This window comes from Coturnix japonica, chromosome 6 (genome assembly GCF_001577835.2).
Source record: "Coturnix japonica isolate 7356 chromosome 6, Coturnix japonica 2.1, whole genome shotgun sequence".
Taxonomy (NCBI): Eukaryota; Metazoa; Chordata; class Aves; order Galliformes; family Phasianidae; genus Coturnix; species Coturnix japonica.
Genome location: NC_029521.1, coordinates 3416647 through 3531458, shown reverse-complemented (window position 1 = coordinate 3531458; position 114812 = coordinate 3416647). Strand labels below are relative to the sequence as shown.

General features: G+C 40.9%; 5 protein-coding genes and 2 long non-coding RNA genes across 20 annotated transcripts; 4 read left to right on the top strand and 3 right to left on the bottom strand.

Moving 5' to 3' along the window:
* Nucleotides 1-1763: 1763 nt before the first annotated feature.
* DYDC1 (DPY30 domain containing 1) lies at nucleotides 1764-18957 on the bottom strand. 6 transcript variants are annotated; one of them, XM_015866092.2, is made up of 7 exons: nucleotides 18828-18933; nucleotides 18505-18657; nucleotides 18270-18392; nucleotides 17657-17728; nucleotides 16751-16843; nucleotides 1967-2015; nucleotides 1764-1879 (listed from the first exon to the last, which is right to left on the bottom strand). In XM_015866092.2, exons 2-6 carry the CDS (start codon nucleotides 18649-18651, stop codon nucleotides 2007-2009), a joined length of 444 nt encoding a protein of 147 aa, XP_015721578.1. In that variant the 5' UTR covers nucleotides 18652-18657; nucleotides 18828-18933; the 3' UTR covers nucleotides 1764-1879; nucleotides 1967-2006. The 6 variants fall into 6 exon arrangements, with proteins under 6 accessions (XP_015721578.1, XP_015721575.1, XP_015721576.1 ...); XM_015866089.1 differs by lacking the exons at nucleotides 1764-1879; nucleotides 1967-2015 and adding an exon at nucleotides 9715-10678; XM_015866090.2 differs by lacking the exons at nucleotides 1764-1879; nucleotides 1967-2015 and adding an exon at nucleotides 14245-14557.
* Nucleotides 1934-14387, top strand: LOC107315591. Of its 5 annotated transcripts, none has more exons than XR_004307794.1 (4): nucleotides 1934-2056; nucleotides 10978-11080; nucleotides 13336-13396; nucleotides 14299-14387. It is a non-coding gene; the product is annotated as an uncharacterized LOC107315591 (long non-coding RNA). The 5 variants fall into 5 exon arrangements; XR_004307793.1 differs by having other exon boundaries at nucleotides 14285-14364; XR_004307792.1 differs by having other exon boundaries at nucleotides 12960-13396; nucleotides 14285-14364.
* Nucleotides 18958-18969: 12 nt separating the features above from the next.
* Nucleotides 18970-22114, top strand: EXOSC3 (exosome component 3). The gene is made up of 4 exons (XM_015866083.2): nucleotides 18970-19276; nucleotides 19350-19499; nucleotides 20444-20595; nucleotides 21824-22114. The coding sequence occupies exons 1-4, from the start codon at nucleotides 19001-19003 to the stop codon at nucleotides 22023-22025; spliced, it is 780 nt and encodes a 259-aa protein (XP_015721569.1). The 5' UTR covers nucleotides 18970-19000; the 3' UTR covers nucleotides 22026-22114.
* A 6788-nt stretch (nucleotides 22115-28902) lies between these two features.
* Nucleotides 28903-38380, top strand: PRXL2A (peroxiredoxin like 2A). Of its 3 annotated transcripts, none has more exons than XM_015866085.2 (6): nucleotides 28903-29030; nucleotides 33996-34175; nucleotides 34714-34805; nucleotides 36496-36636; nucleotides 37616-37780; nucleotides 37899-38380. In XM_015866085.2, exons 2-6 carry the CDS (start codon nucleotides 33998-34000, stop codon nucleotides 38007-38009), a joined length of 687 nt encoding a protein of 228 aa, XP_015721571.1. In that variant the 5' UTR covers nucleotides 28903-29030; nucleotides 33996-33997; the 3' UTR covers nucleotides 38010-38380. The 3 variants fall into 3 exon arrangements, with proteins under 3 accessions (XP_015721571.1, XP_015721572.1, XP_015721570.1); XM_015866086.2 differs by lacking the exon at nucleotides 28903-29030 and adding an exon at nucleotides 29131-29286; XM_015866084.2 differs by lacking the exon at nucleotides 28903-29030 and adding an exon at nucleotides 31839-31970.
* Nucleotides 38381-38389: 9 nt separating this feature from the next.
* On the bottom strand, nucleotides 38390-43996 carry LOC107315592. The gene is made up of 4 exons (XR_001555976.2): nucleotides 43884-43996; nucleotides 43073-43186; nucleotides 42886-42978; nucleotides 38390-42121 (listed from the first exon to the last, which is right to left on the bottom strand). It is a non-coding gene; the product is annotated as an uncharacterized LOC107315592 (long non-coding RNA).
* Nucleotides 43997-43998: 2 nt separating this feature from the next.
* TSPAN14 (tetraspanin 14) lies at nucleotides 43999-81615 on the top strand. 3 transcript variants are annotated; one of them, XM_015866082.2, is made up of 9 exons: nucleotides 43999-44092; nucleotides 58714-58811; nucleotides 64272-64322; nucleotides 68946-69092; nucleotides 69893-70063; nucleotides 73845-73970; nucleotides 75428-75472; nucleotides 75939-76058; nucleotides 77793-81615. In XM_015866082.2, exons 2-9 carry the CDS (start codon nucleotides 58731-58733, stop codon nucleotides 77862-77864), a joined length of 813 nt encoding a protein of 270 aa, XP_015721568.1. In that variant the 5' UTR covers nucleotides 43999-44092; nucleotides 58714-58730; the 3' UTR covers nucleotides 77865-81615. The 3 variants fall into 3 exon arrangements, with proteins under 3 accessions (XP_015721568.1, XP_015721565.1, XP_015721566.1); XM_015866079.2 differs by lacking the exon at nucleotides 43999-44092 and adding an exon at nucleotides 44182-44371; XM_015866080.2 differs by lacking the exon at nucleotides 43999-44092 and adding an exon at nucleotides 44587-44970.
* On the bottom strand, nucleotides 78897-101476 carry LOC107315585 (rap1 GTPase-GDP dissociation stimulator 1-like). The gene is made up of 11 exons (XM_015866077.2): nucleotides 98270-101476; nucleotides 97988-98113; nucleotides 96740-96868; nucleotides 95793-95918; nucleotides 94909-95052; nucleotides 91416-91550; nucleotides 89500-89625; nucleotides 86905-87044; nucleotides 85907-86033; nucleotides 84816-84944; nucleotides 78897-83441 (listed from the first exon to the last, which is right to left on the bottom strand). Exons 2-11 carry the CDS (start codon nucleotides 98106-98108, stop codon nucleotides 83308-83310), a joined length of 1311 nt encoding a protein of 436 aa, XP_015721563.1. The 5' UTR covers nucleotides 98109-98113; nucleotides 98270-101476; the 3' UTR covers nucleotides 78897-83307.
* Nucleotides 101477-114812: the final 13336 nt, after the last annotated feature.

Genomic DNA, 114812 nt, shown 5'->3' with positions numbered 1-114812 from the left:
GAAGTTTATTCTGCATTCTGTAGCTGTATTTTCCTTTCCTTTTTTCACCTCTGGAAAAGTAGAATTCTCTCCTGAAATATTTATCTCATTTTCATTCATTACTCCTGCGCATTTGAGACATGGAACATCTGACAAGATACAGCACATGACAGATTTTTCATTTATGCAGACCTCTTCCTTCAACCTTTGCTCCCCTTTTCATCTGTCTTCTTGTCTATTAAGACCATCTTAATTCTCTTACTGAATAATACTCTCACATTACATTCTGTAACCCTTAGAAATAGACTGACTGCCTCGGCTAAGAACTCAGCACTCAGTTTCACTACCAAAAAGGTCTTCAGTCAAATGGCTAGTGTCTGGAATATGCTGCTGGCATGACAGGTATGAAGACAGACTGCATTTTGTGGATATACCTCTGTAAGTCTGAATACAAAAAAAAAATGCTAACATACCACTGAGGCAGACCCAGACCATTCCCAGCACTACTTCACCATCACAAACATTAAAAAATATATATGATAATAATATTGAATTGTTTTTTTAATCAATCACGTTACAATACAGCACCTGGTATTCAGACTGAATAACACAGTTCACGTTCCATAGCCCTGCAATGTTGACAGCACCGACATCCCCACTTCTCTTCTGTTTAAAAAGTTAATTTACTTCCAGCTCTTCGTGTTATTTTAGAATACGGATACGGTCCCTTGGACTTAAATTTCTACCTTGCTACACATTTATGTAAGAACTGCTTAGAATTTTCACTTCCTACCTACATTCCTGAAAACAATAACCAGTTTCTGTGAATGTTCACCAGTGATCTGCTGTAGCACTAGTCCAACTCTAATTATCACTGACATGGATTAGTCTGTTTCAAAACACATTTCCTTGGTTTTCTATTGCACAGAATCCATGTCACAGGACAAAAAAACTACCGGTTGCTCTTAGTAATGCAGAATTCACACACCAGATAACATGAGCCATATCTTGCACTGCAGTCAACTGTCATCATTCTGCTGACACTAAGATTCCATCCCAGCCTGAATAAATCCTGCATTGATATTGCATAGAAAGATGGAATTATTTAAAATAAATAAATAAATAAATAAATAATTTAAAAAAAAGGAAAGAAATGAAAATCAAAGAGTAACTAATTATGTTAACTGTAGTTAATGGCTAACATTCAAAAATTGTATTAACTACTAAAGTAAAACAATGTCAGCAACGTGCTTGTGTTCTTAAATGGAAATGTTTTTTCCTATGGAAGTACAGAATGGATGAAATGCCTCTGACCAAAAAAACATTAACATGAGAGTTTTCATTCTGATTCTGTAGTCAGTCCTCCAGCAAAAGCAGACAAGACTGATTATTCTCAACCTGCAATCCTCTTATCCCATATGAAAATAAGGATCACAAGCTCTTACAATGCTAATTAGTGCAATTAATTGGACACACGAGTAGTGCATTTGCGGGTCCATTGTTTCTTCTGCCTTTTCAGTTTCTCCTTTTGAACTCATTTCTGTCTCGTTAAACACGTTGGTCCATGAGACCTTTGGGGGGTCAGCCTTCATTTAATAGTCTCTCCACTAATAGTGCTTTTTAGAAGCACTGCACAGCTGCATTTCACGTAGCTTGTGTAAAACCTTCAGTTGGAACTGCTTCCAGTTGCAATTTTACTATTGAGGGCAACACATTTGCTATATGGCCATGAAGCATCTCAGCATGCTCTTTTCCAGGACATCTTCCAGGACTCTAAAAGAGTGTAGGGTTAGGTAATGTTTAATTTGGCTTCACTTCCCAGACAATTTGACTTGATAAATATTTGTGAAAAGCTAAGATAGAGCTCTAACATCAGACAGTTTTGGCACAGATCTTCTGCCTATGGAAAAAAAAAAAAAAAGTTTATAGTAAACAAAAGATGGATATAAGCATTTTTCCCCATTGCATTTTACAGATAGAGACTCACCGATCAATGCTACCAGTGCCAGTGGCTTCCAACGTTTCTTTTAATTGTCCTGCAATAGACAACAGTTTTGTGGTGCCAAGCTCTAACACAGTGAGTTTCTCTGCAGATCTCTTCATAAATCCTATATGGCTCATCATTGCATTATCTTTAAACTATATTTCATGACATTTACTCAGAAGATCTAATGGCAGAATTTTCTCAAGCTGTGTAACTTTTGTTCTATGAAATGAGGATAGAGATAGGAAAACAAAGGCAAAAATAGCACTGTCCTCTGTATTGCTGTACATATTTATTCATGTTATCAAGAACCACTGGAATAGCAAGGCAGCTCTTCCTACTCATTTTAAGATGCTTTCTATCTGGTATCATTCCACACTCTTGTTACTTTTATTTGTAGCAGTTCAGCGAAACTACTTCTCCTCTAACTACTTCCTAGATCCATGTAACATTTGTCACCTGTGAGAAGGCATGCGTGGTTTTACTGCAGCCTTGAGAAAGCCTGGGAGATAATGAAGTGAACAAGATTTAACTTAGAAAATTACAGCTGACTACAATTGATGCTGCTGATTCTCTAGGTAGATATGACTGATTAATTGCTTTGACCCTAGAACTATCAATGACATAGGCTCATCAGTTCACTTCATTTGCTTGCCTTCCTCTTTCATGCCCTTATCAGCTTTTCTCCTCCACCCCTCATAGCCCCCCTTCTCTTTGCCTTGCTTATATTCTTTTGTTTGTTTAAGATGTGTTCCCTTTCTTCTTTCCTTTTCCATTTTACTTACTCTTTTTACTCCTTACTTTCTCCTTACACTCCTATGTCTTATTTTCATTATAAACCTCTGAGAACAGAGCCTAAATGGATGTATTATATTCCATAGAAATGAAATCAAATGAGCTTGAGTCAAATAGCTTACATGTAAAACTACGACTACAGAAGAAGAAGGAAGATCCTCCAGATCTAGGCATCCTCACTACACCTACAAAAGAACCATATTTTCTCTGGAAGCAATACATGTTTAGACTCCATTCGCTCACACTGCTTCATTGCAGCAGTCACTTTGAAGTGACTTCTTTTGAGTTATGAGGAAACCATATCAAGGACTCAGAAGATCTTCCACATTATTAGAATCAGTCATGGTAATACCATTCCTTAAAGTCTGTAATTTAGTTCTCTCACCACAGCTTTCGAAAGCGTAGAAAAACAAATTGATTTATTGAGGGCATAGACTTCATAAATAACATTCCAGGATCATTAAAGGATCCAACCACACTTAGATTTAAAAATACACAGAAATACTTCACTCATGCAAATAGAGCCCACTTAAAGTGTTCTTCCAAGTACTTTTGTTCTCTTAACTTTATCATCAGATACTCCTGTACTAAAATTACCTGTCTAACAAGCTAACAGTGTCAGTTTCTCATCTTGCCATTTTGCTCTCACTTGACAAAATTATGCAAGGAACTTACATGGGATATGTAGAAAGAAGAGTTTTCCAACCCTATGAGTAAAGAACTCCAATGCTAATTTTATCAGTGCTGTTAACAAGGAGTAGTTCTTAAAATACAAATAGTGCATTTTCAATAAGTTATGGCAGTCCATCTTCTTTTCCTCATAGAAACATGCTCTAAATTGCAAAAGCAGCTCACTGGGATGACTCTGAGGGCCTTTTATTTGTAGGTGAAAATACTTGAGTTGTTCAGTATGTTTGCACTGAGGGAGGTGGGTGTTTTGTTTTCAGAGCTAGCATATGGAAGATTTGTTTATTTGGGTTTATTTCTTCTCCATGAAAAACAACAAGCAGAGCAGTAGAGCTGGTATAGCAGGATCTCAGCACAGAACTCACACCTGCTTCAAAACTCCCACCTCTGTCTATTACTTTCTGAAAATGAATGTTGTTCAAGGCCTCTCAGACATGCAGGTGTAGAATTTCACTGGCCCATGGACATTCTGGACAAAGTCAAATATTATTGGACAGAAAAAACACAGATGGTTATTATAGAAGAATAGGAGGCAATCTGTGTTCTGATTTGGGTGTTTATCACCTCCTTTTTACACAGTAGAACACGGGATCTCTTGTCACCTCTGCACATCAGTATAAGCAATTCAGCTATTATCTCATTGAGTTTTCTTCTTTCTTTGTGAATATCAATGCCAGTTATAGCAATTTGTTAGTGTTCATTTTATCTATCGTAGCCCAAAGCTGCTTTAATTTATCAGTCATTCTCTACAACATCTCACATCTGCATTCCTCTCTGTGCTCTAATAAGGCTTTCCAGGTTCTTCCACAACAAATAGCAAAGGAAAGAATTTTCTACCTGCTCCATATATTCCTTCTTCAGACCTCTTTGACCTCAAATTCTCTACTCTGACACAACCCTGATTCACAGAACAGTTGAAGTTTCTAATACAATCATCTTCCCAAAGCAGAGCATGCTTTAGCAGGTTCCTCAGTGCAGTGTTACTATATATGAAGGCTGCTCCAAAAGTAATGCCTCCTATTTTATGTTGGCCCACCAACGTATGTTGGTTGTATGGCAGTAGAGGTTGAAACTTCTCACCAATATTTGTTGCTGCATGACAGACAGCAGCAGAAAAGCAGCCTGACAAAATGGCATCCGGCATGCAAGTGCATATGAAGAAAAGGTACACAATTGTGTTTCTCCAAGCAGAAAAAAAAAAAAAATTACATCTGCTCACATTCATCAGTGCTTGCTGAACAGAGACCAAACAGTGAATGTGAGCACGGTGAGGTGTTGCGTTTCAGCAGCGGTGACAGCAAAGTGAAAGACAAGTCACATCCCAGATGGCCATACAGATAATTTTAAGAGTGCAGCATACAGGCTCTTGCTCATCACTTTTGAAAATGCATTGCTAATAGTGGTGACTATTTTGAAAAACAATGTTTTGTAGTTGAGAGTTTGCTCTCTCAAATAATGTTAATGTGCTCTTTGCATGTGTTGTATTTTCCACAGAAATGAATAGGAGATATTACTTCCAGAGTGATCAAGCGTAAATGATGAAGGAGTCCTATATCAAAAGAAACAGAAGTATTTTCTGGCAGTATTTAGCCAGAATAAGTTAAAAGTGTCTGAGTTTAACCTAATGTTCCTTGTCAGGAAGCCAGAATGGATTCCACAACTGTGTTCCTGCAGATAGGTTTCTGCAACATGACTTCGTGTACTAGAGTCAATATTTGTTTCAAAGTCCGAAGACCACCTGTTCTGTAAACACCTATGAACCTCCACTGCAAAAACTCTTGGGTAAGGGCTAACTGAGTGCATCAGTCTATTCCCTAAAGTACTGAGGAAATACTAATGGTTGACATATATACACTAATAATGTCACTAGACATGTAAATGCAGAAGATTGTACAGATGCCAAGCTGCAGCTGTTTCCCTAGCCAAATTGTTTTTGAGATACATATCTATGACCGTAGTGGGATTTAGTCTGGACAGGTGATTAGCCATGCAATTAACAACAGGGAGTCCTAACTATTTACTCAGAGAGGAACTGTAGCTTTGTGTCTGTCCAATGTATGATCACACCCCGTGCAACAAAAATTAAGGGTTGGGCTCTGTTTCATGTCGGATGACAGTCACCCAAACCAAACAACTGACCGTGACAACTGAAAAAACGTAGGATACGTAGATGCTTTCTGTAGGGTAAAAGGGAGACCATTTGTAATTGAACTTTTTTTTTTTCAGTCCTGTCCAGGGTATAATTTCAACAACTAATGGGTTAATTTATTGAATTTAACACAAAGAAAACAGAAAATAAAGGACTATTAAATTCTGCCTTGTGGGACAGGTCTGAGGAAATAATGCTCCCAATGAAATTAGAATCAAGATTGCATTTAGCTTTAATGAAAGCAAAATTTAGTCATCAAGGTAACTTCAGTTATTTCCTAAGGATCACATTAAAGTTGTTTCTTCACTGCCTTGACGTGTATTACATAAGCCACTCTGGAAGTAATGTCTCCTATTTATTTCCAAGGAAATCAGAACAGATACAAAGGGCACAATAACACTATTTGAGAGAGCACATTCTCAGCTACAAAACACTATTTTCTAACATAGTCACCGCCATTAGCTAGGCATTTTTGCTAGGGATGAACAAGATTTACATGCCACATGTGTAAAAATCTGCACTGGCGTAGGTGACCCCCTGTCACCACTGCTGAAATGCACCACACACTGCCTTACCATGCTCATATCCACTGTTTGGTCTCCAGAAGCATCCAGCAGGTGCCAAAGAATGTCAGTGTGCCATTTTTTTTCTGCATGGAGTAATTTAATGATACATCTCTGCTTCATGTGCACTTCCATGTCAGATGACTTTGTCAGATTGCCCTTCTGCTGCCATCTGTCACACGGCAACAAAATGCAATGGGGTATTGGTGGGAAGGTTCAACCTCTACTGCCATACCATCGGTATCTACCTCTGACTTTGCATGACAGATGCAATATAGTATAATATAGAAGGATGCTGCCATCATCATTGCAATGGAGCTCAAAAGAGCTACAAGTGCCCTGAGATGTGTAGGAAACTCCTGAGTATACAACCTCACTGGTCATGTATTTCAGAAACCCACTCAGCCTGACCTTGTCACCAAAGTTGGTTCAGCTAGGTTGCCATTCAAGTACTATTTTCACATACTTGAGCTGGGCAAATATATTAGCAAACAACAAACATCATTATCTTTCATCTATGTCTGAAAGATTTCACCACACCTAGTCATTTAGCAGTTGCAAATAAACAAGTCTTAAATAAAACACAGCCAAAACATGCCTAGATGCCTACTTAACCAGATAGATAATGGATGAAGGGCATGTGGCATCAATCAGCACAGGGGCATAAATGGTACCCAGCAAAAATGCAAACAGTAACTGATGCAGATGAATACTTCTACATATTCCTGTTTGTAGACAGAATATAGAATGGAAACATTCAATACCACCAAAAAGATTGTCAGGTTTCTAGACATAGTTGCCATGTCGTTTATTTTGCTTCTCAGAGTTTTACAAACCCTCTGCCCTGAAACTAAGACTCAGGATGATATTTTTTTTTTCAATACAGTCAGATTTTATAAATAAAAATTAAAGCAATGATTTTTTCACAGTGCGTTATTGACATTTTAAATCATGTTCCACAAAGGCTGGCTGGAATTTTTTCATTAGCTTTGAAATACATCATGGAGATGAAACTCTGGGGCAAAAGCTCACAGTATCCACAAGGCGAGATCAGCCTCCTTCCCCCATTATTGCTTCCAAAAATTAATACTATTATGAGGCTAAAAATCTTTCCATAGCCAACCAGAAAGAAAAGAGGTAAAAGGTCTCTTTTTTTATATTCATCTTTTTTTTTTTTTTATATTCACATTGATGTAATTACATACATTCGCGGGTTTTTTTCTACAGCATGAAGATTTTTTTTCCTTTGTTTTCACTTTGACACAAGTGTTTTGACATCACAGGCTGCTTGAAAGCACCTAATCATGAACACATGCTGAAATGACATGTGTGAGTTGCAGGTGTTTAGAATAATTAGGCACTAAATTACAGTTATGCCGAGCACTCAACAGAGTCATATTCTCCATGCCATTGTTTTTGCAACTGAATGCATATCATGAGAATGAAATGCAAATAACAGCCTTCTGGAAAGGAATGTTTAAAAAGACAAACATAAAATTATCGAAGTTGGGAAGTATAAAAACAATTTAAAAAAAAAAAAAAAAAGATAATCTTTTACTGATCCTTTCAAAACGATTGGTTGTTAAAGAGCATGTATGGACTGGTTTCTTACTCTGTATGTCCTCTGTGTCTGCCCAGACACTCCTTCGAGATGCATAACAGTTTTGTCTTTCTGTATGAGCAAATATTTAACCTTCTGCCAAATGGCACTAAGTCTACCTAAAAACTAAAGTGGGAATTGTGAGGTGACCCTTAACAATAGGAATGTTTTTAATGAAGGGGAATGTCAGGATTAAGAACGTCACACCTTTCCTGCTGTAGTGGAAATGCTGAGTCACAGCCTGAAGCAGTGATGGAGCACCTGGTGGAAGGCAGGGCCAACCCAGGGGAGCTCAGGTGCACGCAATGCAGCTGAGTGACTGCAAGGGCTGGAGCCAGGATCCACCCCTCACAGACCTCATTTAATGGTTAGAAGGGGGGAGGCAAAGGTTTCTTCCTGGAGATCCTTGCCTACTTAAGGCCTTGTAAGGGTAAGCAAACTCTTTCTTTTGTTTTGGTGTCTGTGGCTGTTTTGTTTGAGTATATCATCATCTGCAGCAGCCTAGGTCTTTACTTTGTTTAGGGATTTTTTACATTACAGTGTTGTTCCTTTTGTATCAAACCATACTATAAGTAATAAAACAAACAAAAATGAACCCCAATGTGACCTAGTATCATTATTCATGATTTAGTCTGACTACAAATTCTAGGGTTAGGAGTGTTCGTTCGTTGTTTCTTTTTTGATTGAGTCCTCAGCTTAGGCTCTTTGCAAAATGTTATTGCTCAATGTGACTGACGTTAGATCTTCTCAAGGAAGTTAACTTGTTTTGGTCCTTTTAAGGGAAGCTGAAGCCTGTAGTTCTACTAGGCAGAATCAGAGAAGGGCTAAAGAAGCAGCTACTCTCTTACATCCTGAACGCTACCCTACATGGGTAGATATTTGCAAGGTTAAACAAGTGCTCTTTTTTGGTGTATCTGCTTCTTATTCTACTCTAATATTTTCTCATTCCTTCACTTTCTACCCTTTCTAATTCTTACTATGGATGGATTTGTTCTAGAGGTGCTTAATTTCCTAAATTATAATAATAATAAAGTCATTAATTCTGTCTCCTAGGCACAAGGTACTTTCTTTTCAAAATACTGAAGTAGCACCTACCATAAATCAACTCCTCTAAGGTGTTCTTTTGTTTTTACCTCTGGAACTAAAAGCTATTAATGAAACAAGCACCATGTCTCCAGTTCATCTCTATTCACCATTTCAAATTGCTGTGTATGCCTTAGCATTCCAATAACAATGGTCAAAGCATGAAGTATTCAGATGCTGGATGATCAGTTCTATTTCATCACCTCTCCCCACCTGCAGTAGCACAAAGTAGTGTTTCTGGGCTTCTGTGAATCCTTAGACGCGAGGTCAGCAAAGAGATTGCGGTGTGTAATTATTTTTAAGGCACATGCATAGATTCCCACAAATGGCATAAATGTTTTACTAGGACTCTAGTGTGAGCCCTGCCAGTAACTTCAGTAAGCATGGAGCTGATCTCCACAGAAAATAAATATTCTCTAGAAAGAATGGAACTAGAATAAGAAGTTAACTTCCAGATTTCAAATTCACAAGTATTTGAACCTATTCAAAATGGAAGGACTTTTGCAGTCTACAAAACCGGAATAATAAAATGTTATATCAAGAAGTTTCTTGTCTTCCTATGCAAAGCATAATATAGGCCAGTCAACTGATCTTTAGTTGTTTTAAGAGTTAGATGTTCTTTTTACAATAGGAAGTATGGGAAATAATACTGGTGTGTTGGCCCCAGGTGCAAGAGCTTCTATATGCTGAGAACAGCAGGACAACAGTTGTAGGTGCTGTGTTGACATAGAAAGAATCTGTAGCAAATAATGGGAAACAGTGCTATGCTGTGGGTCCGCAGTCAGACCAAATATGTAATAATATACCGGTATGTTTGTACTCTCCTTTGCTGGTTGGTTGGTTTTCTTTTTCTATTATGCAACACTTGGACAAATTCTGAAACAAATGCATATATTGTGTAAATACATTGAATTTCACAAACAAAAACCCTTAAAAGATGCGCATAAGAAAGGTAAGGGGAATATGTGCCTAAGTTAACAATGGCGTAGGCCTGAAAAATGGTAGAAACTTATTTCTAAACATATTAAGAAATCAGTGTCTATATAAACAAGCTCTATCAAGAGAGTAGAAGGGCAATTGCTTATCATAGTATTTTTGTTAAGAAACCTGCCTGTGTAGTTTTAAAGTATTGCAACAACTTAACTGTAGCCCAAGAGAGAAAAATAATGTGTTTTTTCCTATAGGCTGTGCTTATGTAGACACATACGAACACTGAAAAATGTTGAAGAACAGCTGCCTCAGAGCTTCACAGCAATCCCAGCTCCAGAAATTTTCAGCTGTCAGTGCCTAAGGGTAGCTTTTCAGTGCAGCTAAGTTTACAACGAAACAAACAGCAAATCCTGTCTCCAGGGTTACAATTATCAGTTAGGTAAATAGCATTTTTTAAACTTATCTTCTAAACACATCAGTGGCAAAACCAAAATTGCTCAAGATAACAATGAACCAAATACAGGTGTGTCTGCGTGCAGCCAGTCATTTCTAGAAGAAAGTAGAGTCAGGAGGTGGGGTAGAAACCAAGCAGAATGATTGGAGAAGCCCAACACACTCCCAGGAATGCGACTTGAAACTGAGCGAAGGGGAGCTGCAGTGCCCTGCTGCTGCCTCAGCTATCATTTATTGCAATGTTCCCTCTCTCCCCCACCCTTTTCAGCATAATGAATCCTCTTCCTTCTGCAAGATCTTTCCCTACAAGTAGTTTGAATCAGCTGTTTTAAGTGCATTACAAGTTGAGTAAATAAGAGATGAGCTCTCAGAGCTTATGCTTATGCAGGTAGAGATCAATCCTCTTACTGATTGCTGCAGAAGTTTCAGGGAGAATCAAGTGGGTCACTTTCTCTCTGCACCAAGAAAGGAGGAAAAAAAAAAAAAAAAAAAGGCAAACTAATTAAGATAACTTGATTGAGTTTAGACACAATTCCTCCTCCTTCAGAAAAGAAGTGAACATCATCTAGAATCTGCAAGATGATGTTGCATTTGTGTACAAACCACTCACTGAAATCATTTACTTTGTCCAAAACCAGTTTTGCTCAACTCAAACACCAGCGGGCTTTGCATTCAACTAAAATACACTATTTTTCACTATTGCTTTGCCAAAATTAAATGGAAAAAATGTCTTAACAGTATATCCTCTTATTAGACCCAAGAGTGACTCCTCAAGAAGTGGCAAAATCTCCTTGGTGAGTTTGTGGACGGACTCTTAAAACTTCTTAATAGCCTTCAGGGAGGTTACAATAATTGAGGTGAGTTTGGTTATGATATTCCTAACTGTGTTCATTCTAAGGCAGACTCAGGCTTCATGTAGGTTTTGAAGTACAGCTGGGATTTTAACATATACCAGATGCAAAACAATGGGGAGGAAGGGTTTTGACTTGTTAGTGTAGTATGTGGTTGTCTGTCAGTACGGAAACATCCATACAATCTTTTAATAAATAACAGCTTGTTTACGATTAACTACCAAGACAGCAGCGGTGAGCCTTTTCTACTTGTAACATCAGCACTTCCCTGATGCTTAACTTTCCTGTAGTAATACAGCTACTCTTGGTATTAATAATAAAATGGCTTCACTAAGTCACTTTGGGTTTTTTTGAACCTTGCCTTCAATTAACTCTCATTCAAACAGTCAAATTTAATTCATTTTGAGCAAATCAGAGTAATCTGACAAACTAGTGGTCTCAAATTGTTCCTGAAACAGCCATTGGCTTTGGGTGCCCTACATATGAAGCTAAATTGGAAGCACTCAGAGTCTCCTTAATGGACATCATTTTTCATGACAAAGCCTCTTCTGGAATGAAGTACTTGAAAGAAAACTTGGTATCAACACCAGCAATTCAGATCTATGGTATACACTGTTGTTTAAGGTAGTAACCCCTAATCCTGTGAATCAGAGTCCTCTGCTTTAAAAGTTTCCTATGCAGTGACAGCTCAATTGAATGACTTTTTCCCTCTAATCTTGCCTTTTTTTCCACCACTGTTAGCCCCATAATAGCCATATAAATGTTTATGACAGTCTAGTTTTTACCTTCATTTCAATGGAAACGCACAAGTGTAAAGCTCAAAGATTTCATGAACATTTATAATGGCTATGCCACAAACCAATGAAATCTAGTAAGTAAACCAAAATCTAACAGGGTATTTTATAATGTACTTTGGGCCTTATCAGCAAAAAGCAGGATTAGTCTCTCTTCTAGCTGTAGCTGATAGACAAAACTGCTTTTTATCTAACCCAAGAACAGGAACAACTTCCAAGAAGTAAAGCAAATAATAGCTGGCTTTAAATACATGTAACTGTCTTAGCAAAGTCCCAAGGAAATCAATTTTACTGTTAATCTGGACTAATTCATCCAACTCTCACTGCCATTAGCAAGTCACTGTGTACAGCTTTTGCTTACAGAAAAATGTTTCTTTCGGCTATGAATAAGAATCACCACTGTAAGGGACTTCATGCTTAATAAAACCTACTCTTTTAAATGATAGCATAAAAATGTGCTTGCTGCAATGTGTGTTTCTCCTCCCAAGAGAAGTATTTTTCACATTGCAGAGCCTCTTTGTGAACCGACTGGTAGTTAAACTGATTCATTTTGTCCTATTTTGGGCTTCGTATCTGTTTTCATCCTTATGCTCCAGTATTGCTGGAATGAGAACAGCTGTGATTGGGCATGTCACTATCAGCACGTTCTCTGGAGGGTCTGTGCTTGGGGTCTTATAATAACCTAAGCAAGTCTGCTCCTGTTCTGAAGGAAAACTATAAATCCAGAAGTTTTCTGCCAGTATTTAATATTTTCAGCAACGCTTCCTGTCTTCTACCTCTGAATTCCATCTTATCCTTTTCACATAAGTGTTTTTAGTGGAAAAGCAAACTGTCCATTAACTCCCATTAGGTAATTGCATTTTGTTGGGGTATTTTTTAGATAGTATGCAAGGGTTGAACTGTCACATAACCTGTAATAAAGATGAAATAGTGCCTTCTCCATTGTTCTGAACCTGTCCAATGATAGAGATCAGCAGGAGAAGGTAACAGCTTTAAGCTGTCTTCATTTACTTCCAGACTCAGATGCCAAATTATCTTAGTTGTGAACAACAGTGATGTTTCCATTACCTACAGCTGTTTTGCACCTACAGCTCTGACACAAACTGCTCCTATATCTAAGAGAAGAGTTCTTGTAAAGCTACGAGAGGCAAACTGAGCACTACAACTGTGCGTGTCAAATTAGGGAGGACTGGAATTCCTTCAAATGATATCTGGATACTTTATGTCTTTATATACCGTCAGATGAATACTACAGCAAAAGAATGGGTAAGCTAGAATCTGCCACTGAGTTTTGATAGTCATTAAAGGAATTTTCTGGTAAAACCTTCTGTTGGGAAACTCAAGTTTGTATCTAGGAAGAGAACGAGAAAAAGCAACTCAAAGTCGACAAGAAAAGGCAGCTAAAAAGAGCTGAAACAAAATGAGGAAGGGTTTGTATCTGATGCAACCACTGTTACTTTTTTTTAGGATGCACTCTAGTGGACACTTAGCAAAATGGAATGAGGATGCAAACCTTATGGAAATATAGGTAACTTGTTGGAATAGGTGATGAGAAGTACTTACTGGAGTGTTTAAAATCATGTCTTAGAACTTAAACGTGTTGCCTAATTATATATGTGAAGGCTGAAGTTTGTCTGGTAAACATAGCTAAATAAAAGGACTGCAGTATAAATACAGCTTCAAATGAAAACCTTCATCTCTTTATCCCATTAGTCCATTCAAGACTGGCACAAGAAGCTGTTGTGTATTCGTTAATAATATACTTTAATTAGATTAATTTAATGATCTTTAGTACAGATAATTGACACAGTTTGTTAACATGCAAATGCAGGAGAGATTATTTTAAGAATTGACTGAACAGAATGAATGTGCTGGTGCTTGTAGCTCACCTGCAATCGCACAGTAATCAGTGAAGGTTTTAAACTGTAGAGCAAACAACTGGAGTCATAACAAGTACCTCATGGTTTCTGATGGACTGACATCTTCTAGTACAGCTTTGTACTACATCCTTCCAATATGTGAAGGGAGCATATGAACAGGAAGGGGAGCTGTTTATGAGGGTGGATGGTGTTAAGACAAGGGGGAATGGTTTCAAACTTAGACCCTTAAACTGAGATCTTAGGAGGAAGTTTTTCACCCAGAGGGTGGTGACACGCTGGAACAGGTTGCCCAAGGAGGCTGTGGATGCCCCATCCATGGAGGCATCCAAGGCCAGGCTGGATGTGGCTCTGGGCAGCCTGTTCTGCTGGTTGGCAACCCTGCATGCTGTAGCAGGGGCTTGAAAGCAGATGGTCATATATATATATATATATATATATATATATATATATATATATATATATATATATATTTTCCACTTCAAGAATCAACAGGTAATCAACGAAAAATACATTTATTTCTTTTATCCCATTTCCAGTTTCCTTCCTCCAGGTCAGCCATGCCAGCTACTGTGGTTAAAGAACAGAAAGGAAGCACAGCATGCCAAAATTAACAGGCTTTATAGGAACACCCAGAAAGCAAAGAAACCAAAATAACAGGTATATATGTAATCAGTTCTCTATATCAAGTACACAGATTAATGCATTGCCCTTCAGGGTCAGCTGGTAACGTGTAGAATTTATTTTTACTGCTTTCAGATCAGCTGGAAATTTCTTGTTCAAACTCTGGTGTTAAATCAATCAGTTGCAGTCTAAAGACAAAATATATATATATCAATTGTTAGCATTTACATTGTACAAAGAAGGAAAAATCACGTATGGTAGATGAGTCTGTTCATAAATAGAAATATGTATCCTTCCATTCAGTTAAATATGACAAAGTTTTATCAGCAGACTTGATCTAAGATCCAGTAAGTTTGGATGATGTGATATGACTCCGAGAACAGAATAGTTTCAATGCTAAAGGTGATTATAGTTTCTTTTTATTGATCTTAATTTGTGATTTCATATGAAAATTGTAGCACTGCAAAACCTGCGATGACATCATGAAAGGGTTTATGTAATCCAACTTTAAACAACGTTAGGCATGAAATCTTTGTGGGTGATGTGGAAGACATACGTGAAGGTAATTTGAGACAGTCAGCGTGACTTCACCAGGGGCAGATTGTGCCTCACCCGTCTGGTGGCCTTCTATGACAAGCGGATAAAGGAAAGGTAATAGATACGTCATACACCTGGACTGCTGCAAGGCCTTTGATATGGTCCTACATCACATTCCTGTCTCTAAATGGGAAAGATATGAAATGGATCAGTGGACTGTTCAGTGGATAAGGATTTGGTCAGCTGGCCACCGGCAGAAGATTGTGGTTGACCGTTCTCTGTACAAGTGGAGGACCCCAGAGGTTCATCTTGGGACCAGTCTGTTTGCTGATCAGAAGGCCAAATGTGTCATGAGCTGCTTGAAAGAGGAATGAGGGTGGAGGAGATTACTGTCCCCCTCTACTCTGCCCTTGTAGGCGTAATCTGCAGTACTACACCTGTGGCAGGGTTGTTTAAACTAGTTTTAAGGTTCCTTCCAACTCAAGCCATTCTATGGTTCAATAGTAATAGTAATAGTCTCGTGTGGGTTGGAAGGGACCTTAGAGATCATCGAGTCCAACTCCCGGGATTCGAGCCTCTGTGCTGCAGAGCGGCACTTCTACCACTTGCGCCACAGGGGGGATTCGAACCCCGGGCCCTGATGTTGCAAGGCGGCATTCCTACCACTGCGCCACCGGGGCACACTTTGATTCATTTGCACTTCTGGTTTTGCAATTCATTTCATTAAGGATGTGTAAAATACACCCAGAGCCTCATATATGGCTTTTAATACTCGGTTGCCAGAAAATGATAATAAAAAACAGGACTAAGCAAGGCCTTGAGATCCTGTCACATTTACCACTTGGCAAAATCCAAATAATTGAGGAAACTTTGCCCTAGTCATAAATACATTCACAAATGTATTTGCAGGGCTTTTATAAAACAGGTTGTTACTAAAGCAAAAGTGTGCTAATACCACAAATTTCAGTTCTGAGCTGGGATTATACTACCAGTATCAGAAAACAAGTGAGCAAATGACTGAGGCTAACAAAGGAAAAAGGGCTCAGCTTCAGTACTAAAACCAGTCCAGCCAAATTCCAAGTCACACTACCTAGAATATCATAGCTGAAAAAAGCTAAACACACTGATATTTATCTCCAGTGATGTGCATAAAGCAGCATCATCTGTTTAATGTACTGCCATGCTTTACAGTCAATGACAGTTGATTTATACCCTCTCATGTACTAGGATTGTCAAGCACAAAGTGAATAAAAAAATAGGGGTGTAGAAGATGGCTGCATATCACAATTTAGATTGATAGTTGTAGTTTTGGAATAAGTACTGTCATGCTGGCACAGGGTTTGGATAACCTGATTCTTAGCAGGTCTTTGCTGCACTGAGCACTGTGCGCTTGGTACCTGGTCTTTTACATTAAATAATTGTTCAGATATCTCTGCGTTCTGCTGCATGAACAATGTACTTCAGACCAATCAGAATAATGTAAGTCATTTCATTCAGAAGCAAGACAGTGTTTGTGATTGAGTCTGTGTCCTGTTTGACACCTGCTCAAAAGGCGAAGGAAGGCTGCTTCTTGTCTGAGAATATTAATACATCCATTCATAACACACATGACTATAAAGGGGCATTTTAAATCTTTGGCACTTTATTCACTCAGCACCACATAAGCAGCCTTTCAGAATGTACAGCCTAAGGACAGCATGAAGACTGTGGCCCAAATAATATCCCTTCAGATTGTAGTAAAGAACCGGTATAGGGTTAACTAGAACAGTCTTAGTCTTCCATTTGTCAGCAAGAAAATGTTTGAGCATTAATTCCATGTAACCTTTTTCTTTCCAAACACTTACCTCAGACACTCCACTCTCATCTACTTCCTCAACTGTGGGCAAATTAGGTGCTCCTGCTCTATCTGTAAGTTCAGCTATTGTCTTCTCATCTTCCTGTAGTGGAAATTCATTTTCAATTAGAAGTATTCCGTGTCATGAGCAATCGTCTACAGTGGATACTTTGAACATGCTTTGAAAATGTAGTTTAAGTATGAATGTAAAGACAATACTTCAGATGCTTGCTACACAAATGTGTTAGTGTGCAAATGGGGTCTTTGTGCATGTAAAGACTGTTTTTACAAAGGTTTCAGGGTTCTTTTTTGCTTCAGTTTATAAACGTGCATACTTCTGTTACATTTACAGTCATTCTTCTAGCTATGTGCTATCAATATCTCAACACAGTGCTCTAAAAATATCTCTATTCTGCTCCAAGTAAAGTTAGGAAATGTTTCACGTCTAAGTGTCAATGATCAATCTGTTTTACCAAAACAGCATCATATGACTATGTATTTATATGGAAGACCAAAAAATCAAGAGGCATCCCACCTCCAAGTGTTGGTTCCTTTTCCAGGTGTGGCAAATGGGCTTCACGTTGCCAGGCAGTAAAATGTAACTATCTAAGCATTCATGTTAGACACGTTCAAGTTCTAGTATTTTATTAATTAAAAAAAAATCTGAACTTAAGCTACATTTTATAATAACTTTATGCTCTGTTCTGAATAAAAGCTAAAGAAACCCAATAGAACAGATGAGAATTCAAGTCTAAAACCTAAGCTGGAAAGAAGCATTAAACGTTCTTCCCTAATGTTAGCTTTCTGTTTTGTTGTGTTCAAGGCTTCTGCCTTGTGTTCTGTATTTAGGGACTGGATCTGAATAAGAGAGATGATTAACAATATTTCTTTATCTTGACTAAGCTTTGGCTTAAACCTCTGGATCTTTCTGCTGCTCCTGCATGTTCTCTTCTTTATTCTGCTGTTCCATCTTCTCACGTTCTTGTTCCTATTGTAAAGAGAAGACAGCTGAAGATAGCGTATATGCTTTTGATACTCAGTTCCTCGTGCTCTTTAGTAGTTAATATTTATATCTCCTATACTTTGGATTAGGCTCTTTGAAGCTTTGCACAGCATCTATTATAGACAGACTAATCCATATAGATTCTATGGGAGGAAAAAATAGCTAAGATAGTTAACTGCAGAAGACAGTCTACTTATCCTAATCTAATTTTCTAACATATCTTTAGTTAGTTTCTCTTTAGCTTAGTCTCTTCATTTTTGGTAACATCTTGTCATGTAGCAGGTAAGTTTTTCTCCCCAGCTGCTCAGCTGTCCTTTCTAATTCCTTTCGAAATAATGATATTTTCAAAACGCAATGTTTAAGCACTTTTTGTTATCTTTTCCCTTTCAAGATCAGAATACAATTGTAGGTACTTTCCAACATTCTGATTCTCTTATGATTCTATGTTGATAATGACTACTATTGTAGTGAGAGCTACAAGTTGACCCAGCATCACACGCTACTATAATTATGAACAACTATTAACCTGCCGTTGTTCTTCAAGTTTCTGTTGTATCAGTAGCTCTTCTTCCTTCATTTTTCTTAACATTTCAAGTTCTTCCAGGGCTGCCTGCCGTTCTTTTTCCAGTTTGGCCCTTTCCAACGTTCTCTATTTCAGAGGTAACAAGAAATCAATGAAAAAAAAAGGAAACAAAACACAAAGAGAGATTATACAGCATCAGTTAGATTGACATGAAATGCTTTGCCCGAGGTAGACCCACCTTCTTTTCTTCTTCTAGTGTTTTCTTGTAGTTGTAGATCCAGTGTGCCAGGTACTCTATTGGGTCAGCGGGCCGACGCTCCACAACCTCCGCCAGACCCTTTTTCAAGCAGCTTCCCAGACATCTCCTCAGGTATTGAGACTCCATTCTCACCTACTGACAAACCGACAGATATTAGTCACCGATATCGGAATTCAGACAGCAGTTAGAGGAAGTGTTGACTGCATCACATCCCCAGTGTGATGTTGGTGGTTTTATCAAAGCTCATTTCATCAGGCAATTAATATGAGAAGGTGGTAGCGGTGCTGTCCCCCGTTCCCTACCGCTTCGCTCCTACCGGCCCGATCGCACAGCGCGTCCAACCGCGTTACCGGGCAACCGCGCTCCCGGCTGGATCCTGCGTCAGGCGGCCGGGCGGTGTCGCTGTCGTTGCGCTCTCGGCCCTTCCATCGCCGCCGCCATTTTGCGTCTGCTTCCGCCGGAAGGGCCGCACGCGATGGCGGGTGGGGGCGGCGTGCCGGCGGAGACCCGTGTGGGACAAGTGGTGCTGCCCGGCGATGTGCTGCTGCTGCCCGAGCACGGAGAGCCCGACCTCGACAAGCTGCCGCTGGGCACCAGCGCGGCCCCGCGGGGGAGGCTGCTGTGCGGGCCGGGGCTGCGGCGCTGTGCGGGCGGGCTGCTGGTCACCAAGTGCGGGCTGCTGCGGCACCGGCAGGCGGGCGGCGGAGCGGCGGCGGGCGGCGCCTACTGGGTGGACTCGCAGCAGAAGCGGGTACGGCGGCAGCGGGCGGCGGGGGGCGGTGATGTGCGGGACGAGCCCGCTGATCGCTTGTACCCGCTTGTAGTACGTGCCGGTGAAGGGAGACCACGTTATCGGCATCGTGACGGGCAAGGTGGGGGACGTGTTCCGGCTGGACGTCGGTGGTAGCGAGCAGGCCTCGCTGTCATACCTGGCCTTCGAGGGCGCGACCAAGAGGAACAGGCCCAACGTGCAGGTAACGCTGCCCGCCGGGAGCTTGCCTTTGTAAACGGTGTTTTTACCACTCGGACCATATAAACGAGGAACGTGACTTTTTTCACAGAGCTTTTGTCATGGCCTGTACGGGGTGTCCCGATGAGGCCGTGAGTTTTTTCTGTTTTCTCCGGAGCTTTTTGTGCTTCTTCACTTCTGACCTTACACCTTTCCCATCGGTTAACAGTGGCAGGTGCTACTCGTGCAGTAACGTGGGTCCCAAGGGGCCACCCTGAGGCTTTAAAGCATCCTCTGAACGCTGGTGCTGGTAGAGGAGGGTTTGCTTTGTAGCATTTACAAGTTGTTTTGTGATATGTGCGTTCACCAGAAACACTGTCAGCATGGTGTAAAATGGGCTGTGATTTTAAATGGAATAGACTGGTATGGCTTCTGGTGCGCCTTCTGAGTAAAGAATTGTTTCCTAACATGTAACCTTTATCTCCCCTCTGTTAATTCAAAGCCATTCCCCCTTGTCCTGTCACTACTAGGCTATATAAAAAGTCACTCCCTATAAGCACTGGAAGGCTTCGATGGGGTCTATCCAGAGCCTTTTCCAGGCTCAACAAGCCTAACTCTCTCAACTTTTCTTCACACAAGAGGCGCTCCGGCCCTCTTCTGACCCATTCCAATGGTCTTGTGTCAGGGGCCACAGGCTTGGACAGAGTACCCCAGGTGGGGCCTCACAATGGCAGAATAAAGGGGTCAGTTACCTCATTCACCCTTCTAGCTATCTTTCTTTGGATCCAGCCTGGGATCCCATTGGCCTTCTGAGCTGCAAGTGTACGCTGCTGGTTCTTGTCCAAGTGTTCATCCAGTTTACAACTGTTTTGTTGTCTCTTTATGGACTGAATGTTTCTTACAAATGTGCATTGTTATCTTCTCTAATGATTCTTTTTTTTTGTTGTTTTCTGGCACTGCTTGCTTTAGGTGGGAGACCTTGTTTATGGTCAGTTCCTTGTAGCAAATAAAGACATGGAACCAGAGATGGTCTGTATAGACAGCAGTGGAAGAGCAAGTGGAATGGGAGTAATTGGACAAGACGGCTTCCTCTTTAAAGTTTCCTTAGGTCTGATAAGAAAGTAAGTACTAAGAAAACCAGTTGTACTAAAGTGTTGGGGTTGTTAAACTTAGCATGTGTCTAAACAACACACAGTCATTAGCTCCTCTCCCTCCAGACCCTGTCCTGCTTTTCCCTATAGGCTTGGGAATAGAATCGATTAAAAAACAGACACAAAGTAGAATTCATGGGTTGAGATAAAACTGTTTACAAAGAGAAAAGAAAACAAGATACTACTTAAGAGAAATACATATATGTGAATGTATATAGGAAGTTACCCACTGACTGATGCCCAGCTAGGCCCCAAGCAGCAGGAGAGAGAGAAAAAAGGACTCATGTCCCATTCAAAACTTTCCTTTTGCGTAATGTTATATGGTATGGAATATCCCTTTGGCCACTTAAAGTCAGCTGTCTTATTTCTATCCCTTCCCAGCTGCTTGGGTGCCCTGCCCTGTGCTTCCGAGATCCTTGTTAGTTCCCCATCCCCCAGTTGGTAGGATGGTAAGAGAGAGTGGGGAAAAATGAAGTATGCTTGGCTCTGTACAGCAGTGTTCAGCAACAGCTGGAAATACAGGTGTATTATCATTGTTTTTCTCCTAAAACCAGAACAGCATCTTAGCAGGCACTGAAGGAGAGACAATTGTGTGCAGCTGAAACTGGAAGAGTAACATTTTGTTTTTAGGTAGGATATGCACAGCTGTCTCCAATTCAAGTAGTGTGAACTAGCCAGTAACTGCTATGTGGCTGTTGTGCTGCATTTATGCCAGTTTTACTGGGGAAAGGATGCATGTACATTGAACTAGAAACAGTGTGTGACTATCATAAAATACCAGCTGATAGTGATAAGAGATGGTCAGACTAGTTGTTGCTTTGATGTTGAGGGAGGAGAGGTGAGCATCTGTTCTTGGAGATAACAAGTAGCTATGTCATACCTGGGTTTAGTAAGTAATTTGGTTTATGTGTCTTATCAGTGTGAACAGCTAAGTTGTTTTTCAGCCTTGTTCTTGGTAACTCTTCTGCCTAATTAGGAAAACAGCTACAGTGCACAGGTGCTCTCTTTAGGTGCATGTGTTTTGGGAGGAGAACTTCAATTCTGATATGGCTGGATATGCAATTTGAATCGTCTTAACTTTTGGAGTTGCTTTTGTAACTCCAGTGCTACTGTTTAGCTGCTGGCTGATAATGTTGTAATACTTAGCGAACGTGAGCATTCACTTTTTCCTCCAACCCTTTCTAATCTTATTTTACAGACTCTTGGCTCCCAAATGTGAAATAATTCAGGAGTTGTCCCAACTGTACCCAGTAGAGCTGGTGCTGGGAGTGAATGGAAGAATATGGGTAAAAGCAAAAACAGTTCAACAGACTTTAATTATAGTAAATATTTTAGAAGCTTGTGAGCATATGACTGCAGAGCAGAGGAAACAAGCACTCGCCAAACTGTCGGGGAATTGAGTAAAAGAAAGTCTGAAGGTTTGCGATTGCTGTAGGATGTTCTGCTTATTTTTGTATTCAGATTTATATTAAAAGTCACACTAAATGAAGTCCTAGATGTTTTTGGTGGTTCTTCTGTTCCCTTTATGCACTCAGCTGGTCCTACCGTATTTAGGATGCCTTGTGGTTATGAAATACTGTCCATCGTTGTGGATTTTGACTGGTGTGGAGATGGGCTTGAAAAGCTTCAATTAATGGTGAGTTTTGACATGAAGTTTTTCCAGAACAAAACCGGACAGTTTATCAGCTGGGTATATTTGTTTTTACTAGTTAATAGTAAAGCTTCCAATGGTACATGTTTACTTGGGGTAACTGTGAATCATCTATTTTGGTCAAGTAAGTAATTGCAGGGAAGTAATTGCAGGGTGTACCTGCAAGTAATTACAGTGTGCTTCAGGTAAGTCTGAACTCATCATCCCAGTGGCATTAAAACTTTCCCTGAAAGATAACCTGGCTAATAGTATCGATGAAGCAGAGCTCAAAATATAACTTCAGTATGAACATTCGGGAACCTTGATGGTGAAATGGAGGTATGGTGAGGGCTGCTTTGAAAGTAATGCCTCCTGTTCTGTTATGTTGGCCCACCATGTCAGAGGTCAGTGATGGTATGGCAGTACAAGTTGAATCTTTAATATTCCGCTACACATTGTTGCCATGTAACAGATGGCAGTATAGGGGCAGTCTGGCTAAGTGGTGTCTGACGTGGAAGTGCTTATGAAACAAAGATTTGGAATTGAGCTCCTCCATGCAAAAGAGTTTGCACTCATTGCTGTTTGTTGATGCTTGCTGAATGTTTATGCAAACCAGACAGTGGATGTGCACTTGCAGCCAGGAAGGCCAACTGTGTTCTGGGCTGCGTTAAAAAAGGGGTGGCCAGTGGAGAGAGGGAGGTGATTGTAAGGCCCAGTCTGCAGTTCATGCCTGGAAAAAACACAGGTAATGGTGGCACTATGTTGAAAAACAGTGTTTTGTATCTGTTGTGATTTTGCTCTCTCATGTTGTGTTATTGTGCTCTTTGTTGTAGTTACCATGAGAACGAATAGGAAGCGTTACTTTTGGAGTGACCTATGTAGTTGACTTAACAGCAGTGATATTTGAAGTCACTTGTGATTCCTCAAGTGCATTTTAACTGGAGATGAGATAAAGACCACTGCAGCAATAGCTGTGTCCTTCTCAGCTGTAGGCAGTTTCCATTTCTTAGTATACATCATAAAGACTCAATACATTTTTGCTTCATGTTTAACGAAATAAACATCTCCAGAAAATAAGTTGTTGGACTTCATTGTGTAGTAGTTATTTGCATTCATATAAAGGAAATGCAGTCGTGGGGTTGGGAGGATATGCTGACATTTTATTGTATGAATAGATTGTTTCTGATGTTTTAAGGAAGTTCCCAGAAGAGGTGGTGGAGTTCTTTGACAGCCAGGAGTAATACTTAGACGTATCCATCTAAAGGACTCCAACAGCCAAGTTAGCTGTTTTAAGCAATTAGCTGAATATATCTTGTGGTTCTTAAGCTGAGTCGCTTGATAAACAATATCCAATAAACTACGAAAATGGTATAATTGACGTAAGCCTGAAAATGTTTCTTAATTCCAAATAGAAATGAAATCTTTCCTACTTGCTCAGTCTTTTGTCCAAAGTTGAGTCCATGGTATTTAATTAAGATGACTAGGAAATGCATTTACTCATTTAGAAGTTGCTTCTATTCATAGCCATGTCTGACTCATCTTTAATATGCTTACTCGGGGCTTCCCCTGATTCAATAATAACTCAGATAACGGTTTCCTTCTGAATTGTAGCCATTAGATTCATAGTGGTTTTGTTTCACTGCCCTTCTTTAGCATTTAGGGTACTGTTCATCTGCTTGGTAGTTCTTTTTAGAAATCTTTTACCTTTGCCTGTCTCCTTTGCTCCTAATTGAAGTGACTTGCACTCACATGCTGTAAATACTTATAAGCTTTTAATGTCTCGAGTGAATGTAACAACACCATAATAAGGACTTCGCTAAGTCTGTTATTCTTTGTAGTCTCCTCAAACTGGCCTGAATCTGTGGAGGTTTTTTGTTATTAGGAAAAGAAGGAGTCATAATAGAAGCATTTGACAAATCGTATCAGGGAGCTAATTCTAATGGGGTTTGTGAATGTTCCTGAATCGTAATGGTAAAACCACAGGAAATGGGAATGGCATGGATCATTTCCTGAAGAGTTGTGGCTTGAAATGAAATTAGCCTTATCTTCCCCCTTTTGCTTGTTCAATCAACCTCCCTTCCAGTAGTTTGGAGTTTTAAGCCTAATCTGTTTGATAAATGAGCATTCATTGATTTTACAAGTCTGCTTTTCGTGGTGCAAGGGAGCAGCTGGTAACTTTGGAATTTTTCTACATTATTACTGCTCTGTTTGAAAGCGCCCCTTATCATGTTCTACTGGCAGTTATAGAATAGTTTGAGTTGGAAGGGACCCTTAAAGGTCACCTACAGCTCAATCAGGTTACTTGGTTACCTGCACTTCTCCAAGGATGAGGCATCCACCACCTATCTGGGCATCCTCTTCAGTGCCTCATCACCCTTACATAGAAAATATTTCTTCCTTATTTCAACCTAGATCTCCCCTTAAATTTGAAAACATTTCCCTTTGTTGTGTCACAACAGGCCCTGCTGAAGAGCGTCTGCTTCTTTCTTCTGTCTTAAATCTTTCTTTTATCTTAATTCTTCAGTATCTAAAGGTTGGGGTGTGAGGTCTTAAAACTCAAAGGCTGCTATCAGGTCTTCTGGAGCCTTCTCCAGGCTGAGTAACTCCAACTCTCCCAGCCTGTCCTCATAGGGAAGATGTTCCATCCCTTGGATCATTTTTGTGATCTTCCTCTGGATATGCCCCAACAGATGTGTGTCTCTCCTGTACTGAGGAATCCACATCTGGATGCAGTACTCCAGCTGAGGTCTCACCAGTGCAGAGTACAGGGGATGCAAGTTACCAAAGACGACACCAGTTAGAAGCCAGTATGGATGCGGTACATGTTCCAAAGATGAGCACAACTGCTTCTTAAGGAATGGAATTAAAATTGTGCAATAGAAATAGGTGGCTCTGTCTGGGTTGATGTGTTGCACAGAGGCCAAGAGTAAGTGCTAATACAAGCTTTAGGTGTGTGATGTTGAAATTCAGTGTGCTGGTAAAACGTACTTGTTTTTTTCTTTAGCAGATGAAAGTTGCATGTGCAAGTAGTTCAGTGTAATAAGAGGATTAAGAGCTTAATTCTAAGGCTGTAGTTGGTGTGTGGCTGTACCTCTTCTGGATGAGAGGTTTACTGTGCCCAACTACTCATTACCACCTTACCAACAGTAGTTTTCTGGGATGTGTATTTGATGCTTGGCCAAGCTTTGCTGGAATGACCCAGATTCTTTTCATAGCGGTGGCCTTTTGTTTTTCTAACACTGATCTTTAGCAAAAGAGGTCATGGAATTTTTCTCTGAGCTTTTATAAACCAAGTACTGTTCATAGCATCAATTTGCTAGAGAAAGCCCCGTTCCTTTAGTGCTTGAACCATTAATTTTCAGTAACAAACTGCTAAATCAACAGATGATTTTAAAACTTACAAATAGGCCACCTCCAAGTTTTACATGCATATATATATATGTGTGTGTGTGTGTGTGTGTATATGTATATAAAACATACATATATATTTATATAAACATATATATATATATAAAACTAGCAGTACTAGTATAATATATATATACTAGTATAATATGTTATATACATATAATACTAGTGTATATATATATATATTATACTAGTGTGTGTGTATTTATATATATTATACTAGTATTGCTAGTTTCATGGAATCAAATTGTTAAGATTAATTATTTGTCCTTAGACAGCTTGCCCAGCTAATCAGTCAGTGTAGGACACTTGATTTGTATTGATAATACAAGCCGACTTATCCTTACTAATGACTTGTATGGATTGCAATACGTTGACTTACTGCTGGGCTCTATAGTGAGGAATTAAACATGTCAGTGCTGCCCCATCAACTGAAAAAGGAAATAATGCGGAAACACTTTGAGTGTTGAGATTTAAATAGAAGATATGTAGTAGCTGTGGGCAGTTAACCTGGACTGGTGTGAAATGGCTGTTTTTCCCACTACCTCGATCTTTGAGAAGTATGGAGTTACTGCCTCTTTCATTATATTAGCAGGGGTGTTTGGGGATGCTCAAGAACTTGATTTTGTCTAAAGGGCTGAAGCTTGATCATCGTTCTTGTGGCTTAATGAGTTGTTAATAGTAACTCCTATTACCTGACCTTAATGTCCTACCTGATGTGGGAAGACATTCAAAGACTAGTACCGACTTTGTGTCTTTCACCACATCTTCACGTGTTCTGCAATGCTTTAGGTTTGAAGGTTTATTTCCTTAATAGGTGAACTTAGCATTATGAACTTAGTAGGTGAGCTGGCATCTCTTGAGATGGTGTATTACTTTTCTCTGTCCTAAATTCCTTAAAACTGTATTTGACTTTCAACTGTGTGCTTTACAGTGCCAGACTTAATGAATTGATTGTATGTTCCTACTTGTACCTATGAGTGCCTGCTTTTGTGGGAGCTGATTCCTTTATCTCTTGCTTCTGAGCCTGTGTTTGACACATTAACATTCATTTAGGAAGACACCCCTAGAGAGTATTAGTATTCATAAAGTCAGCTGGAGCCAAAACAGTAAAAAATGAATAGAAAATAGAGGATGGGTGGTAAAACATCAGATACCTTGAAGAAAACTTCCTATGGAAGAAAGGTGATAGAAAATGGGGCTCAAAGCGAAGCCCATGTGGCATCAAGATGCTGGACTGAGGAACACATAGAAGGACTGATGACCTCATCAGCTCTTTCCAAAAGATACCTGTTGTATTACAGGAACTGATTGGCTCTTCTGTGATTCAGGATGTTTATTAAGCTATTGCCAGAAAGAGATTTGTGTAAGTATCTGTATATCCATCAAGACTTAGTAATTCATGTTCTTGACCAGATGGCCGGTGTTGCACCAATCTCTGCCTCATCTTTCACTGTGAACTGCTCATCTGGGTAAAACATTTCTGAATACCTGTAGGTGCTTTGCTTTATTCATTGACTACAGTGCCCTGCTTTAACTTGAGATAAGTCTGTGTCCACTCTGTCTATAAACAGATGGGTGTTTTTGTTTCCAGACTGTACAGCCTCCAAACAAGATGACTTCTGCCTGCTCTGTCTGAAAACTTGGTCGCTCTGCGTCTGTGTAAATAGGCACTCAGAAGGACAGAGGTGAAAAGTTCAAACCTTTATAGACCATATGTTTGTACATGTGCATCTTAATTAGTCCAGACTTAATTAACCTGTAAATCCCTCTACAGAGGTGGGCCCTAGATTCTGCCCTAGCCTACCACTGTGTTGCCACGTTGCTCCTGAGATCCTCTATTTCTTGGTAGAAAAGACAGGCGTTATGTAAGCCCTTTGTCTTGGAACACCCTTCATCTAAAGCTGATCTATAGAAGCATGATCCAACAAGAAACAAATAATTAACTTCTGAAGTAACACAGAGCTCTGTCATTCTGTGCATAAATTGAACATTTTGTAATACTACGGTCATGTTTTAGCATAGATACTGATACAGTGCATGCCAAGGTGGCTTATGTGCTGGCATGCTGGGGAGATTTAATTGGCTGATGGACAGTTGGCAGAACTACACTCTTTAATTCTGCTGTTTCTTTACTAGGAGAACGGGGTGGTGCTGGAACAGCTGCCTAGAGAGGCTGTGGGTTCCCATCCATCCTTGGAGGTGTTCAAGGCCAGGTTGGATGGGGCCCTGGGCAGCCTGGGCTGGTGTTAAATGTGGAGGTTGGTGGCCCTGTCTGTGGAGGGGTGTTGGAGCTTCATTATCCTTGAGGTCCCTTCCAACTCAGGCCAGTCTGTGATTCTGTGACACTCCTATGCCATCTGATTATGAAAGCAGGAAGAGGAGAACTCTGTGTGGTTTTAAAAATCGTCATTCAATTCTCAGGAACTAGACGTTGTTGGTGCCTGTCACTCTGTGTAATGTTATTTTATATTAGGGATTTTATTGTCTTCTTGTTGAACGGGAACAATGTGCATATAAGGTCTGTATGGACAAACTAAACCATTACAGGTGGAGGGTTAGGTTGGATCTTTGGAAGAAGTTTTTCCCCCAGAGCGTGGTGACGCACTGGAACATGTTGCCCAAGGAGGCTGTGGATGCCCCATCCCTGCAGGCATCCAAGGCCAGGCTGGATGTGGCTCTGGGCCTGGGCTGCTGGTTGGTGACCCTGCACACAGCAGGGGGTTGGAGCTGGATGGTCATTATAGTTCTTTTCAACCCAGGCCGTTCTGTTCCTGTGATGCTGCTGTCCAGGGCTGCCTTGCATACAAACAGTGCAGCACCCTTCAGACACAGCATGATCCGGGGCCTAATGCTTTTCCTCTTTACTTTTTGGTAAATGGCTGCCAGTACTGGAGCCATGAGGAGATAGTCCCTTATAGAGCTGCTGACTGGAGAGCTGCCCGGTGACCACGAGCGACTGAGGAGCAGCTTGCTCATTAGATGCTGTTGTGACATGTTATTGGCAGGCTTATCTGGGCAAGTACGTTCTTGAATGCAATGTATATGCAAGCATTTTAAGTGCCCCGTTAATCAAACTGCTGGAATGATAAGGTCACTGCATTCTTGGACTTTGCTCATGGTTGTTTTTTTTTTGTTTTTTTTTTTTCCTTTCTGCCTTAAACGTATTTATACAGTACACATTTGGGGCTTTCCCTTTGGTTCGTCACAAGCTATTAAAGTCCTAACGAGGATAAGAAGGGATTAGGGATGGAGACGGAGCTCTCCTCGCTTTCGCTGGCGGCCTGAGGAGGGCGAACCCCGAAGCACGTGGCCCCTGGGCGACCGGGGGCGGTGCCAGGCGGCGGCACGGAGCGGCGGCGGCTGCGTGAGTGCGGGGCCGGGGGCGGCCCAGGGCGGCGGTGCGGGCGTCCGGCGGCGGCTGCGGGGCCGAGGCGAGCGGTGCGGGTGGTGCCGGCTGTCAGCCCGGCCGTACCCCGCGGGACGCGGCCACCGCGGCCTTCTGACCTTGCTGTCTCATCGGTGCTGCCCTGCGGGAGGTTGCGCCTGCGGGGCTGATTTGCTTGTCCTTGCGGTGTAATGTTTGGTCTGATCCCTGCTGTGTTGCGTCGTTGAGACACTGCGTGAGTAGGTGCAGCGAGAGACAAAGGGTTCCCGTGCTTTGTTCTTAGCGCTGTTCCCAGCGCCTTGGTGCGCTGCCCGGTGCGCTCGGGCTGCCCAGCCTCGGAAAGCCGCTGAGTGCCCCTTGTGCTGCTCCGAGTGCAGCGACTGCTGGGCTCTTTATAGCCGGGGGCAGGAAGCAGAAGCTGGCGTTGGGTTCTGAATGGGGGTCTGCCCGGAGCCTTGTGCTGCTGCTGCCCTGCTGGGTGGGATAGAAACTTGTATTGATTATCCTGTGTTTGTGCTTTTAGCAGTGATCTGCTGTTGGAACAGTGTGATATGAGGAATGTGGAAACTGAAGTACAAGGAAAGCAAAAATAAAAGTGGGGGTGGGCTGGGTGGGTGGGTGAAACAAGTCTTAATTTGAGCTCGGTTATGCAGTTCCTGCAGGGTTCAACCAGGAGAGAATGATGTGTTTGCTGTGTTTTGCCGAGCACAGGTTGGCTCCATTGTGAATCTATTGGTGTTCCCCTACTTTCTGCTCCTAGGCAGACCTCTGCAGTGCTTGGCTTTGTAACTGCGGACCCCAGCAGACCCAGCTGTGAGCTCAGTCTGTAATGTCTGCACATAAGCACTTGTTGCAGTTCTGTGCTTCAGTGCTTTGTTCCACCTGCACAGCAGCTGTACGTGCTGGCTGAGCAGAGTTTGGAGTTCTCCTAGGCACAGTATTGAGCAGCCCATTCCCTCTGAATACCGCTAGAAGGTGGAAAATTGGAAGCTCTTCCAAGTGTAAGAGCTGCTTGAAAGGACAGTCGAGATGTGGCATGTCTTGAGAGCGGTCTCCAAAGGGGGCAGATTACATGGCCTGATGGTGGTCTTCCTTTCCAAGGAAGGAGGATGGTTCTCTTGCTTGATACAACTTAGACTTAAAACCCAACCCATCTGAGTAGAGCAGTGAAATGTGCAGGTTGGGAAGAAACCTGGAAAGATGGCTGTTGCTTTTGATCCGGGGAGTGATTTGTAGCAGGGTCTTTGCAGTGAAAGAAAGAAAAAGAGTCACTGAGATTATAAAAAAAAAACACACCTAAATTCATACCTTCAGAATGTTAGGAGGGTGCTGTGTGTGTTGACTTTGGCCTTTAAAGGACAATGCAGGTTGGCAGGGACCTCTGGTTCAACCCTTGCTTAAAGCAGGGCTGCTTTTGGAGTTGGATAGGTCGGTGTATTTTGCAATCCCTAAAGGTATTTAAAAGCTCATCAAATCCTGATGAGCTTGTCACTGGGTTATTGTGAGTTGTAAATTTTCTTTAAAAGGAGCTAATTACTGAGATATTTGTAATCTGGTGACTCACTTCTGGCGGTATGTCTCATAAAAAGTAATCAGCTCAGACCTGTGTTTGGGATATGCAAGTTGTGACAAAGCTCTGGGAAAGACGATTAGGCTCAGGATGGGAGGGAAGAGAAGGGATGAAGCAGCAGTGGTCAGAACCAGCTTGTGAGAAGAGAGATTACAGAATCACAGACTGTCCTGGGTTGGAAGGGACCTCAAGGATCACCAATCTCCAACCTCAAACCCACCACAGGCAGGGCCACCAACCTCCATATCGAATACCAGCCCAGGACCCCAACCTGGCTTTGAACACCTCTAGGGGTGGACGGGGCATCCACAGCCTCTCTGGGCAGCTGTTTCAGCACCTCACCACTCTCATAGTAAAGAACTTTCCCTTGACACCCAAGCTCAGTCTTCCCTCCTTCAACTTAGAACCATTTCCCCTTGTCCTGCTGTTATCTACCCCTTCAGAGATGAGAGGTGATGTGGCAGCGCTGGCTGAGTGTTTCCACTCCTCCTTGTTCTTAGGAAAAGTATGCAAGTAAATGTGTGTGCTGCCATGACTGATAACTGGAATACACAAATTTTCCAGTGTTTTTTGACACAGCTGCAGCAGGTCATGTTTATGCAGCTAAAATAAATGTTTAAGGATAGCTATCCTCTTAATGACCCATTTCTTCTCCACTTGTGGGTGGCAGGGAAATGAGACATCGAGAGAACCGTGTTTCAATTGGTCTTCTTGACACGAGGTGAAGACCATCAACCAGCTCTGACAGCAGGGCTGAGACTTGGCTTGTTGAAATTTGGGTTAGCTAAGTACTGACAGACCAGAAAACGACTCGCTGGTATCTTGGGAATCTCTGACTGCCACCACAAAACCACACCAAAAAAAAATGAAGGTAGTTTTTTCTTTGGCTTCTCTCTGCTGAGCATAGTGCTCCAGCACTCGTGGAGGCTTTGAGGGCTGGAGAGAGCCCTGATAGCTCTGAGAAAGGGAGGCTGTTCAGCGAAGGGCTGTTAGCTGTGTCTCCTTCGTTGTTGCCACGGTTGTTAATGTTGTTTGGACGTGCGGAGCGGCGCTGTTAGAAGTAGAAGGGGCTGATACAGAAGAAAGACGCTTATTGTAAAACTGCGTGGCTCTAAAAACAAACCTGAGCGCAGCTGCGTTCTCGGCGTCCCGGGAGCGGAGCGATGGAAGCGTTAAGCGCGGCTGGCCGGGGATTGGACAGCCCTTGTGGCGTCACCGCTGTCGTGCCGCCGCGGAGCGCATCGCTCCGAGGAGGCGGCGGGGCTGAGCCCGGCGCTGCCCGCCCGTCCCGCACTGCGCTCCGCTGCGCCGGCTCCGGCTGCTGCCCGGGGCTCTGCGGGCTGCTTCGGGTGAGTGAGCGCCCGCGGGCGTTGGAGCCGTTCGGGTGCCCCGTGCTGGCTGCGGGTGGTCGCAGAGGATGGATGGGCGGCGCGTTTGGGGTGGTGGAGGGTTGCGGTGTTGGTTGGTAGGGGAGGCAAGTCGGTGCTGCTGTGCTGGGCCGCTTCTTCCATCTCCCTGTTTGTTCAAATAGCGAAGGGTCACGCGTCTGGATGAGTATCTCGTTCAGTTAGCTGAGCCCGAGGAGCACCGTTCGATTGAAGAGGTGTGTTGACTGAGATCATGATCTCTATCGGGGCTACAGCTGGGTGGATGTGAAATAGTGGAGGGAAGCTGGCTTTTGGCAGTGCTAATGGTGCCAACACTGATGATAATGCTGATAAAAAGAAAAGCTATGCGGGAAGTTGCTTGTTTAGTAGTTGTCACAAACTTGGCAGCCCTTCTGTACACAAATGAAATGCACGAGGGAATACAGCTTGGTTTTATCGCCGTCCCTTCTTGTAACTAAGAGTTACGAGAAGAATATCTCCACCAGACAAGTCTGGAAACTATATCTGGATCTGCAGAGTCTGGGAGGGAGCAGAGAGGGGCTGTGGCCTTTTGGTGTGCCATGCAGATGGAGCATCAGGGCGACACTTTGAATTGTGTTTTGGTTGCACTAAGAGCTGGGGTCAGGATAGTCTCTGATACGAGTTGGATGCACAAATCAAAAGTTGTCCTTACAAGTATGATTTTATGCACTTGAAAAAGTATGTAGACAAAGCAGATAAGGACAAGGAAAGTTTCCCTGTGTTAAAAATAAGCCATGAAATTAGGTTCACTTATCTGCACTATGTTTGTGTAAACTGCCCTTGTTTCCTGCTTAGGCTTGTCATCTGAAATCCCAGCCTATCTCAGGTCTGGGTTTCTCGTGTTTCTAGGTACTGTGGTCCTGTCTTCCTCAGCACCAAGTATGGTGTTATATGGTGCTACAAGGGGAAATAAGATCTCTTCAATGTTTTTCTAACCATCTCTACAGGTAGGCAGGCAGCTCATTGTGTTTGGTGGTCAGAGGCTTTCTGGAACTAGTTCTAAGGGTGGAAATAGACATTTTCTCCTGGAAAATTCTGGGTATTGTGTCTGACCCAAAAAGTGGGACCAACTCCTGCTTTATGCTTTAGGAATTATAGCTGCCATTTATCTCTACAGCAAACATGGTGTGTGTTTCTGGTCTGTTGCCAGTCACAGTTCAAAACAGTAACATTTTTCCTATGTTTATAGGGGAAAAAGAAATCTTTTCTGCATCGAGCTGTATATACAGGTAGCACTAGTCACCAAGAGAGTGGATCAGGGAATGGGGTCTTGCAGATGGCTGTTGGAAATGTTTCAGCAATACAGAGAGTCAAACTAAAGTTGAATGACTGATGAAATTTTGTAACACCGAACTGTTGTGATGTAAATGAGCAGTGACTTTTCACCCTGCTAAAACTCAGTGACTTTTGTACCAGTTCTTGCTCACAGCTGGATCTTGAGTTTTGTCCTGGGCTAAGCTTCCTTCTCCCTTCTCTGGAAGGTGGCTGTCAGCCCTCCCTGGTCTTGTGAAACATATGCAAAGGTCAGGACGGGGTATTGGAGTCCTCAGCAGGGAGCATGACTACTGGGTCATGAAACTGCCATGAAACCAGAGTCACTGATAACAATAAGCAGTTAGTGCTTTTAAGATGTGAGCCAGCATATGTAATGGCTTCCACTGGAGCGTTATCTGTTCTGATCAGTGGGCGTGAAGTCAGGTTGTTAGTTCCAGATGTGATCTGTGGTTGTAAGTGGTAGTTGGTCAGCATGCAGAAGGTGCTGTCCGGGGCATGTTGGTTTGAAATGAGTTGCAAGTCTACATAGTTCTTTCTGTAGGAATGACTGCTGAGCTCTTCTGACCTTGGCTCTGTGTTTGCTTTGGTTCTAACATTGAGCTGTAGGGAACAGGAAAGATTACCAGTTCCTCCTGGTGTGGTATCATCAGTATTCAGTGCTAGAGCTGATTTTTTTCTTTCTCTTTCCAGAAATGTCCTCGCTACCGGACTTTGGGATCTTCACAATGGGCATGTGGTCGGTTGGTCTCGGAGCCGTTGGTGCAGCCATAACAGGGATTGTCCTCGCCAACACTGACTTATTTTTGCCTAAGCCAGAAAAAGCAACACTGGACTTTTTGGAGGGGATAGAGCTAAAAACTTTGGGATCAGGTAAGATTCTGGATGTTTGAGCTATTGTTCTTTGGTCTGTGGTCTAAGGAAAGGACCTCTGTATGACCAAGGCTGGGAAATGCTGAAGAACAGTGAAGTGCGCGTAGAAGGTTGAATTTTCCTTCGTCAAAGATTATCTGTAGGGGATACAAGATTTCATGCAGACCACGTGAGGTGTCTGAAGAGTTTCTCTTAGTCTTTCCTAGTTAGAGGAAGTAGTTGAGTGTCCTCGATAGCAGATGATTCTGGGGAAGGAAAACCAACTTCAGCTGGTGTTTCTGGAAGGTCTATTTCAAATTATAATACAGTTCATGTGTATAATTTTCAGTGTATGTGAAGACACAGGAATAAAATGGAATAAAATCAGTAAAGCAAATAATACTCTTTTACACATGGAAAACTTGTCTGAATTGTAGGTTTATAATTGTATTTGCATGTGGAATTCTCTGCAATGCTTTGAGTAGCTCCTTAAAGGATTAACCATGGTAACTAAGGATGGCTGATATTATTGTTGATGCTGTTTTTCCTGTCTAAACAGAACCGAGAAAATTCAAAGCAGGTGAATTGTGGCAGAGGAATGGTGCAGTGATCATGGCTGTGCGAAGACCTGGATGATTTTTGTGCAGAGAGGTACTTGCTGAGTTCGGGGGCTAATTAGGAAGAGTTAAGCTTTGCTTGTGTAGATTCACATTGAATAAAGGGAAGAGGTGAACAGGAGTTATCGTATACACCTGAAGTGTCTGGAAGACATGATCCTAGCACTAACTGGTTAATAATATATTAGTTTTGGTTTTCCTTGCAGCAGGTTTATACAGATTGTGTCTTGAGTATTTTCCTTCTGAAGGAGATTAATGCTTCATTTTTACATCTGCCAGAGATCTAGCAGACAGTAATTAGAAATGGAGACTACCCAAAACTCAGTTAATAATGAGTCCCAGGAGCTAGTCATGTTCCCTATGTCCAAAATAAATCTCTTTGAGCCAGGTACTCCCTGGTCAAAAGCAATCAAAGATTGGACTGGCAGAAATCCATCAGATTTCTGAACTCAGAACTTATGTTACAGAGGAGTCTTTTGTTCTAGATGGGAACATCATTTCTCAGACACGTAGGCTGTTAATTCCCAGTACAAACTTGTTTTGTTTTCTTGATTGAGTTCTGAATGGTATTAAAAATATCCAGTTAAAAGGGCTATTAGCCATCCCTCTCACCTCTCCATAGTTGTTGTTAGGAAGAACAATAAGGCAGTTTGTTCAAAGAAAAACAGAAAGTAATTAGTAGATATTTCTGATCAATAAAGAGAAAGGTGAGACAAGCCCAAACAATGATGTTTTGAGTCTCACACTTTCCTACTCACTGTTTCCTTTTGATGCTGATTCATCCTTTTCATTTCATCTCAAGAAGATCGAGTCACTAGTGGAGTGCCACACTTACCCTTTCAGCTACTGATATCTTTCTCTCATGTCTTTTGTCTGTTTGCCCTGTCTATGTACTTACAGCCCCTAAATTCTGGATAACATAACCCGCAGACCTTGGAGTTAAGGCATATCACTTAGCTGACTGAGGGTGTTCAAGCACATGTCCCCTCCAGCCCCCCCACCCTTGCTTTTTTTTGTAACAAGTGTAGATTTCTTTTGAGGCCCAATAAAAATGAATTATCTCAATTGGAGAAGCCTTGGAGACCACCTCTGTATGAGCTGTAGGAACAGGGGTTTCTTCAGCAGAACAAAAAGGCAAACAGATGAGTGATGATACCATATGTATTTATACACCACAAAAAGCAATAAAGCAATATTGCTTCTGAGCTACTGGAAGTGTATGAAGAAATTCCTTGTTCGTTTTCACTGGGAAATCTAAGGACGGGAGAGCGTTTTCACTCCGTTACTTACTGTAGACTGATACGATGTTCCTGCATTGAGCTCTCAGGTGCTTCACACAATGGCTGACATCATTATGGTGTGTTTCTTTTTGGGGAAAAAGAAATGTTGTGATATTCAGGCCTGGAAAAGCTAAGTGATGTGCAGGCTGAACCTTTTCACTGTCCGATAGATGCTTAAAAAAAATAGTTGAAGCTCTGTCAGAAGCAAAGCAAACACATATAACTTTGAATTAACGCTGTGTTTTCTCCAAGATATTATTATTATTTTTTCCGGTGAATGCTCCAAAAGTTTTCTTTCTTGCTTAGTGAATAAAATTTCAGTGAACATAACAAAGACTGGCCTATGAGTGGATCTTTAACGTGTTTCAGATCCTCCAGAATTCAAGGTGAAGCTTTTTAACTTCCATCTATCACCTGAAATGTACCTATTTTTCTGGTCCTTAGGAGGCTTCTGAGCTTTCCTCTCTGAAACCTCAGCTGTCCCAGCTGGGTGTTCCTCTCTATGCTGTTGTGAAAGAGAAGATAGGGACCGAAGTGGAGGATTTTCAGCATTATTTCAAAGGAGAAATCTTTCTGGATGAAAAGGTATCATGAAGTCGGTGTTCTTTTCCTTTTTTTTCCCCTATAATAGCGAGCGTATGGATGTCCTCTTTGAAGAGCTTGTATGGTATAGATAAAATGTGTTCCAAATGATAAGGGGTTTAGAAACATTGTTAGTTGAAGCAGTTAATTGGCTTTGCTTTTCTACCTATATCCTGCACAGCTTACAGACTGCCCTGTGGTATGCACTGATAGCATGTTCCTGCAGGATTTTTTTTTCCCCTCCACTTCGTTTTATACAGCCTGTTCATATTTATTCTTTTCTTCACTGTCCTTGTGACTTGCTGCTGTTAATAATGCATGAATCAAAGTCTGAAGGTAGAAGACAGTTAGTTCAGCATATACAGCCTGAATTACATTGTGGCTTGTCCCAGTACATAGATAAAGTGTGTAGACAGTCTGATGTCCTATGAAACTACAGATCTGCTTATTTGCTAACACAGAGGACACATTTAGAAAGCGTTTGGCTTCTGGAAGAAAAAGAATGCCTAATATTCGGAATCAAAGAAAAGATGCCTTTATTTACCATCCCCACTCTGGCTGTTTAGAGTAAACACGTTGATTTTTAAGCAAAAAAAAAAATGGCTGATGAAATTTTAGGACTTCAGCACCCCTTCGACCAGCAGTTTTATTACCATAGTTCCAAAATGAAATAAAAGGCACTTATCACAAAGCACTCTTTGTTCTCAACAATATTGATGGCCATGTAGATCATGCTTAAATAGCTGTGGATCGTATTTGAAAAGACACGTGAAGGGTGGCAGTAATCATAGTTGGCTGTGTGGAAGTAAATGGCCATGTAGTGAGTTAGAAATTAGTTGAGGTGCAATTTCTTTACAGCTCTGCCTGTTTGGCTTTTCTGTTTGGCAGTCCTTTTTGGGTACAGGGTTGTAATGTTTCCTGAATTTAACCTGGGAGGAGAAGTCTTTTTCTGTTTGCTGAGATATTTTCTGTTTCATTGCAGAGAAGCTTCTACGGCCCACGCAAGCGAAAAATGATGCTGTCGGGCTTCTTCCGCATTGGAGTCTGGCTAAATTTCTTCCGTGCTTGGAAAAATGGTTTTAGTGGTAACCTGGAAGGAGAAGGGTTCACCCTGGGAGGAGTATATGTGATTGGAGCGGGAAGACAGGTAACTACAAACCTACCTGCAGGCTTCTCCTTTGGAATTACTCAGTTGCTTATCAGCTGATCTCCTCTGAGCAGCCTGGGATTAGCGTATGACTTCTGTGTGTGTGTGTTTTATATAGGGTGTTCTATTGGAGCATCGCGAGAAAGAATTTGGTGACAAAGTCAGCCTTCCATCTGTCCTTGAAGCTGCCAAGAAGATAAAGCCTCAGGCTTCGGAAGCTGAAGAATAGTTGCACGTTTTTCTGATGGCAGATTGCAGTGTAGAACACATCTGTTTCTTGAATGTGCAATTTAATTGCTTTTTAACTACTTAGTGACCAGTGCCGAGGAAAGATTCTCTTTTCAAATGTAATACTGATGAAAACCCTCCTGGATTTTTTTATGGCTTTGCTGTCTTTTAGGTGGTCAGAATTTCAGCTGACCTTTTGTGTCTGACTGTATTAATGAAAGGCTGGGTCTAAAGTCTGACGTAGCCTGGATGTTTTCAGTCAGAGACAGTCAGTTGAAATCCTGTCTACCTAGGGGAGCAAAACCTTTTAAACCTGGAGAAACTGAGTGTTAGCCTAAGGTTGAAGGGTAATAAAATTTTATGTAGATGATATGTCTTCACTTTTTTTTTTTCCTGAATGCATAAATACGTCTGTATTTCTAAGAGATCATCAAGTCCAATTCCTGGCTCTATACAGAACCACCCAAAATTCAAACCCTAAGTCTGAGGGCATCATCCAAACGCTTCTTGATCTCCAGCAGTTTGGTGCCGTGATCACTGCCCTGGGAGCCTGTTCCAGTTTGTGACCACCCTCTTGGTGAAGAACTGCTTCCCAGAAGCAACTTGAGCCTCCCCTGGTGCAGCTTCATGCCATTCCCTCAGGTCCTTCATCTTGTCGATCTAGATTAGTCAGTTCTGATAAAATCCTGTTAGTCTAGATTAGTCAGAGATTCTGCATTCAAGGCATTCTGCTGCATTTTTAAGTACTGCTACATCTACTCAAGTAAGTTTCTTGTTAATTAAAGGCTCTGAAAATGCCAGCTCGTTGTGTGATGGCCTGCAAAGAAGATAGAAGACGTCTAGTGTTCACTCCAGAAGATGACTGTGATAGGAAAGCAAGTTCCATTTTGTGTTTGTTTTTCTAAAAAATGGGTAACAGTATGAAGAAACAGATTATGTAGAGTTTCCATCTCAGTTTGAGTACTACAGTAGAAATGGCATCTAGCAATAGATGTAGTGTTCCACAGTATGATCCATAGGAGCCATTACCATACATAATCATGTCTATATGTACTTAGATTGAAGCGTGAACAGGACAGCGTGGATTTTCCAAATGTGCTGAATCAAGTGTCACAGGATATCCTTAATTAGCTGGTATATGTATTAGATAACCTTGGGGGGAGGGGGGGGAGGAGGAGGAAAAAAAATGTGGGCTAAAACTTACTGAGATAGCAGAAGAATTAACTAATTAATGTTTTGTCCTGGCAGGATACAACTCTTGTCATTCTACTCTCTTCTGACCTTAAAATGTATCAAACTTCGCTGCATCATTGATACTGAGGACAGGGGTTCTTTGTAGCTCTGAAACTTTGGTAATAAGCCTGTTTCTGTGTGTGCTTTTGCCTGCCTTGTATGTGTGGTCATGCCTGATGCTGACTGTATCAAAACTAAAAGCCTAAACTACACAAACACTAAGGATTGGTATTGTTATGTATAAAATCAATTGCACAAATTTTGCAATTGCATAATTGCATCATTATGGGTAAAATCCTGACTTAAAAGAATGCCCAAACAGACCTAATTTTAACTATACGCACCCTTCAGAGTTTATTGTTTGCTGTTGCCTATTACAGCACTAGCAGTGAAGATCTGGGGACAAAATCTGCATTCGTCTGTGTCTTCTACCACATTTGTCTCACAGAATTTAGTTAGTTTTATGTGCATGTTCTCAGGTAGGCTGACTGTCTTGGTTAGTTGAGGAGCTTGGATAAAATAAGGTGCCCTGGTGTCGAATAAAGGTGTTGAGGTTAGAAGCAAAAAGCATTCGTATGAGGTTCTTAGTTTTTTTAGTACCTGATGCTTGTGATGGTGCCTAAAAATTGAGACACTGAGTGACAGAGTGGAGATGGGCTCTGCTGGAGTTCAGAGCAGCCAGACCAACTGCCAAGAGTTTGCCTCAGGAAGTAAGAATTGTATCTGAAGGCTTGTCATTGCTCAAAGGGAGTACTCCATAGCATGAGTGCTTGCCTAACAGTTGTCTTCAATAGGCATATTGTCACTTTGGAGTGCAGGTGGTAGGAAATGCAAAAGAGATGGTGGAAGAAATGGCTGGGAGCTCCTGTTTTTTACCTTTCAAGATGCTTCTAATAGGAACAAACAACAGGAGCAGACTTCTGTATCACAACTTTTGTTAAGTTTTGAGTTATGCTTTCCTTGCAGTGGGAACTGGTGCTTTGTCTTTCACAGAGATACTGCCAGAAGACAGGCAAGAAGGTACTGAGCTCAGAGAGATCTGGATTTCAGGCCTTGTTCCACTGTGTTTACACATTTTACATAAACATGAAATGTGAAATACATAAGCAGTCCTTGGAGTATGGGCTGGAAGACAGATACATTCTGAGAAACATAAGATAATGTCAAGTACTTTAGAACTTGCTAAATGTGCTTTAAGTTTTGTTGGCCGTGCAATTGAATCTCACCCTCTGTGGCAGAGTTTGCCCATGGTTCTTTCAGTCTGACCCCAAAAGGTCCTCCGTTATGAGATGGATGCCACTGTGTTGCAGCCCTGCTGGTGTTCCAACAAAAAGGCTATTGTTTTGTGGTCCTGGAAATAGTCAGGAAACTGCTAGGTCTAGCATTTAGGACATCTAGCCAAAGTATAATGGCTGTTAACTATGTACATCGTTAATGCTATAACATGGCAAAGCATACCCTTTAGCACAGAAATGTTTCTAGTAAGACACATGAAGTCCCTTGGATGGAGATCATTATTAAAATGCTGACAGAGACTGCAAGTTCTTTTTGCTCCATCGGCATCAGCCAAGGCACACGTACAGCAATCACGTGAGACCTCCAGATATGGGAACGTGCCTTTTGTCACTGTTAACAGCAACAGTTAGTGTAAACAGTGCACTTCTGGATTTGGAAGGTATGTACATCTACTCAAGTGTAAAAATCCTTTAACTTTCTCCTCCTTTCAGAGGTCAGCGTAAATTTGGAGACACAGAAAGTACAAATGATGTTTGCAAATGCTGGGAAGAATCAGTACTCAATAAACTTCTTTTAATAAGCCAGCTTCAGGTTTATTTGGGGTTGCTTCATTCTTTCTGAACTCCACGTTGACAGAGTACAAATGGAGAGGTGGGAAGATAGGAGCAATTAGTAAGGCTATGAAAAGGGCAGTCTCAAGGAAATCCAAGGGGCAGAAAGCGAGGGAGGAGCCATTCAATCGCAGGTGAATTCCCAGTGGCAGCTACTGTACAAGGTCTGCATACCTGGTTTAAGAATGTTTTCTTCTATACGTCTTCACTGACAAAACTATTTATAATGGTAGTTGGTTTTGTTGCGTTAACAGCTACCTCTGCTGGCCCAGTTCCTTACTCATATCTAATGCTTTGATGTTTTGTTCATTGAACACAAGAGCACTAAGTTAGTGCACCGAATAGGACTTCACAAAGGAACTGTTGCCTCTGATGCTGGGAACACTAATAAATGAAAATACTGAACAAGGAGGCTCCCCTCTAGCTATTCCTTTTCAGTCACCTTGCCGTTGTTTCTTCAAAGGCCTGACATTCATTTTTTCATTTGTCTTTGGTAGAGAAATAAGGTTAGGAAAAAAAAACCTTTTTAAGAAGGAATATTTTGTGAAGCCAGGGCCCGAGGTGTGATACAGGAAAGTGCTTTTTACTGACTAAAAGGCCTTTGTAATACTTGAAAAATACCAATGATGTTTCCTGTCTGCGGTGTCCTTTTAAATGCATGAGAACCATGAGCTGCCTCATAGGGTGTTTTCTGTTTGTTTCCTGTTCTGCATTTTATTTTCCCTGCCGGGTTATCCGTTCCCAGGCTGTCAGGCTGCCCGTAACGGGTGCCATATGCAAATATGCACAACCAGAAGGGAACGCCGAAGGATCCCTGCCATTTTTTTTTCCCCTGATGTGTTTCCTGAGATGCGCTGTGTAAGAAATAAGAGAACGAGAAAGCTCTTTTTATTCCCTAGCCGCTGGGTGTCACTGCTTCCCTAAGCCGAAGTGAAGGTCAGCAGAAGACTCGATTTTTTTCTGCAGTAGAAGATTTGCATAACAAAGACGCCAGCAACAGGGCTCTGTTGGTCCGGATTAGTCTAGAAGAAAGCTGTAAGGAGACATTTATTCTGCAGTCTTTTTCCTTGTGCGGACCTTTTAACCTTCTTAAAATGATAAAGGAAAGCTATGATGGGGTTTGCGGCGTATAAATGTTTCTAAATGAGTGCGGAGGGGATGGATTATTAACTGACTCGTTGTAATCTTCACCAACGTTTCATGTTTTAGTAATATTAATTCTAGTTACCGCCGGTGCGCAAATGGCATCTCGGTGGTGCAGGAATAGGCAGCTGCAATACCAGCTGGTACCAGCAGAGGGCGCTGTGGCGGAATGGTGAATGAAATGAAGCCGCCAGTTTGGTCCGACCCTCTGTAGTTTTATACGCTGGATAAATGATCTCCGATAAAAACAGAAATAGATTCCACTGCAAATTGCAGACGCTGGTCATGCTAAAGCCTCTCAGATACAGTGGAACTGGTGAATAGCTCTGGTCTTACCATTTTCCACCAGCTACTCCTAATGCATTAATTTTGGGGTATGCTCTGATTAATCAGCTGAGGCAAGTGTCAGGTCAGCTGTGGGAGCACAGGTGAAGGTAATTTAGCTGTACTCCTGGAAGGGGTGGAGCTTGACTCCACCTCCCCTAGACCTCATTTAAGGGCTGACCACCACTAAGGCAGCATCTCTTGGAGATCGCTCCCTGGTGGAGATTGCCTCAGCATTTCCCAGCGAAGGCATCCATATCAGTGAGTTTTTCCTCATAAATAACCTTTTGAATATCTTTGTATCATCATCTTTGTATCATTCCACCTTACATCCTTCTTCAAGCATCTTCTTTCAGCTTTACCAGCCAATTCAGTTTTACTCTGCTTTCTAGCCTAAGCATCCTCGAGCAAGTTTGGGTAGATCTGCAAAGCAACAGTGAAGCCACTGTCATGCAACATTCTATAGGTGAATCTGCAGAATTAGAAAAGTATTTATCCATTCCCAAACGTGATATACCTGAAGGCCAGGGCAGCTGGGCCTAGCCAAGGCTCTCAAGGTGCTCAGCCTTTCCTACCTTTGGCTTAAGCCAGCAGTCAGAGTGTTGGCAACTAAGGCGTTCACAGATGAAACCTGTTGAAGAAGAGAACAGCAGAAGTGTGTGGAAGTCAGGAGCTAAGCTAGAAGCTGGGGTATAAAGAGCTGCTGCAGAGGAAAGCCTTTCCTTCCCGTCCCCGTTCTCAGCTTTCCGGCTGTTATTCAGCACATGCCCTCCATCACATCCAGCTCACTTCCTGAAGCCCTTTTACAAAGCAGGCCTTAGTGTTTTTCATCTATGTGGGAGTGATATGGAGGTCAGAAGTGCCTTATCTCTCATAATTTGGGAGGAAATGATGGAAAATGCAGACAGAGTGTGGAAAAGCTGAGATAAGCAGCTGTGTTGCCCAGGAAGGGCTGCACTAGAGGACAGGCTCACAAGGGGGTGATTGCTTCAGCTGTGTGCTCAGTGCACAGTGAGAAACCATGAGGCAGCCACTTTCTCCCCTCACACAGACCTTACGAGGGCCTCACCTGAGATGTGAAAACCCTGGTTTACTTGGAGGCTCAAAGTGCAATTTAGACTGTTATTTATTGATTTTCTCCCTTCATCTCCAGGTTTTCTAGGAAACACTCAGGTTGTGCCTTGGAGGTTACCTTGGAATTGTTTTATGCTCGTTCTCGCTATGAAAGTCTGCGAGACTGTGGAGGAAGCGAGGCTGCTCAGCTACCCACCCTGTCAGCTGCCACCCGCGACCTGAACCGTATCTCTGTAGGGTGTGAGCACAGTTACCTCAGCCAAAAACCCGTTGGAAGCACTAATAACAGCCATAGTTAAGCTAAGCACGGGCTTCCGCCAGCTGAGGCGCGCAGGAGGGCTGCGGACAGGCCGTTCTCCGCTCCGGGGTGGGGCTGCCGGAACTCAGCGCCCCGCCCGGCCCCGGGGGCTCTCGGCAGCGCAGGGCCGGCCGTGGAGGTCAGGGAGCCGGGGGCAGCGCTGAGGTGGGCGGTGAACGTGCAGCTGTGCGGCTCCTTTGTGTGAGCGGCTGCGTGCCCGGGCGCGAGGCGTGGCCTGGCGGTGCATTTCCGCGCTGCTCGGCGCCCGGCTGCTCGCGGGGAGTTGGAGCTTCGTGGGGTGCGGGTGGTCGTAGGGCCGCGTGCTGTTGGCGGCTCGGCTGTGCTCATGGACTAGCGGAGGCGGCGGAGGGAATCCGGAGCGTGCTGAGCGTCCCCTCGTTCTCCTTATAACTTGCTGAAACTTGGCGAGCGGTTGCCGCCCGGGTGAGTCCGAGTCCCGGCCGGGGCAGCGCCGTGTTCCGTGGCCGCCGCCCTTTCCCTGTTTTGCCTTAGAATTCCGGCATTTTGTGTCTCGAGAGCGCGGTTCCTCCGCCTCCGGGAGCGGGCAGCCATTTCCCCGGGCGTGCGCGGGGCGGGGGGTTCAGGAGCGCTGCCGCTACTTCCCGTACCGCTGGGTTCCCTTGGGACGCACGGGGCTGTCGGTGCGGGCGGGGTGCGGTGAGCGGGGCCGGGCCTCGCAGGTGTCCGCGGGGCTGCGGTTGGGGCCGGGTCGGTGCTGAGCCGGGCGGCCTCAAGGTCACTGCTGCCGTGTTCCGGCCGCCCCGGTGCGAGAGAACCGGTGTAGGGCAGTTACCTGCCGTTCGAGGGAGAGGCTCCGAGCCGGGCTGGTTGAGCGCTATATAGAAAGCAAAACCCATGCTGTGCTGTCTGCTTGACTTCCGTACTGATCTTTCTTCTCTGTATATGCTACAACTGTGTGCTTTCGGAGCATCTGCCTGCAGCTGCTAAGCATATAGCCGAGTGCACCTCATGTATACTTCTTAGCTCCGTTTGTAACCTTTCTGAGTCATCATTTGAGCAGTGTGAGTATGTACATTATTTTTGTTGGGTTTTCTTTCCATAGCAGGTGTTGGGGAGGGTGTTTTAAGATATTTGGATAGTGACAGGATAAGGGGAAGTGTTTTTAAACTGAGACGGGAGGTTTAGGTTAGGCATTAGGAGGAAGTTTTTCACTCAGAGGGTGGTGACGCACTGAACAGGTTGCCCAAGGAGGCGGGGATCCCTGCAGGCATTCAAGGCCAGGCTGGATGTGGCTCTGGGCAGCCTGGTCTGCTGGTTGGCCCTACACACAGCAGGGGGTTGGAACTGGATGAACATTGTGGTCTTTTTCAATCCAGATAATTCTGTGATTTGGCACTATCAGATTTTTCCAGTGTTGTGTTTCATTTTGGTTTCCACCTTTCCCCAAAGGTCATAACACTTGTGACCCCTTGGACAAAGCGCAAGCCCATGGGGGATGAGAAGATATGCCCTGTATCTTGCTGATAAGGGACTCAGTGGGGTGATGATTTTCTTTCCTTTATCAGTGAGTGAAGCACGTGACTTTCTGAGCAACTTTATGCTAACAACGTATTTGTGAGACAGTAGATAAGTGAGGTAGGGATGATGATTGGAGATAGCAGCACTTATCTTCTTGGCAGAGGTTTTGTGTGGAAGGGAGGTCAAGCAGGATTTCTGGGATATGGATTGGTGTGAAGTAGAAATAAGCTATGGGGGGAAGCTATTTTGTAGCTTTTGTGTGTTTCTTAAACTATTTCAGGTCACCTGTGTTGAATGGGACTCTTTCTCCACTCGTCTTTGACACAGGAAGGCAGTGCTTGGGGATAAGGAGTTGAACATGTGAATATGAACGTGGTGAAGTTGTTTATTTTTAGTAGATTTTTATGATCAAAATTACACTACCATGAAAACAGCAGATTTTAGAAGTAACATCCCAAGTTTGGAATTGCATTTGCTGAAAGACAATGTGCGTGTTGGTTACTTTTTGCTATTGCTTGAATTAGTCAGTGGTTTTACTCTTTGGTTGGCAAGGCCTTGCTAGAGGATGGGATCTAGAACTAAATCTAAGTCACTGAAAGCTGATATTCTTTGTCTAGTCTGTGTTCTGTATGATCTTTACTCAGTGTAAACTGGTGTAGTTGGGATCTTCTGTGTTCAAGTGTTGTCTCTACTCCCCTGGTAAAGTGAGGAGATGAAATCAGAAGGAGCCTCAATTCTTATCTTTGGGCGTTAGTACAAGTCTTACTTGGCATTTAGTGCAGTGTGAAGTAATTTATCTTACAGTGCTTTCCTGTTTCAAACCTCTTTCCTTCCCTCCCTGTCCCCTTAGAAGAAAATATCTTGTGAGTGCTGTGTTAGGAGTGATGTAGCTGTCAGATAAGTTCTTGCATAACTGAAATATGTTACGCTTTGAGCTATCTTTTGCCAGATGTAGGCACAGTGTGTATGATGATCGTCAATTCTCTCTCTTTAGCTCTGAAATTCAGTCAGATGAGGGCACTTGTTTGGTGTATGGTCTGGTTTATGAAGTTGTGCTGTGTAGCTGCAAGTCATTTGTTAGCATTAAGTGGGTGTTGCACTGACAGACTTGTGAGAAGAGTAACAGTGTCAACTGGACAAGTTTCTCATTGTGTATTAGGCGTGGTTTGAGCAATGCTGAACATGAATAAATGGTGTTCTTGTTCTAATCTCACTGTTAGATTAGAAATTCCATTCCTCTGTGTGTGGGGGGGAAGTGGAGTTCCCAGAGCTATTGTCAAAGCTGCTTTTAGAGATCCTCTCTTTAAGTGAGGAGAGGAGAGGCAGTGAGAGGAGAGGAGAATAGAGGTTGGGAGAGGAGAGGAGGGGAGGGGTGGGGTTTGAAAGAGAGGTCTTGAGAGGAGAGGCTGTAGTCCACAAAATGCATGAGGGAACCATGATTGTTGTGTCCCTCTGTGAAGGTTTTTTTGCTGAAATAAGGAAATAAACACCCAAACAAGTATTTAGTTTGGAGCAGGTATTGCAGAAAGTTGCTGTGGGAGCAGCAACTAAAAGAATCCAAAGCAGGCGTCTTCTTTGCTAGTGTTAAAAGCCCTAAAGCTTAGGGCTCTGCTAGAGGTGTGTTGTTATTAGCTTGCTTGAGGGGACCTGTGCAGCTTTACAGTCCTTAGTTCTGAACAGCATCTTTCTCCTTGTCCCTCTGACTCGTACTTGTACTTCACTCGACCGGAGTGAAGCTGGTCAAGGTTTGTTATGTATGGATTTAAGTTTAATAATTGGGGTCTCATAAAATTACTTTAATGGAAATGGAGGGGAAAAAAACCTAAAACGTTCTGGCTTTGCACAGCTTCATTTTGAAACAGTATTAATTGTGATTGCAGGTCTTGTATTTTAATTCTTTTGCTTTCTAAGTGAGCTTCACTGGATGCCTGAGTAAAACTTCAGTATGGCCAGTGAGATGAAAAATCATTGTTAATTCTGGTTTGTGTGATACAGGTGAGAATGACAGCAGCAGATTTGACTTGTGGTAAGTAGTGATCCTCAGAAGCTGTCAGGATAAGAGATGCTGCCGTTAGCAGCTGAAAGCACTGGTTGGAATGGCCGTGCTTACAGGTCTGACCTGACTCTTGGAAATGAAGCCTGTCTTTGAGGAAACAGAGCTGTTGTTCTGCGTGGTTTTTCACACTTCTGTTCTCATATGGTGCAGAGAGCTTAGAGTGGTGGAAAATCTAATAGGCAGAGTATGTGAGGAAATGCATCCATACTCGGGCCTCTTTGCAGGATGTAGAAGATAGTTTGTTTTCCTGTGTGGTTCAAATGTTGCCTCAGCACCTGTTGGTGATGGGGCGCCAGCACTTGCTTTTCCTTTAGTGTTTCCTGTCTCTTGTCCTTTTGGGGAGCAAGAGAACAGTAGTTTTTTTCTCTTTCCTTGTAGTGAGACTTAGATATGATGAGTGAATTTCCACTCAGAGTGTCTGCTTACATGTTTTTCTTCCTGAGGACTGTTTCTGCGTCATTGTCTTAAGTCTGTACAAAAGCTGTGAGAATGCTTTAGGGCAGCCTTTGTCAAGGTGAAGGGTGTAGTACATACAAGTGTTAAGTGTTGTCCTGGTTTTGGCATGAGCTGTGCACTCTCAGTCAGGATCACTGAGCTGATGGTTGTCCCTCTGAAGACCTGTACTGAAGCTCACCAAGGGAGCTGGGTCTCTTCCTTTGGCCCTAATAAGTTCAGGCGTTTTCTGAGGATGCTGGTGAGCTTTTGGATCAATTTTGTGGGCTGTTCTTTTTCTTCCTTTTTTTTTTTTTTTTCCCTTAGTTTTTTCAGACAGCTTAGTAGTGTGTAAAACCTCACGTATCACTGTGGCTCCGAGTCCCTTTCCAGTAATCACTGTTTTAAAGGCTTCTGTTGTGTTCCTTAAAGACCAAATGCTTGATATCTCTTTCTCTCTGGTAAGATGCAGCTGCAGGAAGCAGGCTGAGGTATGGTGTTCAGAGGCAGCTGGATGCTGTGTGAGTATTTCTGAAAGGCAGACTTTTGTTCTGCTTAGCAAGAGCTGTCTGCTCTTGCTTTGGGGTATAAAACCAGTGCTGCTGCATGAATGTTGACATCTGGGAACCTCTCGAGTAGAGGATAAATGGAGTAGCCTCAAGTAACTTCCTTCTGAAGAAAGGCATCAGAGATGTGAGCAACCAAAATGTGACATGAGAGCAAGCTTCTGGTGGTTGGGATATGGAGCTGATTCTCTTGATGCTCTTTTCCTCTCTGTCATTTGTTATTAAATGTTATTAGTGTTATATGAGAAGGACATGCAGTGATAGAAAACTGAATTTAATAAAGGATTAAAAAAAAAGAGAGAGAGAATAGCTTTCTTTCCTGCCCATTAAGTTCATCTAGTAAGTGCATGGCCAGCCTGGAGAGGAAGAAGGTTCACTTAAAAAGTGGGGTGATTGGAAACGAATGTAGGCAGTTAGCCAGAGGACATGCAGAAGACAGTGAGGGGGCTGCAAAATGTGTAGCAGCATGCTGAGATTATGTGGGCTGTTTTGACAGTGTGGTCATAGCAGTGGTCTGATTCTGCAGAGCAGGAGGGAGTTCAGCTGTAAGATTTGTTAATCTGGGACGAATGGGCAGGGAAGGTGTCTTTGAGCTCTGGTTTGTTTGCTTTTTCTTCCCCTTCTGGGCTGCGCTGCTTGTGTAGCCAGTGTAACACTGTCAGTGTGTTACAATGGCAGTTTCCTGTGTTACGAAGTTTTTTCTATCCCCACAGTTATTTTTCTCCTCTGTTTAATGGTGCAGATGGGACTGTTTTTGTCCCACCTTGGTGCCTTTGGGTTCTCCTGGTGCCTCTGCTGGTTGCTGTCACAGAGCCCAATGTGTTTGCATACAGCATTGCTGTCTGGTCCGCACTGCTGTGATTGGCTGCACTGTGTTGTTGTTGGTGTGCCCTGTGTGAGGTGGACAGCTCGTTTTTCCTCTTTCCCCTGGGGAGGATGTGAGTGTTCCAGCAAAACAATTGAAGGTTTTTCATGACCCTGTCTGATAGCTGGTACTGGAGGAAGGACTGGAGTGTTTTGAAGCCGAGAGCAGCTGGTTTCTTTCTCCTCACCTTGTGGTAGTGTGGGCAGGGTGCTGTGCAAACCTACCTGCTGCATCTCCTGAAGCCTTCACCGTTTTCTACCTCTTTGAGCCCAGACAGGTAGTCTCCCATAGAGCTGCTAGTGGGTGGGTGTGGGAGGTGTTCCATGAGTGCTCTTTTGTCCCTTCTCTAATGTTATCCAGTGCTGTGTGTTGGAGGTTTGCGTGCTGCTCCTTTTTCTGCAAGTCGAACAAGTGCCTTTTTTTTATTTCTAGGAAGTCAGTTGGTAGGAAGCGTGGTTGTCATACCATGTCTGAGCTGTCTATGCAGCCACAAAGAGCTATTTTCTCCTGTGGCCTATGGGCTCAAGGTTCGCTTTACCAGCACGTAGAGCAAGGTGCTCCTGGGTGTTGGTCAGGGCTGCAATGGGGGACAGGCTTTGCATGAAGACTCCAAACACAATACAGGTTCTAAAGTATTTTTTTTAACCACCCTCATAAGTTGATTTTTGTGGTGTGTGGGGAGGGATGGTTTAGGAATGACACAAGTCCTGGTACTTAAGGGAGGTGAGGGGGTGTGAAGGGCAGGATTGAATCTCTTATGGATGCTGCTCTGTGTCATGTCTGTGATGTGGACACAGCATTGTAAAAGCAGAACAAATGGTGACCATAATTAGTGTTGCAGGTAAGTAACTTTGCTGTTCAACACACTTGTTACTTTTAATGGGGATACTTTTATCTTGTTTAAATTGATTGAGACATTCAGCATAAAGCCTAAAAAAGGTCATGCAAGTACAGACAGACTACATGTTGTACCCAAAGCAAGGGACGCTTAAGCAAAAAAAGGCAATAGAACAGCGACCAAACAAATTATACGTTAGTCATTCTTTCAGCGTGCATTACTGTAATCAACCTCCTGTTTGTCTCTGTGGAAAAAAAATACATGGGGGAGGCCTTCTGTGGTGGAGTGATGGCTTTGGTGGACAGGGGAAGGGTGATGGATGTCATCTACCTGAACCTCTGCAAAGCCTTTGACAGGGTCCCTCACCACGTCCTTCTTTCTAGATTGCCCAAACTGTAATTCCTGGATTCTTAAACACTTGTTTTGATGAGAATTCCAATACTTTCTATTGCAAGGCAAGTAAAAAAAAGTAAATCCAATTGCGTAATGACTTCAATCTGGGACTAGGAGTTTTGCCCTGCTGCTGTTCATGTTATATATAGTGAGTGGATGTGTGTCTGCTCTCAAGAGAGGCAGTAGGAAGTAGCTGAGGAGTTCTGGTCAGCTGCTTGTTCTAACAGGCTTTGCTCCCTGAAGTGAATCAGCTCCTGGTGAGCATGACTGACACGCTTCTGTTGGACACTATCTGAGTTTTCTGTGAAGGAAAAAAGGCAAATATAGCTTGTGGTTTGTGTCTCTACTAAATAAGTTACTACGTGTAGGTAACCTTCTAATTAGGGGAAAATGTAATAGCTTCAATGAAAGCTTCTCATAGTCATGAAACATGATTCCAAGCATTTCCAAGGGATTAAGGAGCCACTCATTGAACTGCACTAAGTGTGTAGTGTTGACTTTATTTTTCTTAGTGTAGTCAGTGTGATTTTTAACTTGCAGGGACAGGGGTTATTCTGTATTGCTTTAGAAGGCAGGATCAGTAAAGGCTTTATATCTTGTATTCTTGCTGTGTGCCATTCTTTAATACTAATACAGAGCCAAACAGCTTCCCTTTTCTACTGTTCTACTGGAGAATAATGCAGTGGTTGCAAATGCTGGTATTACAACCTACCTCTTGGTGTCTCAGATGAAAGCAGAACCCAGAAAAGGAAAAATCCCAGGTCAAGGAAGGGTGTCCAGTTAGAAATAGGCAGATGAGTACTCTTTGTCAAGACAAATAGTATGACTCTATGCTCGTGTTGTGAGTAAACTGTATCAGTTCTCAAAGACTGCAGATCCTATCTTTTCCAACTGTAAAAGCACGCTGCTAAATCAGGCGCGTTGTGGAATGCTTTGTAAAGACAAGATAGAACAGAAAAAAAATGGTTGTCATCTCAACGAAATCTTTTGTGGTGATAAGTTAGAACTCAAATGGACTGTTAGGAAAGCTTGTGACATAGTTGCAAATCTGATTGCAGAAAAAAAGAAAAGAAAATCAAAACCATTTCCTGATGGTGAGTTTATTAAGCAGCATTTGGAAAGAGTGGCAGATGCAATGTACCCTGGTTTAAAAATGAAGAACAAAAATGCAGAAAACCATTCCCCCGCCTCCCCGTGTATTGCAAATGTTGTGCTTTGACAATAGTTGAAAGTGCTGGCACTACAGACAAGGCTCAACTTGCCATTTTCATTGGAGATCTTGATAATAAATGTAATGTCACTGAATAAATGGCTGCTTGGTGCCACTGAAAGGCACAGCTAAATCTCTTGATTCATAAGAAGCTGTGAAAATGATAATCAAGTCATTTTCTTTATCCCTTGTCAACATATTTGGTGTAGCTGCTGAAGACAACCCAGCAAACCAGCTCAAGTTACGGAAAATAATCTCATGTACTTTGATGTGTTGACTGAACTCAGACCTGTAAACAGTAAAATCTGTGCTTCATTGCTTTCCATTTTGGTAAAGGAATTTGAGAACAAGTTTCTAGATTTCTAGAGAAGTCACCCTCTTTTTTTTATATACTCACGCCACCATTTTCATTTGACTTAATTACTTTACATACGCATTTTCAAATGGGATGTATGGAGTTGTAATCAGACATTCAACTGAAAGAAAAACTTGGTCGTGTTTCTTTATTAGTCTTTTGTAAGATCTGTCTTCCTGTGATCAGGGTCAACCATCAGCCCATCACTACCACGTCCCTGAGTGCCACATCTGCATCTTCCTTGGAAGCTTCCAGGGACAGTGAATGGCGCTTCCATGGGCTGCCTGGTGAATGCATTTTTTTTTCCATGGAAGTTACACTAGATGCACAGAATACAGTAGTACTATGTGAGAGACCAAATTCTCGGCTACAAAACAATGTTTTTTAGTGTAGTTTCTGCCATCAGTTATGGGTTTTCACCAGCACTGAACAAAAGCCTATGTGCCATGCCTATAGAAATCTGCGCCACTGCTGGTGCCCTGCTGTTGCCACTGCTGTAATGCACTGCTCACTGTGCTGATGTCCACTGTTTTGGTCTCCATAGTTGTTCAGCAAGTGTTGGGGTCATTTTTTTCCTGTGTCGAGGAATTCATTTCCACACCTTTCCTTCCTGTGCATTTCCGTGTCAAGCACCCTTTTGGCAGGCTGCCCCTCTGCTGCCATCTACCACACAGCAACAAAATGTAATGGAATACAGGTGTTAAGTACTGTTTAAAGAGGAAGAGTAGAAAGTGACAGTACCCTCCCTTACTCTGCTTTCACCTTTCTTTTAATGCTGGCCATGATGCAGTTGGCCTACCTAGCTGCAAGCTTGTGCTGATGGCTCATGTCCAGTTTTTCATCCGTCAGGACCCCTGAGTATTTCCCCTCAGGGCTGCTCTCATTGAGTTCTCCTTTCAGTCTTTCAGCATCTCTGGGATTGCCTTGACCAAACTATAACGACTTGCACTTGGCTTTGTTGAACTTCACAAAGTTCTCATAGACCTAGACCTGCTTCTTGAGCCTATCTAGGGCCCTTTGGGTGGCGTCACTTCCTTCTGTGATGTCAGCTGCACCTCTGAGCTTACTGTCATCTGCAAACATGCTGAGAGCACACTCAGTTGTACTGTGTCATTAAGATGTTAAAGAGCACAGGTCCCACGGTGGAACGCATTGGGAATATCATTTGTGACCAGCCTCGGTTTGGAGATAAGGCTGTGGTGCATGGCCACATGGAAGGCTTTGCACAAGTCCAGGTAGAAGACATGACAGTGCCACCAGTGTGAGCTGGCAAATTGTTTCTGATCTAAGGATCGTCTTGTAGAGTTTGTGTTGGAGCAAATTGTGTTACTAACATTCTTCAAACAGTTTGAGGGCTTGGAATCTTCAGCACAGTACAGATATAAAAGCCTTCAGGGTAATGCTTTAAGAAATCTGTCTGGTTTTAGTCATGTTTCCCATTAATTTCAGAGGGTTGTTACCAGCCATTATTTCTCTAGCATGATAGAGGTAACATATTCACAGTGTCCATCGTGCATCTGGAATCTTTCAGATTTAAACAATGAAAGCAACCATTTCGTTGAGCAATCTTCACATTTCCCCTAACAATGAGCAAACATGATTCTGCTCTTCTGGATTGCAGTTGAAGTGAAATTACTGTACCCTTATTTCATTAAGACAAACTTCTGCTTCTTTAGGGACCTCTGTAAGAGTTCCTGGGATAGAATGTTACAGAAATGAAGATGACACATCCTTGTAGAGCATTCTGAATCATAACAAGTGTTACTGTCTCTGATTTTGGGAACAGATAAGTTGTAAGAGCTTGAAGTCCTGTCCGTTCTTTTCCTTGTCCTCCAGGCTCAGTCTTTGTATGTGAAGAGTTGATGCCCTACTGAATGTTCTACTGAACATTGTGACTGTGGTCAGCTTATCTCTGGGATGTGGGAAGAGCAGCCTACATGTGCCTTTTAGTGCTATCTGAAACGAGAACTACTAAGAAAATCTGGGCTGGAGCTAAGAAGGTCCAGGTCGGGGCTATGTCCATCTTTCAGTTTGACACACAAAACTAATTAATAGAGAATCCCAAACTCTATTGATGGAACTCCTCCGAAAGAAAAATGCTTTTTTTAATTTCCAATGACAGTATTTCAAATCAGTCAACTGATGCCTTCGGTATGGAGTTGGCGTTGATAGCAGAATGGCATCGAGTAGGCAGATGCAAACAAAGGAGCAGGTCCCAGTGCATCTCTTATTGCATTGTTAAGTTCTCTTCAATCCTCTGTGCTCTATTCTTGTTTCTGTTCATTTGCTTCATCATCTTCATGTGGGCTTAATGCTTTGGTTTGATGATTGATGTGGGACAGCCACTGGCTTACGAAGTGAATTTTTTTGTCTTAGTTTTGTCCCCTGTCCCCTTGCTTTGTCTGCTTCAGCATGTTAACATTGTGCCTACAATGCTGGTGTAGGCAGACATCACAGTGGTACCGCGTTTCCTTGAACACCCTGGATAAGCTGGCACAGCTTCTGGGCTCCCAGCCTTGTCCACTGCTGCCATTAGTGTGCCTCTGGCAAGATGAATCGGAAGACTTAACGCCGCACTCTTAGCATATTTCACAGTATGTTGCAGGATTGATTTGAATGTTTGCTTAATGGTTCGATGTGTGATTGTTCCCATATGCTGATGAACGGCTGTGGATTTTAGGAGAGGACAGGGCAAGGGACTTCACACAGTGGCAATGCTGGCATAAATTGCCAAGCATGAATATTGGCTTAGGTCTTCCCAGTGAAGCCAATGCTTCTTGATGTTCCAAAGTTTGTGGGCTTGGATTTAGAGATGTGTGTTCCAGTTGGTCCAGTTCTAGATTGACACTTTATCTTTGAGGATTTCCTTATGTATCCAGGTGAGATTAATAAATCACAGCTGTTTTGATAATAGTTAATCTGTAGAGTCAGTATCACTGCTGTTGTGTTTGAAACCTAAAAGTGAAATTGGTAGGTATAGAAATGTTTTTGAAATGGCAGCAGTCTCTTAAACAACACGTTTTCCTCATGAAAGCTCTAAACAATAAGTTATAAATTCTACCAAAGCAGCTGAGCTCTGTGTAACTTTGAGCAATTGGTTTTGTTGTGAGTGGGTGATGACTGTCAGCTGAGACAACATGACTTGCTTTGTAAGAAATACAGCAGAGAAAGGTACCAATGAGTGCTGCCTTTGTGCTACAATAAGCTTCTAAGTGTTTGGTAGTTGTGCAGCAGTCCTGTGGCTGATGTTGGCTGGGTCCTCCTGCCAGTTGTATGGGGAAGTGAGGAGAAATATATTTGGCGCAAGCTGTTGGTTCAGTTGATGACTTAAGCAGGCTAAGGTGCTTATCAGTAAGAACACTTCCGATGCTGTTGTTCCTTACTACTTTCTTTGAAGTTGAAATTTGAGCAATTGGTGAGCTTTTGAACTGATGTCAGAGAGGGCAACCCAACAAAAAGCAGTACTTCAGTCTCTGTATTTTGGTTCCTGAAATTGTTTGCTTTCCTTTCTACCTCAGACTGTGTTTTTGAGGTCTGTCTAGCAGACCCCAGTATTTACGAAATGGGTGTGAGGCACTTCGCTGGCTGAATGCCACCTGCAGCAGCAAAAGTAACATTTCTTAGTTGTACTATGTGCAGCTTAAGGTTGCAGCTTTCGTCCCTTGCAAGATTCTCGTTTTCTTACGGGAGTAAAGACAAGCAACAGTGGAGGCCTTGCCGTGCCTGTGACAGATGAACTTGTTTGTACTGGTAGTTGTTGTGCTGCATATTGAGAGGCTGCTGTTGTTTCCTAGAATCTTTTCCCTCCCTTCCCTGTGTCCACCAGACTTGCTGACTTAGAGAGTTGCGTGAACCTTGGTTGTTGAAATGTAAATTGCCACTTGGAGTTAGAGACTTAGCTGTATGCGCTGGAGATGAGTTCAAGCTGGGAAAATTAAACACTTGTTCCTTCTTTAGCTACAGGTTTAGAAAAGAATGCCAGTAAAGTGGTATTCAAACCAATTTTCTTCACTTCATCTTGCGAGTGTAAGATTGCTAAATGTGGTCTGTGAAACTGGGTGGGCTGAAAATGTCTGTGAAGCTGCAGCAGGGCATGAGGAAGCAGAACTGTCTACGTCTTGGGAACATGTCTTGCAAAACTCAGCTTACGTGAATGCCTGGATTACTTCTTAAGAAGTCGTGGCCAATCACGGCCCACGCTGCCATAAAGTAGGACTTCCATTGTTAAAACAGAAAGGCTGTGCATACTTGGTGTGACATGGTGTTTGTAGAGTTTTTAGTTTGTTATCAGTGAAGTGCGAGCATTAACATTAGTTTCAGGGTGAACCTCAGAAGGCAAAACTTGTTTTCAGTATGTGGTTAAAACTAAATGAGATGAAACTTTTGTACTGTGGAAATACCAAGCTCAGGTGTTAGTGATGCATATCCAGGCTCTGCCATGAGATATTTTGCTGGTTTTCTTTCTGTAAGAAGGTCCAGTAGCTCCTTTCATCTTGCTGCTGACTCTGTTGTTTCTCTGAAACCAGTGAAATAGTTCATAGTGTGCAGCCACTGTCTCTTCAGGAGCTACTGAAGGGGAAAATGTTTCTTTTTTGGCTTTACCTCAAATTTACTCCGTTTCTTGTGGCATTTTCTCAGTTTCTCCTAGCAGTGTTTAAGCAAGGTTTCTGGTTAATAGTGTTTGTCCAGTAGTCCTTTACGTATTGATATCAAAATGTAGTGCTAACAAAACACCCTTCCTCTTCTGTGTTTGTGCCTCTAACTTCTTACTAATGGTAGCAAAACCAATAGCAGGCTTTTGAAGGTGTGGCTACTAATTGTCCTGAAGAATGTGTGGAGTCTCTGAGTGTCATAGCATGTGGAACATAGGCATCTGTTTCCTTGCATCCTGCCCTGTTGATAAGATGTGAGGGCTGGCTGATACTGTGAATGCAGCATTGATTTAGGGAAGAAGTAGGAACTGGGATTAGTGGCATCAGTTTTATCTTAAGGAAGCACCCTTCCTTAGATAATGATACAGAAGCTCTGTAGCTTTCTCAAGACAGAACTGATGTCATAAAAGCAGGATTCAAGTCTGTGAATGTCTCTCACCTGAACTGTAGCACATGCTGGCTGTGTGTGCTCTCACTTGTCTCTGGTGTGGATGTTGGCTGGCTAAAGGCCTGACGAACCAGCACTGTGGCACCTGTGCTCAGTGCAGCTACTTCTGGTAGTGGTGCACATCATCTATGTTGTTTTTTTGTTTTTGACCCATGGCATTTAGCACAAAAATTGAATGTCACCAAGTTCTGAGAGCCCCCCCCCCTTTTTTTTTTCTTTTTTTTTAAGTTTAATCCATATTAGCTTGGAAAAAACAGAAATTTTAAGTCTTTCAGTCATATTTGGTGCACCAAGTCATATGGCCTTCCAATATTTTTTGTTGAGGAAGCGTATGTGTCTGGACTATGAAGGGGGAGATCCAAGCCGGCATTGGGAGGCCTCTAGAATGAAAACTGAAACCTACTTGAGATCTCTGTCTGAAGTCTTTTGGGCTGAAAATGTCTGTCTGTAGATCTGTCCTTTCTCTTTCAGTGGAGTTTTTATACATTCAACTACAGGTGGCCGTCTGAAAGAAGCAAGTTTCCCTTCTCATTGCTGTAGCTAACCTGTGAATGCCCAGGTCAACTTAGTCCTTGAAATCTGTTAAATAGGACATGTTGGGAAAACTCTCTGCTTCTGTTGCAGGTGCTTCCCAAACATTGTAAGGGAAGAAAACAGTGCGTGGAGGACTGAAATGTGGAGCTGCTGCTTGCTGTCTGTTGTGGACAGTACATGTTGTGCAGTCAGTCTTCTGAAACTTGGCTGGGTTGGTGCATGCTTTGTCTTTACATCTTTACAGCTTTAGCTTTCATATTAAGAGCTTGCCCTCTGTTTTCTGTACATGGCCTGTCTGCAGAGGTGGGTTACTTACAGTGCTCTGAAAAGCCTCGGTTCTCTGAAGTGTTTGAGCAACAACTGTGATTCAGCCTTATCTCTCCAGTGTACACTAAGGAGCGTGAAAGCAGAACTCTGTGGAGCAGATGAGCTGCTTAATTGTGTTGCTTTTATTCTTGAAAATAAATCCTTTTACCGTGTGCTGTTTTGGTAAAGAAACGTTTAAGTACAGAGAAGTCTGAGTGCCTGTTGCATTTAGTAGTATAGACGCTGAGATTTTGCAGATAAGTGCTTGGAACATCCTGTTAGCTGGGTTGTTGGTGTGTGTTTAGATTTCTGCAGAAGTCCAAGTAGCTGTCCATGTAAATGCAGTGGCTTTGAGGGAGTGACAAGGTTGATGAATGTGAAGTTGCTGATGCAGATATTAGGCTGGTTGCTTAGCTGGTTTCCTTCTTGGATGTTTCTTTAAGTGTGCTTAAAGAAGATAAGGTTATTAAGCAGCAAATACTTAGAAGGAGTTTGAGGGAAGCAGAAGTCTGTAAGTTCCTGAACAATGTACGGTACAGGTTGTTCTTCACAGAGTGAAAGAGCAGGAGAAAAATCATCTTTTATTCTTAAAATTTTTTCACTGTTTATTTTGATTTCTTCTTGTCTGCAGACGCTGCGTTATAGAAGATGCACTATTACCGATATTCTAATGCAGAAGTCAGCTGCTGGTACAAATATCTGCTCTTCAGCTACAACATTGTCTTCTGGGTGAGTACAAAAGGTCCAAATTGGAATAGTTTGGAAGTGCTTTGTTTTCTTTAGTTTCCTCCATGTTTGTTCAAGAACAGACTAAAATCATTAATTGAAACCAGGAGAATGATCTGTAGTGTATGTCCTGTAAGTGTGGAAGCCTAGCCCATATGAGAGATTGATTTCTCTTGAAGATGATTTGGATAATAACTCCCCCCATCTTAGTCTTCCTTGCCCCTTCCTCCTATCCTACCTTGTGGGTGAAGGTAAATAAGTGAAGCAGAGTATTTGTTTATTTATTTTAATGAGAAAAGGCAAGAGCTGCTTTAAGACATTGTTGAAAGAACATAGTTTCAGCTGTTGCTGGTGAAATCTTTTTAATGATGGAGAGCCCTAGACACAGGTGGTGTGTGGGGAAATGTTTTGTTTGCTGTTAAGTGCACTGAAGTGCTATGTTAGGTTGCTTCCCTTTTAAATTGTCTTTGAATGTATCCTTAGGTCTTCTTCAATCCTAGTTTTGGAGCATTACTTCAATGTGTGCAGCATATAAATGTGTCAACAGCTGGTGTTACATTGGAGTCTTGTCAGGAATTTCAGTGTAGTCAAAGTCCTGAAGGCTGTGCTCCAAGGGCAACAAAACTGCCTCTACTTGCCTTGAAAAAGTTAGGGAGTAGCATGCCTGTCAAGTAGGCGTATCTTTGCTTTCCTGAACTAGAAGGGAGTGCAATATCAGGTGTGGATTTAGATGAATATGATGATCAAGATGACTGAAGTACCCAGCTACTTCAGGAGAGATGTCTATTCAAAGATAAATGCATAGGAGTGCATTAGAAATAATTAATGTCGATTTGAAGGGAGGTGAAGGCAAAGGTACCGATCAGTTAAACCTGATAATTCTTCTCAGAACTTGCGGGTCAAACATGAGGAGTTCGTGTCTGAGGTAATGGAAGTTGAATTCGTGGAAAGGCGTAGGTAGTTATGATGAAGAGCAGATGTGCCAACTTGATGGCACAATGCTAGAAGCTTGGGTTAATGTTCTTATTCAGAGTTGACATCCATCTGTAGTCTGGATGGATTCTTTGAAATACTTAAGGTGTTTTTTTTTTCCAAACCAGAAGGGTCAGATAGTAATAATGAAAGAATGGTGTGCTGTTGGAACAGCTTGTGTAAGTTGAAAGTAAAAATTGATTTCCTTGATCCTGGCTGTCTGAGATCTGTAAAGACTGCATTAATTCTTTTTGTTCACTGTCACTATTCATTAAGTCAACTCATTTTCCTAGGCTGTAAGTTTAAGGTTTAGATAATTATAACCTAAATCTGTATTAACTTCAGCCAAAAGAAATGTAAGTCTGAATGTAAGCTGCAGGCTGTAGGTTCTTATTTGTGTTTGTTAACATTGACTTGGTATTTTGCTTGATTAACCCACGTGATGCTCTGATAAACTGGATTAGCGTTCCTGTGTCTTTTGACTGCTTTTGCAGTGTGCAAGGTAAAGAATAGTCTCTTTGGAAAATGCATGAGTGATGGGCAAAGCTAAGTTGAGAGAGAATGATAGAAAAACGTTGAACTTATGGAAATCATCTGGCTCTGTTTGCTGTTCAAAGCAAGATGCTATGTATGTGTAGGGGACCACTGCTCCAAGTGGAGAGCCAGAAAGCTCGTGAGCTCCTTTTCTGCTGTCCTCAGTCAGCCTGAAATTGTTAGAGAGCTGAGGAAAAACTGAGACAGCAGTGTCTGGATGCTGTTAAGTACCACAGAATCTTTTGCTATTGTCACCACCTCCTGCTTACTATTGAACTGTTTTAGCCTGATCCTGTTGCTTTAAGCTAACGGGTATATGTTTGTGCAGAGCTGTTTTTCCAGGGAATGTTAATTGGCCACAGTATTGCTATACAGCCAGAGTTTGTAGAACATCAGTGCTATTTTCTCCCTCCCCTAGCATTTAAGGGTTGCTATTTTAATGGTTACAATTACCATGCATCATAACTCAGGTCCTCGGATGACTCTGTACTTGTTTTTTCCTTCTTTGTCTATTATGACTCCTGTGTACCTATAACGATATGTAGTGTGATAAGGAGCCTTATTTGGCAGTATTCTTTATAGCTCCGATTTTCAGGGAAATCATTACTGAGTGGATGCTCCAAAGCGGATAGCGTGGGGGATATGTGAAGAAATAAACAGAATTACTTGTTGTTACTCTGCCTTTCTAGTGAATGCATCACAAAGTACTGCTTGTTAGGTAAACAGTGCTCAAAACAAATACTGTTTTTGTGTCTTGGATAGACTATCAATGGCATTCTCTGCAATTTCATGATAATTCATGTTTTTTCCTCCTGTTTTCTTTGAATTCCTGGAATAGTTGTTACTTCTCATTTAATTTTATGTATTCTTTATAATCCTTCAAAGTTACTGATGAAGGTCCAGAAATTTTTCTTTCTCATAAAAGTTCTTTGTTAGACATTTGGGAATACTGAGGAGAGCTTGAGATACCATTTGTAGGTTTTGGCTGAGTTTTTTGACTGAGAGCTCGTTTTCTGAGTGAGTGTTAATAGTCGCGGTAGCTCACCCAGTGTATGGTCTGAGGCTTCTGCTGAGAAGTTACCATGCTGATGTGGTGTAATTACAACGCTTTTGGTAAAACAGCTTTGGTTGTAGAACAGGATATGTAAAAAAGTTGAGTGGGAGAGTAGACGCTCCTATAAGCAAATGCGTGACTTCTGACTGACACAGTGGTTCAAGAGCCTGTGATGTATCAAGCTGGTCGAAATGACTAGTCTAATGTTTCTTCACTGAACAAATCAGTGCTGTGCGTAACTAAGTAAAAAAAGATAGATGTCGAAGGAGAACTGAGGGTGCTGTGAAACCTTTAAGAAAGTTGATGAAAATCTTAGGAAACTGATCTCTGATAAACGTAGTTGTGTATGACTAACTTGCAGAGTCATTTTTCTGTTCTTTGTGCTTGGCTTTTCCTTGTAAGAAATGAAAAGGAGGTTACGGGAAGGCTTGTCTTAGGCACAATTTTAATGTGCATTTCCTTTGTTTTCTTACCTTTAAATCATGCTAGTAAGACCAAGGTAGGTATACTCATTTACTTATAAATGACTATACTCCAGGTATACTCATTTAATGAGCAGTGAGGAGGCAGTAATGAAACCATCAGGACAGCATCCTGCAGTGAGCGCTGAGAAGTGAAATCACCTGTACAGAAAGACTGGATCTTGTGTTGAGTTTCAGAGTGGCTTTTTGGGTCTACCTCTCTTGTCCTCCCACTTTGATAGCTTCATCTGGTGTAATGAAATTAAGAAGTTGCGATAACATCAGAGCAAGGGCTTGGTTCTGGCACCTTTCTATGCTGATTCATTTTGCAGTCGGGTTAATCATGCTGTGAAAGCCCCGGAGTAGTCAGCGGGATGGGTGGAGCATGACAGTGCCCTGTGTTGTACAGTTCTGCTCTGATCTGAGCCTTCAGCTTCTGCTTTATAAAACCTATGGACTAAAAGGAAGCACTTCAGTCACCTATCTACTTTGTTTGCTTTTCTGTCTCTAGTTGAAGCCTCCAAGGTAGTCCAAGAGTTACACCACAGCTAGGATGTGCCTATTTAAGTGAAGGATTGCATGTGTTGTCTGCCAAAACCTTCCAGGCTGTATGCAAGTTCACCATCTCAAATTGACAGGAGAGAGTAAAATAGCTTCTAGCTTCTGTGCTTCTTAAGGGTTTTTAGTGACAGGGGGGAAAAAAAAGCGATTTTGACTCCTACTGTAGGAGGCTAGTGGTTTTGCCTTGAACATAATGATGATGGGCAAAAATTCTCTTAAGTTCTGGAATACTTTTCCAAGCTCATTTTTGAGAAGTAAAAGAACCAGATTAGTATTGGGCTTAGCTTTTGCTACTTGGGTTGCATTCTAGGAACACCTGAAATGGCAAGGCTGGTACCATGTCTCAGTTCATAGGGCGATCCTCTTAGCATAGTGTAAGGAATCCCACTGCTTTGGGGCAGGCACTGCTTACGCTGAGGAACTGGTCTGTCTTGGAATCAATGCTTTTCAACATATTTATCAGTGAAATAGCTTAAGAGATTGAGCAAGTTTGCAGAGGGCACCAACTGAGGATGCAGTTGACACCACAGAAGTAGCATCCAAAGGGAGCTGAACAGGCTTGAAGACTGATGTTTCTGTTTTAGATTTATCTATTTAGAATCTGCTGAGGTTATTTTTTTGCCAGTAAACTCAACTTTTCTTGCAACTAATTTGCATAGGTGCTGACAGAAATAATTTTGCAAAAATAGTGGTTTGTGGAACTGAACATTCTGTATAAAGAAATAAGAGCTTGAAAGATGAAAAAGAAGCAAGCGGATTAGAATATACTTTAAGCGATAGATAAGCACCTATTCCAGTTGAATTAGGATGGCAGTTATAATGAAAGACAGCCAGTCTGAAAAGGACACTTGTTAAACAACATAAAGGAATTTAACCTGCTTAGTGCTACTTTGCTTATTTGTAACTCTTCCTGTATTAGTGGTGGATTTGGTTAGTTCACCTCTCTTCTTAAGTGCCAACATATGACATAGTGCATGCGTGGGCACAGCTCTTTCATTGCCCAAGTGATTTTGGTTGAGTGGCAGGAATGACAGTTGTAGCCCTTCTGGCTTTGTCTGAGTGCAGTTTCAAAGCCTGAAGACCAGGAACCCAGCAACACTTCCAATCTACACCTATTTCCTTGGGTGAATGTAACAAAGTCTCATTTTTGCTTCTTGCCTGCGCTGCAGGGAATTGCCTGTAATGCCCGTTTATTGGAAGGCGCTGCATTTCCTGGAAGGAAGGATCCCTGTTTGAGGGTTTTTTGGAGTGTTGCAATTGACTTTTCCATGTGTATGTGGGCTTGGGTGGGTGGGAGGGAAGCAACAGAAGGTGGGAAGGAAGGCAGAGGGTCTCATACTCCGTATGAATGCAGTTGAGAAGTATTTAATATGCTGGTATTCGAATTGGTGTGGAGTTTGTCTGTTGTCCGTTGTGTTTGCTGCTTATCGAAAGTTAGAAGACAGACTCGCTAAATTTAGAGAAGTTAAAAAAGGTGAAGTGTTAGAAGAGAAGTTGTATCTAATTAGGGAAGAAACTCATCTGAACCTTGCCACTTAAGTTATGAGAAGTTAATCTTGGCTACTGTCTGGGGTTGGTAGTAGGTAATAGCTTGAAAGTGAACTAGTGAAATAAATATAAGTAATGAAGTTTTAAGTACTGCTAAAAGTAGTTCTTACAATGCAGAAATTGAATAGAATAAAAGTGGTGTAGATCCTCTTTGAATGAGCTTGACTCATGAGGAGGAATGTTCCATTACTGTTATCCGGGACAGCGGACAATATTTACTCAATCATAGTGCTACTGGCAAAGTGTTTAAGAATGCATTTTCTCACTGATAACTAAATCTAATTTATTTTTTCTCTCTTTTTTTTTTTTTTTTTTTTTCCTTCTTTGCTTTAGCTAGCTGGCATGGCATTCCTTGCAGCTGGACTGTGGGCATGGAGTGAAAAGGTAAGGATAAAATTATATTGCATTGTTTGATGGCTGCCCTCTACTGCCCCAGTAAAACAGTTGATTTTCTCTGGAAGTAGTGAGGTTTAATTGTGAACCTGAGCTCTGATGGTGCAGTCAAGTCTTCTTAATGGAAGGTAGCGCTTGTTTTATTCTTGCCTGTCATTGGGTATAAGGCTGAGGCCCTTTAAGTTTAGGCTTTGTGGATTTGGAAGAGCTGGGTTTCAGAGAATTAAAGAGCACATTTAATCTTTATGTACAGTCCTTATGGGTTGTCTCTTATTTGAAAGCTTTTCATCTAAACATGTACTTAATTCTAATAAAAGGATTGGGGAAGATAATGAGCATTTGGAAGGGACAATAAAGTTCTTTGTAATAAGAAAAAATTAGTGTGCGTCTGCGAGATCATCTTTATGTAGCGTTTTCATTTTAAGACCATCTGTTGTCCACTTAACTTCCTGTGGTGTTACAGACTTGATTATGTGACCATAGAGAGGAAGAAAATGGGGGAGCATGGTCCAACGCGGTAATTCTTCCTTTTGTTTTGCTGAAGTTTCTTTTAGCTGAGTAACTTCCTCAATGGAGGGAGGGCTGTGGGCAGGTATCTGTGTAATTCATGTCTTACAAGAGGCCTTATAGGTGTGGAAATGACTAGTTTGTCTCGCTGTGAGCATGGCTTGCATTTGAATGTAGGCAGTAAGGAAAAAGTGACGGTGGCTGTCAGACATATCTACTTTTTAATTGGCATGTTACTGAGTGGGTACATTTTCATTGCCAACGTTGTGTAATGTTTCCATAGAGCCTTTGCATCAATAAACTGACCACATAGTAAGGTTCTGGGATTTATTAGTATTTAAGAAGTGAGGGTGTCTTATGATTATTTAAATGCTGAGGCTTATTCTCCTCCCTTCTCCTAATCTCATCTAGGTTAGTGGTATCACAGATGTTTAGGAAGTAGCTTAACTCCATGTGCAAATGGTGTTTATCTCCCACTATAAAAGAAACTTTCTTTCTAATCCTTTATGGAAGTTGTGTTCCAGAAGGTGTCCAACGTGCCTTGCATTTGTATTCTGTAATGTTCATACACTCTCCTCTGCTTCCAGCTGTTGTATGAAGAAGCACATATGATCTCTGCGGTTGGAAATGACTAGCTCAGTTTGCCAAATGACCTTTATGGTACACTAACATTACTGAAAATGAAAGCGTTGCTATAATTGTTGACTTTTCCTGTCTTTATTTCTTGAATTTTGCCTGAACTGTTTCTACTGTCTGTTCTGCAACTAAGAACTTGAAAGCTTTTCCTGTCTTCTTAAGCTTCTGAATGGCTCTTGAAATCTGTACATTACTTTTTTCACGTCAGTTGCCCTGTGTGGACCCTTAGATATTAGTGCTGTTCTTTAGCAATAGTGGATGTATGTGTCTGTGTGGACCTGTCTGTTTACAGATAAGCTTCAGCGAACAATAGAAGGGAAGTAAAAGAAAAACATTCTAAAAGCTGCAGTGGTGAACCCAAGGGGAAACTGAATGCAGTACGGAAGAGTTTTAAACATCCTGTCTCTTAGTGTAGGGCCAAATACGTGGATCACTTTAACTTCTTTAATGTGTTGGCTTTTTTTGTCATCATCTTTTCCATTATGACTTCAGATTGACTCCTGAGTATTCTTTTTATCTGGAGGTAAATGCTGTGTATCCCTTTGAGCTGATAACATATCGAAAGGAACATGTTGTCAAGTATTGGAAGTTGCAAATAAAAAAATAGAAGCTAGCCACCCTGGTATTCATTATCAGGTTTATGAGTCAAATGCAGCCTTTTTATTTTTTAAATCTAATTGGGCTATGCTTATGAACTCTTAAGTGGCTCTTGTTATTTCAAATGGTCACATAAAAGTTGTTGCATAATGTTTTAAGTTTACATCCATAAAAGCTGGGTTGATGTTAACATGTAGCCTGAGGGATATTTGCAGAAGTTATGAAGAGAAAATGAGTATGACTATAGGATTCTGTTATTAGAAGCAAGATAAGCCTGAGCCATCAATTTGTTCATTTGTTTGTCTTTAAACCATTTCAGGAAGGACACATGAATGTCTGTCTGGTTAACTAGAGGCTGGTCAGCCTAGCCTCACCAATGGAGAAAAAGCAGTCTTCTTCAAAGCAGGGCTGTTATAGTGACTTTCAGAGCCTGGAGAAGTTGACTCATAGGAACCTCATTAAAGCATTTTTTCTGTTAGTTTGAAATCCTGCCCCTGAGATGGAGCAACCTCTGGAATCAGTACAAGATAGATGGGGGCTCACTGCGTAGAAAGCAGGTTTGGGAGTAAAAATCCTGGCTTCCTGTCTGTTATTAAACTGAATATCAGCAGCATACCTTCAGGTCAAAGGCAGCCATCCACCTACTGGGCTGTCTTAGCACTTGTGTGGCCAGTGGTTGGGGAAGAAGATTATTCCAACTATGTTGTTTACTCTGGAGGCTTTATCTGGGGCAGGGATGAAGAGAAGGTAGAGCTACCTGCTTATTGAAAGAATTTCCCTTATGTCTTCAAACAAAAAACAATTCCCCAAGTCCAATTCAATGGCATTTATTTGCTCATTAGTGATATTTTAAATGTCTGATTATTGGTGGGGAGAGAGGGAGAGTCTTAATACCATCCTTCAGTTGTCACTGGCAGAAGCGTCCTTTGGTGAATAAGGTGGGATGAAGATAGTCCCTTGAATTGAACTGCTTATTGACTGACTGACTTCCTTCAGGATTTTGTACTATGTGTATTTTTATTAGACCAAGAAACTCCACTCTAACAAGAGAACAGTGTAAATTTCAAATGTGAACTTGAAGAGATTGTCTTGAACCCAGGGTGAATAATAGACCCTAGTTCCTGTCTACTTTTTTTCACAGTGTGCTTTGATCAGAGGAAGTTTTCTTCCAAAAGACCTCTGAGAAAAACTTGAGTTTGGATGTGGGAAGCTGGAAACAGCTCTGAAACATTTGGCATCCTGTTTATACTGTGATTAGTTTCATTTCTTATTGCTTGCATGAAGATGCTTAGTCTTGACACGTCTTCCCTGTTCATGACATCTGAGACAAGCACTTCTGAGGCATGGATGTGATTGATTAGGTGGGACTCCATTTCAACAGTAGACAGATATGATAGTTAGCTTTGAGGCTTCACAATTCATAAGGATAATAATGTTGCTGATTATACTAACTAGAAGTCTTTGCTTCCCAGGACTTTTCAAATGATGGGTAATCTCTAAACCGTGACCACTTTTTAATAGGCTATTTCAACTCTTAGTCACCAGCAGTGGCAAGGCAATACTGAATTCTGCTGTTCAATTATGGTTTTTGTCCCTTCAGTCAGTTTTGATCTAAAAACAAACAGAACAGGAACACCACATCTCTGCTGTCTTGCTATCACCAAATTAATGGCTCTGACAAGATTTGTTGTGGAACGTGTTGTGGAAGAAGATCAACTCATATGTATCGTGAGAATATATCATGACTATCACGAGAATACTGTTAGCCAGAATCTTTTCATCAGCTGATGAAGTTTTTCAGTGTTAACTTTTTCTTTTAATGCTTTATGTCCATTATGCGATTTTTGTTAGCTAAGTATGCAGATACAGAGTGAGGGAATACCTTGGAAAGGTCCTCTTGGAATGTATTTTCTTTGCATTTGCCTCTAGTACAAATAGCTGAATAGCACAATGAGGATTTGAAGTACTTTGTTGGACTACCTCTACAAACTGTAAGCCTTCAGAAGTCTATTCAATATCTTATGCTAAATGTAGTTAGTGCGAGCATATATATCTTATAAATCAAACAAAGGGGATTTTCATTGTTTTCCTCTTTTAAAGGGAAAGTGTTTATTTAAAACATTCAGCCTGTGAGGATACATTCAGACCATGCAAGGCTGCTTCAATGTCCCTACAGAGTATTCTTGTTAACTTAAACAGTTTCAGCTGTTAGTCTATTGGTTTTTTTCACATCTACATCTCATTTTTCTTGCACATGACTTGAAAATATTGTGTCATATATTTGATGAGATTTTAATAGTAGCTGGTATAAATGCTATTTGTGTGAAATAATCTTGAGAGGGTGATGAATTCATAGTATTATCGTACATTAATGTAGACTTGGAAGTTCTACCTGGCATCACCCATACCTTTCCACATGGTTAGTGTTCTTTGTTTCTACCACCCAAGCTTCAAGGTTGGAAAGGTACTATTTTACTTGATGACTTTGCTCTTTTCCTGGTAGATACATTTTAAATTAATATCAATTGTTAGTTCTGTTGTCTCCAAATTATGAGGATGCTCAGAGCATTGAGCTTTTGGCACCACCTGGTGGAAGCTTGTTTGACAAATAGACATAGTCTGAAACGTTTAGGCTGCGCTACATTACTTATTAAGAGAATTTATGTCTTTGACTTTGTGTTAGTACTTTGTGCAATAAAGAAAACCCATCTCATCAACAGCCCTTCTGTGATCAAACCTTTCCAAGTGCTTCTCAGTTTGCAAGCTCAAGGATTTGCAGCCAGTGAATTTGGAGTCTTGTAAAAATCAATACAATGACGAATATGAAATAAGAAATGACTGTAGTGATCATGTTTCTGTCATTCTGTTTTCCAGGGTGTGTTATCTGACCTAACGAAGGTGACTGGTCTTCATGGTCTTGATCCAGTGGTGCTTGTCTTAGTCGTGGGAGTCGTGATGTTTACTTTGGGATTTGCTGGTTGTGTGGGAGCCTTGAGAGAAAACATCTGCCTGCTGAAATTTGTGAGTAACATTGTCATACGTGTGAATCAAGGTGTATGTGGAAGTGTGAAACCATGGGTGAAGGAAAAAGTAATTCTTGATATTTGGTTTATTTCAGTGCGTATGGTGAACTCAGTCCCTGACAAACTTTTTTAAGGGACAGTATAAAAGATTTAAACCTAAGTGTTTTACTCCCGCCCCTAGGGAATGTTTCTTGCTTTTTTTCATTCGTTGTGCTAGCACATCCATGTTTTTATGTATTTCAGATTGTAACATATTTGATATATAAAAGCATGAAATGATGTTCTGAAACATAGCTGGAAGTTAGTGAAGGGAGATCATGTTGTGGCTTTGGGCAAACAAAATTGTTGAAGAGCTTAATCTCTTCTAAGGTTTTAGTGGGCACAAACTGGGGGCTTATGTGACTAACATAAATAATCTGAAACATGTTTTTGTATTGAGATTTCCTTTCTTGAAAATTAGAAACAGTTAAACAGGGCACAAGAGCAAATACAAATGAGACGAGCCCACAAAGCCTTGTGTTTTGCAGCTTCTTATGTAATAATAATTCAACTGCCATGTGTAATGACTGTGGATTAGTGCTTATTTTCACTCTTGACTTCACACAACCAAAATGAAAAGATAACCCTATTTCTAGGGTGTTTGTTTGTTAGTTTTGCATTAAATTCTCACTTAGTCCATTCTTTTTATGGTATCTATACTGAGCAAGAGATTTAGCATGTCTTAGTCTTTTCCTAATAGAATAAGGATGCATTCAAAGGGGATAAATACCTTCTAATTCATGACTTTTTCTTTTACAGTTCTGTGGAACAATCGTGTTCATATTTCTGTTGGAGCTGGCAGTGGCAGTTCTGGCTGTCTTGTTCCAGGACTGGGTGAGGGACAAAGTCAAGGAGTTCTTTGAGAATAACATTAAGTCCTACCGAGATGATATTGACCTCCAGAACCTCATTGATTCGCTACAGAAAATTGTAAGTTCATTACCTGTCGCTTTTCTTTTGTTTTCTAGGAGAATATGTAGTTAAGGCAGTTTCCCTCAGTTGTGTTACAGATTTGTCACGACTTTAGCTAGTAGTGCCATTGGATAGGTTTGCTGTTCTGCTGTTTATTGAGAGCATTAGGTATGTGAGACATCAGAGATACAGTGGTGTTCTAACTGCAGATGTCTTGATTTTTGCTCCTTGTTCTGATCAGTGTTGCACCACGTCCAGTTAAAAGCGAGCGAAGTAACTCGATCTTAAAACAAAAGTAAAACAAAAGTTTCCCCATGTCCTTTTGCAGCAGACTGCTAAAGAGTCTGAACTATTCTTTCTTATAGCGCCCCCTTTAAATACTGAAAGGCTGCTATCAGGTTTTCCAGAAACTTTCTCTTCTACGTGGTTCTTGTGGGATGTGGTCTTATAGATCCACATAGTTTCTGTATGTAGGACTCCATATCTGGATGCAGAGTACTCCAGGTGAGGTCTCACCTGTGCAGAGTAGAGGGGCAGGATCACCTCCCTCGACCTGCTGACCACACTTCTTTTGATGCAGCCCAGGGTCGAGTTGCTTTTCTGGGCTACAAGGGCACGTTGCGGGCTTAGGTCCAGCTATTACCATTCATAGATACCCCCAGGTCCTTTTCTGCAGGGCTGTGCTCCATCTTTAAATTTTTTGGCCTGTACTGGGGTTTGCCTTTGACTTGGGTGCAAGGCCTTGCACTTGGTTTTGTTGAGCCTCGCGAGGTTCGCCTGGGCTCACTGCTCAACCTGTCTGGGTGTCTCTGAATGGCATCCTATCCCTCAGATGTGTTGACAGCACCACACAGCTTAGTGTCATCTATAAACGTGATGAGGATGCACTCAATCCCACTCAGTGGCATTAATGAAGGTGTTTAAGATCACCAGTCTTAGTACTGACTTCTGAGGGACGACAGTTCCTCACTGATCTTTGTCTGAACATTAAGCCATTGATCATCTCTCTCTGGGTAAAATCTTGCAACCATTTCTTCATACATCTAACAGTCTACCCATCAAATCTGTATCTTTCCAATTGGGAGAGAAGGATATTGTGTGTGCCCCGGTGGCGCAAGTGGTAGGAACGCTGCCTTGCAACTCCAGGGCCCGGGGTTCGAATCCCCCCTGCGGCGCAAGTGGTAGAAGTGCCGCTCTGCAGCACAGAGGCTCAAATCCTGGGGGTTGGACTCGATGATCTCTAAGGTCCCTTCCAACCCGCATGAGACTATTACTATTACAGGGGACTGTGTCAAAGGCCTTACTAGAGGCCAGACAGATGACATCAGTGGTTCTTCCCTTGTCCACTTGTGCGATTATTCCAGGCAGGACCTGCCCTTGATGAAGCCATGCTGGCTATCACTTACGAGAAGCATCACATCTTAAAGCAAAAAAGATTTTTAACTGTGGAAAGCTATTCAGTAGGTACTCAAAGAAGCCTGAAATAGTTGTATGCTCTTTTTGTCCTAAATTACTTAATTGTTAGGAGAAGAGATGGCAAGAGCTGTGCTGCTAAGGGCTTGCTGGCTTTCGGTCATGTTCACTTGCAGTCATGCTCAAAAAACAGTCAGTGAGGGTGATTCTTCTGATGTTTAATTTATGCCTGCATATATGGAGAGAAATTAAGGAAGTACTTCACAAAGAGGTAATAATTGTTGTTTCTTCTCTAATTTGTTTCTCGTGTAAAGGAATGTTGCTTTTTTGTCTGTCTTACTTATTTTAGGGGATCATTCTTAAAAATCTGTGTTAGCAGCTCACTTGGATAGCAAAACATGTTTTTAGTCTGTACACTAGTATGGACTCTTGTATATTACCAGCAGCTGTATATATTCAGTCATTTTTGTCTTGCATGTGTTAACGTGGTATGTCAAACAGTCTTCTGACTTGAGCTGCCTGGATGGTTTTCAGTAGTGCTTTTTTTGGGGTTAGGTACTAAGGGCACCTTCTTGGAATGTGATGCTTCTCCTGGCCGCTTCCAACATCAGGAACTTTATTGATTTTGCCCAATCTTTTTTCTCTTTGTATAGTTTCAGTGCATTCAACCAGGCTCATGTGTTAAGCTAATCTATGGTTAAACTTCAGCTAAGTACTTTTCCAATAAAAATGTTGCCTCCCAATCCGGCGACAAATCAAGGCTGCCTAGTGACTGTACCGTGCCTCCATGCACGGGGAACAGACGGGACTCACACACAGTGCGTAACGCCAAAAGTACAAGTTTAATGCCTTGCAAGAAACCCTATATAGGTGTACAGGTGACTGCCCCTGGCAGACACTCGTGACCTCCCTGACTCCACCCCAGGTGCACGCAGGCACCACCTACCCAATATCCAACAAAAAAGAGAAGGCTAAGCATTGTGAAGGGGATATGCTAGCCTCATTAATTGATTGCACTAACAGTACTTAACTAAGAAAACTGAAAAAATCTAAGAGCAGAAAAATCTTTAAGTCAGCCTGTTACTAACCTGTATCTGAAAGCACTGAGGAAATAGACAAGGTACGCAATACTGGTTCCTAGGCATAGTTCTTCAGGAGTTGAACAGCAAGGTGCAACAGTATGTTTATGTGCCTCGCTGACATCCATCTTGTTAGCGAGTTGTGGCCTGTGGTTGAGGTGCCAGAGAGCTATTTGTAGGCAGCTCTTTGCCCTGGCTAATTATGTTATTTTCAGGCCTGGAAGTGACTTCGTAGCCTCAGGACACAGTTTTCTGTGACATTTTACAGGGGTGCAGACGCACAAAGAAGTGGGGGGATTAGAAAACCAGAAGTTAATCTGTTTTGCTCACTTCACTGTAAATATGCGTGGTATAAAATCACTTTTTCTTTGTGATTTTTTTCCAATATGACTACACTGTTCTTGTCTTATTTATCATATTTACAGTGAAAACTAGGTGTCAGTAGTCTTCTGCGTTAACACTTACCTGTCATCATTTGATTAAATTCTGAATCCGTTTACTGACTCATCCAAGTTTTGGCAGTCTCACAGATAAGTCAGTACAGGTTAATGGATGAGTAGGAGCAGAGGAAAGATGGTAGAGATGCTAGCAATGTCTTAAGAGAGTAGGAAACTTCAAGAGGTACTAGGAAAATGTGTAGTAACACATTTCAAGTACGCAAATTATGACACAAGTCAATGAACTGTGAAGCATAACTCAATTGGAAACCAACTTTTACCTGTTCCAGAACTTGGAAGCTTTTTGAAATGTTTGGATTTCCCTGATCTGTAATTATGGGATTTGTGTTATGCTGTTTAGGTCAAGGAACTTAATGTGAGACTATTACAGAGCTGTCTGTCCTTCAGATGAATAAGGCTCTGTCATTTAACTCACATGGGTATGAAAATTTAGAAGACGGTAAGTGTATTCACAAACATTTTGATCCATTTTTCTGAGTAAATGGGGAAAAACTCATTGATTCGTGAAGACTTAGAAATCAAATCGCAAACTTAAAGAAATAGTTCTTTCTCGTATTTCTTTTGGATTTGGTTGATGTGGATTACGTTGGACAATGACATTTCAAGTGACAATTTTTATGATGCTTCTAGTCTTGCTAGCAACTATTTCCAAGAACATTGTGCCAAATGGTTTTTTGTTTGTTTGTTTCATAGAGACGCTGTGTTGATTATTCTATTTATACTCTTGCATTGCCATTGATTCCTTACAGCCATTCGGAGTTGACTGAATATTATTCCAAAGAGCTTTTCGATGGATACATTATCTATAAAATATCTCCTCAATAGCAAGTGTTTGTTTATGTCTTCCAGAACCACTGCTGTGGTGCCCAAGGTCCGGATGACTGGGATTTCAACATATACTTCAACTGCAGCAGTGAAAGCAAAAGTCGTGAAAAATGTGGTGTTCCATTCTCCTGTTGTATACCCGATCCTGCTGTAAGTTGTTTCCTGGTTTAATATCATTATCTTATTAAAGAGTTATGAGAGGAAGTACTTCCTGAATATGTTGTGATGCCTGGGGCTTAAATAAGTCTTCTGAATATATAAGAAATATATATTAATTTTGTTATTTTTTAAATATTAATTTTGTTTCTACTTTATCCTTTCCAGAGGATAGAACAGCTGTTTTTATGTCGTTGAAGTCTGTGAATGTTGGCTATTGACGTTGTTTTATTCCAAAGGCCTTGATTTCATAAACTCTTGTCATCTACTGTCAAAGCAGCACATTTGCCCCATCTTAGAGTTGCTGTACAGCACCCCTCTGCCTGACTAGTAGGAGTAACTTTGTTTGCTTGTGCCTGTCAGAACTGGTAAAGTGCTCATGCACAAACTGAGTTTGAAGTGAGTTAATTCTTTGCTTTTGGCAATTCTTAGGTACTCATTGGTTGGATCTGCTTATTAACCTTTAGGAATCTGATCCCTTCAATGGAAGCAGAAAGAGATAGGTGCTCACTAATGCTTGGTAGTACTTGTGGCTTAGGTCAACTCAACAGTCCTCACATAAAGGAGATAATCATGGGTAGGTTATGCTAAAGCTTTTGATTGTCTTGGAATCGGCCATGGAAAGATTTTTGTCAGGAAACTTTTCCAAGTTCAGATTCTCGGGTTACTCTTCCCTTATTCTACTTCAGGATAGTGCTATTGCACTGTGGCCTTTCCTCTTGCTGGTGTTGCATTGAAAGAGACGTAGTTAGGCATAAGCTTCTTTAATTTGACTTGCTCCTCCAAGCATTATGATATAATTTACTACGTATTGTGTAAATAGTTATGTAGTTGTGTAGTCAGTAGGTTTTACTAGTCTCATGTGGAAGACAAACAGAAGTATCATAAAAGAAACATCTTTGAAGCTTAATACCATTGTTGGGTTTTGTGGAATTGGAATCTGGAAGGTGTTAGTGGTGTTGTTTTGAGATTTACAACGGAGCGTTTCTTTTTGTCTACGGTAGTTTTATCTTGTAGCTTAGTCACCTGAGACTGATTTATCAACTATGAAGGCACTCAGGTAGCTAGTCACTATTCACTAAAGAGGATAGCCACGTGAAATGGTAGGATTGTAAGGAATACTCTTTTCTACTACACAAGTAAATAAATCATCGTAGTACCTTTGTTGTCTCAGTGTTTAGGTGTTATGTGGAAGAGATAAAATGATATTGGAAGTACAGATGTTTTATCTGAAGGCTGTCAGTACAGCTGTTAAATGTCATGTTCAGTAGTCCTTGCTAAAACCAATGGGAGAAGCTGGAAATTCTAGTGGAGGGTGCTTACTTCCCAGTTTACATTCTGTCCACTTGCATGTTACACCCTTCCAGTGTTTTGCTGCTTTACTATTAACTTTTACTGTGAAAAGAAACAAGTAGAATTCAATTGATATATATTCATTCCTTGTTTTTCAGCAAAAAGTTGTGAATACACAGTGTGGCTATGATGTCAGAAAAAAGGTATGGTGCTGGAATCTTTCTGTCTGTCCTGCTCTCTACAGAGATGTTATTAATAAAAATGGTAATTGCTGATACTCAAGTCAGCACAGACAGCCCTACATGCTGCTACTAGTAGAGAATGGTAGAGTTTTTCTTCTATTCAGAGCTCAGAAAGTAGAAAAACATAACAAAATCCCATTTAAAAAGGGGATGTGACTTCCGTTTTGAATGTCTGTTATTAGTTCTGTTATTCTAATTCTGAATTCCACTCTCTACTGATTCTGAAGTATTCTAGTAATAGGATTTGTGGGGAGATACTAATATTGTTGTCCTGACATCCTTTGAATTAATTTGGGCATCTCTGTGTATTTCTGTAATTCGGTTTATAATATTATTGCGTCACTTTTACTGTACCTCTTCACATGTAACTGACTGTAACAGAAAACTTGAGCAGAGAAGTTAATGTTATTGAATTCTTCTCGTTCAGAGCAAGAGTCAGTGGGATGATCAGATTTTCATCAAAGGTTGTATTGTTGCTCTGGAAGCTTGGTTGCCCCGGAATATCTACGTTGTTGCAGGTGTCTTCATAGCTATCTCACTGCTACAGGTTAGTTGTTTTTGTTATGGTTTTCTTTTTTTAAGGTGAGACAGCAGGGTAAGAAAGCGTTTGTAGAGACTTAAGTTGAAGTTGAGGTCAGTTGATTTCCTTATGCCAAAACTATACTCAAAGAAATGAAGGTCATATTAAATAGACAATAATACATATACGATGATACATTATAATTATGTGTTTTACTGTGTACTAACATAAGAACATACTATTCTATTTTTGTGTAAAATTGATTTAATTTTAATAGTTCAATATATCAGAAGAGAGAGGAGATCAGGTAATCTGTTCAACATTGCTATGGCCTTCTATTGCAAATATGAAAAAAAAATACTTAAAACCCAATTTTATTTCTTATGCTATGGCTGCCTTTCAGCATATTTGAGTATCCCGAACAAATACATAGCATGCTGATCAAGAATAGAAGAGCGGGGAAGCTGGTGAAGAAGTTGCAAATGTTGTATTGGCAGAACTAGATAGACTTCCTCAGACTTCTCACAGTACCTTATGCAACCTTGCTGCAACAAAGAAAATGAATCAAAATTCTCAGTAGAGTGTATCAAATTAGTTTCAGGGTAGATGTCGCTTTCACAGTGTCAGTTGTGTCCACTTCACTTCAGTGGGACTTAACAAAGTTGTGAATCTGCTACAAAATGTTTTCCATTTAACTGAAAATTCGTGTATAATTCTAGCAAAATACCTTTTCCCACCCATAAAAATACTGATATTTCATAGGTATCTATATCTGTATATCTTTCCGTGCCCTTATAGAGCAATCCTGACCTGAGAGTACTCCCATTAGTTAGGATGTGTAAGGTATGATGTGTTACCTTTTGACAGTGTGTTGACTTGAATTCGATGATGTTCTTATTCATATTGAGAGTCTGTGACACTGCCTTCATGTTACAATTTTCAAATGGGATCTGTCTTGTGCATTAAGTTATTTCATAGCGGGACTAAAGGTTAGACATAATGTCTGCTTACAAAACAAACCTTCTCGCTTTTCCAAAACTTCACCAAAATATGTTGTTATTTTTCTAAGAATGGTTCGGGATATTTGCTGAGGTATGAATTGTTCTACGATTTTTAAAGGGAAGTTTCCCAGGAAACTTAAATGAATGGTATTTTCCAAGTTGATAAATGTCCCAATGATCTCTTACTTCTCTAGTTGTTGTTAGACAAGAGTTTAACTTCAGTACAGGTAATTGCACATTCCATAACTACTAAAAGAACAAATCAGAAAACTGACTGGATTAACCAAAGTTATGGAATGATTTGACATACTTGAAATTTACCTGTTGCTAAACCTGAATGTTGTGAGACCCAACTAAACTTGGCTAAGTTAATTCCTTCCAGCTGTTGGACATGTAGAGATTGAATATTATTTTGAGCACTTCTTAACCATTACATGAAGTCATCTTTTTCTCATCAGTTACATCTTCCACTAGATTCTGTTGCTTCATTACTGTTTAGCAGTAGCCATGCTGTAACAGACGATCCTGGCTACGAAATGGTTTCTGAGCCTGCAAATGCCTTATCAATGCATTGTTAATCACAATAGAGTAGTTGCGTTGACTGAAGTGCACTGCACACATGAGCTGGTTCTCATTCTGCAATGATGAATAATGGTAATAGGCTCTGTTTCTCAGAGTCTACTTGCAGACTGGTACATAGCGTGTATTACATTTCACATTTGTTTTTCTTTGTTTTGTTTTGTTCTTTTTTTCTTTTTAGATTTTTGGAATTTTCCTAGCCAGGACATTGATTTCTGATATTGAAGCTGTAAAGGCAGGCAATGCCTTCTGAATATAAAATCAAACGTGTGTTGCAAAAAGTATGTCTTACTATTCTTGATCAGACATGAAAGTGGAAAGAAATGCGCAGACCATGAAATACTCCTGGTATTGAATGCCTTATGTGGATCTTACCTGCTCATGAGTTTTGCTACAAGCTGGTACAAAAAAGAATCTCCAGCGCATCTGTCTGCCTTTTTTCTAATGAGACACCTCAGTGCGTCAGAATTGAACTCTGATGAGGAAGAAATGGAGTTTCCCAAGCTGGCAGAACTGATTTTAAATGTGTAGGAAGGAGAAATGAAGCTCCTTCCGTGAAGAATGACAACGAAGATCATTCTGATTTTACTCCGAACTGTCATCACTTTCAGTGTTGTAATCTCTTCAGAAGGCCTACTGATCTCTTAAGGATATTGAGGCTATTTTAATCTCTACAGCAGACTCATGCGGTCAGCTGGGCAAGATGACCAATGACTCTAATCATCATGGCATTGGAAACTGAACAACATGTGATGAATTTTCTAGTTCTTTTGTTCTCGGTTGTGCAGAAATAGGTGATATTTATGTTTGACTGAGAATGATGTAGAAGTCTGAGAAGCAGAAACTTGTGCTCAGCATCGGATAGCTTGAGTAACCCAAGCAGTTATGAAAATGCATGAGGGGAAAAGTTTGACTCGATAGCATTATATGTTAGCAATCTCCATTTCAGTCAAGGGAATGTGAATCCCTAATGACGTTTCCTGTCTGGAAAAAATGTAAATAGTCTTTATTTATAGAAAAAGAAAAAGAAAAAAAAAAAAACACTCTTTAAAAATGTGTAGCTTTTTATTGTTCAGTGCTATTTTTTAAGCGCTGCCCACAGAAATTGGCGAGTGCTGTTTGTTCCAGTAGTTAGCAGGCATGCTAATGCTAGCTTTGGATTTGCTTTCCTTTCTTCTGGTTTCTTTCACATTTGCTTTGCTGATCATTAGAAGCCCTTTATTGCTAGTATTGAAGTTGATGAAAACATTCAGATTCAGCATTAATCACTACTGAAGTCTGTTTGTTTTTTTTTTAAATCAGAAAGTATGCATTTAGAAGAACACTAGCTTTTGAATTTTTTTATGAATCTTCTATGAAGTTACTAAATCATCAATTCTGTTGGTATTCTAATACATGGTTCAAAGGCCAATCACAGTGTGCTGGCAAGAACCATTTCTTCACAGATTTTTGTTATGATATCAAATTTAATTATTTCTGCTTGAGCAACTTCTGTGGGTTTTTATTGTTTTTGCTTTTACCAGAAGAAACCTGAACTCTTCTTACCATCCTTTTTTCCTGGTGGTTGATCTGGAGCTCAGTAAGATGCCCAGTGTTCTCTGAAAGTCTTTGGATTAGGACTGCAGTGGCTGCAAAAGCGCGGCCATGCCTGGCGTGCTATTTTAATCTATCAAAGATGGATGTATATGGATGGAAACTTCTAGGAGGTAGTTGTTGGTTTTACAGTAGGCTGTCTAACTGTTATTGTTTACTGCTTCCAGTGGCACCCATTTTTTCAGGGAGAGCAGGTTGTTGTGTGTTTGTTTTTGTTTTTTTTTACAGTGCCTGAGAGTGTAAATTTTAGAGAAGTATATATTTTTCTAATGACTTTTTATTACGTGCAGTCTGTGTGAAGGACTTGATTGTTGTATTTCCAAAGTACATGGCCTTCTAAGGAAACCAGACTCCTAAATCTTTCATTTCCATTTTCGTATTGTGCATGTGTTAATGAATGTTTTACTGGCAGAAGCTGACTTGCAGTAAGAAGCTTTGTGTCAGTTGTCCAGATGTCCTTCTAGCTCTTCAGCCCATGAAACACTTCACAGGCAATGCTGTGCTTCTCATGTGTATTTCAGTGCAGCTTTGTTAGTTCTTTTTCCAGCCAGTGATTGAGACAGAAGAAGAAAAGGAAGCTTGTCTAAGGATGGCTGATTTCCTTAGTACAGAGAACAGTCCACCATTATTCGTCTGAAAAACCTGAAAGTAAAATCTGTTCAAGTGCACCGTGATACTTTTTTAGCTTCCTTATGCAACAAGGGAAAAATAGCAGTAGATCAATGAAGGCAGATGAAGCAAGATGCATTTCTTCTGCAGAGCCTTGAAATTGTGGTCTTTATTACCCGTTTGTTGAGTGTAATTCATTAGGAGCAGCCAAATGTTTGCTGCATTTACTGCCTCTTTGCAAGCATCAAAGCAGTGTTCAGTACCCTTTGCTTTTAACTCTGGTGCTCAAAACTATTACAACACCTTGTCAACCAGCTTGCTTTATTCTGTGTAATAATCTGATGTATGTAAAATCAGAGAAGGATCCTTCCTGTTGTAGCTTTCTGTTTGTAAACATCGTGTTGAAAATGGAGTCATGGGAGTACATTTCACTTGGTCATTTTTTGGATACAAAGCACATAGCGCTGGGAGGTTGTTTCAAGAGTTCACTGTGTCTTCAGTGAGATCAGAATGGAGTTCATGCACTGAAGTTAGCTGCTACCAAGGGCCTGCACCATCAATCAGAATCTCCCTGTCTGCATATCTTGCCAAGATGCCTGAAGACAAATGGATACTTGGCTTCTTTTGGTTCTTCAGTTTTTGGGTTTGTATCAGTGTTGTCCTAACACAGTTTGTACATAGTGGCCTTGGCCATGTTAACACCAGCTTTGTATCATTACTCTTCGGGATCTTTAGAACTGAATTCAGGAGGGCAAGTTCAGTCAATGTATCTGAGGCTCTTTACGTTCATGAACACTTCTTTTTTCACAGTGGATAGACTTCTCTGCATTTATGGAGTAAAATTTTTACAATCCCGTGGCTGTAGGCTGTTTTACGTTCTAAGCGATTTGAAGTACACCCTTTGGTGGTGGTACATGTGGCTACTGTAATTTCAGACTTGGAATACTTTCTTACCATTTTGTACTTAAAAGTTTTATTTAGCACCTTTTATATGGACCCACAGTGACTTCATGCCTAACAGTTGAGTTTATGGTTCAAACAAGTCTTGTCAGAATAAGAAGTTGGGTGTGAGCCTGCTTTGAATCCCTGGAGGAGAAGCAAATCAACAGTTTGGCAAGAAGAGGTTTGATAAATTGTCGATGTTGAGATTTTATTGGTTGCATTTGGAACGACTCCACAAACACTACAACAAAAACAAGGTATTTAATGAAGGCTTCACATACGAGATCAGACTTGTACAACTGGACTGAGCAAAGGGAACTTTTCAATGTGTGATCACTTTTATTTATCAGAAATGAGCACAGTATGTTTCTGTGAAGCAATGTATTTATTTCTCAATTTGTTCTGACAGTGCAAATGCTCTTGTTTCTTATGTGTGTTTGAACGCAGTTGGTTTGTGTACAAAAAGGAGGATGAATACGAGCACAGATAAGAGTGCAGTGACCGAGAGAGCTTCGGTCACCTCTTCAAAGTCTGAACATTACTTTCCAAGGGGTCTTTATTTCTATTAACTCTTGTGCAGTGCCACGTGGATAGATTTGTACATCAAGTACATTGAGGTTCATGTGGCACTTGGTTTATAAATAGCATTGCCTTGCTTTTTGTCTCTCCATTCTACCCTTTCCTCTTCATTCCCATAATGCCTATGGGTTTTCTTGCAGCTTGAATGTTTATCCCGTGGAAGGAGAGGTTCTGTCTCTTCTGAGATGGCTTTTCTGAGTGACTTTTGGTATATATAAATATTATTTTTTCCTCAAGCCTTACATTTGATTAAATAAAATAAATGTTTTGTACTGCTGGAATTTGGTTTCTAACATTTATTGCTTGCACTCACTACTGCTATTTTCTTCTGTGAGGGTAAGGTGTGCTAATACTTGCATATGTTTTTTTTTCACTCAGCTTAATTCTTGATTTTTTTTCTTTCTTTTTTTTTTTTTTTTTTTAATGCAGTCTTGACTGAATAATGGGTAACTTGTGTGCTTTTCTCTTCATTCCTAATAGAAACCCATGCAAAAAACCAATAAGTTTGCAGAGAAACAGTGATGCAATTTGCAGACATATGTTAAGATGGAAACTGATGGTTGTACTGTGGCTGCCACTAGTCCAGGTATCACTCAGTGACTTACAGTCTTGTTTGTTCTGCCTGAGCAATGATCCTGTGATTACTGAGTACAGAAGGGAAGTAACCTAGTAAGTCTAAACATAATGTTTACTTAATATTTTGGTGTATCTATGTTGATGATTTTGACTTGAATACGATAAGACAAAAACATGCTTTGAATTTTCAAAGTATCAGAAACATTTAGCCAATAGATAATGGCTTTGTCATTCATACATCTAGGATAAATACTGTAGAATGTTAAGGCTGGATCACTTCTGTTAAAAACAGCAACCTGTGTGTGGCTACTTGAGGGGTGTGTGTATATAGAAGATATAAAAAGCTTGTAATAATCCTGATATATTCCATCTTAATGCCTGGTTTAGGCACAGGTCCGTACCTCATTCTGATGTTCAGCTTGGCTGAAACTGTTGTATTTTGACACTGGAAAGTTATAGGATGCCCTTATGGCTGTGTGCTTTAACCCATAAAACATAGCATCATAGAATGGCCTGGGTTGAAAAGGACCGCAGCGATCATCTCTTTTCAAACCCCTGCTATGTGCAGGGTCACCAACCGCCAGACCAGGCTGCCCAGAGCCACATCCAACCTGGCCTTGAATGCTTCCAGGGATGGGGCATCCACAGCCTCCTTGGGATTTAATTTGAGTATTGTCCAAGTACTGTTTGGACTGCATGTAATTCCAGGTTATAACAACCATATCTCTGACCACAGGATGACCTGGTGACCTCAGGCGCTTAGCAGTGAAGCTTGTTATATTAGCAGCTACAAGCTCAAATGATTTCTAATGTAGAAATTAAAAGGAGGAAGAGGAGAGGGGTTTGGTTTGAAGGTACAGCCTTCTGGATGGTTGTGAGATTTCCAGTTAACAACAGGGTACACAGTTATACTCACAGTGTGCAGGAGCTGAGTTGGTACCAATTAGCCCTTTGCTTTGTTTAATCAGTGGCTCACATCTAAACTAAATCTTTATTGTTTTGGGTTGTGTCATCCAAGATTTAGATTTTTATAATCATTTTCAAATCACAGTGGTTTTGAAATAATTCAAATAAAAATTGTGTGACTCTGAGTTGGGAAAATGAAGCAGCTTAAAATACAGAAGTGGTAATTGCCTGCTTGTTCTCACATCATGTTTACAAACACTCTTGTTTGATGGAATTTATCCTACTGCATGTGTTGGTAGCTCAGTGAAGAATAGCAGTAATAGAGATCTCGGTCAAATCTTTGTTTGTGCAGTTTTAAAAGCAGGGGTTGTACCTAGTCTTTAATAGCATCCGTGCAGCAGAATGACAAATGCAAGGTGGCGTTGGCGGAGCTGGCATTTTATTGCATCTGCTTCAGCAGAAGCACAGAATTGCTCTGTAGAGGAAAGGGGCTAGTAGGGTGACTCTCCTTTCAAAATCTGCAGTGTTAGAAGAGCTTCCTTGACCACATCTGCATTGCTGTGACTGCAGAGCTGTTCAAGTGTTTCTTTGATCTTGTTGTCTTCTATTTCTTGTCTCAGGTGGCCTGTATGGGAGAACAAATGCTAACTTAGCCATGTGCATTAGTGGTTCCCAACTGTTGCAACATATGAATTTGGAGTATTTGCTTTTTAAAAATGAGCTGCTTTAGCATAGAATTGTTCACTTGGAATGGACGTTCACAAATGATTGAGTTGGAAATTTAAGGCATGCTATTACTTAGGGCATTGTCAAAATGTCACTTGAACACAGGCACAGGCCATCAGCTGCCTTGCTAGGAAGGTGTTTGACCACCTTTGCAGCCAATCAGATTTTCCCAACATTAATTAAAAACCTTCTTCTCAATTGGTATCTTGTAGCCCTTTGAAAGTGCTTTCCTCAGTTTTTCTCTTCCAAGAACAGCTTAAACAGCAGAAAAGTGTTTTGAAAATATAATACAGGCTATAATTCAATTGGCTTTGCCTGTATGCCTTGTTAGCCCTTTTATATTGGTAAGACACAATGCTTACTGTTACAGGTAAGTCTGTAAAGTGTTAGTGAAATGCATCTCTGGAAAAAAGCCTCGCAGTTCAGATCTGTTGTGTGAATGATGCATAGTCACACTGAAAGATCCAGGTACATAGCCCTGAGCCATGTGTGACTACAGGGAAATATGAATGCTTTGCAAAATTCAGCTTGTCTGCCAAGTACAGGGCAATGCCAGGACCACAAGCAGCTCATCTTGTGGCAGATCTTTGCCTAAGCACGGTAACTGCTTTCAGTTTCCATAATTTATACATAGAGGCATAGTAAAGTGTAGCACGAGATCTTTAGACTCCTGGTTTCAAGATGATTGTTTTCAGTTGACGCCATGCTTCCAGGATCAGTTTTATCTTGCTTGGAAGCCTTTTAAATCTTCCCTGACTGTGGATAGAGAGAAACTGAAATCATACCCTTTATCTGTTTTAATGAGATTTCTTGTATGTTCAAGCGAGGGCCGATAGAAAGATGCTGTTTTATCTCAACCTCTGGTTTGCCTGCAGTGTTGGCAGAATAAAGGTATGTTGACTTGTGGGAAGTGATGCTAACGCCATCCTTCTTTGAACACCAAAATCTTATGATATAGGCAGGGCCTGAGTCTGCCAGATACTGGTGCACAGTGAATTTATTCTAAGGCTCTGGTTTTGCTTATTCAGGAATAGGTTATGTCAAAAACAGTGGAATAAAGCTGTTCTTTTTTTTAGCTTAATTAATGGCTTAATCAGTTTATCATGAAATAAAACCACGAGTGGGATTTTTAGCGCTCAGTGAAGAATGAACCTCTTTATCCTTCACTGTTCACTGATTGCAACGTCACAAGGAAAGTACATTTCAGAAACAACAAATGTTTTCATCGTCAACACCCATCCTTGCATCACAAGATTACTTAAAATGAAGTTACCTGAATTAAGAAGACTGCACAAAAGAGTCATTGAATTATATTTCACCTCGGCACTTGTATTATCGTCTTGTAGAAGTTTGTGTAAGTTTTGTACTAGCTGGGATTCCTTGAAAGATTCTTCAAGGGTTTCTGAAAAATAAGAGATCAAATACCTGAGCTGTTATGTGATAAAATGATAGGATGTGAAGATGCTTGCTGTTTCCTAAAAAAGACTACTGACTGGCTTCGTATAAGAGCAAGTTACACAAACTAAGATGTGTAGAGCACGTTGTCTTTTATGGGGAATGTGTATGTGATCTGTAGAATTTTTTCTCTGGCATCATGCTGGACGATGGAAACTTTATGCTATAGATTCTATAGGACAACATAATATATTAAATTGAGTTGGAGATGCTTAGAGATAGACTAAGCATGAAGATGGGCTCTTTACTATCTTGCTTTTCTTGTTGGTATAGAAAATTCTAAATTTAGTTGGCCTTTAAGTTTCTTTACATATATGTAAGTTTGTGGTGGCTATTTTTGTTGTCATAGAGCCCAATTTTTCAAATATGATCAATCATACAGGATAAACCTGTGAAGTTATCGTGTTCAGTCTCTCAAAAAATTGAGCTTGCTAATAGTTACACAGAATTTATAGTTCTTCAGTTTTTGATGTTCAGATTATGCAGAGCCTTTTTCCTGTACTCCTGCATTCAGATAACTATCTTCTGAAAAATTTTCATCCTTTTACAGGTTTCAGTGATCATTCAAGCCCGTAACCACCCCCTGTGTAACTGTCTTCACTTAGGCCTTTACTCATTACTTTCTGTATTCTTCTTTGTTTTTCATAGGGTTTTTAACAAAGGATGATACTCAGTAGGTTGTGCCTGTCCACACAACCTGATTATTTGACTATTTAATTATATATTCAGCGGAAAATAAAAAATAAAATCTAGACAATTCCTGAATTCTGTTCTTAGTCATTTTCTAGGTGGAGGAACTGCTTTATCTGATGAGTTCTATCTATTTTACTTGCAAGTAAAATCTAAAGCTAGAATGTTGCTTAATAAAATGAGGTTTCTGCACAGATTAATACTTTAGGAGAACACTACCTAAATCAATAGCAGATGCTATTGCCAGGGCATTCAGAGCCTCGTTCTGCATGGCAGGATGTTCACTCATGGTCATGGAAACCAGGTGCTTCACTCCTTGTGCCTCCTGCACTGCTTTGACCACTTCCTGTTAGAGCAAAGGTGAAAGGACACAGGGCTGTGATTAGAATGGGAAGGGGAGAGAGGTTGCACTCTTCTGTCTCCAAAGAGATGGAGATGTTTTGTAGTATGAGCTGATGATATTAAAATGAATGTATCATAAGACTAGAGAACTCTTCAGCACTGGTTGTGCATGTCTGCTTAAGGCTTCTCTAACTTGAAATCTTGGTATATGGAAGTATGTAGGGAGGACATGTGTGCGTAAATATCTTTGCTTGGTCTCTAAGAGTTTCAATTTAAATCTATTAGGATTTTTCTCTCAAGCCTTCAGACTTGTAGTGGTTTGATTTATACTCAAAGCCTATGCAGTTAGTCTGTACTTTCTTTTCCACAGCTTTACAGTAAAGCACATTTGGATGTCAGTGTATAATACTGTGATTTACAAGGAAGAGAAGCTTGTTCTATTTTGCCAGCAGATACAGCTCACACTGGATTTGTCTTTTCAATAGACAAGTAAGCTGTCTGGAACTTGTGAAAGATGTGCAAGAAATAACTGGCTTATCTTCACCATTTAAAATAGATATTTGAAACAATTTGTTTATGTAAATAGAATGGTGTCACCTACTTAACATCTGTCAAGACTTAATTTAATCAGGGTAGAAGTCAACAAGTGACAGTCATCAGCATTGTGTTCATGATTTCTAACTATGCAGTGCATTGCTTATTTGCTCCTATCTGTCCAGTTGGTACAGATGCTGACTGGAGATACGTTGAACTAAAAAAAATGGATGTTTTTTAAGTATATAATTGTACGTATCATTCAATATTTTACTCCTAGCTACATGGACAAGCTTTAACAAATGTATGAAAGGCAAGGTTGAAACCAATAGCTCTCATACTTGGGATCTGTTGTGACGCAAGATCGATGCCAGGAGCCGATTTGCTTCTCCACAAATGTCGGTGTGGTCACTGACGTCACACCACTGCACCAGTCTGTTGAGCAGCATGGGGTCTTGGCCCAAGATTTCAGCCGCATCAGCTGAAGAGACAAACAACAGCAGCAGACATTTAAAATCTCAGTCTTTGTCCCAGAAATAGGAATGCCAAATTTACAAAGGATACCAAGCTCCATCTTGTGGTGTAAGCTGTAACTAAAGCATTGGACTTGAATGATCTTGGACATCTTTGCTTATGGAATGTCAGTTGTTCTAGAACTCCTTCCTCTTGCAGGTAAAAACATAAATCAAGCTGTTCTTGCAAAGATAACCTTTTCATAGCGTGCTGATGCAGGGCTTAAAATGATCAATTCCCATCTTAGAAAGCCAATCTTAAGGTACTCGATTGAAAACTTATTATGTGGGCTGTCTGTTTCTCTTTGTTTCTTGTGTTTGCCCTTTGAGCCCTGTAGGAATGTCATCACAAGCTTTTTGGAATCTGTTTTGGCATTTCACTGTTCTAAGTAATGGTGACGATTATGGTTGGTATCATGTGGAAAGTCCTAGGCTTAGTACAGAATTGCAGCGTGTCGCTAGTTACACTCTCGAGTTGTTGAACTGTGTATTAGACATCACTAAAACTTGTCGTAAGTTTGGAGGAACTTGTTAATTTACTTTTCCCTATGTTTTGGCAGCCATGTCTCAGGGCTGCCCAGAAGCATTAATCTGTATGATTGATGCTTGGAAAAAACTTACTGGAGGAGTTCTTGAAGCTTATGAGCTAAGGCTTGTGCCAATAAAAAAAAAAAAAACGAAACCGCAAACTCTTGAAGTTCAGTAGCAAAGGAAACCTTATTAGTGCTGAAGGTTCCATTTCAGTATTTCATCAATCTAATACAGTTCCATTTGAGTCTTAATGTAGTTTAATACACATACTAGTCTTAGGACTGATGCTTACGTTTAGTGTATTCTATTTTCAAGAATACTTTGTGCTTATAGTTTATAGTTCAAATTTAAGTGTCTGGTTTTATTGCTTGTGATTGAGGAATTTAATATTTGACTTTATATTGGTTGTTCTGAGCTTTCCCCATTACACGCAGGTTTGTTTTGAGCTAAGTGGCATGTTGTATGATTAACTCTAGTAATGGAAAGGCTTTGTTTCTAGGTCAGATGTTATATGTTAGTCTGAGCAGATCACGGTAATCCAGTTTAGTTGAGAAAGCTGACAAAGGTAAGAGGGTGGCAAATGAAACTGGTGTAAGAGGTTTGTTCAAAGAAGGGGTCTTGACCCAGTTTGTCAGGGATTTCCTGATGTCTACCAGTGATAGATCTTCTTGAGACAAAAACCAATTAGTCATCGTTAACAGGAACAGAAGGACCTCTTGGCTTACAAAAGGCCAAACTTCAATAAACTGTGCATATAATTTCAGCTGCAAGTCCTTTGACCGTGTAGCGAAGTATACAAATTCTTCTGCAGCTCTGAAGCAAAGATTATGGCTATGTTCTTTTTAGCGTAACAAAGCTGACACCTTGACGTGCATTTTTCTGTAGCTGGAAAGAAACTTCCCTTTTCTATTCTATTTTGTAGGCCTCAGCATGCCCAACGATTGTCAGTAATTAATTTGCCGTAGATAAGGCAATTAACTAATTTAGTGTGGACTTGTTAGTAGATGCGTATTCGTAAGTGTCTCAGACTGAGTTAATTAAGGGCACCGTTTGCTCTTGGGTAAACAAAATAGAAAGTAATTAAAGGTGGGAGAAGTGTATGCTCATAGACGTAAATGGGTAAACACTGAGTAATCTTCCATATCTTGTCCTACTCATTATGGTATCAGTACTGCTTCATATTCTGAAGCTTTGTGCCAAATGTTTTTTTACTAGGGCTTGTAAATAGCATTAAGTTTAAAAAATAGTACTAATATATAATATAATATTTAATAATGTAGATCTGTATTATTCTTAGGACTTGGTTAAAAAAGATAAATGGTCTCCCCTCTCACAGCCAAGATGCAACTTCAGAGAAATGACATTTCATTGACTTCCTACAGAACCTAAGAAGAGGCTGAGCTCCTGTATGTGTTGCTGTGTTGAAAATGAAGAGGAAGCAGCTTTTCAAAAGGGCTGGAATTGGTGCAAACTAATGAATGCTTTATCTTACCTTGATAACTAAATTGATCAGTGTTCTAGAGCAGCTTCTTTGGTGGCTTCAGACCGCTCTTGTACTTCTATTTTAAAAAGCTGCAGCAGCTTGTTTTTATATATGTGTATATTCGGCTAAGAAAATGAAGAAAACATTTTCTTTTAGGCCTTTGGCATTTCTCACTACTACAGATTGTTGTATTTGTTACAATTCTCATTTATTGAGGTTGGTTGAGAGTGGTATGGGAAGGCTTCTTCGGCCCTCAACAGTGGTCTCCGTGGGAACCTCACCAGAGGGAGTGGAATTATGGAATTAGGTTAGCTGGATGATGAGCCTGTTTTCTCCCTGTATACACCCTATGGGACACAGGAAGGAGAAGAATGTAGAGTTGACATCAGTAAACATTAGCAGTTCCCTACCTTGGCCATCTGCTAACATTCGTAGTGTTCCAAGAAGTTTGAACTGCACGGGAGGCATCTCTGACCGTAGGAGTGCCTGAATCCTTTCTGCCACGCCTTCCTCCAGCATTTGAACCTTGTTTACAACTAATGAATGGAATTGGTGAATAAAAAGGAATTAATGGGAAGTTAAGTCATTATACAAACATCTGAAAATACAATTACAACGTAATATTATCATTGTTCTTAATCTAGTGTTCCATGATGCTTTCAGCAGAAAGGTCCAACTTGGTAGGAAAGTTGGAGATAAAGTCAGGGCAGACCGACTATTTAGGTCTGTGTTTTGAGCTAAAAGCTTTCAAGAAATTGCTGTTGGAGGACTTTGGGGATCTTTTGATCTCGACCCTGCCCAGAATACAGTAAAAAACAGACGATGAACAGAATGCTCTTGTTTTTCTTTGTGTTTCTTGTCATAGATTTCTATCCACTCTCCCGCTTGCATGATCAAGGCTTTTCCTGTTGTCACTTATGTTAACTAAACTGAGTGGCAAAAATGACTTGCTAGCCTTATTTCTTGCGTATGATGTTTCCTTCATTTGAGCTCACTGATCCTCTGTTGTCCATGCCTTTGTTTCTTTCCTCTCTGAAATCTTGTCTTTGCCCCTTGTTAGTGCAGTAATCCCTGGTAATAATCAGAAGCTTGTCTGGAAAGAGTCCTAATGCTTCTTAACTGTGCTACCTAAGCTGCTTCCTCCAGAGCAGTTCTCCTCCAGTCTTACACATGCCTTGCATGAGATGTAGGCAGCAGTGAAATCAGGAAGATATGTGTTCTGTCTTTCTTCTCAGCTGGGCAAGCTGAGAAGCAGACACTTGAATAACTTGTTCTTAGTAGCCTTTCTGTTTCAGTGGTAAACAGATTCCAGTTACTAGAGCATAATGACATATTTTATAGTTTTAAGATAACTGTCGGAATTAACGTAAGACTTCCCCTCTATGCCTACACAAATGTTGGAAAACCGCTTTACAGAGGAATGCATGCAGAAGTAGGGAAAGGTTTATTGCATAAAATAAGTTTATTAGAAGACTAAATAGGCAGACGTGGCTGGCTATCATGCTGCAGTGTTAGGCCAAACTAAGCTACTTGAGAGTATATCAAAAGCAGGTTGAAATAAATAGGTGAAGTTCTGAAGAGGTGTCTGAGGGAAGAAACAAAGGTATATCCCAACATGAAAGCAGCGGAAGCCAACTAGCAAGTAGTATGTTGTGGGGCTCTTGTTTATTCGAAGAAGTGACTATACATAGAAATGTTTACTAAACTAAGCATGCTGGCTAGTTTACATAATAAAATGGGCAGATAACTCCATGCTTTTATTTTCAGAAAATAATGTTGGTGTCATGTTCTTCTGAGAAGTGCTCTGCATCAGTGCAAGGCCTGTGATGTGGGGGCTGTTCTGTTTGTTATTAACCTGCCGTTTTGAGATTAGAGGTAACACAATTTTCTGGTTTATTTATTAAAGATTGTGAGAGTGGAGTTCTAAAACTCTCAAACACACAATGTTTTCAGCGGATATGGCCTTTGTAGAAGAACAAATTTATAACAATAATATCTGCCAAGAGAGGTGAGGCAGCTTGTAATACGTAACATAGGGTGAAGTTACAGGCGTTGTTAGGCATTTTTGTCTTTAATCTCTATGCTTTTAATATGAAATCACTTTAGCAATAGACAATGAGATCAGACTGTATTATATTTAGATCCCTTGTATATCTGGAAACTCCTGATGAGCTATGTGAAATCTTTCAGCAGGGGGGAAAAAAATCAATTGTCCTTCAGAATACATAGGACTGGACTTGTTCTGTCCAAGTCATCTGCATAGATCTCCGTTAAATGACCTGGCTTTACAAAGAATCAGAGTAAATCAGTTGTCTGCAAACTGTACCTGGGATAGCAAGGTTTCGAAGTGCACTGAGTGCTGCATGTTGAACAGAGATGTCTTCGCTCTCCACGTGTTTCTCCAAAAGATCCAGAAGCTGATGTATGACTCCCACCTGTACCATTCGAACACAGTTGCCATCTAAGGAAAGAGAAGAGACCGGGCAGGTGTGAGAGATGAGAATCAGTGATGGAAATTATACAATATAAACTGAGAATTCAGGGAGTCTTTGGGCTCTTCTAACTTTGTGAAAAGATTGAGACAGAAGCTTTTGGCAGTAGTTTTTACAAGCTTCAACTATTTGAAGAGAAAAGTGGATGTAAGCTGCTTGTGAACTGATGATGAGATACTACTACGACGTGGCTTGAGAAGTAAGTCTTTGTTGTGCTCATGAAAGTAGAAAAAAAGCTCTTGATTTTAGAGAGTTCTCATGTGTTCAGAGCTGGAGAAAGAGTGGGTTTGTACTTTCCAAAGAGCCATGACTTTGTGCAGTGTGTGCTCCACAGTACTTTGTGAGTATCTGTATGTCAGTATTGTCTCTTTGAGAACTCGCTCTGCAGAGATGACAGCCCTTTCATTATCACAAGTTCTTTAGCTCCCTTTGATATGATGTGTGTTTGTGCTCTCTTAAAGAGCTGAAGGAAATTGCTACCCTCCACGTCTTTTCTGAACGGAGTGTTTTGAAGATGCCGTTCAGCAGATATTTTTCTCTATTTGATTATTCTGTGTAGTTAATCACATTGCAAGCATCTTCTTGACGCCAGTCAATGTTCTTTTATTGCTCTGTCCTTACTGTATGAACACTTTTTGTTGGAAGATGGCAAAAAATTGTCAGTGCTACTCAGGAAGATCACATCTTCACATGGGGTAATGAATTACCTATGGAGCTAATGCTGTCTTAGTACATATTTGGCCAGAAGTAGATTATGTTCATTCTTATGTTGCTAGATGCGTGCCTAAGATATACTAAGTTCTAATTCTTTTTTTGTGTTTACTGCTTAAATGGACACAGTTTTTAGCCCTTGTGCTTCTCTGAATGCTGTTTTGAACCCAAAATAGTAGAAACTACTCCATGTTCTCTTTTGAACCAACACCACTCTTCTTTTAGCGTTTTTTCTGCTGTTGCATTTCAGCTGCTGGTATGTTTTTCTCCTTGAATTTTCTGTGTGCTCAAGAAAAATGTAAAGTATTTGAATGTAAGTAGATACTTTCATGAGTAAACTGTTAGTCAGAGAAGTACTTCAAATTTTACTTGTGCAAAATGTTTTTAATTACAGTTTGATGCCTATGTTGTGTAAAAATGATCTTTGAAGAACCACGAGTAAAAACACATTCTCTTGCCTGGTCCTGATCTTAAGAGATTACAGTATAAAGGAAAAGTTGCCTAGCCCTCTTTAGGAATAAGATCTCTGAAATTAGACTGTTTGAGTCTCACAGAATTCTATAGGCAAAAAATGCATTAGCTTCCATACAGACTAACCTTCACTTAACTTCCCCAACCTTTCAAATCAATGAATGGCTGAGCGTCTTTTTGCTCTTGTAGTGAAGTACAGGTAGGCAGAACCCAGTAGTGACTGCCTTGCTTTGATGGTTCCGTCTCTCATGGATAATAGCAGAATTTAATGTCTCATTCAGTGGTTGAAGTTGCTAGGAACAACTGCCTTGATTGCTGCAAAAGGTGTAATTTTTTACTGCCTTCAAGTCATTTGAATCTGAGATTGGGTTTCCATGGGATTTCTTTTCATAGATTAAAGCTTTGCATACACTGTTGGCACAAACTGGGATCTGGAAAGGATTATTCACTTTTTCCCCAAGAAATATCTGCTGGGGTTGTGGGAGAGATGGAGGAGGACAAGGGAGTGACAAAGCAAGCCATTCAGCTGAGCAAATGGAAGATAGCGAGCTGAAAGGCACAGAGGGCTTCATAGTCAGCCACACACAATGGCTGATTAAGAGCTGAGTCAGGGTCCACAAATAAAGGATGTATAGGAAGGATGTAGCAGAGAAGTAGGGAGAAACACACATGGCAGTCACAGGTTTTTTTCTAAAGCTTGCTATCTTGCTGAGCATTCAGAGAGATCTGAGGGAATCCTTTATGATAATTAAATTAATGGAGAAAGTCAAGCAGTACTGAAAAGGCTCCTTTTTGTTTGAACCCTATTTGATCCCAGTACGGCAGCTGTCAGTGGCAGAGGAATGGAAAGAGAACATTCTCTGACTTTCCTCTGACTGATACAGCACAATAAGGCCTCCCAGGAGTCCATAAGAGTTTCTCTGTTTCTCTCTGCATGGTATTCAGGCTCAAAGCTCTCTAAAATAGGAAAGCATGGAAGATAAAGGTGACTTCGGTTGAGACTGCTGTATATCTTCCCCTGATCCGTCTGAGTAATTCTCTCCCACCTCCCCCAAAAGAACTTGCAATCTAAACCACTTGCTTGATTTTTGTCTGTGTTTTTTTTTAACAAATGAATTTACTATGAAACAGTTCTAAAGTCTCACCTCTGTTAATATGGGATTTAGGTAAAACTAAGTACGAATGCTTGCACCCTGATCTCCCTATTTTTGACCATTGTTCCTTAGATTATTTCAACATCTAGCTTCTGTTAATTAAAAGTATTGAAGCCTCCAGTCTGCAGAAAAGCAAGTTATTGTTTAAGAGGCATGCAGCAAATGAAATCTAACAGTGTTTCTCATCTTTCTAGTCACAAACAGTGGCTTTTTAGGTATGATGGGCAGAGAGCAATCAGCCTTACCATTGTTTGTGTAAAACTGGCAATAACCAGATGGTCCTGACTTGGTATCTGCATGTTTGGATACGAGGAACGTTCCAGCATTGAGAGAGAATGCCTCTTCCATTAGCGAGGGACTTAACTGAGGCATAATCAATGGAAAACGTCAAGTACGTCTTATGCCTGTTTGTAGGTAGCCAAAAAAAATCTAAGTCAGCTGTGTGTATGGTCTGGAATGATGGTGGGTTTTTTTCTGCTTCACAGATGCACTGTTTATATTACAAAGAAATTTTTACCTTGATTTGTTAATCCAAATGCTTGAAGTGTATACATGGGCTTGAAGTAGTGAGGGGAAAAAAGGAGTAGCTGTGGGTCACATAAATGTTTTAATTTGACTATTGGCTTTAAATTCAAAGCAATCTGTTAGGCAAAGCAGTGTTAGAAGCTACTTGTGGACCGACCAGCCTTGGGTACAGCTGCAATGGCCTGGAATTCTACCTGCATTCATTTTCTGCACAGAAGCAGTCACAGTAGTATTAGATGGCTCGAGGCAGCATATGGGTGACAGAAACATAGAAATGTGAGCATTCAACTGCTTTAAATAAGAATAAGGTGATGCTTTAATATTGCATTGCAATTACAAAACAAGTTGCAGATGTGCCCCTGTTAATGAAATGGAAGCAAAAGAGCAGATGGCAACTCCTATTCCAATGGGATTTGGTGATGCTCTTTAAAGTATCTGGACTGTGTGAGTTGTCTGTGTGTTTCACCTCCAAGAAGCAGAGAGACGATGAGATCGGATGTAGCCTTCACAACGCACGTGTCTTCAGCTTGTGAACTGCCCTGGAGCCTCAGCAGGATGTCAGACAGGACCTCTTGCACACCTGCTTCCACCAGCTGAACTTTCAGAGCATCTGCAGGTGTCAGAAAAGCACCCTAAGAATTGGGTCATTTGGGTCATTTCTCAAGTGTCTCAAACTAGAAAGATAAATCCTTTGACTTAAGCTTGTCTCTCTCTAGTTGTGATCTTTTCCTGTTGGTTGTTTCTTATTTTGTTTTTAATAGACATGTTGGTGCTGGGATGACACCACAGATACCTCTGAATGCTTATCATCGTAGAATCACTGGATGGCTGGGGTTGGAATGCCGTTTAAAAGCCCCCACCCAGTTTCAACCTCCTGCTGTGGGCTGGTTGCCACTTAACAGGTCAGGCTGCCCAGCACCCCATCTAACCAGGCCTTGAATGTCTTTGGGGATAGGGTGCCCACAGCTTCTCTGTTTCAATGTCTCACCACAATCTGAGTGAAAGATCTCCTAATCCCTTATCTACATCTCCTCTCTTTTAGTTAAAAACTTTTCCTCCTTGTCCTATTGCTATCAGACTGCATTAAAGTTTGTCAGTGAAAAGAATTTAGTCTGTTTTTCTGTTGCGAAGTGATATTCTCTTCATACTTAGCCACAGTAGAGTGGAAATGACTGCTCTCACCTGCATTTTTTGGTCATCTTAACTATTAAACTTCCAAGTCTTAATCTTTTTGGCTTATTTCTGCTGAAAGGGTTACTGATTTCCATTGGTAAGATCCTGCAGCAAACTGGGATCTGAAGCTAAGCACCACTTTCACTCCTCCTTTCACCAAACCTATAGAAGCCTTACCATTTTCTGCAAGTGCTTGAAGGACCTCAAAGATGATTTCTAACCTCTCGTGGTTCTCTGCTCTTCTCAGTTGTTTCACCAGCTGTTCAGCGACCTTTGTCTTGCTTAGAGCTTCTTTAGCTGTATCTGTGCATGTGAGAAAATCAGAATTGGAATTTAATCTATGTATGATAAAATGTTGAAGTTGTCTTCCTATAATCAGAAATGATAGTAATGACTTGGATTTCGAAAGCCTTTCATCTTTTCTTTTAGATTATATCACTTTGGATAGCATGGCAACAGCTAAACTGTTGTATTCTCATTTGTTCATACCTTCTTTTATTTGTTTTTCTTTCTTTATGCTGTTTTTGTTTTATTTCTGTAGATAAGATTTATAATAGCTGTAAAATTAACCCTAATCATAGTTCTGCTTACCCTTATAAATCAATCTATAATATGATTATTTCATTTATCAAAATGGTTCTTGCCACATGGCAGTTTGATTTAGCAGTATATTTTCTTCCTTGATTATGTTGAATGATTTTAATCTGGATAAGTTCCTAAACTTCTGCAAGGTATGTGTTAACAAAAATCAAACGTTTCAAAGCTCCTTTATGATAGACATAGAATGCATTTGAATGGAATATGCAATTAAGTAATATAATAGATCCAGAAAGCAAAGACCTGACAGGAGGATGGCATGACTGTATAATACTGAACTCCCTTCTGTGCATCTCCCACTATAGGTAGGAAGCAGCAGTTGAAACTGTAGAGTCAGACCAAATAGAAAGCGACGTAACTTCTGTTTGATCTTTCTCCTCCGTCACTACTTTGTGTAAGGTAAGAAGCAAACAAATGCCCAACAAAACAAAACTCTTCCCAGTTATGTGGGCATTCTGCCCTTAAAAGGAGAGATAGCGATGGTGCACAGATGGTGTTTCCTGCAAGATGCAAAAGCATTTCCTTACCAAGGTCTGCAAGATTGCATAAGGCCAATAGGTCTACGTGGACAAGTGGTTCACTCTCTGCATGATCGGTCAATATTCGGACCAGTGATGGGATGACTCCTACCCTCACCAGCTCTTCCTGAAGGTCACCTGGTAATAGCAAGTACAGAAGTTAAAGGTGGTTAATTAGATACCAATTAATTAAGTAAAGAGGATCCAACTGAGTTGCTTTCTAGCATGATAATCCAGTTCATTCTTGCACTGCAAGATTTCAGGCAGCTTTCATGTCAGGAGTTCAGGCTAATATGTGTGCATGGAAAATAGTGGTTGTGGACAGTTCTGCTAGGCCTCCCTGTTTTACTTGGACCTGAGTAGTTAAAAAAATAGGTTGAATGTGTAAGTGGTTGAATGAGTATACTGATTAGTACCACAGCTTGTGGTGTGAGTTCTGATGGACTTGTTTCTTCATAACTATCCTAAAATTGAGTGAGGACCACTTATTGGATTAATTCTTTCAGGGAGTAGGAGGCTGTGCTGTATTATCAATTTGCTTCTTTCATCTTGAGGGGCAGGGACACACCTGCTCTTTGTTAGTGATAATTATTTCTGAGGAAGACAAAGCCTTTTGTGAAACAAGATGCTTTACCAGTAGCATGTATATACCAGTGTATATACATGCATATATACGTGTTTATATTTCATAGTAACAGAACAGGAGTCATAGCTGTGGTTTTCTAGGTAAAGCTACATGGTAAAGCTACTAAATGAAAAGAGTATCAGCTTCTAGATCAGCAGGCTAGCTGGTATACTGACTGTATGGAAAGCTTTACATCACAGAGGTTTTCAGTATTCAACGAATGCTCTTTAATGAGGAAGTAGATATGTCATTGTTAGTTCTTCACAATGACACACTTCTAAAGAAATGCTTTGTCTTGTAAACGCTGCGTTGGGTGAAGTCAGTGACCTTCAGGATTTGGCTTCAAGGCAGTTCTACAAATCTAATTAAGATATATTATGAATCTGTTACTGTTTGATTGAAGATCAGGAGCATTCAGTCTCTGGTCTGACAAAAATGTATCACCATGCAATCAAAATAGATGGGTAGACTTAGAGTTGATGAGTTGTTTGGGGTGCATTCAGCCTGGCAATATGTGAGCTGTGTAAGAGGAGGTTGAAGTATATGGCATGCTCTGGTCTTGTAAAAAAATTGTAGCCTGTCATTCTTAATAATAGATAGGAAAAACAGGGTTCTCTGAAGTACATACTTACGGTTATCATAGCAGATACGACCAATAGCCCTCCCAGCGTGAAGCAACATTTCTTGGTCTGTGCTTTCCAGAAAAGGTATCAACGTCAGAACCAAATCTGCTTCAATACATGGTTTCTTCATTTCATCTGCATTGTTAAAGGAGAGGGACTGTAGTTTTTGCCAATAAAACAATTGTAATTGCTAGACCAATAACTGGCAAGCATTAAATGAAGCAGTGGAAAAGCACAGCTAACATGCTGTATTGTGCCTTGCAGTAACGTATGTGCTAAAATGGAACTTACCATTCTTAGCTATCTCTGAAAGCACCTGGGCTGCTTTTACTGCACATCGCGGTTTGCTTTTCAGGATTTTTGCCAGTGTTAGGAAGATCCCGCTCTCTTTGATTAGGCTCAAGGTTCTGTGCTCTGTAACAATAAGAGTGCTTACAATACTTGTTATAGATTTGGAACTGCTTACGCTTTGCTTGGTTTCCTGGAGTCGTGAGAGGATATCTTTGGGAGCCAAGGTTTTGATTTAACAAGGTGCTTAGTCTGCCCCAGTCTAAATATATGGGAATGCCCGTCTGCTTAAATTGCAGCGTCTATCCAGCTGATTATTCTATTTTGTGCTGAATTGAAGCACAGGTGGCAAAGCAAAGAGGAAAGCATTTTCATCTTCTCTGTCTATAAAAAGATGCTTGCGTAAGACATAGGAAGTCGTGGATTAAGATTCTATTCCTGATACGTGGCCTAGCCATTAATTTTGTAGGTATGCACATTATCTTTTATTAGACCAGCAATTAGAACAGCCAGTTCCATTAGGTTTTTTGCATCAAAAGCATGGCTAGTTGTCCTTAAAGTAGTAAATAGCCATTCACCAGAGCATTCAAATCAATGCAGGTTTGTCATACCTGAAAAATATGCAGAGTCCTTAAGGATTTTCTCCTAAGGAGAGTAAAAACTAATTACTTAATTCTTGTCTGAGTGGTGGAAGTCTTAGCCCAGACCCTAGACAACATAAATGAAATTGAGTTTTTTCCTCTGTTGTCAGTATGTGTGTGATGGATGACTTTCTGTCTGACCAATGAAGTGGCTGATGAGCTTTCTTGATATGAGAATTAGAATCTTTCTGATACCATAGGTAGCAACCTACTGAAGGACCCCATCTAATGTGCTTCTCTTTTAGAGCAGATACTATATTTCCTAGGTCAAACAGACTTTGATCGCTTTAGATATGGGAGAAGTTGTATCACTGTAGAAGGTCTACAGGAAGAGGTAATTAGTTGTATAAAACTGCAGTGCCATCCATTTCTGTACATCTCATTATTTTGCTTTGACTGCTACACATACAATGTGACTATTATGCAACCCAGACACACTGATGTAGTTTTGAGATGTAGATCAGTCAATTAATTGGCTTTCAACCAACTATCCCTGGGAGACCACTGAATAACGTCCCTATTAATTTTCCTGTTTATAAAAGATAAAGGGGTGCTAGGATTAGTTTTTTAGAAATGTTTTCTTCTGAAGTGGTTACATAAAGGAGTAGTATAATATGGAAATGTACTTGCATCATCATTACTTAATAATTTAACAAAAAGTTAATAAGCTTTCTTAGCAGAGCTAAGTCATCTTAGGAACTCATATAAATACAGGAGAGTTCAGGTCTGACTTAGTGTGTGCAAGTTGTCATAACTGTCACTGTCAAGGTATGTTATAGCTGTGGTTACCTACTTTATTTGCTAGTAAATCAAATACTATTCAGTACATGAAGTTTTTCTTAGCATTATTAATATCTTTGCTGAATTTGGCTGCTGTGCTTTTCTTGGCCTGGAATGCTGAGCACATCTGTCTATGTTAAAAATATGCTGAATAATATTGCAAGCATTTGACATAACTACAGATGTGGTCTAGTACAGATACACAAATAATTTACGTATCTTGCTTAGAGGAATAAATCCTCTTTAGTACTGAACAGTCCATGGATATCACTGGAGACCTTTTAATCTGGACGCAAATAAAATCATTTAGGAAGTCTGGTTAATGAGGAAAGACCATGATGATTTGTGAATGCCTGTGAAAATTCACATCTCATCACCTGAAATGCCTCTGAAATATTTAAAGACGCTGATGCTGTATTTATTCTTCAGATTTTTTGAACTTGTTTTCTGTGAGCTGAGAGGTGTTGATGCATGCTGTGTGATGTGTGTGGCCATGCCAGCGTGGCCACTGGTCAAGTCCCTGTACTTGGAAGGAGGAAGGACTGCTGCCACGTGGATGCTGACAGGTAAAGCTACCTTCTTCACTGAAGGATACAATAAATTGATCTCAGTTAACAAGCCATTACCCCCTTGGCTGTCCCAATTCTTAGCCTCTCAAGTGCTGAGTTTGACTCTGCAGATAAGATTTGTGGTATGTTGAAGAGGCCTTTAGGTTGAGCAGGTTCGTTCCATCTTTTTGTGCAGTTCTGTGCAATAGCGTTAGTGAGCTGATGGTGTGTCAGAATGGAAGGCACGATGAGATCGGAGACGTGTGAAAAGCGGTTACTACCACTGGGCTTTTCATATTTGGGTTCTTAGTGAGCTGATGGTGAATGGATTCTTCATTAAGAGTGAAGGGACAGACGAAGCTTCCTCTGTCACCTTCGCTGAAATAAATAGAATTCAAATATAATTTCTTTCCTGCCTATTCTGTCTATGGTGGTTTTTTTTTACTTCTAGTTTTCTGGAGCCTTTCTTTTCCCTGGAAGTCTAAGAAAGGAATGAACAGATGTACAAAAAACAGATGACTGGTGTTATTAGCAGGGTGATGAAATGAATAGACTCAATTCTGTTTTGCTCTAATTTATGGGAATTTTTGACTGTATTTGAATAAGTCATCTGTATAATCTTTCAGGAACATCAACCTTTGTGCTTGTTCATATGAAAATTACTTCTGGAAGTCATTTTTTGTTCATCTATGTAATGATTGCTGTGCTGCATAACTAGCGGTAAACTGAAATATGTTCAGTAATGAATTCACTGCATTTTAAGTCTGTTACAGCTTTTTTATATTGCACAAGTTATGGATTTTCTTTTCTGAGAAGCCCGTTGTATTTAAGAGATAAAGTAATTTGCACAATTGGAGCAACTTAATATTTTTCTTCCAGATCTGTTACTTATAAATTCACATTAATTAACTCTTGGAAATATGTTCTGGAGGTCAGTGTGTTCTGCACCCATATCTATCAGAGCTTAATGTTTCACAGTAGTCAGTTTCTATTAAGCGTATATTCTGATAGGATCACTCCAGTTCTAATCCTAGGAGAGCTTGTTTTGTAATAAGTTGAACACTAAATTTGGAATTTCTTTGCAGCTTAAAGTATTTTCATGACTTGATTAGGTCACAGTTCAGAGAGTAGGCTGAAAGAGAGGAAAACAACAAAATGTACTCGAAAGATCTATAGTTCAAGTGGCAATTGCTTGTAATACAGGCTATCGCAAAGATGAAAAGCTCTAATGAATGCTTTCATATTAGTCAACAGCTAAATTGATGAGGAGTGATACTTAGCTGTCTTCAGTCAGAGCCTGGAGAATCCCATTTAAACTTTCAGTGATCTGTTCTTCAGCTTCGAGGTCATCTCCACAGAGTTCAAGGTAGTCCAGATGATGACTCAGGTTTTCTAAACAGAACAGGATGGAGAAGTGCTGAGCCAGCATGAAAATATATTTAGAGTACATTTCAGTTATTATGGATGACTATAAGCTTATGTCCTAAATGTGCTCCTTAAATAACTCATTTCACCCAAAGGTGTGTGGGCAAGGTTCTTGTTCCACTTCTTAGATAACATGTAGTTCTCATGCAAGCGTCAGCATGCAAAGATTACATCTGGCAAAATCAATTTATATATAATAAATGGCACAGTTTGGGGCAGGGGGGAGAGAGACACAGAAGAGTCCAATGTGTCACCTCAAAATATCTTGTTATAATAACGATAGCACTTGCAGTTCAACTGACTATATATATTTCTCTGATAGCGGTCAGCAGCAGACATAAAATAACGCAAGATCTCCATTGGTTACTGGCAACCTTGAGCTTCAAAAACTTACCTACTATTTATATCAGTTACTTACCACATTTGTATGAACTTCTATCGCATATAATGATGGAAATTTCTTCTATTAATAATTGGCTTTCTGTTGTAAGAACAATATTTATTCTACCTTTTGGGCCTCACCAGCTTACATCTCAGATACAAAGGTAGCTTTGGTGAGAGAGAGAGACCTTATTGGAAGGTTTGTAGGGATGAAAAGGCATTGTTAACAGCATCTCCTCTACTCATCTTTGTACCACCTCCTTAAAAATGTGTAGAGAGGGAAGTTGAGCAATTGGCATATAGTCTCTCTTTTAATGTTTTTGAGTAGTTTTTGTGCTTTTCTGTACTTTTCTGCACAAGGAGATGATAGATCAGACTTCTATAAATTCCCCCATTCCTTGTGCTTTTGTACATTCATGCCACTTCTTGCTTTTGAGCTCAGTAGTTGTGCAGTTGATTTAAATCCCATCCTGAACATCACAGTTAATGATTTGACAATTCATTTTTTAGTTCCTTATAAATTCTAGGGCGCAACATCCAGTCCTAACAACATTTATTTTAATGACTTATTCTGAATAGTCTTCTGCCCTTCCAATCTGAAGATTTCTCTAAATACTCCTTGGAAACGAAAGGATCTTGATGTGTTGAAATTAATGTGAGGAATTACACTGGAAAACCAGTAGCTGAAGCACTGAATTTACTGAAGAAGTAAATGTTAACAGGACTACGGTAAGTTGTCTGCTCCGAAAGTAATGCCTCTTATTTTATTTTATTTTTCCCCTAAGCAAATCAGATAGAAAGACAACACTGCTGGTATAGCACATGCTACAAAACAGTTTTCCTTTAACAAAGTCACCACCCTTAATCATGCATTTTCACCAGCCATGGGCAAGAGCCTGCATCCTGTGCTTATTAAAATAACACGTATCTGTATCTGAATCACAGCCACCACTGCTTTGAAATGCACCACCCACTGCCTCACTGTATTCACACCCACTGTTTGGTCTCCAGAAACGTTCAGCAAATTTCTAAATATTAATGGATACTATCTCTCATGCATGGATGAATTCAGTGCCGCACCTTTGCTTCCTGTGACCTTCCATGTCAGATGTGGTTTTGTCTTACTGCATTTTGTCTGCCATCTGTCACACAACAACATGTAATGAAACTCTGGGAGGAAGGGTCAACATGTACTGCCATCCCAACAATGTCTGCCTTTGGTGTTGTGGGCCAACATCATAAAATAGGAGACATTGTTTTTGAAGCAGCTTTAATAAAACAGTGACTTGCAAACTGAAAGAGGTGAATTGTGACACTTGGGTTGGAGATTCTTCAGTGCACTCATAGCGTGAATAATCCATTTTTTTATTTTTTTTTTAATAGGTTCACTATTCTCTATCTCCTCAATGCATTTATTAATTAACGCAAGATTTTTGTTTTGTTTCTCGTTACGATTTGTGGATTTAATACAGGTAGAAACAGACTTGTTTTGAGGAGCCGGAAGCGTCTTGAGTTGTTGGAAAAAGAGGTGGAATGAAAGGGAAGGGAACTGGAACATTACTGAATGTTTTTGTTATCCCTCGAGATGTAAAATTCTTTCGGCTCAATTAAAAGCAGTTGTTTCTGAACAGTTTTAGTTTCCTGAGCTTTACAGTTGCCATCTCCAGAAAAATGATTGCATTCATCAGGTTAAAAATCTGTGTGGGGGAAGGTAATTCATAATTGTTATTCTGAGTAAGTAACTGGGGCTGCAGGTGTTTATGTCTCTTGGAAAGGTGCTGTAGTTGAAGGTAACTATCTTTCTGTGTCTTTTCTTGGCCTTTTCGAAGTTGTGTACAAAAGGCAATACAGCCATAAAGCTGATGGGAGATCAGTGTTTTTTTTTTAAAAGAATGGTGTATTTGGGTTTGTTGCCTTTTCATTGGTGACTTAAAAACACCTACAATTTATGTCTGTACAAGAAGTATCATTTCTTTTGAACTACTTTATAAATTCACGTTAATTGCTGGTTTCAGTTACAGTTGGCTTCTGCTGCTACCATTTGCTGAATAAAGGTTTTTGTGTGAATCAAGTATGTATAGAAAGCCATTTTCTTATAAAATCAAGTAATACCACCTGGGCAACCTAACAGTTGAGTCAGCTTTTGTGTTAAACTGGATCTCTGTTGAGTAGGAGGCTACAACGCAGCATGAAATGAATTTGGTCCCTGTGACAGTAAGTGGTCTACTGAAATGCATGAGTTGCTCCTTATCAAGACACAGAATGCATTAGCAAGAGGTGATATATTTAAGTTCTAATATTCATCCAGTGAGAGCAATAATGATATTTTCAACTAAATTTTGAGTGGAGCTAAGTTACTTAGAAAAATGAGAAGTCAACCAAATCTCTGACGTGAGGGGTGGTTTTACAAATAGCAGGGTACGGTCTACCTCACTTGTCACTCATTAGGTTGGAATAATGGTAATTAGAAACCCAGGTGCTTTGTTATTCCTGTAGAGAACAGATCAACAGAGTGACACCTTGTGCGTGATGACAGACAAAGTCCTTGAAAGATAACCCATCTGGTTTGTCTGTTGTGTGTTAAAATCAGTACCATACGCAGTAGCTTTTTTTCATAGGAGTCTTGCAGGAGGCCATATTTAACTATTTGCAGTCTTAAATAATAAACCTCCTCACGCTTTCAGAGTTTTCTCATATTGTATGCTACATATCAAACCTTGTTTCATCAACATGAGAAGGATTCCACTTTTCTCATTGCCTTCTAGTTCACAAGTGGAATTAGGAGGCAGATGCTGTGAAGCACAGATGTTCTGTGGGGAGGCAATAATAGCAGCACACATGAAGGCTGTAACTACAACTGGCCAGAAAAGGGTATTTCTGTTCTGTGGAAAATTCTGGCTTGCTGACATTTCATTTCATCCCCTGCTGGAACCGAATGTTGACACTGTGGAACTTGAGGCAGAAGAGAACAATTTGTTTCAGTTTTGTAAATCCTCTTCCCCAGCTGGCAGTGGGCTGAAGAAGGTTGGCTGGGCTGGCTGGCCCTGGGAGCTTGCCCACATTATCTCTGGGGAAGGGTTTCAGGAGAATAAATGTGTGTTCTTGAGGAATCACTTCCTTCTCTTGAATAGACATTTTTCATTAAAATGCTATTGATCAGACTTAGCTGATGTTGGGTTGCACTGGGGGGAAATGCACTCCAGCTCTGATTTGAAAAGCACTAATCTTGCTTTATTGCCAATGACCTGTAGGATCTGAATGTCTCTGGAGGCTGAAATACAAAAGGCGTGTTTTGTTTTGTTTTTTTCTTATGCTTCTTTTTTTCCTCTGAGTTGATGGTCTAGTTTACTTCACACAGATGAGTGCACCAGATACTGAATAGAGGCATAGGACTCATGCTTTTGCTGTGTGAACTGGCTTTTTGATCATGGAGAAAAAAGAAATAATGCAAAAAACATAATGCATCCATGCAATTTTATCTGGCCTCTGCTATGGTGTTAGAGCTATGAGGTCTGGTGTGAGCTCTTCACATTCCCTGACAGACTGCTAAGTCAGTTCCCAAAACAAATTTGACTTGGGAAGTCCTCAAGTAGTGAGAAAGGAGGAATCTCCAGGTGGAGAGAAATGATTAGTGGTGTCCTGGAGGGTCTGTTTTGAGGATGGTGCACTTTAGCATCTTTATGGGTGACATGGACAGTGGGATGAAGAGTTAGAGTCCATCCTCAGCAAGTTTGTCAGTGACACCAAGCTGGGAGGTTTGGCTGATACACCTGAAGGCTGTGCTACCATTCAATAAGACCTGGACAGACTGGAGAGTTAGACAGAAAGAAACCTGATGAGGTGTAAGAAGAGCAATTGTAGAGTCTTGCGTCTGGGAAGGAATAACTACATGCATCAGTACAGGGTAGGGGGGATGACCTGCTGGAGGAGCTCTGAGGAGAAGGGTCGTGGTGGATGACAGGTTTGCCGTAACCAGCAGTGCACCCTTATGGCTAAAAATGCCAATGGTATCCTGGCCAGCAGGTTGAAGGAGGTGATCCTTCCCCTCTGTTTTGCCCTGGTGAGGCCACATTTATCCAGTTCTGGGCTCCCCAGTTCTAAACAGACAGGGATCTCCTAGAAGGAGTCCAGCAGAGAGTCACAAAGATGATGGAGGGCCTGGAGCATTTTCCACATGAGGAAAGGCTGAGTAACCTGAGGCTGTCAGCCTGTGGAGAAGAAAGCTGAGAGGGGATTTGATGAATGTTTATAAATACCTAAAGGGAGATGAGAGGCAAATGGGTTGGGCCAGGCTCTTCTCAGTGGTGTGTATCCAGAGGACTAGAAGTTATGGCCTAACATTTGAGCATAAGAATTTCCATGGTAACATGCAGAAGAACTTTTTTGTGGTAAGGGTGATGGAGCACTTGGTGATGGTTGCCCAGAGAGGTTTTGGAGTCTCCTTCCATGGAGATATTCAAGACCTGCCTGGATGCCTACCTGTTTAATCTGTTGTAGGGTACCTGCTTTAGCAGGGGGATATGTTGGGTTTTTTTTCCCTCTTTTTATAGCTTGTCACATATGTAGGAGTTATCTTCTACTTTTTATTTTTATTTTTATTTATTTTTTTATTTTTTTAATCCTAGTGTAGATGGACCTTATTCTGTAATGGTTAGCAGTATTTGTCTCTGAAGCATGAGCAGTGTAAAGTCTGTACACGCCAGCTTGTTTCAGTGGATCTGAAGTAACTTACTCCCATGACATGCCTAGCCATCTGTGTCTGTCTTACTACTGCAGTTATTTAATATGTTCAAATAGTTTTTTAGCTGCTTACCTTCAATGTAGGAAGAATGCTCCAAAAGTAATACCTCCTATGTGATTATGTTGGTGCACGTTGTCAAAGGCAGGTCTTGGTGGTATGGCAGTCAAGGCTGAACCTTACTGCCAATATTACATGTTGTTGCTGTGTGACAGATGGCAGCAGAGGGGCAGTCTGACAGAATGGTGTCTGACGTGGAAGTGTGCGTGAAACAAAAGCATGTCCTTGAATTCCTCCATGCGGAAAAAATGGCACCCGCTGGCAATTCATCAACAACATACATGGAGACCAAACAGTGCCTGAGAGCACAGTGAGGTGGTGGGTGGTGCGTTTCAATAGTGATGACAGTGGGTCACTTCTGCTGATGCAGGTTCTGTATGAGCGCAGCATGCAGACTTTTGTTCCTTGCTGTCAAAAATGCCTAGCTAGTGGCAGTGACTGTGCTGAAGAGTTGTGTTTTCTATCTGAGAATTTGCCGTATCAAATGGTGTTAATTGTACTTTTTCTATCTGTTGTTTCCATGGAAATTAAGAGGAGGAATTACTTTTGGATCAACCTACACATTATAGAAGATTTTTTCCACTGGGTTTGATTATTATTCAGTTCTGTGCAGTAAGTTAATGGCTTTTTCTTTTAACATAAAGACCTTGTAATTTTGTACAGCAAGAGTCCATTTCACCCGATGCAGTCTATCTCTGGTAATAGATAATTAATGAGAAAAACTCACAAGTGTCTTTAGTTTAAACTTATTCAACCTTTTGCTGCCAGAATATAGAACAGTGATGAGTTCCACCCAGTAAGTCTGGTTTGAGAGAGGGGGAGCTTCACTTTTTTCCTTCTGTTTAGGACATCATTTGACCTCTTAATTGTGTTTGTTTTGGTTTTTTTTTTTTGGGGGGGGGGGGGAAATATACTTTATCATTGGTGCAGAGAACATGAGCTTCTGTGGTGAACTAAAATGGTATCCAGTGTAAGAGATATGAGCTAGGAGTCGATGTTAATAAGCTGCTAGAGCTCTGCAGGTTAAGAGCAGCTGAAAGGCACAAGAGGAGTCCTGAAGAAATGGAGATTTCAAGTAATAAAGCCACTAAATAGCAGTTGGGTATCTCTAGCAGTTGAATAATTAAGAAATGAAAACTTAATTGCATTCCTGGTTACCTGAAAAATTATGTAGCTTTAAACCTCCATTTTTGCTCAGTGACTTCTTAGAAAGACTTTCCTGAAGCAATTAAATTAATGCCTGGTCTGTGGGAGATGCAACATCTCCCATAAATGTAAATGTGTATCACACAGAAGTAGCAGTAGAAGTTGAGCTCCATGTCTCTTTATCTGTCAGTGTTATATTATTTTGACTTGATAAAGAAACAGGATATGTTAATTGGAGATGAGGAAGTCTCTAAGGAGTGGGAAGTGTGTTTAACAGCAAATAGAGTACATGAGGTCAAATATTTGCTTTACTGCCCACAGTGAGTAGTGCAGCTGTACCTTTGTAGCAATTTTGCTGTAACTGAGGGAAGGAAAAGCTACTGCCCTTAAGTATGGAAAAGAGGGGCAAGAACAAGGAAGTTGCAGTTCAGTTTGAGGAAAGGGTTTTGCATTTCTTCAGCAGTGGAATGGTGTACAAGCATCTAGGGATTAGACTGACTAACATTATTTCCAGTCAGACCCTCTTTCCTTGATGCATAATGTATGGGAGGAACAAACTCTCCATCTCTTCAGACTTGTAAACGCAGGGTAAGATTGCTTCCCCATAAGGTTTGTCTCTATCTGTCTCTCCACGAGAAGCCATGATAGAAGATAGCATTTGTCTCTCTCTCACTGCTGGGGAGGGAATCTAAAACCAGCATCCAAAGGTTGACAATTATGAGCAACTCCTCACCTGCCTTTTTTCAACTCTTATTTCTCTATATAATTTTGTGTTAGGTTACTCAGATCTATTTTGTAGTCATAAATAATTTGCAATGAAAGCAAATTTTAAGGATTGCTTTGAGTCTGTGCTTTTGTTTTCCATATGAATTTACTTGGAAGGAAATGTCTATGGATAGATAATAGTTTTGGCATTGTGGACACGTTGGCTTTATTAAAACTAGCATAGATGAAAGAAAAGGGAGAAAAAGGATTTTTTAAGTATTTTGAAGCTTGAGGCAGCATTTTAATTTGCAGTTCTCTCAGTGGGTGTTGACTGGAATGCCCTCGCTTTAATTAAGCTGAACTGGGCTGAATGTGTGATCCAGTGCGTGTGTGGCAGCATGGGGCTGTAAGCTAAGTGTCATTTGGGATGACACTCGAGAGTCCTCAAAATTAATTGAGCCGGGGCAGTTTTGTAGCTGACACACGTAGCCTTCCTTCTTGCCCTTATATCCCTAAGCAATCCTCCAGAGGAATGAAAGGAGTAGGAATGGATGTACTAGTGCAGGTTATGCTAGAGGGCAGGAGTGCTGCTGTGAACTGGAAATTTAAATCTCTCCTTCTGACCAGTCCTAACAGCAAGAAGCCCAAATCCTCCTTAGCAGCCTTGATTGAAATCCCTGAAGATACAGTTTTCATCATTAAATACAGCTATTTGGGTCAGGCACAAGCCTTGATTGTCTGAAAGAAGCCAATTTTTTTTTCTTAAGGTGAAGAATAGCATGAACACCTAGCAGTAAAGTGGAAAAAACATGATAATGAACACAAGTGGGTCAGTGTCTTGTTGCAATGTCTGGAGTGTTGGATTTTTAACACCTGAACACAAATCTCTTAGACAAAAGAGCGTTGCAAGGGGATGAGGGGCGGAAGGGGTTTATTGCAGTGCTGGTGTGTCTACAGTATCGTCAAAAGCATCAGCTGGCCTTGAACTATTCCTCTGTCTCTCTGAAAGCTGTTGATTACTACCACTCAGCCTTTAATCTGTGGGGTTTGCTTTTGTTCATCTGCTGTTGGGCCTATGGTCTGTCCAGGAAGTGTAGTTTCTAACTTAAGGAAAACCTAAATGAAGAACTTGAAAGTGTCTATAGTAGAGATGTAGGAATGAATGTTGCATGATTTACGTGCACATTACACAGACAAAGCATAGAATTTCGCAGTGCAGTGTCTGAAGTACAAAGCTGCCAGTGCATGGTAACAAATATGATATATTGTTGTGGAGGGAAATGACAACTGACTGTGAAATGAAGTTGTACAGGAAAAAATCCAACCTTTCTTTCTAGGGAAGAAAAGTTCTTGGATTTCACCCAGGAGGGAGTGCAGGAAGCGTGGGAGGGTGGCCTGAGGCTGGCAAGGGGCTGGTAACCTCTCCTACTGGCCGATGCTGTGCACTGTGGAACCATCAGGAAGAATGGCTTCAGAACCCTGTCTGAAAACAGCTAAGAGGGAGAATATGTTTATCCTAGGATAACCTGAAACAGCTCAGTGAGGTAAGTCAGAAGAAAGCCAGCCAAGTGCAGTCAGGGCGAACATATGTGCCGAAGGGATGACCCACAGTATGAAAAGCTTCTTAGTTGAGGTCTGCTAAACTTATTCCTATTTTGAGGACTGGAAAACAGGGAGAAAATTCACTTGGAATGCAAAAGAATAAAAATGTTGGAAGTTGTGCACAAAGATGGCCTTTTTAATATTCCTGACAATTGAATTGTGTCACACAGTGCTCACAGAGTAGGTCTGCTTGTTATGATGGCTTTGTAAGCTAATCTTGAGCCCGAGCTTCCAAGTATCCTGACCCCTTACACAAAGCAGGCGTGGAATGCTAGCGTGCAGGTTTACTAGTCAGACTTGCAGGAGCAGGAACAAATATACTATGCTCAAAAGTGGTGAGCAGTGCAGCTAAAAAGCAGTGACTGATACATCTAAAAATATTTCACCTGGGTCACATTCTCAGATTTTTCTTTGTAAACAAGGTCAGAAAGCTTGCTGGTTTAAATCCAAATGCAGCTTTTTCCTTAGTTGCTCAGTTCTAGGAGGTGCTGATTTCACCAAATACTGTCAAATGTGATCTGAGTTGTCAGAGCTGACAAATCTACATGTTGACTCGGCAGCAGTATGAGCTGAGAAGTAATAGGACAAATGGTGACAGCTGAATATAAATTGACTGATTTCATTTATGGAAATGAATGTAGTTCCAGCTCTGTCTTGCTAGCTCCCTGAAACCTGGCTCTCTGAATTGGTTATGAGTGATTTTGGGCTCTAAAGGTACTGTTGGTCACAGTATCTATAAATCTTAAGTGGCTTAACTTTACATTATGGGCTTGCTGTTTGTTCACATCTGTAGTCTTGCAGCACAAAGTGAATTAAAGGAGCCCTTTCTGTTGGTCACGACACGTGTATGGGAAGTAGGCCATAATCTCAGCCAAATAGCATTCAGTCTAATTTCCCTGGCTCCCTAAATTTAGCTTGAAGAGCTGTCAGTAGAGGAAAAACCAATTAGACTTCACAGCAGAGAAAACACTAATTTCCTTTGGCTGACAACTCCTGCAAGTCTTTTTTTTTCCTTCCAGCTGGGTAAAAGAACAGCTGTGAATAAACAAGCCTTTGCACCGATATCAAAGCATCAGCTCAGCTCACAACCATTCCTGCTATATAGTCTTTTGGGGGTGCAAGTGGAGTTAGAGACCACGGATGCACAGCAGCAGCAAATAGTCAGTATTATTCAGACCCCAACATGTGTAGACATGAGTAAAGATTCTGGCCAGTGCTGGAGGTGACTTTGGACGGGAGGGCTGAGCATTTTAGAAGGTTTGCCATCCCTGCCTTCCAGCTGCCTGCCTACCCTACTTGTAGAAGAGTTTCTTCCATGGCTTGGCAATGCACATGGGCCAGGTGTCCGCTGGGACTGGTCTCAGAGCCACCTGCTTGGCTGTGGATGTTTTGGTTGGCATATGAGCATTGCTGGATCATGTTGGGGTGCAGTTAAAGCTAGAAAGTATCACTGCAGTGAATACAGTGTGGTCACACAGGGTCTAGTTAAAAGCCTGTAGTGGGAGCACTGGGGGGCCAGTCAGGAAACTGAGTAGTGAGAGACCTTTGAGCATATGCTGGGAGCAAAGCAAATGCAAGTATTGGGCTTCTCTGCATGGGCTCTACCTAAACAAGTGCAGGACAATAAGATCCCACACTCCACTGCCTGCACCTCATCCTTTATTTGCACCTGGTGCATCCTTGCTGGTTGCCTATGGGCTTCCACCAAGACTTGCAAAATCCCATTGTTAGAGGAAACTCTTTTCTCCTCATTGCTCAGGAAGGTCAGAGTTGCACCTAATGAGTCCTACAGTGCAGTTACCACAGTTTCTTATCAGTCTCAGAGGTTCTCAGAATTAGAAAAAGACAGAAGTGGCAACTTGTGTAAATTGTGTCAGCTTTTTCCTGTGGGCATCATCTGAAGCTTTTGGAGTACTCAGTATTGCAATGTGAACCCTTACGTGAACCTGGCCCCGCTGTACATGGAGATGTGAAGGAGACCCTTGCAAGATAAGCTTGAGGTTGATTGTGTGATGGATATGCTAGGAGTGTTTCTTTCCCAGTTAGTAACAGAAGATGGCATTTTCTTTTTTGCAGTGTAAGATACCCCATAATGAAAAAGGAGCATTCCAAGGTATAATGCTTTTTAAAAAATATGGCCTTAAAAACCTATTTGTGCTTAATGCAAGTAACACATTGCTGTAATGCATGCCCTGAATTTCAGACCTCTGCTCCAAACCCCAAGTTGCTCAGCAAAATCTGCTTATTTGTAGATCGCTTGATTGGTTCCTATAAAGTAATTTGCTTGTTACCAGTGCAACAGTAGACTGCTTGTTACCAGTGCAACAAGAAGGGTCAGATTTTAAAGGCATGTAGGTGGATATGGCTGTCTGTCCTAACACTTTTGATTTAGATAATTGTTCTTGTTTTAAACAAAAATATGTTTACCTACAGTTGTATGAATGGTTTGAAATTGGCTGCACAGAAGTCAGCCTTGCCTGGACGTTGGTGGGACTTTGGTCAGTGTCCCAGAACCACTGAGATTTTAACTGCAGTTGACCAATTACTTAATTGCCTAGGAAGATGGTTATTATCGAAAGCTGCTCAGTTGTCATACTCCACTTAGAGGCAGATTATTTCACCTTTAAACATGTTGAGTAATACTAAGATTAGTTCCGCTGATGTCATGGGATCTAATTGTGGAGTAAGGTGCCACCATGTGAGTGAGTGTGGAAGGCTTGAACCCTTTGATCCAGTTACCTGGTACTTTTTGATGACTGAAGAGCAACGAAAACTGAAATCTCAGAGCTGTGTTTTAAATTCAGCCTGAATGTCATTCATTTTACTTGCAATGATTATATTTAAAGGCTTACACTCAGACTGTATCTAGGTTAACAGTTGAGTCATAGAGAATCATTCATAGTCTGACCACGTAAACACATCTATTTTTTCAGTACTGCTTGACAGAGTGGAATAAGAGGCTTGTGACCAGGTTTGCTTTGGTATGCATTGTACTGTCAATAGAGAATGACACATTTTAGTTCCCCTCCAAATACTTACATTCATAAGAACTCATAATTTTCCAGTTCCTTTTTTGTTTTTCATCACCCGCCTCATGATTTTCTGGTGCTGTTTAAACAAACCTTAGTTTTCATGTGACTTTAAGTGCAAAGCATTGTTTGAAATAGAACACACAAGATTTCAGGTCACCTATAGCACTGCATTTATTGTCGAGCTGCACTTCTATATTTAAATGACCCTAAATTAGTTTGCTATTTCTAGCACATGTATTTGCAATTCCTATATGACAAAGAAAATTAATCATGTTTTAGAGATCGTATCTATCTATAGTTAACAAAAGCTTTACTTACCCATAAAAGCTGCAGCTCTCCAGAGTGGGGACAGTAGAGAATAGCTGGTCTGTGCTGTGAGTCTTTCTCCTTTACAAGCTGCAAGCTGTGAATCAGGGTGATATTTTATAGCTTTCCTGCTGATGAGCAGCCCACAGCACGCTTCGCTCTTTTCCCCTTCTCTTTTCTGTGACCCTGCTTTTCAAATGCATCTAATACTCCATAATTACTTAATCCTCCACCACCGCTTCTGTTTCCAGTTCTTAGATGTCATTAACAGAAATGGAAACACAGCAATTATCATGCTGGGAAATAACCTTTCAGGTTTTCAGAATAATTTATAGTGAATTTCCCTTTGCTGTCATTCAGGAAGAGTGATTATTGAATCTAATAAGGGGCAGATTTTCAAGATGGCCTGGACCCCTGATCGGTATCTAAGAACCTTGGCCAGTTTAACGAGTGTTTGGTACCCTGAAGCAGTTTCTGAAGTCCAGCCAAACCATATCAACACGTGAAACTCACCTGGTGGGAGCTGATCATTCGAGAAAGTCTGATCCAAACATGTTTTTATTATAACTTCTGTTTTACATTCTGCTTTAAAGTTTGTGTGACAGAAGCACATGGGAATATTTTTTTTCTCTTTTGTGAAGATAACATTAGAACCTGAATTTGCCCCATTTCAGGCTGTTTTAAATCAAGTAGGATGTACTTAAAATGTTTTGCATATCGGGAGGATTAATTGCTATGGAGAAAAAACAAACAACAATATATTTTAAGCGATAGTTTCAAAAATGTACGTTGTTTCTGTTGCTTTTTTTCAGCCCTTTTTATTCCGTTAGAGAGTTGGGCTTCTAACTTACAAGCCAGTTACAGGATGGCTTAGAAAGTGCATACTGTGCTCTCCTCAGGATCCTCTACAACCCCCGGCATTGCTGTAGCATGAGTTGGAAGAAACGCTGTCTGCCTCTTAATGCTATTTAAAGATTGTTCCAACAAGCAGATTGAGCTTCCCAGTGCAGCACGATGTTTTGCGGCAGGTTTGGCATTGGGCTGTAGTGCTTACGGGTCTGTAGTGCTGTAAAACTTTGAGCTGTGGTGCAGTGATGACTGTGGTGGTTATAACACTGGGGGGAGTTTAAATTGCTGACTCTTACAGATGGAAAGCAATCTGATAATGAGTTTGGAGCCTGA

What these genes read in the sequence shown, in the direction of transcription:
- TSPAN14 (XM_015866082.2), top strand. Translation starts at nt 58,731, where the DNA reads ATGCACTATTACCGATATTCTAATGCAGAAGTCAGCTGCTGGTACAAA. An exon ending in GCTACAACATTGTCTTCTGG is followed by an intron (nt 58,812 to 64,271) that starts GTGAGTACAAAA and finishes TCTTTGCTTTAG; the next exon opens with CTAGCTGGCATGGCATTCCT. An exon ending in GCTATGATGTCAGAAAAAAG is followed by an intron (nt 75,473 to 75,938) that starts GTATGGTGCTGG and finishes CTTCTCGTTCAG; the next exon opens with AGCAAGAGTCAGTGGGATGA.
- LOC107315585 (XM_015866077.2), bottom strand. Translation starts at nt 98,108, where the DNA reads ATGAAGAAACCATGTATTGAAGCAGATTTGGTTCTGACGTTGATACCT. An exon ending in AATGTTAGCAGATGGCCAAG is followed by an intron (nt 87,045 to 89,499) that starts GTAGGGAACTGC and finishes TTGTCTCTTCAG; the next exon opens with CTGATGCGGCTGAAATCTTG. An exon ending in AGCATCTGCTATTGATTTAG is followed by an intron (nt 84,945 to 85,906) that starts GTAGTGTTCTCC and finishes CTTATTTTTCAG; the next exon opens with AAACCCTTGAAGAATCTTTC.
- DYDC1 (XM_032445522.1), bottom strand. Translation starts at nt 18,651, where the DNA reads ATGGAGTCTCAATACCTGAGGAGATGTCTGGGAAGCTGCTTGAAAAAG. An exon ending in CACTAGAAGAAGAAAAGAAG is followed by an intron (nt 18,393 to 18,504) that starts GTGGGTCTACCT and finishes CCTCTGAAATAG; the next exon opens with AGAACGTTGGAAAGGGCCAA. An exon ending in AGCAGCAGAAAGATCCAGAG is followed by an intron (nt 16,844 to 17,656) that starts GTTTAAGCCAAA and finishes TTTCCACTACAG; the next exon opens with GAAGATGAGAAGACAATAGC.
- EXOSC3 (XM_015866083.2), top strand. Translation starts at nt 19,001, where the DNA reads ATGGCGGGTGGGGGCGGCGTGCCGGCGGAGACCCGTGTGGGACAAGTG. An exon ending in TGGACTCGCAGCAGAAGCGG is followed by an intron (nt 19,277 to 19,349) that starts GTACGGCGGCAG and finishes ACCCGCTTGTAG; the next exon opens with TACGTGCCGGTGAAGGGAGA. An exon ending in GGAACAGGCCCAACGTGCAG is followed by an intron (nt 19,500 to 20,443) that starts GTAACGCTGCCC and finishes TGCTTGCTTTAG; the next exon opens with GTGGGAGACCTTGTTTATGG.